General features: G+C 39.9%; 1 protein-coding gene across 1 annotated transcript; it reads left to right on the forward strand.

The window, feature by feature from the left end:
* The first annotated feature begins 98,862 nt into the window (after positions 1-98,862).
* On the forward strand, positions 98,863-100,650 carry LOC111911103 (probable 2-oxoglutarate-dependent dioxygenase SLC1). The gene is made up of 4 exons (XM_023906887.3): positions 98,863-99,144; positions 99,223-99,470; positions 99,754-100,069; positions 100,184-100,650. Exons 1-4 carry the CDS (start codon positions 98,890-98,892, stop codon positions 100,421-100,423), a joined length of 1,059 nt encoding a protein of 352 aa, XP_023762655.1. The 5' UTR covers positions 98,863-98,889; the 3' UTR covers positions 100,424-100,650.
* Positions 100,651-144,179: the final 43,529 nt, after the last annotated feature.

Consider the following 144,179-nt stretch of genomic DNA (forward strand, 5'->3'; position numbering starts at 1 on the left):
GTTAGATAAAACCGATATCGATACATGAAGACATAGTGGTCGTGACAAGGATTCCGTATATATAAAGAATGCTGAAATCCGAGTTATAACAAAGAAGTTATGACCTGTCGAAATTTCGCGACAGAACCGACACGACACTGAATGACGTAAAATATGAATTTAATATAGAGTGATATCTAGCCTTAGTGATCTAAACGAAAGTCGTAGAATACGTTAAACCGAGAGCATACATAAAAAGAACGTATAAATCTGACTTCGTATGAGGAAGTTATGATTTTTCTAGTTTCGACTTAGCGGTATGCAGCCCGAAGTTCGGATTTGAGATCGAGGGATTTCTAGCCGAAACAATCTAAACGAGAATCGAAGATCTCGTTGATAGTAGTCCAACAGTGAAAAGACAGACAAAAACGAACGTCAGATGAAGAAGTTATGAATTTCTAACGGAATTTTCCTATCCCGGCCTACTAAAAATAATATAATAAAAATAAAATCAAAATTAGCTGACGAAGTCTAAACGAAAGTTGTGGAGCATAATCTCACCTTCGTGTGGATATAAAGAACATCGAAAACGGAGATCGTATGCGAAAGTTATGAGTTTATGAAGTTCGAGGCACGCATCCCAAAGTGGGAACGCCCCGCGTTCTGTGCTTGGCTCCGGATTGGCCACGTCGATGCTGACTCAACGGATAAGGGATAGGATTGGAACCCCGCTCCTACGCACCTCGTTCGAAGGGAACGCCCTGCGTTCGCGACAGACTTCACCCTATAAATAGATCTCAAAGGGCAGCCGTTTGTGGTTGCCAAATCTCTTCTCTCTCACCCTTGATTCATCGATCTACGTGCAAATTATACCCCTGAAGCCTTGGTATCATCCCGAGACCTGAAGCCCCGAAGATCCCAAGAAGTAAAGTTTCTGAGCCGAAACTATGCCCGCGAGAAGCCCGGTTTTTGTGAAGATCTCCCGGTTTCACCGAAGAAATACTACTCTTAGAGCCGTAGTGCTGCCCGATCATCTTCTGATCATGTGAGTGTATATTCCCTTTCTTCTAACAGATAGATATGAAGTATCTACTTTAGAATACGTGTTACGTGTGTATAAATATACGTGTATATATATATATATATATATATATATTATCTGTTTATTTGGGATGAGTATTGAATGCATATCTTATCAGTTTTTAAGTTGCATATGAATGCATATGTATGTTGTTATCTACAAAAATGTTGGGTAAAACTTGGGTAGATAGTTTATGTGTGATAAACTGATGAGAGGCCTCAATGTGGTTGTGATCTAGTCATTCAGCAGAATATGGATGGCGACCATGGACTCTTTCTAGACTGTCATGTGGAATTCTGGAAGGCTCATAACCTGTAGGTGTTGGTGAACTTGGGTGTTCATTTTCTGTATTCTATCCCCTCATGGTTGCCTTAGGACATTCATTGCTGAGGAAACCCCTTTGCAGTATTGTCCGTCCCGATGAAAATCCTAGATTAGGTCCCTTGTGATAGTTGTTGTTTTAGGGATGTAAAATGAGGATAACGAGAATGGGTAATCGGGTTATTTGTTGGTTGGTGAAATTAAATGTAATTATATATTATGGGTTGAAAACCCTATATGCTCACCAGACTCCCAAGCCTGACCCACTCAGTTTCTTTGTATTACTGGTAGTGGCGCGAGAGCATAAGTTGGAGAACCTAAGAAGATGTTTTTGTTTATAGAACAGTATTTATATATAACTGTGTAAGGTTTATGTTTTATTGTTTATGCTTTTGTGTCTGTATCGGAACATGACATCCTGAGTTTTGATATATAATGAAAATACATTTATTTAAGAAATGCTTTGATAAACTTTATTTTATCATGTATTGTTTTGGGGACAAATTCCGCAACTCTTTTAAATCAATGGATTTACTCTGAAATTATTTTAAAAGCATAAATGAAACCGGTCTTTTCTAGCCTTGATTTTGGGGATGTCACATTTATATATTATTAATGTGTAACCGACTTGTAAACTGCAACTATATGTCTCCGCTTCAAGAATATAAGAAATTATCGTCTCACTAATCACACGTGATAAAATCCATGAAGTGATTCAGATGAGCGTTGGTTTAATCCAATACTTTTTATTATAGGAGTACTCAAGAATATTGTCTTGCCTCAATACCTACTTCCAAAATATGATGGACTGTGGATGGTTTGAATAATCTTATTATTTGGGAAGTCAAAACATGTGAAGTGAAACACAAGAATAATCGAATCCAATATGGTCTCAAAACTTTTGAATATAAATATATTTAATCACCATATTGATTACACATTATTCATTGTATAATGGTTCGATTAATCAACTTAATACTTGAATTAAAACAATAGTTATCCCATGCTCCAAGCATGCACACTATGTTTACCTATGGTCCTTTCTTTGTGAAATAGATCAATTGAAAACATTTCCATGATGATCATTTTACAATTCCAAATCCTTATTACTTAGTGTAAGAATACCTAATTCTTGCCACTATAAGAATGTGTTAGATTCTAAACTATCATGCAATGATCCTTTTGTAAGGTCAAGGTACCAAAGTCACATAGACTTTGCCAACGATATTACAAAAATTTCCACTGGAGATTGATAACAAAAAAATTCAAAGGAAGCGAAGTCTCAAATTCAAAGTACATTCCTTTGAACATCCTTCTTGCATAAAAGTTTCTAATTTTTACATAGATTCTTAATATCCATCTCCCATTATGGAAACATTTCCATATATGCCATATGACAACTCATTATTAATAGAATCCTGTCTATTCATAATAATGTCAATATGGTCGATCCATTATTATACTTCAAATTGCCCTTAAGCAAACAATCTTTTGCGAACCTTAGATTGTCCTTGACAGTTGTTTAACCAATTTAGTCATATCCGGTTCTATTTATTTTTCCCTCTTATGCCCCAGACATTTGGAAAATTAGAACACGTGAATTTTATCGCATATGCAATCGATCCTATATCTGAAGCATATGGGACATGATTCATAATGTCTTACATACAGACATGATACTTGTCCCGTCTTTTGCTATAATATTTCCATATATAGAATTTCCAATGTTGAAATATTTCAACATTGTATTCATATATATCCATGACTAAGTTCGATTAATACTTCAATCTAAACTTTTTGATTTGAAATAAAGTATAAGTATCCTCTCCCTTACTATAGCGAAACAACTTTTCAACCTTTGCAAATTTGAAAATTAGAACTTTGTTTCCTATAAATAGTATTGCTAACTCGCAACACTTACCATAATAATTATGCTCCCACTAGCATAACAATTATTTTGTTAGTAGCATAACATTTATTCTCCCACTAGCTTCGACATGTATCCAAAATCAGCCGGACTTCTAGAAATCAATACTTTATTGAGTTTCTTACCAAAGTTTAGATTTCTGATACGAGATGCTTCGATAAGCCTTTATTTAAGCTCATACACCTTTTATTAGAAAGCTCATATGTGTGTCTAAACTATTCAGAACTTACAACAATAAGTTCCGAATGTTCAAACTATTTGCCATTTCTCACAATTCGAACTATGAAGAGGGATGCCGTATTAATAATCGAATTTGAGAACACAATTAATACAACTGCTATCTCCTTAAAATATACTTAGTGAAAGCGTTTCCTCACAATCATTTTCATGAATTGGAGAGAAACCTTATGCCACTTAGATTTTATGGTGTATGTGTTCCTATCCAAATGAATATGTCATTTCCAACCATTATCATAAGACAAGGTCTATGACAAATTCAAACTCATATGAACTTGTTAAATCTTAATTTCTTACCACTTGGCAACACAAGGGCCTGCCATGTCTTCCAAGTTGTTAAGAAGCTCACTTATATAGATCAATGAACTTTCACTGATCAAGGTCCTTCGCCTTATGAAAACAGATGAGAACTCATAGAGCTCACATGCATAGTCAACTTTTAACTGGAATGGGCACGAAAACAAGAATATGTCAACACGAGAGGTTACAAACCTCAAGTCGTGAGCTAGTGATACATAATAGGTTTATTCTTGATTAGTTCCTGAAACTTTTCAAGATCCTTAAGACTCCCACTGACTTCTTGACATATAAGATTCTCTTGTCAAGAAACACTCCTTGACAACAAAAATATTCAAGAGTTAGTGTGGATTCTTATCAAGAATGACACTTCATATAATTGGTCTTAGTTGGTCTTTGTCTTAAGGACATGACAACTACCAATTCTAAATGTGTTATAAACCTACTTAAGATATGTCACTCAAGGAAAAATCTTGGAGTATGACTCTAAGACTTGATTTTGGAACGAAGTATGACTCACCTTAATTCATTTAACCATTTCAACAAATTCCCGATTCCTCTTCTTAGCCATACAAGTGCACTAACGTTTCCTTAGAGGATCAATTGTGATATGGTTTTCATAATCATTAAGATGATCATAAAATACGATACTAAAGTACTATTCTTTCTTTCCAGATTGAAGAAACTTTTATCTTTCTGCCTAATTTGATTCTTCTTATTCGTTCTGCTATACCTTGAAACTTTTCCAATGTTTTAGAATTATACTTAAACTTGTAAGCATAACCATATTTACTAAACTTTTAGTAAATCATGACGAATAGTCTTATCGATCTCTATGGTGGACCTGACCAATGCACAACAAAGTGTAATAGATCCCCTAGTCCTTCACTTGACTCGCATCTATATGTGAACAAGGAATTAGTCTTAATTTCCCAAAGATGAAGGTTCTCATTCATCATACAATACAAGTTGCAGGATTCCAAGTTTCTGTCCAATTGAAACTTGGTGATGAGAATCTTTCCTTATTTGGTAAATTTAGACACTACCACAAACGAAAGAATCAAATCCATATTGATAAAAATAGAAACATACAAACACCAATTTTCACAAATTCCATTGCAAGTTAAGATAAAATTAAAATTTTTCTTTATTTATAAAATGCAGAAAAATTTTCCTTACAATGCAAGTACATATGAAAACTATGTTTCTAAATATTCCTAAGGAATCTATCATATCTCCTAAGCAACAGCTTAAAACTCTGATCATCGAATCATGCGATCGAAATCCATATCTTCGCGATCAGACTCGTCCTGCTCTTTCTTTAAGTTTTCTTTCTCTTCTTCGATCCTACAATACATAAAAATGTAATCTTATCACATCATCTATTAAGAATCTAGAAATAGGAACTTAATAGAGTTAGATGGTGGACTTACCTGAAGAAAAATCACACACTTTGACTTTACCATCATTGTGGTCTTTCAGGTAAATACGACAACTTTGCGTCCAATGCCCCTTCTTTTGGGAGTAGAAACAAACAGATTCTTTTGGAATGGCACAGGGGACAATCTCATACTTAGTCTTTCCCTTTCCACTGGGAAGAATTTTCTAGACTTCCAATGTTTCCATTGTTAATGTCCGTGGAAGTTTGGGAAACAGATCTTCCAATCAAATTTGCTTTACCAGTGCACCAAATCATTACTAATTCAACAGCAGTTAGCAAATATGTAAGATCAATAAGGTCCACGTTGTGATCTGTCATATAGCAGTCTTTAACAAACTGACCATACGAATCGGGGGTTACTAAAGAACCAAGTCAACAACCAACTTCCTTGAGACATCGACTCCCAACATTCCCAACCTGTCGATGAGTGACTTCATCTCTAAGACGTGTGCACACACAGACCTTCCATTTTGGTGTTTGCTTGTCAATGGGGTTTGAGTGACCTTGAAATTTTCAAGTCGACGAACACATGGGTCAGGGAGAATAATTGTAGGAGGTGGAGGAAGTGAAGTATGATTTCCATTTCCAAGATCGAAATGTAGAACATCATCTTCGTGAGGGAAGCTATTTTTCAAAAGATTCGGGAAGACCATAGTTGTCAGAACTAGACACTTACAAGGGAGAAATTCAAGTTTAGTTGATTTAAGTCCTTAATATAACACCCAAATGAAATATTAAGGCTAAGACCCAACACAATCATTTACAATTCGGAAGAGGGATACTGTAATCCAATTGTAAACTATTTGTCGATAGGTAAATGACGATTTACCAATTCCACCACGAAAACGAAATTTTTTAAACAAATTAATTTTTAAATGAAACTCCTAGATCTTTTGAGATTCATTGAACTTTTCAATGGCATGTTTAATCTCGGTTATGCCCTTGAAGTTTGTGACTGGGATACCGAGGATCACAAACAAGGTGTGAATAACCATGCAAATTAGCTTGGTATTCTCGAAGTCATTTATCACCGAATCAATGTGCCGGTTAACCACACATGCTCCATTGATATACGAAAAACATCGAGCTACCCTTTGCCACGCTTACAAGTCCAAGTTAGTGTGCCGGTTAACCACACATGCTCCACTAACGACTTGGCAAGTTGCAAAGTGCAATTTCATGGATTAGCATCAAATTCACATTTTTCCTAAGTAACTAAGATTAGGAATTTATAAAAAATTTATTTACTTGGTATTTAATTATACTTTTAATGGAAGTTTGTGTCGTATCCTACCCATTCGGCTAACGAACCTCCACTAGTCAAGAGTGCGGTGGGTAAGAGTGGATACCCATTCAATCGCCATTTTATAGGCAATTTCCTTAAACACCCCTTATAGACCAGTTTCGTGAATGAGGCCTACTAACGGTAATACTGACCTTTTACTTGTACATATATAATATATTAACTTTTAATTTTATATAGTATAAGGGTGTATTTCACACTTTTAAAATACTAGATGGTTTAATCTAGTAATAAATTAAACTTTTTAATTTAATTAACTCTTAGATCGTGTGATTATGGATTTAATAATGCTCTATTAATTAAATATTTAATTAACTTAATAGAATCCATAAGAGTGTAATTCAACTATTCAAAAGAAACATCAAGGTTATAAATATAAAAAATTCAAAATTAAAAACTATTTAATTAATTTTTAAGTTATGAAACCAAGAGTTGCACCTTGTGAAACCTTTCAATTACTAGAGTTAATGTTTCATAAAAAAAGACTTTTTAAGTTCCAAAATTTGAGGGCAAGTTTTCTAACTCTTGAAAACTTTTGGTTTCCATAACTTATGAGTTTAATGTTCATGAATGAGACTTTTCATATTTCATAACTTGAGGACATGTTATGAAACTCTCTTCAAGAACCATTTAGATCAAATACAACTAATTAAATTGTCAAATAATTTATTATTCATCAAGTTGATCTAATCTAACTCATATAGCAAGACAATTCAAATCAAATTACACAAACAATTAGTTTATCATATAATCTAGTAATTATTTTATAATTTGACAATTTATCTTTTAATTGTATGAAGATAATCATTACCTTATCAGAAAAACAATTTTTTAGTAGTCAAAACAAGTTGTGGTAACGATTCTAATCCAAAACTTGGCCAAAAACTTGAAAATCTGCACAAAATGGTCCACCACGTCGTGGTCATCTATCAGATTCCAAAAAACGATTTTCTTTTGCTTTGCACAATCAACCAATGCATCTATATAACAGAAAAACCCATGGATCTGATACCACTATTGGGAGTTATGTACTATAACACTCTTATGGTGCACATACAACCATAATGCTTTGGATCTATGTTTTCTCTAGTTATACATGCAACAAAAATTATCCAAAGCATGAAACCTATAACTCGCATACAACTTTGATATCTTTCAACAAAAAATCAAGTTAGAAGAATACCTCTTAGTGTAGCTTGTAGAAGTTGGCATTTCAAGAGCTTAGCACCCTAAGTGTGATGCCTCAAACAAGTCACAAACACCATGAACAAATGGAGGATTATGAGAGAAAGGTCATGAAATACTAAAATTGGCTAGGGTTCAACTAGGAATCATTCTTCCAATTTTAGGTGCTTTAGGGGTTACATTTATAGTGTGTAATTCCTAGGGTTTCAACTTGTAAGCCCTAATTCACCCCTTGGGCCTAGAATCCAATAATCCATATGATAATCCCTTTGGACTAAATCTTAGTCCATTCTATTCAACATGGATCATTATGTCACACCCCAAACCGAAATGGCGGAAACGTTCGGGGGCGGAGGACGTCATGCGTAGTATCACAACAATTGTATCATAGCAAGCATACTAAACACATCCAAACATTGAATACATATATGAAGAAGGATTACATTGATCAATACATAGTTTTGTTCATATCAAAAGTAAAATGGAAAGACGTGACTCTAACGCGTCGACTTCTCCAAAATCCTGGAAGCACCTGTCTACTAAATCCCTGAGAATACAAGAAGTTTTGAAAGAATATCAACATAAAGCTGGTGAGTTCATAAGCATTTAGTCTTTATGGAAAAATGTTTCTTTGACCCTTTTGAAAAGTGATCCTCAAGAAAATCCTATATTTTCTTATGAAAAGCAGTTTTAAAAGAGTATCTAATAGTAGAAAATAAATCATCGGTTTTAGAAATGCCAGTGTTATCCTGAGAAAATCCTATATTTTCCCTAAAAAAACTGGTTATCCATCCTAGAGGTAGAGATGCAAGTTTTAGAAATCCTTGATTACTATCTGTATATATATATATATATATATATATATATATATATATATATATATATATATATATATATATATATATATATATATCAGTGTTGTACAAATCCCGATTAGGTCCCGATTAATCTCCAATTAATCCCTAGGCGCAACTCGACAGATTAGAGAGCGCCTAACGATTAATCCATACATACAAAATGACTAAAACAGTAGAACCCGATGGAATTTTAACACTTTGAAGAAGTTATATCTCAATAGAAACTATTTGAGGTATGATTAGTGTTGTATTTATCATATTAACTTATTTTGTTATGACATTAGTGGTATTTATGAACTTTTATATGATATTAGTCATATTTAATCTTTTAAAATATAACAAATTAGCAATTAATGGTCCCCGATTAATCTCCGCCGAGCCGATTAATCCCTTGACCACAGTCCACCGACTAGCTGACGTCGAGCGATTTTTACAACCTTGACATATATATATATATATATATATATATATATATATATATATATATATATATATATATATATATATATATATATGAAAGTAGTTTTATTACTCAAAATAAAACAAATGAAGAGTAGAGTCCGTAAACCAAAATTAGTTTATACTTATTTGCGAGTCGTATAACCATACTTGATATGAACTAGAGACCTTTATAACGTTCTTCAGGAGTTAATGCTAAATGACATTTGTTCACCTCAGGCATGCTTGCCTAATTGTAGCTAGCAGTTCAGGTGTGGAATTTTCAGTCTCGAATAGATCTATTCACAAATCTCACGCTCTCCCTCCAAGAGACTCTGGTTATACTGAGATAGGATTTAGCCCTGTACACCTAAGGGTATAGTATTGAAGTAGAGCCTCACAATTCTGTATAATCTAGTTTACTAGTTAGAAACAGTATAAAACAATAATTATCCTTGAATAATAGTACTTTATACTCCTGAGAAAATATATAACATAAACTAAATCTGCCATAGTTTATACATATTCATCCATGAAGTATGATTTAGTAAAAACTGCCTAGAGGGTTATCCCAAACTATACCCATTATAGTTTATGAGAATTGATATGGAAAATGCTTTGTAAAAACCTATCTGATATGCTATGGAGTTAGATTTCAAAAATAAAAGATTCCCTTATGCTCAACATATTACAAAAAGGGATATAATATCTGAATAGGTTATTAAACGTGGAAATCCTTGGATTGTATTAATAGGTTTAAAAATTAATAAAATACTTTGAATTTAGCTTGTATTCCCCCTGAAAACATTAAAAAAACATGGAAAATGTAGGGGTATGAAATCACCTCAGCGATTTGAATGAATGATCGATACGGAATGCGGGATGTTCAAGTGAAGCCTTGAACACGATTTGATCCTAATTAACATGTAATGACACATAAAGGAGTAAAGTGAAGGTATTTCCCTACTAAATGTGACGGAGAACCACTCTAAGAACTTGGAACTACTTACACTAAGTGCTAGGACCTTAAAGGATTGCATGAGGGAGGTGTATGGCCACCTTTAAGGTGTGTACGACCATGGGTGTGCGGCCATACACTCATGATGGAAGGTACTTTTGAGGTGTTCTCAAGGTCCATACTTGCATCCATGAAGTGTTCTAGGTCCATACTAAGTTGTAGTACAAGTTTAGGGTCTTAGAAATGGGTCTGTGGTCCTAGGGTGTGTGTGTGGTAGCACACAGGAGTTTGCTGCCGCACACAAGGAGTGTGCTGCCGCACAAGGGTGTGTGCGGCTGTACACAGGTGTTTGCGGTCGTACACCCCACATGAAGATGTCCACAAAGGCCAATTCTAAGGTACAACAAGGCTATGGTCATGTCTAACTCGAAGATAGAAGTCCAACTCTCGCTTTGGAGGGTCTTTTAGGAGTGTGCGGTCCACCTTATGAAGGTGTGCGGCCGTACTCCTTCAAATAGTGAAGAACATGATGATTCAAGGCTTAGATCAATAGGTCCTTCATGAATGATAATCTAGGTGGTGGAAAACTCACGTTTTTAGGACTTGAGAGGGTTTACGGTTGAAGAATCTTGAGAGAAAAGGAGTAGTGTGCTGCCAAGGAGTGAAAGGAATGAAGGGAAGGGGTCTACCCTTTTAATAGGGTGGGTGTGCTGCCTAGAAGGGAGTGTACGTCCGTACACTCCCCCTAAAGGTGTGTATGGCCCGGTTTTGACACCCTACGGCTTGTTGACTCATTCCTAACCTCAACCTTGGCTATACTCAAGCTTAGAATGCTTAAATGGACCCTTAAATAGTGCTAGAAGTTCACAGAACAAGTTTAACATTGATTGAATTGGCTAAGTGTACAAGATAAAAGTTTCGGGTTGTCACATCATCCCCCCGGTAAAGGGAATTTCGTCCCGAAATTCAAGAATAAAGATGTAACTCGCGGACTTGGAAATGATGAGGGTACCTCTGTTTCCTTGCATTCTTGATCTCCCAAGTGAATCCAAGTTCCCGCTTGGCATTCCAACGTACCTTCTCTATCGGGATGCAACGTTACTTCGTTCGACTGAATTTCCGTTCCATGAATTTTAATGATTCCCTCATGAAGCGTAGACTATCGTCTAGCTCGATAGCGCCGAGGGGAACCACACGTGTCTTGTCGGATGAACATTTCTTTTAGGTTCAACATGAGGAAGACGGGATAAACGCTGCTAAGCGCTCGAGGTAACTGGAGTTTGTACGCTACGGGACCGATCCTAGCAAGGATCTCAGATGGTCCAAGTATCTTGGATTTAACTTTCTACGCTTTCCGAAGCGTATCAGGCCTTTCCAGGGTGAGACTTGCAAAAAGAACACGTTCACCAATATGGAACTCCAATGGTTTTTGTCTCTTATCGGCGTAGCCCTTTCGTACGATCCATTTCAGTTGCCTCTCAGATGATTTCAGGAATCGTGAGAGTACTATCGTGGACTTGACTCTTGATTAGTTGCGTGTCACCCACCTCTGCCCAGCACAGAGGGGATCTATACTTACGGCCATAGAGGGCTTCGAACGGCGCAACCTTGATGCTGGAAAGGTCCTCGTTGTTGCAAGAAAGTTCCACCAAGGGTAGATGAATGTCCCATGACGTATCTACAATTGTCCGGATTGTTCTCTTACTTTGTCCATTTCTTTGTGGGAGATACTCTTCACATGAATACTTTCGGGTTTCGAAGAGAGATGAATTTTTGAAGTTCACATCTAATTTGTCATTGCGAGCGACGGTAGTTTTGCGATTGAACGATTTAAGACAATAGGGTTTGGTATAACATAGACTCAGTCGGACTAAGCAGGACGACTTCGTAGAGTCGCGCGTTAAGTTAGTTTGGAAGGATCGTTCTGTTAGGACATTGCTACCCTTGGATGAATGTATCTAGTGTTTTCTATGTTTGACTTGAAGTTAACAGGTACTACTAACATGAGGGTTCTGATGTTTTGAAACTATGAAATTTCATGAAATGGTTATTACTAGATCTCTCTATGATTGTTTGGTGTACACAAGTCGTGTATAATTACAACTAACCCTAGCGTATTCACTAAGCTATCATAATTTTCTCATTATGGATTTAAACCTTATAAGGATTTCGTGAGTTAATCCGGACGAGAAAGTAACCACAATTATGAACAATTGTTGGGTTTTTTGAAAACGTACTAAAACAAGGCAGGGTTCTTCGATGCTTCCTCCTTCTCTGAGGTCAAACTCCTCCTGTTTCCTCATTGTTCTTCTCTATTGGGTAGTCTCTTTTGAAATGTCCTACACTTCCATAGAGGTAACAGGTTGGACTTGTCCCAACATTTGTAGTCGGAGTGATGAACTTGACTAGGGTCCTACAACCGCGGGAAGTATGTCCCTTCCTGTTGCATCTGGTGCAATGCAACACTCGACATAATCCATGATGATGGTAGTTCCATTTGCTGCAGTGTGGGAGATTTCCACAGTAGGGTATGGTTGGTGTTGGAACAGCAGGGATGACTGGGGTACTGACTGTCCCAATTCGTTGCCTCTCAATAGGTCTTTGGGTTGAAAAACTTCCTTTGAACTTTTGTTTTAGGATGTTAGGTTGGAGATCAGGTGTGTGCTTTCTAGTAGGCATTTGTTGTTGAGATTGGTTAACACCAATATTTGGATTGCCATTAACACTTCCACCCACATTTGTGTTGTTAGCATTAAGAACAGCTAGGGCGGCTGCTACGACCGTTGTGACAGTAGCTTGGAACGTAGCTGAGTCCATTTGGAGGACTGGTGTCTTACCTGTGGGTTGGTTATGTTTCTTCGGAGGCATGATTCTGCTACATGTCAAGAAAAGAATCTTGTGAGCAAAAATGGTTGCCTCTGGACGTATTCTAAATGTTTATTTATGTACTAATATTTCCCATTTTTGGTATTTGACTCTCATTGATTCGACCCACATACCCATGATGTGGTCCTAACAAGAATAGAAAACGATTTGAATGCAATAAAGTTCACATACAATAAACTTACGAACTCCTTGTTGTTCATCTCAATGCGCTGGCTGGATAACTCTCACATTTTCGTTAGCTCTAGACGCTATGGAGATTTAGCTATATGGGTAGTTCCAGGGATCAAGTCGATACGAGATTCAACTTGACACTTGGAAGAAATCCCTGGAATGTCTTTTGGGGAAGTCATCAGGAAAGTTGCAGACTTTGGGGATGCTCTCGAGGTCTTTAACTTTTTGCGTCTCATCAACCACATGAGCCAGGAATGCATGGATCCCTTTCATAGATACTTCTGGGCCTTGGCGCAGGAAATGATACGAAGGTTCGAACAAATTTTATCACTAAAACCAGTGAGGACTTCATCAGGGGGAAAGATTGAAACGAGTCGCCCTTAAGAATGCAAAGGACATCAGCACGATTTGGAGTTCGACCATCTCATGCCGGTTATGACATCGTAGGTTTTTATAGAGAATGATACGAAATTGATGGGGAAAGGAATGATCGTCTAAGTACATCCTATGATACATGTTTTGAGGACAAAACAGTGATAGGACCTTGATAAAGTTGCTTAATTTGCATGCTATCGATTTAAGGTATACTTTTGACAAAGATAATCTTTAACTGAAATATGATTGTTGTCATCATAACTGAAACTGAGATTACACCTATTTTGGGACCCTTGACCTAAAAATAGGTCTAAGTCATTCTAACAGGGAAAGAGTCCTGGTAACATGAAGGACATAGATGTTTACAGAAAAGAGCTACTTAGAACATAAATATGGAAGTTATTCCTTAGACCAAAAAGGAAGGATGGGTAGAGTATTCTCCTATTGGCGACGGGCACTCCTTGGACGGATCCTTAAGTTAGCCAGCTGGCACTCCATGTCAAGCAGGTGGCTCTCGTATACTGTTTGGCGCGCTCGGAGTTCTATAACCTCAGCTCGAGTGGTAGCTAGCTCTTGTTGCAGAGCTTCATTGTCCCTCATAGTTCTCCCGTAAGCAACTTCAAGATTGCAAATGCAGTTTGTGTTGGCATCCGAGTCTGCCTCAAGCTCCATAGTTCGCTGAATGGCCGCCACGTTTAGTTTAACGTTGCGGGCCATTCGGCGGACTATGATTGGAAGGGCTCTGTCTGCGGAGCCTCCCTCGTTCACATTGTAGAAGCGGCGATCCCCATCATACGGGCGGGGTTGGCCTTGTTCGTGACTCCATATATCCAGGCTTCCGACCCACATAGGCGTTGGGCCTTCGAACTCAAGTCGGGGGTTAGGATTTGGTATCGAGGCTACTTGAGGCAAATTCTCAACTTTGGGTTCTGAGTCAGTCTCTTCAGGAAATGGTTCGGCGAAGTCATCGCCCAAAGGAATCTCATGGTTCTCTTCTGGCACTGGCTCGAGCCATCCATCATCTCCTTGGTTGGGAAAGTACAGGTCGCCAGGGAGATGGAATCCGGCCATGCTATCAACACGAGATAAGGGGTAAAGGGATAGTTATTAGGCATCGAATCTAATAATTCTTCCAATGTATTATGGTTACTTAATTGATTCTCGAGGGATGGGTTCTTGGGTATGTTTCTGGTTCGGTCGTTATAGCACCCTAAAATACTCCTATAGTATTTTAACCCTTATGTTTGATTCTAGAACTTTTATGGTACCCAGGTAAGTTTTAGGCTTGCTGCAACACCATAGTCACCCCCTAGCACATGTTGGTCATGTCTCGAATGAATATAGTTGATCAGGATATATTGATCCTAGACATGATTACATAACTGCCCAAGTTTAACCACGATGTCCAACATCCAAATACTTTTATTTTGTTCTACTTATGACACAGATTTTTGGTACTCGGGTATACTTATATACTTTGTTATAAAAATACTTATATTTTGGAAAGTATAATTTTAGTTTAGAGCACTTAGGCCCTTAATGTTTATAGTTGTATACCATGTAAGTTTCGGTATACTTAGTTCGCTACAAACAAGGCTCTGATACCAATCTGTCACACCCCCAAACCGAAATGGCGGAAACGTTCGGGGGCGGAGGACGTCATGCGTAGTATCAAAACAATAAGTTATTAAATGTGGAAATCGTTGGATTGTATTAAAAGTAAAATGGAAAGACGTGACTCTAACGCTCCGACTTCTCCAAAATCCTGGAAGCACCTGTCTACTAAATTCCTGAGAGTACAAGTAGTTTTGAAAGAATATCAGCATAAAGCTGGCGAGTTCATAAGCATTTAGTCTTTATGGAAAAAAATTTCTTTGATCCTTTTGAAAAGTGTTCCTCAAGAAAATCCTATATTTTCTTATGAAAAGCAGTTTTAAAAGAGTATCTATTAGTAGAAAATAAATCATCGGTTTTAGAAATGCCAGTGTCATCCTGGGAAAATCCCATATTTTCCCTAAAAAAATAGGTTATCCTTCCTAGAGGTAGAGATGCAAGTTTTAGAAATCCCTGATTACTATCAGTATATATATGAAAGTAGTTTTATTACTCAAAATAAAACAAATGAAGAGTAGAGTCCGTAAACCAAAATTAGTTTATACTTATTTGCGAGTAGTATAACCATACTTGATATGACATAGAGACCTTTATAACGTTCTTCAAGCGTTAATGCTAAATGACATTTGTTCACCTCAGGCATGCCCGCCTAACTGTAGCTAGCAGCTCAGGTGTGGGATTGTCAGTCCCGAATATATCTATTCACAACTCTTATGCTCTCCCTCCAAGAGACTCTGGTTATACTGAGATAGGATTTAGCCCTGTACACCTAAGGGTACAGTATTGAAGTCGAGCCTCACAATTCTGTGTAATCTAGTTTACTAGCTAGAAACAGTATAAAACAATAATTATCCTTGAATAATAGTACTTTATACTCCTGAGAAAATATATAACATAAACTAAATCTGCCATAGTTTATACATATTCATCCATGAAGTCTGATTTGGTAAAAACTGCCTAGAGGGTTATCCCAAACTATATCCATTATAGTTTATTAGATTTGATATGGAAAATGCTTTGTAAAAACCTTTCTGATATGCTATGGAGTTAGATTTCCAAAATAAAACTTTCCCTTATGCTCAACATATTACAAAAAGGGATATAATATCCGAATAGGTTATTAAACGTGGAAATCGTTGGATTGTACTTATAAGTTTAAAACATAATAAAATACTTTGAATTTGGCTTGTATCCCCCCCTAAAAACATTAAAAAAAAACACTGAAAATGTAGGGGTATGAACTCACCTTGGCGATTTGAATGAAGGATCCATACGGAATGCGAGATGTTCAAGTGAAGCCTTGAACACGATTTGATCCTAATTAACATGTAATGACACATAAAGGAGTCAAGTGAAGGTATTTCCCTACTAAATGTGATGGAGAACCACTCTAAGAACTTGGGACTACTTACACTAAGTGCTAGGACCTTAAAGGATTGCATGAGGGAGGTGTATGGCCACCTTAAAGGTGTGTACGGCCATGGGTGTGCGGCCGTACACTCATGATGGAAGGTACTTTGGAGGTGTTTTCAAGGTCCATACTTGCATCCATGAAGTGTTCTAGGTCCATACTAAGTTGTAGTACAATTTTAGGGTCTTAGAAATGGGTTTGTGGTCATAGGGTGTGTGTGTGGTCGCACAGGGGAGTGTGCTGCCGCACAAGGGTGTGTGTAGCCGTACACAGGTGTGTGCGGTCGTACACCCCACATGAAGATGTCCAAAAAGGCCAATTCTAAGGTACTCCAAGGATATGGTCATGTCTAACTCGAAGATGGAAGTCCAACTCTCGCTTTGGAGGATCTTTTAGGAGTGTGCAGACCAGCTTATGAAGGTGTGCGGCCGCACTCCTTCAAAGAGTGAAGAACATGATGATTCAAGGCTTAGATCAATAGGTCCTTCATGAATGATAAGCTAGATGGTGGAAAACTCACGTTTTTTAGGCCTTGAGAGGGTTTGCGGTTGAAGAATCTTGAGAGAAAAGGAGTAGTGTGCTGCAAAGGAGTGAAAGGAATGAAGGGAAGGGGTCTACCCTTTATATAGGGTGGGTGTGCTGCCTAGAAGGGAGTGTGCGGCCAAGAGGTGAGTGTGCGGCCGCACACCGTTGTGTACAGCCATACACTCCCTCTAAGGGTGTATATGGCCCGATTTTGTCACCCTTCGACTTGTTGACTCATTCCTAACCTCAACCTTGGATATACTCAAGCTTAGAATGCATAAATGGGCCCTTAAATAGTGCTAGAAGTTAACAGAACAAGTTTAAAATTGATTGAATTGGTAAGTGTACAAGATAAAAGTTTCGGGTTGTCACACATTAGCCCAAACTATATGTATTACGGATTTACCTAATCAGTCCCCGTTAATTTAATTAGTCTCTTTTGATCACTAAATTAATTACAAATTAATTCTTGATCAATACTAATTAAATAATATGATTTCTCAATAAATATATTATACTTATAATATATTTATAAATCACAAAACATCTAACTTCCAGATCTGATTCTTATGGGACGTCCTAAGTCATAAAGTTACTGACTTTAAGAAGTTTCCTTGCTTAATGGTATCCAAACCAAAGCCCTAAATCCATAACTTCATCAAAAGGCCACTAACTCGCGCATGGAAGTATTTTACTCATCAAGATCTAATTTTTATGCTACAAGAACCTTAGATCTAACAAGAAATGACACCCTTAAAGTGTTGAGTAGCATATAGTCATAAGAACCAAAACCATAGGACCCAAACATGGAAAATTAACCCAAAACTAGATCTTCAAAAAGAACCATCAAGATTGAATCTTTACACCTCCAGAAGAAAGATCAAGATGAACAAGGTCTGGATCTACATGCTCTAATGCAACACACACTTCTCTAACAATCTCCTTATTCTACAAGATGCACCAAGAACACTCCAAAGCACTCACAAAATCAAGGATCTCACAAACGGGGCTAGGTTTCGAATTTGGTATTTTGGGATTTTGATGGAAATTGGTCACTTGTGGAAATAGGTGTTGGGTAGAGAGCTTAGATCCAGATTTGGTACTTCATCAACTTTTGTTCAGTTTGTGAGGTGAGTTTTCCTTATTGTACTTTCGGGTCGAAGGCACCAAGTCCGACCCATTGGATTAGATATCCTATTATGTGATAGTATGTTATCATGCTATATTTATCTGTTAGATCGGTATCCTGGTATATAGAATGATTCTATGCTTAGTGATATGTTAGATCAGTCTGATTGTCTGTTGACTGGTTATATGTATGTTTATCTGTTATGTATATGTTGACATGTTGTGTGTGGTTGGGTTGAGGCAGACCAATGTAGACTGAAGGCCAAGCGACCTAGGGCGTCCCAGATAGAATGCATGCCCGAGAGGTGTACCAGTCAGGTCGAAGGCCCGGAGAACGTTCCAGATTGGCTTAAGGCCTGGTTAGGCGTACCAGTCATGCTGAAGGTTCTGTGAGCGTACGAGATAGACTGTAGGTCGGTGGGGCATTCAAGTGAGGCTGAAGCCTTTGTATGCATGTTGTCTGTATTATGCTTATGTTATGTGTTGGTATTTTAGGGGATCTCACTAAGCCTTGGCTTACAGTTTTGGGTTATGTTTCAGGTACTTCGAATGATCACGAAAAGGCAAAGACGTGACCGTGCACATCCTCATGTTTTTGACTTATGATTTTGGGAGACTCTAATGTTAAACATGTTTTGAAAACTATGATTGTAAAAAATATGTGAAATTGGTTGGTTTTAAAAAATTTAAATTTATCATGATTTTATGGATGTTACAAATTGGTATTAGAGCCTTGGTTTGAGTGACTTAGAGGAACACTCATGTGAATCCAGTCTCAAACTAAGGAAAAAAAATTTTAAAAATGATTTTTAACGTGTTTTCAAAATAATCAAATAGGATGTGATGTGTACGATCAGCCGGAGCCAGTAAGTAGACCCCAAATTACCACACTATTATGTGCTCTTGTGATATGTTAGAACATCATGCTCGTGACAGACTAGAGATCTTCAGAAATTGCATGATAGAATTGTCTAATTATATGATGCCTGATAGCCTAGGGTTCTTCCTTATATGAAATTGACATCATTAGTGTAGTTGCTTAATGTATGCATCATAGTTATACATAACTAAGATTCTATAGCCTGAGAATGTTTGGTTTAGCCTTATTTCCTGTTCTTGTTTTATGAAGGGATTAGGGTAGGACCAGATATTCGACTGTCTATATGGTCTAGTGTTATGTATGATTAGCATACACTAGTGCTGTAGGGTTGGTGGATGTTTCATGGATGAGTTGTGTGGGGTCACTCAACCAGTTTTGTGATGTTTAGCCTTCCTCTAGGGAGTGAAGATCAAGTGTATGTGTTTTCTAGTGTGTATTGTTAGGTTTGTTGTGACGATCCTTGAGACAAACACATGTATGTGTGGAAGGTAGTATGTGCCCATACTACTAAAATCATTGGATCCGTACGTATAACAGGGAAGTCACAACCCCTAGGGCTTTGTTGGGAGTTGGTTCCCATGATATAATATGTGTGTTATGTGATATCTCCCTAGTTTATTTTTAGTATGGTGATGACGCGACGTTTCAAGGCAGGATCCGGATCAGGATCAGGGACAGGTGGCCATAGTGGGTCAACTATGTCCGAAGACAGTATTATGGAGATCCTTCAGGAGGAGGTTATTGCTCACTTTCAAGAATAGTTTCTTGAGATGTTTGGGTCTATTAATACCACCACGGTGGAGTATTATGATGTGCATTATGGTGCTTTCTCTGAGGCGGCTGCTGCTGCTGCAACCACCACAGTCGTTGTGTCTGCAGGGAATGATGCTGGGAGTGCCTTTCAGTATCGGGATTTCGACAATACAAAGCTCCAAACATTTAATGGAGTTCAGGATCCGATAATAGCCATTAGGTGGTTGTATTACATCGAGGATGTTTCTTCACTTGCTCTTCCCAGCCGACCGGAGGGTCAAGTGCGCTCTGCACCTTTTACAGTCCGGAGCGAAGGATTGGTGGAGACTTGTTACTAGGTTGTATTCTTCTGAGCAGAGAGTTACTGTGTCTTGGGAGTAGTTCTTGGAGATGTCTTGTTCTAGATATGTGCCACTGCTGGAGCGTGAGATGTTGGCCTAGGAGTACTTGATTTGAGATAGGGGACTGAGTCGGTGACGTAGATCATCAAGATGTTTACAGAGAGGGCCATGTTTTGTCCTGATTTTCCTACTTTTGAGCAAGCTCAGATGACCCATTACTTGAGCATGCTCAAGACAGGTATCAGACAGTTTGTATCCACTCAAAGTTATGGTTATTTTTTGGAGTGGGAGGAGGCCACCGGGCGGCGTGCGATTAAGATGGAGCTCCAGAAGAGGGAGCAAAGACCGGCCTCGATGTAGTTGCAACCTGCGTCGAAGTGGTTCAAGGCCACTGATACTAGATCTGAACGGAAGAGGGGCCACACTTGTGGGAAGTGCAGCAAGGTTCATGAGGGGGCCTGTTGATCAGGCGGTGTATGCCACAAATGTGACAAGGAGAAGCTCTATGGGATGGATCGCTGCCAGAAGGCCCTAGTCTGAGTTCCAGGATTTGCTATCACTATGATCAGGTTGGACATTTGAAGGTCAAATATCCATTTCTCACCGCCAAGTCACTACAGGTAACGAAGTTAGCTACTTTGAGGATCACCGATGGGCGCCAGGGGATGGCGGAGCCCTCAAGGGCTCGGGGTTGTGCTTTCCAGCTTACTGCCAAGGAGGACAGAGTAGCTCCAGATGTCGTCACTAGTATGTTTATTGTTCTGTTGATTATGTTTTATGTTATGCTTATATATACGCTCCTGATAGGTATGTTCTTAGTGAACTCTTTGCCTGCCCTTGTGTTATTCGACTCGGGCACGAGTCGGTCCTTTGTATCTCGATCATTTAGTAGGGAGTAAGATTGGTGCCATGATTGATTGTGAGGGACAGCGAATGGTAGTTCAAACCCCAAGTGGGGGATACCTGGTTATCTATAGGGAGGGCACCATGATTGGTTCAGGGTTTTGTTCGAAAGCCAGGGCTCGAAATTATATTCAGCATGGGTGTGCCAATTATCTAGCTTATGTGGTTGATACCCGGGTTGGGGGCAAACTTCAGTTTCAGAGGTTCCAGTTGTTAGGGAGTTTGCTGATGTATTTCCTGAGGAGCTACCCTGCACGCCTCCAGAGAGGCAAGTCGCATTCAGGATTTACCTTGTGCCAGGTCCTACCCCGATTGCCAAGGCGCCATACCGCTAGGCACCGCCTGAGATACAAGATTTTTCATCTCAGCTGTAGGAGCTGCTAGGCAAGCAGTTCATCAGACCGAGTAGTTATCCAAGGGGAGAATTAATACCGTTTGTCAAGAAGAAGGATGGTTTACACTGGATGTGCATTGAGTACCATGAGTTGAACAAGTTAACGGTGAAGAACCGTTATCCCCTTCCGCGGATTGATGATCTCTTTGATCAGTTTCAGGGTGAATCTGTTGGATTAGTGTCTAAGTCCATAACTATTTTGGTATGTACTTGACCCGATGGTGCATGGTCCTTTTGGGTTGCCTTCGCCAAAGCAACTTGATTGGAGAAATAAATAAAGAGAGAGAGGTTATTATGATTTATTAATATGTTATAAGAATAATATATTAAAGAAGAAATCATATTTGTTTAATTAATATTGGTCAATAATTAATTAGGAATTAATTTTGTGATCAAGTGTAATTAATTAAACTAGAGGGGTTGATTTGTAATTATGTGAAAGTTACAAAATAAGGTAAGGATTATCTTATTATTAGGGTGAACGAATTTGAGGTGATAAGGCCTTAGAATTCGATTATGATAAGGATTCAAGGATTATCTTATGGGTTGCTTGGTGGATAAGCAACTAGATAAGGATAATGACTGAAACCCTATCTCTACACCTATATAAAGACCCCAAGGCTCATGAATTCGTGTAACCCTTCCCAAGAGGTCCTAAGGACGAATTCTAACCTCCCTCCTCTCTCTTTATACCTTCTCTACTTGCTTATGGTGTTTGTAAGCCATTAGAGGAGTGACACTTGTGACTCTCAGCTTTCCAAGGTCAATTCAAGGAGGAATTGGATTGTTATTGCTATATAAAAATCAAGGTATGTTCTTAAACCTATTTACATGTGAATTCTGATGTCCATATGCTAGAGTTAGGGTATATAGTCTTGGATTCAAAGTATGTACAATAGAGAAACCTAGATCCAAGCTTTAGGGTTTGTATGAGCACATAGGATGTCTTATGACCAAAACCCATCAGAATCTTGGTTCTCCAAGATAGATTTGAGGTCTGAGTATCATCAGGTAAGAGTGAGAGAGGAAGAAGTGGAGAAGACCGCGTTCTGGACTCGTTATGCGCATTAAGAGTTCTTGCTAATACCATTGGGGCTCACTAATGCGCCTGCTATGTCTATGGATTTGATGAATCGGGTATGCAGGCCGATGCTTGACCGATCTATAATTGTATTTATTGATGATATCTTGGTGTATTCCAAGACCAGAGAGTAGCATGAGGAGCACCTTCAAGAGCTTTTGGGGGTTTTGAGGCGAGAGCGGATTTATGCCAAGTTCTTGAAGTGCGAGTTTTGGTTATGAGAGGTCCAATTCCTTGGGCACCTCATTAAAGAGGATGAGATTTTGGTCGATCCGGCCAAGATCGAGGGTGTGATGCAGTGGGAGGTTCCGAAATCTCCCTTCGAGATTAGGAGTTTCTTGGGTTTGGTAGGTTACTATCGGAGATTCATTCAGGACTTCTCCAAAATTGTGGTACCCTTCACTCATCTGACGAGGAAGGGTGGATTTCCGATGGAGCCTTGAGCGGCAGTCGACATTTGAGACTCTTCGACAGAGGTTATGTGAGGCACCGATATTTATCCTACCAGATGGAGTTGAGGATTTTGTGGTATTATGTGATGTATCCATCATTGGTTTAGGGGCGGTCCTCATGCAGAGAGTGATGGGTTTTGAGCATTCTAACACTTATGGTGTTCATGCAACCTTAAATGCTTTGGATCTATGTTTTCTCTAATATACATGCAAACTTTCAAAGTTCCAAAGCATCATCCTAACTAGCATACAATGGAGTATGTATACTACAAAATTCTAGTTAACTGACATACCTTTTAGTGTAGTTGGAAACCTTGAAGCTTTAAGAGCCTAGCACCAATAATCTGAATGCCTCAAGTGGAACCACAAATCACTACCAACAAATGGAAGAACTAGAGAGAGAGAGAGAGAATTCCTTGCACTCAAAATCGGCTAGCACTTTTCTAAGATCACTTAGGTGCCAATTTTGGTAGCCTTGAGGTCTCTTATATAGTGTAGCAAATTAGGGTTACACTATGTAAACCCTAATGACTTTCCATATACCTCATGCTCCATGGGTTAAAACCTCCATGGAATATCCATGGATCACCACATGGGTTTAGCCCAACATAAATAACTATGGATCATTAGCCCACTTTATAAGAATGAATGATTTACCAAATCAACCCCTTATATTTAATTAGTCTCTTTTGATCACAAAATTAATTCCAAATTAATTTTGGATCAATACTAATTAAATAATATGATTTAATATTAATATATTAGAACTTAGAATATATTAATAAATCATAATTATCCTCTTCTCAAAAGTCCATCCTTCAAATTGTCCCGGTGAAATGCAACCCAAATGGACCATGCTACTCTCGGGTCAAGTACATACCAAATATAGTTATGGACTTAGACACCTTATCCAACATAGAGGACAAATGATTGCTTTTGCTTCACGGTAGCTGAAGCCGCATGAGACACGATATCCCACTCATGAACTGGAGTTGGGGATAGTGGTTTTTGCCTACAAGATTTGGAGACATTATCTATATGGGGTTTGTTGTACGGTTTAAATGGGTCACAAGAGTTTGAGACATCTTATGGATCAACCAAATTTAAACATGAGGCAGCGCAGGTGGCTAGAAAAGGTCAAAGATTATGACTGCAAGATCCTTTACCATCCAGGTAAAGCAAATGTGGTAGCGGATGCCTTGAGCCGCAAGTCGGGTGGATCTTCGGTAAGGGAAATATGTATGATGATATTTGTTGATTCTCCGCTTTTGGGTTTGATCAGAGAGGCTCAGGTTGAGGGAGTTTAGATGGTGAACTAGAAACAGGAAAGGATCATGGGTGAGATCGTACGATTTGTCACCGGTAGTCTATGGTTGTTAACCTGGTGTGGTCGGGTTTGGGTTCCAGTTTTGGGTAGGATCAGGTAGATTGTGTTGGATGAGGCTCATAAGTTATTTTTTTTCGATTCACCCGGGGGCCACCAAGATGTATTGGGATTTGGGATTGAGTTATTGGTGGCCATGTATGAAAAGGGATATCACCTACTATGTCGAGAGGTGTTTGACCTGCAGATTGGTTAAGGCCGAGCATCAGAGGCCGCATGGCAAACTGCAGACTCTGGAGGTTCCCATGTGGAAATGGGAGTAGATCACCATGGATTTTATCACCAAGTTGCTGAAGACGTCAAAGGGTTTTGATGCTATATGGGTCATCGTGGATCGATTGACCAAGAGTGCCTCTTTTTTGGCTATTCGGGAGAGCTATTCGGCCGAAAAGTTGGCCGATGTTTATGTCCGAGAGATTCTCGCTTGCCATAGGGTTTCGGTTTCCATTGTTTCTGACTGAGATGTTCGGTTCACGTCCCGATTCTGGCAGAAGTTCCACAAGGAACTGCGCACGAGGTTGCATTTCAACACTGCATACCATCCACAGACCGACGACCAGAGTGAGTAGACGATACATACCCTTAAGGATATGTTGCACGCCTGTGTTATTGATTTTGGTGGGAATTTGGATTCCTACCTACATCTTGTGGAGTTCTCCTACAACAATTATCACTCCATCATTGGTTCTCCGCCTTTTGAGCTCTTGTATGGTCAGAGATGCTGTACCCTATTTTGTTGGGGGGAGGTTGGTTATAGGGTTATGGGAAGGACCGAAGTAGTCCTTTAGACCATAGAGATTATCTAACAGATCTGGAAGAGACTGTAGACAACTCAGGGTCAGAAGAAAGGCTATGTCGACCGACGCCGATCCGAGTAGGAGTTTCAGGTTGGTGATATGGTATTACTGAAGGTTTCGCCTTGTAAAGTTGTGATATGATTCATGAAGAGGGGGAAGTTGGATCCCCGACATATTGGGCCTTTTCGAGTGATTGCTAGGGTTGTAAAGGATGCATATAGGTTGGATCTACTTGAGGAGCTCAGTCAGATTCACAACACTTTCCATGTTTTTCAGTTGCGAAAGTGCATATTGGATGATGAGGCAGTGGTTTCCTTGGACGATATTCAGGTCGATGAACGCCTGAACTATGTTGAGAGCCTGGTGGCTATTTTGGAGAGAAAGATAAAGTTTCTGCGCAACAAGGAGATACCTTTGGTAAAGGTACAGTGGCAACATCAGAGAGGCTCCAAGTGGACCTAGGAGCCGAAGGTTGAGATGCGGGAGCATTATCCTGAGTTATTCTTCGCAGCAGACTTCGAGGACGAAGTCTAAACCAAGTGGGGGAGAGTTGTAATATCCTGATGTTAAGGTACTTCTAATTTCAACCCTATAATTTCATTATGTTTCATTTTGGTCCCTAAGTCCAAGAAAGTGTGCAAAAGGAGCCCTAGTGGCACTGTTGTAATATTGGCCTTGGGAGTACACCATGTGTACGTGGCGTATGCTGAGCGTACTAGGGCGCGCGCTAGTACGCGGGGCGTACATCAGAGTATGTAGGGTGTATTTGCCAGATAAGGAAACCCTAATTTTTAGGGCTGAACTCGTATTTAAGCACTCTTATGGCCTCATTTCACCCACCTTAACTGCCTCCACCCCTCTCATATGTTTGTGCAACCCTAGTTTCACCTAGTTCTACCTTAACTGCCAACCTCATCTTGAAGGAGTGGAACACTTGGATCTGGGATTTCTACTTCATTTGCAACCATTTTGAGGTAAAAAGCTTGCAACTTTATTCCTCTAGCATATAGATCTAGTTCTGTTGTCTTTATGCAACTTTTTGGTCCCAAAATTTTAGATCTTGAATATGGCATGTTCTTGACCTTTGAGTTGTCCTTGCAGACCCTAGGAGAGGTCTTAAGTCATAAAAATGGGTTCCAGATGGTTAGTTTTGCTTCATGCATCATTTAGAAGGTCTTAATGAAATAAGACCTTGTGTTAACCACTTATTGGACATGCTAAATCATAAAGTTGGAGATTTTTATGATTACGAGGAGGATTTTAGCCATGGATCTGAATTATGGATGTAAGAGCTTAAGCCATTAAACTCTTAATGGAGTTTGGGACTTGCGAGGGTACGCCCCACGTACGAGGTCAACCACCCCCATGGTGGTTAACTGCGAGGCTGTGTGTACACCCAACGTTCCTCCGGAGTACGCCCCACGTTCACATCATTAGTTGACTCAGTCGAGTTGACTCAGTTGGGTTGACTCAGTTGACCTAGTTAGTTTGACCAGTTGACTTTAACGAAGTTTGACCTTGAGGGTATTTTTGGTATTTCGGGATTTTGATGGAAATTGGTCACTTGTGGAAATAGGTGTCCGGTAGAGAGCTGAGATTCGGAGTTGGGACCTCATCAACTTTTGTTCAGTTTGTGAGGTGAGTTTTCCTCACTGTACTTGCGGGTCGAAGGCACGAAGGCCGACCCATTGGATTAGATATCCTATTATGTGATAGTAAGTTATCGTGTTATAGTGATATGTTAGATCAATATCCTAATATATAGGATAATGCTATGCTTAATGATCTATTAGATCTATTTAATTTTCTGTTGATTGGTTATATGTATGTTTATGTGTTATGTATATGTCGACATGTTGTGTGTGGTTGGGTTGAGGCAGACCAGTATAGACTGAAGGCCAAGAGACCCAGGGCGTCCCAAATAGACTGCATGACCGAGAGGTGTACCAGTCAAGCCGAAGGCCCGAAGAACATTCCAGATTGGCTGAAGGCCCGATGAGGCGTACCAGTCATGATGAAGGTTCTGTGAGTGTACCAGATAGATTGTAGGCCGGTGGGGCGTTCAAGTGAGGCTGAAGCCTTTGTATGCATGTTGTCTGTATTATGCTTATGTTATGTGTTGGTATTTTGGGGGATCTCACTAAGCCTTGGCTTACAGTTTTTGGTTATGTTTCAGGTACTTCAGATGATCGCAGAAAGGCGAATGTATGATTGTACACATCCTTTTGTTTTTGACTTATGATTTTGGGAGACTCTGATGTTGAACTTGTTTTGAAAATTATGATTGTAAACAATTTGTGAAATTGGTTGGTTTTAAAAAGTTTAAATTTATGATTATTTTATGGATGTTACACATTTCCTAAAAAAATGAACCGATACAATTACCGAAAAAAAGAACAAATTAAAACGAAATGGAATAATACAAACAAAATTATTACGTAATTTAACGGTTTGTACAACAACTTGTTCAACCAATGGAAAAGTGGTGAAAGTGATACAACCATTTTATCAAAGGCGTTCTACATGTTGTTTTACGAGGAAAATAGCGGAAAATGTTTTAATTTTTAGATTTTTGGAAGATTGTAATAGATATCCCGAAATGGAAAGTCATTGCATCGATGGTGGTTCCAAAAAAACTAAAAACATTCAACTTCAACTACACAACATGATTGAATGCATTTGTCGGATTCAACTTCAACGACGGTGATTACATACTCGAAATGCAACCACCTACTTGGCTGATGAGAAAAGATAAAGCCAACAAAAAGAGAAAAACTACGTCGTCAAGTGACAACCTTTTGATGAAATCCAAGACATAAGGTCAAAGTTTGCGTACCTAAATACGAATTTGAAAAAGCATATGGAGGATGATATGGATGTATTCCGTGTGTTGTGTTGTGTAATAGGATGGGCGGGAGTGAGAGAAAAAAGAAAAACTAATATAATAATGAGTCAGACAAGTGGGTTGATATGGGTGGAAATGAGATGAATAATTATCCACTCTGTACAACTAACTTAGAAGTTACACAATACATCATGTTGAAACATTATAACATTATGCAACTGCTTTCTATATTTCAATAATCCAGATATAATGTCACCAAAATTCAACGACCATGAGATGCATTCATGTGACTATTTCATTCTTTTCGATTTAACGTCTCATTAGAATACATTTCGGTGGCTGTTGGTATTATGCTATTTGAGGACCCATTCATACATACCAACCAGCTTACATAAAATGGTTCGCTCAATTAGTTTGCATTTTCTTGTTTCATATTTGATTTTATTACTTTTTTTTTTCCTTCTATTTAACGACTACGATATATTGATGTTGGTAGTTTTCATGCAATTCAAAGACCTATTCATAGATATCAAGTTACTTAAAACGGTTAGCACGGTAGCACCGTTAGCTTGGTAGTCTTGTATCATTTTCGGTTTGTTCATAACTTTTTCTACGTGACTTTCGAAGTCCACTTTCGAGATCTTCAAAACAAACTTCATAAATAAAATTAGTTTTGATTTGGGGGGGGTTGAAAGTTATTGAAAAAAATATTAACATGTAATATAAAACGGTAAGTTTTGAAAGTTTACTCCCTTATAAAATTACTAATTTATAACATGTGAGAACCACGGTTATAAAATTAATAAAACTTTTATAATAAAAAATTATAATTATTAATCAGTTTTTTAAATAAGTAATTTTAAATAAATTATTAATTAAAAGATATATTATATTTTTTAAGTTATTATAACTTCAAATTTAACATATAATTAAAAAAATATAAATTTGAATTTTAAAATGAGCTGCTTAATACATCTACATGACACATGACATAATATTAATGAAGAGTTGTATTATAATCACACTTGACAAAATAAGACTAAAAATATTCATTTATTAAAATAAAGATTTTTCCTAATTTGGTTTTATAGAAAAAGATCACAACCGAAAAAGACGAGACTAAAATTACCAATTTTTAATGAGCGGGCCATTAATTAGGCTATCAGTCGAAAAAAAAAGTAATGCTGAAAACTTTTTCAAGAATGATTCATAATAAAATTGAATTGTAGTAGGGATGTCAACGGGGGCAAACGGGGCGGGGATTACATCCACCGCCCCCACCCCCGAAATTTTCCTGTTCCCCTGCCCCCGCCCCCGCCCCCGAAATCTGTAGCCTCCCCATCCCTGCTCCCGCCCCCGAATCCCAAGATTACCCCCGCCCCCGTTTCCCCACCCCCCCGTTTGAGTTGACTTTTTTTTGGGCGAATGAATGTGTTGTTTAGGTTAAAAGAAGTTATTTTTTGAGCTAAAAGAAACCATTTTGGATAAAAATAGTTACTTATAACATAAGTTTATATATTTAAAATAATAATATTATAACATCTTAAAAACGTTATACTATAAACTTAAAAACATGAAATTTAATAGAATTTTAAAAGTTCAAAATCATTGCTATTATTTATTATATTTTTATAATTAATATATATTAATATAAATAATATATTAACAGGGTCCCCATTGGGGGTTCGGGACGGGACTATCAACCCCCGCCATCGCCCCCGAAACTAAAATGGGGTTTAACATTGTCCCCGCCTCCGTCCCCGATTTTTTAAACAAATATTCCACATTCAGGATCGGAGCCCCACGGGTTCGGGGTCCCACGGGACTTTTTGACATCCCCAAATTGTAGTAGAGATAGAACCATATATTTCATATACCCACACAAAACACTTTGTTCATAATTTAGTAAATGGGTTAATTGTATAAAATACTTTATATATAAATAGTGTATAACTCGTTGGAACCATAAGTGCGAACTTAATTATATTTTCATACTAAAATGTCGTAATTATTAATCAAATAATATAATTAAATTATTAATGTATAACTATTTTATATAGTTATGTAAAGTTAAAATCGTTGATTCAAATAAGTATGTATAATTAATTTTCAATATATATTATATAGTTTTTATTTGTGAATAAAAACACGTTACGATATAATATAATGAAATATTAAATTTACTGTAAAAATAAAACAACACCAATAAGTGAAGTAAATTAAAATTGGTAAATAACCGGTGGGAACCACGTGTTATAATATTAATTAAAATTTCATAATAAAAATTTATAATTATTAATCAATTATTTTAATTAAATTATTAATTAAGAGATATATCAAAATTTTAAAGTTATTATAACTTCAAATTTAACATATAATTAGAAAATATAAATTTGAATTTTGAAATAAGTTGCCTAATATATCTACATGACATAATATTAATGAAGAGTTGTATTAGAATAACACTTGACAAAAAGAGATTAAAACTATATATATATATATATATATATATATATATATATATATATATATATATATATATATATATATATATATATATATATTCATTTATTAAACCAATAAATAGCGTGAGAACATAAAAATACTATTTTTATGTTATTATTCTGGATTGAATTTTTTATCCACAACTTTATGTCGTTATTCAGCAATTAATAGTTACATGTTAAAATTAAAATTAGAATTTACTACAAAAATACACAAATATAAATTTATAATAGAATAATAACATTCTAATGAGTATATAAATAATCAAACGTTAATATTCATATTAGTTAGAAAATATTATGAATATATTAGTTAGAAAATAACTAAGAAAAACGTTTATGTGTAAATTCATTTATTATGAGATAGATCAATTACATTGGTTGATATTTTGTAAACAAATTAATATAAAAATATGAAAATAAAAATATACTCCATGTATTCAGTTTGAATATTAGATGTATAAAACAATGGTGACTTTCATTTACCAAATAAGCAATTGACTTTCACTTGTATCCACTCCCTTTCTCGCAACACACCCAATTCAACTTTTACCCTAAAATCATTCGTGACAGAGAAAATTCTTCCACCTCCGACTACCTTTGCTCCGGCTAAAATATACATCGAGTATAATCCGATTTCAGTCGCTCATTCTGAAGTTCAACCAAAGTTATGGAGTATTGGGTGTTGGACGACAACATGAATGAAGGTAACACAACATTAACTGATGTTGATTTTTAGTTTTTTTGAACACAACATGATTATGTTTATCTAGAAACTTACCTGTTTGATTTGCAGATGATTATTGTTGAAGATGATACACAAGTGGGAAGTTGTTGAAAAGAAAAGATTAATGCTCTTTTTCAGTGGAAGAAAGAATCGGGTATTTGTGATTATATGTTTCAAATTTGAATTCTGAAAGTGATAAATAATAGGCTGATATTTAGGCAAAATATAAATCTGATTAATATGATTAAATAAGAGATTGATTTTATTCGATTTAATTTCCAAATGAGTCACATAAACTTTGGTAGGTGTGTGATAGATCTTGTGCACATATTTCAGACCCATCGATGTATATGAGTTCAAAGTTTGTTGTGGATGCCATTTCCCGTTTTCTTAGTCAGACTTTGATTCCCACTTAGGTTTAGTTGTCTGCTGCTGTGGAATCTAAAAGAGTGGATTCCGACAGAACCAGAATTCAAGATTACATTCCATGGTGTATTTGGGTTAACTTGCTGTATAGATGGGTGAAATTCAGTTGCATTCTTTTTTAATAAAAGACCAAAATACCTATGTTCTATATATCTAAATGAATAGTTACGTATAAAGATTGATTACAAGGCTACTTTGGTGGAGAAAGTCTTACCAAGTGTTCAATCCCAAGAGAAAGAGGAGTAACTTCAAGAAGAAGCAACTCCTTAAGATCACCTCTCAGAATTCCACCTGAATTGCTGCTCCCATGGCAATTGCTTCATCAGGATTCACTCATTTACGTGGAGTCTTCCTAAATATTTCAGTAACAACCTCTTAATCTTTAGGGACACGTGTCATTCCAACCCGCCAGAAGAACTTCATCAACCTCTTTTGTTGTGATTCTAGCATCCTTCGCATAGTTTTAGCATCAGATGCATTAGCTGTGATAAATGGAAGGTTGATGTATGTTTGGTTGTAGAAGAGAGCTCAATCTTGGCTTTCTCGGCTGCTTCCCTTAGTATTTTAAGGGCAAGACAGTCTTTTGACATGTCAATTCCTTCTGTTCTTTTGAACTCACTCACGATAAACTCTAGCATTATGTTTTCAAAGTCCTCTCCTGCAAGGAATGTATCCCCATTCGTTGCTTTAACCTATATGAAAGAAACAATTTCAGTTTTAGAGAGTGTTGTAGAAAAGTTATTATTATGGATGGTGCTCATTTGAAGGGAAAGTACAAAGGCACCATCTTGCATTCAGTAGCCATGGATGGCAACAATAAGATCTTGCCTATTGGGTATGGAATATGCCCAAAAGAGACTACGGATTCTTGGACATGGTTTCTTGAAATACTACATGAATGCATTGGTGATGTGGAAGGTCTGACAAAGGTCACAGATATGGCACCCGCAGTTACTGTAAGTATTCAAAATGTTTTTCCAAATGCTCAACATGGATTGTATGGTTTTCATCTAATAGGAAACATAGTCCACACAGTTGGAAAAAAAAAACAACAATTTTGTTTTGGAAGCTGGTAAAAGCTTACAAAACCACCGAGTTTGAATTCTATTGGGGGAGACTTCGTAATATAAGAGATGATGTAGCGACATATCTCAGTCAAATTCCATGTGAGAAATGGACCACATCGTATTGCCCTACCACGAGGTATGATTATATGACCTCAAATAGTGTGGAGTCCATGAATGTTGTATCAAATAAAGCAAGGAAGTTGCCTATATTACCACTTCTTGAGTTCTTTCGCGCACTTATGCAGAAGTGGTTTTACAAATGGCGAATGGCTGCAGATATAATAATGTTTAATTTTAAATTATATGATAAATTTCATATATATTAATATATGTTTGCTTTAACAGAAAAAGTACAACAATACTTACGAAGTGGGCTGAAGATAAGGTTAAAAAAATAAAGAGGGGATTCAAGGATGGTTGGTATCTGGTGTTGAGAATACAACATATCAAGTGTATGACTTCAAAAGTGACGACATAGTGAATTTGAGGCAAAAGACTTGTTCTTGCAGATATTAGCAACTAACTGGTTTGCCATGTGGTCATGTGATAATGGTTTTAACCCAATTGAAAAATGATCACTGTGGGCTTATGGCTATAGATGCTTATAAAATTAAAACATATCGAAGAACGTACGGGCAAGCCGTATACCGTCTTTCAGAACGTAGTGATTTGGAGGTTCCAGATGACCTTATGGTTGTTAACCCTCCTGTGATGGAAATACGTCAAGCCAGTAGACCAAAAAACACCAATCGTATTCCCTCTCAAGATGAGGAACCAAAAATAAGAAGGTGTAGTAGATGCCATAGCACCACTCACAATGCAAGGACGAGTAAGGAAATCGTTCCAAAGAACCAAAGTAAAAGAAAAAACGTACTGGGGCGTTAGGGAGTGGGACAAAAGCGACAGAAGAGGAACTGACACAAGCGACTGAAAACCAATGGCAACATGAGCCAAAGAACCAATGGACACAACATGCCGAACAACAATGACAACAACAGCCAGACAACCAATGGACATAACAGACCGAACATCAATGGCAACAGGAGCCACATAACAAATGGACGCAAGAGACCGAATACCAACCACAGGAAGAGCCACATAACCAATGACAGGGTTGCACCAAGTACCAATGGCAGCAAGAGCCAGATAACCAATGGACGCAAGCGGCAATAAACCTAGGGACACAAACTACTAGAAAACCCATGGACGGAATACGAAAACAGATCAAAGTTTTCGTGGTTCGATTTGAATGAATGAAGTTTATTTCAAAGTATGTTTATTATGAAGGTTGTATGCTTATGTTTTCTAAAGTATGGTTTGTATTACGTTATTTATATGTATTTGGTTTGTATTAGTGTATTTAAAAAAGTTAATATTAATAAACGAAAATGAACGCAAAAAAATGAAAAAAAGAAAAAAAAAATTAAACAAATTAAAAAAATCATAATTCCGCAGAGCTGTAGAGGATCCACAAAGACTTTAATGGATCAGAAGTAGGTGCTCTGCAGAACCTTTGGTCATTTTCCAAAACCCTCATTTACATGGTCATTTTCTTCAAAACCACCATTTTTTTTGTTATTTCTGGAATTTTGCCAAATCTTTTTTTTAAGAAAAACATTTTGTTCAACCTTTTTATCTAACTTTTTTTAATAAGTTTTTACAACCTTTGTTTTGCAATCGTATAATCACTTTTTACAATTTTTTATAAAATTTTTCTACAATTTTTTTTTTTTTTTTTTTTTTTTTTTTTTTTTTTTTTTTAATAATTTTTTGAACTTTTTAATACTTTCAAATTTTTTTTTATCAATTTCTATTTTTCTTTATAATTTTCCTAAATATTTCTTTTTCATATTTAATGTACTTATTGGAACTTTTATTTTATGCGTTTTTACTTACATTTTTTTACGTTTAATGTGAAAAGGTAAGTAAAAAAACATTGTAAAATAGGTGGGTTAAATCGTAAAAAAATGGTAAGAAAGTGTAAATATAGTAAAAAACTTCTAAAAAGTTTTAAACAAAGTTGTTAAAAAAATAAAATTTGTAAAGATAAAATGTAATTAATTTTGGGATGGGCTTGTAAAAAATATTTGAACAAAATAAAATGGACCAAATGAGTGAAATTAAAATTTGACCTTCCATAACTGGTACGGTATAGAGGTGGAAATCAAAGATAACAGTTTCTTAAGTATCCCATAATAATTGATTTTTAAATTTATATATAATACATAAAGTAGATTTTTTTTTTTTTTTTTTTGTTTTTTTTGTTTTTTTTGTTTTTTTGTTTTTTTTTGTTTTTTTGTTTTTTTTTTTTAAAAAAACAACGCATTCGACTTTTAATTATCGGTCAAGGTACGAGTTTCCTTATAGGACTGCAATCGATCAAAGATTGTTCATGTCAATTTATGAAAACACCGGGTTGAATACTTGAATTCACACACATGGCCTCCGGTGGCTTCTTGAATGCTTGAATTCTCACATGGAGTCATGGACCCTACAGTATTTTCTAATACATATTTACTTTTAATAAACAATAAGCTCTAAAGAGTAAAAATGAAAACTCTTTATAATCTGTATTAAAAGTCATGTATCTTGATGCTAGAGAATGTCCATGCCAAGTTACCTTCAAAGGAGCAAATACCTGCTCAGGTATAGTAAAAAAAGTTAATAATATAAGAGTAATAAATTATGTTATATGTATATATTTGATTATTTTTTTTATAAGATTTATTATTAAAGCGAGTTAGTTAGTTAGCTATTTAGTTAGTTATTTGTCATCTTTTCTATGATATATATTCATGTAATCTTTTTTATTTTCTAATTTAATGAGAAGATGTTGAAACTTAGGGTGTGTTTGACTTAATTTTTCACAGTCCAAAAGTCATTTTTGGAAAAGTTACAAAAAATCAGGATTTCTTAACTTTTCAAAAAAATTCATTTTCCTTATATAAAAGAATAAACTGCACAAATGGTCCTGTGGTTTGCTCAAAATGGTCACTTTGGTCCAAAAAGGTTTGGACTAGCACCAGAGGTCCAAACTTTTCATTTTGTTGCTAGTTTGGTCCAATTTGCTATGGACTTTTCCATAAGGACGAATTTGCCTTGCTTATTTTCTTTTTTAGTTTTTTTATTATTTAAAAATTTTTCTGATTAAAAGAAAATTAAAAAAGAAAATTTTCGTTTTTTATTTTATTTTTATAATTTTTTATAACAGAAAAAATACAAACTCTCTCTCTCTCTCTCTCTCTCTCTCTCTCTCTCTCTCTCTTCTATCTATCTATCTATCTATCTATCTATCTATCTATCTATCTATCTCTCTCTCTCTCTCTCTCTCTCTCTCTCTCTCTCGTGCTGAATACTTGGTGCTCTAAATGGTAAGAATCAACCACCTCCCCCATCGTGTCCATCTCTTTCTCTTTCTGTCATCTCTTAATAACCCTAAATGTGTAGAACTCAGCCGACGCCGCCCAACATATCAGGACCGTCGTCGCCCGTCTTAAACTGACCACCGACGATAACCTATTATCCTCATATACGCTGATTTGAAACTCATTGACTGTCTCAACAAATCAGTTGTGTTAGAACCCTAACAGCGCCATGATGGAGATTCGCCTTTCTTGATCTGAATATGGCGATGACCCTAGGGTTTGGTGTGGCTCAGGCGACCTCGACCTTCATCTCTGTTCTTACCCGACGGTAGTGCAGATCTTGTTTCGGCTAAGAGATAGCGACTGTAATGGGTGAACGATGGCTAGGGTTCCATTAATGGTGGTTCCGTCAATGGTGGTTCACAACAATGGAAGAGGAGGCGACATGTTGGCGAAAACAAGAATGAAGGTTATTGGGTGGAGTTTTACATCAAGCAGGTGGCAATGACGAGCATTTGGTAGTATGGAATGGTATCAAGAACAAGAGTGGCAGGAAGAAGATAAGTTGGATGGGTTAATTTTTAGGGGAGAATAGAGAGAGGGGGGGGGGAAGAGAGAGAGAGAGAGAGAGAGAGAGAGAGAGAGAGAGAGAGAGAGAGAGAGAGGGAGAGAGAGAGAGTTTGCATTTTTTTCTGTTATAAAAAATTATAATAATAAAATAAAAAGAAAATTTTTCTTTCTTATTTTTCTTTTAATTAGAAAAAATCTTTAAAGAATAAAAAAACTGAAAAAAAGCAAGGGCAAATTCGTCATTATGAAAAAGTTCATAGCAAATTGGACCAAACTTACAACAAAATAAAAAGTTTGGACCTCTGGTGCTAGTCCAAATTTTTTTGGACCAAAATGGCAATTTTAAGCAAACCACAAGCACTATTTATGCAGTTTAGTCTATATAAAAACTTGAAAAGTAGCTTTTAAAACTAGTTTTGCCAAACATCTTTTCCTTTTTTTTTTTTCTTTTCCAAAAAAAACTTTTGGCTTTGAAAAGCTAAGCCAAACACCCCTTTAGTCATCTTTCTTTCTCTCTCTCTCTGTCTCTCTCTGTATATATATATATATATATATATATATATATATATATATATATATATATATATATATATATATATATATATATATATATATATATATATATATATAGTTTTACAACATGATATTAGACTTGGTTTTTACGATCTAAATCAATTCTAATTTCAATTCAACTCGATTTTTGATCTTTTTTTTCATCATCTTTTTAATCATTTCATTGATTCATCATTTTTGAAATGTCTACATCTGCTCCATTCACTTCTTCATATACTAATTCATGAGATCCTTGTCATTCAAGTCCATATTTCATAGCTTCTTTTAATAATCCTAGTTTGATTCTAATTTCTACTCCTTTTAATGGAGTTGGATTCAACTCTCGGAAACGATCAATGATGATCTCGTTGGTTGCTAAAAACAAGCTCGGATTCGTGGATGACACCATTGTTGCACATGCAACAACCAATTCGAACTACTCAACCTGGTTGCGTGCTAATTCCATGGTAATCAGCTGGATTCTCAACTTGTTGTTAGAAATTTGGGTATAGAAAGACTTGAAAATTCTAAGAATCATGTTAAACACTTTCAGATTAAAGTATTTGGGTGGTACTCCCAATCTTTAATCGGATAAGACTCGGAAAATTGAGAAAACAAAAGAGAGACTGTTCAATATGTTATGAAAAAGAAGTGTACCAACAACAGTTCGACCCTAGCCAAGGGCTCTCCCCCTTGGACCCCGCTAAGGGCTGCCGTCCCTTGGACCCTGCTCCCAGGGGTGCTGCCCCCAGACCCCCTTCGGTTCAGGGGCTTCGCCCCTAAATAGCAATATACTTTCAACAAAGACAAAATTAAACAAATGTGCACTTTGCACGATACCGATTTGTTCAATAATTGTCAAAGTGACATTGATCAATAAATTAAGCCCATTACACTTAAATAACATTAGTGATATAAAATCACCAACACTTGTTACATAAAAATAGTAAAATAGTCTATTATTTCTTTAATCTGCTAGAGAAATTTGGAATGAACTGAATCATAGATATGATCAATATGATGACGCTTTATAGTATCAAATTCAACATATTTATTCTATCTCACAAGGATACGATGAATTTTCTTCCTATTGCACCAAATTAAGCATAATTTGGGATGAAGTTGGGGTCATTCAAGGCATTCCTACCAGTTCTTGTACAACATCAACTGCTCTAAATAAGTTTTTAGAAGATCAACATGTAACGTCCGTGTTTCTAGGCTAAGCATTAGCATGATAATGTAATAGTTAGGATCAACAATTGTAACATACTTTGAAGTAATAAAGAGGAATTACTTGAATATTATGTGAACTATGTGATTTTATGTGCATTATACTTATTTATAAGATATATAAATTAAGAATGAAAATAAGCGTAAAAAATAAAATAATAGATAAATCAAATATCTATGAAGAAAGTTTTAGTGGTCGTGACAAGGAATCCGAAGATATAAAGAATGCCAAAATCTGAGTTATAACGAACAAGTTATGACCTGTCGAAGTTTTGCGGCAAAACCGGCACGACACCGAGGGTCGTAAAAAGTGAATTTGAGATAAAATACTTTTTAGCCTTAGCGATCTAGACGATACGACGCCTTGGCTATCGGAGCCGCACCATGCATCAAATCAATCCAAAACTCTACTTGCCTCTCGGGAGGCATCCCAGGCAATTACTTTGGAAAAACATCGGGAAAATCTCACACAATAGATACCCTGCTCATCTTTAACGTGGCCTCCACCCTTGAAACGAAGACATAAGCTAGAAACCCAGAACAACCCTACTGAAGAAGTCTCCTAGCCCTCGCAGCCGAACGGATGGTTGGCCCATGCGAGGCTCTTTCTCCATGGATAACCTTATCTCCTCCACTTGGGGTTCGAACTCTCACCAGCTGACGCTCACAATCTATCATGGTCCCATTGGGCCCAACCAGTCCATTCCGATGATTACTTTCAATCCTCTCAAAGGAATCAGAACTAAATCAATAGGAAACCTCTTGCCGAACATATTCAGAACATTCCTCCGAAATACCCTCGCAGCACTCACGGTACGGTCATCTGCAATCTCCACCTTAGGTGGGGAATCCAAAGTCCCTGGAGCATCTCGGAACTTATTGTTAAGTGCAAGAGATACAAATGATCGTGTAGCCCCCGAATCAAAGAGAACATGAGATGACAATCCATTGACCAAAAAGGTCCCTATACAAGATCATAACAACATGAGCATAACAATAAAATAAATAATATAGAAATAGATAACATACCAGTCATGACGTCCAGCGTTGCTTGCGCCTCCTATGTGGCCAGCTGAAATGCATGGCTCTTCACCGCAGGAGCCTCTATCTTGATCGGGTGGCCATCAGTAATCCTCATTGTAGCGGGCGCAGGTGCCACCATTGCTCCTCCAATCAACCTCGGATAATTGGCTTTTTTATGGTCGGTCTGGTTGCAGTGAAAACAAATTAAGCCCTTCTTGGGGCAATCCGTGCTTTTGTGGCCCGGCTGGCAACAAGCATAAATTGTCGAGCCTACTGAGAAACAGCCTCTACTGTGCGGCTTGCCGCACTTGGCACAGCGACCCCGACTGTGAGGATCAAAGGTCTTAGGCTTCTTAGTCTGACCCACTGCTGCCTGAACCTAATCCGACTTCCGCTTCGTCCGGAGCTCCAACTAAATTTCCCGTTCCTGAGCCTTCTCCACCATGTCATTCAGGGTTTTGCACCACGAAAATCTCACAAACTCGTAGATATCATCCCTCAGCATGTAGTGATACCTCATCTTCTTCATCTCCTCATTCACAGTGTACTGTAGAACCAATAGTGCCCTCTCTCTAAACTTAGGGGTGATCTCCACCATAGTCTCTGTCGTCTGCTGAAGATCCTGAAACTCCCTCACCAGACGCTACACCTCAATGGCTGGGGCAAACTCTAGATCAAATCTCTATACAAACTCCTCCCAAGACATCTCAACCACACCCGCTGATCCCACCTTGCGGGTAACCTCCTACCACCAATCTTACACCCGATTCCTTTGCATACAGGATGCAAACCCTACCTTTTCAACCTCGAGGAAAAAGCTCGTGCGCTAGGCATTCTCCATGTCTGCAACCCAATGACGACTCGTGATGGGGTCCCTAACCCCAAAGAACCTAGGCGCACCGCACGCCTTGAACTCCCAAAATGAGGGAGTTCGAGTTTGAATCAGACCCACAACAATCTTGGCTCGAAAGGACCTGAGCCGCTCCTCATAATCTCCATGATCCCCTCCTTGACGATAACAAAGATCACCGGGTAGTGTCAAGGATGCCACGAGTAACCTCAGCCGTGATAAGATCTTGCAGCCTCTCAGCATTGGGCTCCACATGAGAGCCTGAACCTAATCTTAATCCTGATCCTGAACTTGATCTGAATCCTGATCCTGCACCTGAATCTCCTCATGTAATCATCACCATCCTCAACTGAAAATACAACATAAGTAGCAATTGATAAGGAAGTTCGAAGCAATTTCTCCCCACCAGACTCCTTAGAGCTTCCAGGTCTGACCTTGTTTTGGGTACAGGTCCTGTGCTTGCTGTAGTATGGGTCCCAATACTACCTTCCACACCTACCTGTACCTTCCCCGGTGCCATACTTGATGTCTCTAATTCACCCAACCACAAATAATATGACCCACATAATACAACACAAACTCAAATCCTAGGCTATTCTAGGATTTCTCAATCCTCATCGAACTAGAAACTTAAGTCAATCATAGTAGGTTTCCCTATGCATGCAACTTATACACAAATAGAATCACATAGATTGTCAAATAAAGCTTCTACCATAAACCACAACCAAACAAGGAATAAGAATAAGGCATAATCCATCATTCCAAGGCTATGCAATCCTAGACATATACCACTTGGAAAGCATACACTTAGCAAATAATCAATTCAAAATCAATTTTCAAAATATAACTATAGCATGGCTAATATTGGGAACACTTACTTGAGCTCGGCCGATTACGTGTAATGTACTATCCCCCTTTTACTTAAGAAAACCATTTTCAAGAAAAACTTTAACTCTTGGTTTCTTTTTGAAAAAGGTTTACCATTTCCTCGGTTTGAGTTTTGACATATCTGAGAGTATGTCTGAATCCCTCAAACCAAGGCTCTGATACCAACTTGTAACAACCCAAAAATTAAAATAAAAATTTTCATTTAACAATCAGAAATTTCATTCATAATTGTTTTTCCAAAATTCCATTACATAACATATTGCTCAAAAGATCAGAGTATCCAAAACAAGTGCAGAAATACTGGAGAGTGCATGCTGCACCATCAAGCTGGGCCTTGCCCTTAGAACCAGGAGTACTTGAAACACCCAACAAAACAATAAGCACACACTTAGTGAGTTTCCCAAAATGCACAAAACACATAACCAACTAATGCCATGCTCATATATACATAGATTTTCCATGGACTCCCTCCGTAGTCTTCATCTGGAATGCCATGGGCTACCCCTCATGGTCTTACCAAGTTCCATGGGCTCCCCCATGGTCTTCACATTAGTCAATACATATCAAATCACAAAACCATTGCATATTCAACTATTAAAATCTCGTATCAAGTAATGGGCCGACATTGGTGCCTTCGACCCATTGGTATAGTGAGAAGACTCACCTCAGTCTGCTGAAAACAATCATTGCTCAACTACCAGCCAAAGTCTTACACTGAACAAATATACACATACCCTAATTAGCATTATAACTCAATCCTAATCAAAGAGCCCAAAATTCTAAGTCCAAGTCCCTCCATAATGGCCCAAAGGTCATTCCTTCACTAATAGGCCTAGCATCAAAGTCCAATTCTATATTAGGCCACAAGGCCCAATGGGGCCAAACATACCCACATTGGCCCAAAGATAATTTTAGGCCCAAACAGCAGCTAGTCCAGGACCAAAACAATTAGGGCCCAAAGGTCTGAAGTTCTCCTAAGGCCCAAAGCTTCCTAATAGCGTACACCCAATGTACTTCCTTTGTACGCTTAGCGTACTAGGCTAAGGGGCAGTACACCCAACGTACAAAATAGTACGCCTAACGTACAAAATGATCATGCACGGAAGTCCATTAAGTGCTTAAATTTTGAGATCTCAACGTCTAAATCTAGATATGAGTCGATTTAATGGTTCGAAGGCATAAAGTTGACAACTTTATGACTTTGCATGCTATATAATATCCAAACAACTCAATTTACCTCATTAAGACCTTTCCAATGGTCTTACATCATGCATGGAGCCATTGAAGACATCAAGTTTACATCTGTATACTATAAACAAGTCCAAGAGACTCAGATCTAACCTTCCTAACCTCTAGAGTTGCCTAAACTCCTAAGAGATGATTTATGGACTCAAAAGTGGACTCAAGAAAACCCTAAATAAACAAGTAAGGAGGATAGACAAGATGCAAGCTTTTTACCTTCAAAAGCTCTCCAAGATACTCTAGATGCAGGATCCAAAGGCTACTTCCTTGATCAAGACTTGAACACCACCTTCTTCTTCTTGTACACCCTCTAAAAAGGCCACTAACACACCTTTAATCTCAAATCTCATACTTTCTTGCAAATAATGGGTTTAAGGACAAAAGGGGCTATGGAGGCTCATTAGGGTTTGGTCCAAATGATATAAGGTTGTTTAAATAGGGTGCAAGTCATGAAATTAGGGTTTTTGGTCTCTGGCCTCGTACGCCCCACATACGAGCCTCAGCTTCGTGATGCATGCTCAAGCGTACGCCAAGCGTACACATATGTACGCCCAGCGTAAGGAAGGTTCTCATTTGCAAAAGGAAATACTTCAAGGGCTAACATGGAATACCTAGACTGGAGTGTTACAACGGACAACTCCACCTAGCTTGAAAGACAAGGTTGAGCTATCTGACCAAATCCTGGTCTCCCGGTTGAACAGTACAGTAAAAAGGAACTCTATATAAAGCTCCCTGAAAATGATCTCCCAGAACCTCAAATTGTGGTGCCATGCGTGACTGTCGAAAATCATGAGGCTCGCCTCATCACGAAGTGATCACGTTGAAAGGTCTAGTATGCTCAATAGTCATATTAAAGTGATATCATACTAATGGGTCACACTAACAACAACTTGATACAATTGATTATTTATTAGAAATTGATTTTAATAAATACTCATTAAAACTCTTATAATTAAAAAGGAAATTATTTATTTCTAGGAAATAATAATTTTCATTAGCAAGTAACATAATATATCACATGGTATGATTTATCAGTCATGTACAAACTATTGGAATAGTTTGACTTTTTCCTAAAAGACAAAATTTATATTTTATAAACTTTGAGTTTATAAAATTCAAACATAATCTTCTCTTTTTCCTCAACATGGCCGAAAGTTGAAGGCTAGAGGAGGAGTATGGGCTTTTGAATTGTTTAATAAAAAGTATTAATCATGCATGGACACACTCATGACAATAGGAACAAGGTTGCTTAAAGTGCTAAGGACTAATGGTTAATACCTTCACTTTATGCATAAAAATAAGAGGCTTGCACTCTTGAATTAGTGCACCATTCCTTCCTCCATTCTTATTGTCGAGAGCTCTCTAGGAGACTCTCCATCTCTTCCTTGCTTTGAGTTCTTAAAGATTACTTGCATATCTTTTTCTCTCTTGAAGTTCATATTGGTTATGAACTTCAACCCTAAGAGTTTAAGAGTTTTGGACTAGCATCTACATCAAGTTGAATCATTGTTGGTGTCTCAGAGGTTCCACATTCTTCATTAACTTCCAAGCCTCCCAAGAGGACCCAAAGAACTACAAAGGTTGTTATTTATTCATCCTTCTTTTGGTTGGTGTTTAATATTTCTATAACTTTCAAGAAGATCCTTGGTGGGTATAAAATGTTTATGTATTTCAAAAGTTAAAGTCTTCCGTTGCCATATTTTTCTTGTTTATGAAACTATTTTTGAACTAAAACCCAACAATTGGTATCAGAGCCACCTTGCAAGTTTGGCTAGATTTTTTTTGATTTTCGGAAATCTTAGTTTTTGGAGAATATGGATAACTTGTTTTTGTATAAAAATAAGTTCATACATATTTTTTATGACAACTTTTTTTTGTTATTTTATATGACACAAGTTTCATGCATCTTTTGTCATTTAAAGTTGTCTTAGAAAAACAAAGTTTGTTTTATGTGTATGTTGATGTAATATGATGTGCATAAACTAGACAAGGACCATTATGTTTGTTATGTTGTTGTGTTGGTTGTTTTATAAAATGGTTGTAATAATTAAATAGATTAGTTTTTCTTGTTTAGTTTTGTAAAGTAATATATTAGTTTTTATGTAACACTGTAATTTTTCAAACAAAATTTTCATTTAAAATCGCTTATCTTCTTAACATTTTTCATAAAAATCCCATTTGTTTAAGTTACAATTCATAACTCTTTTGTTCAATCAATTAATATACCAGGATCCTTAAAACAAACATTTCCCCTAGTGTGTACAATCGAGCCGGTGCCGTCCATGTGAACCTGAGAAACCTGAAACACATAACACAGAACACTGTAAGCACGAAGCTTAGTGAATCCCCCAAAATACCACTCTAACCCATATTAGCTAGTCAAGGCTATAGCTTTGTTGACCTTCTGGTCAGCGTGTCTCAGTGGGACCCTCCAGTCCCAACTCTTTATGGGCCCTCTGGCCCTAACTCTATGGTCCCGAGGGTCCTAACTCTGATAACTCTGAATCATGCATATCACATATCACAACAAATCTCATAACATAAATAACATACAATACACTGGCACATAACTCTAATCCTAACTCTAGGGACCCTATGGTCCTAGCTCTGTGGACCTTCTGGTCATAACTCTGATATACACACAGCATAAATCACATAGAAACAATGTAGTGCTACACATAGCATATATAGCATATAAGATACTCTATCACATAACTCTGGTTACCTACTCAAGGTAAAGTATAGTGAGAAGACTCACCCGCTACTGCCGACTGACGAACAAGATCACGCTGCTCCGACCACCGTCACGAACTCCACCACTGAATCATCGAAACCAATAAATACCAATAACAACCAAAATACCCCTAGAAGTCAACTGGTCAACCCTTGGTCCAATTCAAAGTCCTCAGTCAAAGTCAATCTTCCTGGTTGACCCTACTCGCTGAGTCAACCCATCGACTCGTCGAGTCCCTAAACTCAGAAACTCCCAATCCACGAATCAACTCGTCGATTCGTCTCAAGACTCACCGAGTCCAACCAACTCTGAGTCCTTTCTCGCTCAACTCACCGATTCGTCCCTCGACTCACCGATTCACAGCTCAACCAAAAGATTAGGAATTCACGACCCGACTTTCTGAGTCCAAGAACAGACTCGCCGAGTCCAAGGCAACATTCAACATACTCGCCGAGTTGTTCTTCCAACTCGTCGAGTCCCTGTCCATCTTCATCCAACTCGCCGAGTACACCCATGTGACTCGCCGAGTACCTGTAGTTCTTAACCCATACAGTGGCTTTCTAAGCCATGCAGGGGCTCCAATCCATAGATCTACCCTTCTACAACCCACCCATCACGTAAAGTAGCAAACTTTACGTGAATCCAAAGAGATCTAAGCACACAACACTCTTGGGCTAAGGTTTGGGACAAAAGAACTTCACCAACAACTCTTGGGCATAGACTTTAAGGCTTTTTGGGTCATTAACAACCTAGATCTGAGGTAGCAACCCCAGATCTTACACCAAACTCGAGATGGACCTCATTTATGCCCCAAAACCCCACAATTGATAGATCTAGGTGCACAAAAGCTCAAGAACAGATTATTACCTCAAATGCAAGCTCCCACTGAAGTAGACCTCGGATCTATATCACTCCCTTGCTGAAATCCCTTAGCCTTCAAGTTCCCTTTTCAAGGTTTCCTTTCCCAAAGCTCCAATTTCACTATCAATGGAGTTCCACTCGATTTCTCGGGTTGTAAGCTCACAAGGGTGGTAAGGAGGCTGAAGAAAGGATGTTATGTTCTTTATATAGGGCACAACCTCCGGAATTAGGGTTTTCTCCATACAGCACCAACTCGCCGAGTCTACCCATGCGACTCGCCGAGTTGGTCACTTAACACGTGACTCGAGCGCGATTCGACTTGTTGAGTCTATCCATTGACTCGCCGAGTCGACCTTCTTATTTACACTTTTAGCCCTTCACCTATACTTATGAATTTCCGGGATGTTACATTTTAGAATTAATTTATTTGTACAAAAATGTAACAAGAAATCAAGTTGGAACCTTTTTTGGAAGACAAAAGAGCAATTTTCAAGTCTAAAAGGTGTGCAGGATTTTCAGTGACATTTTCTGAAACGTGTCGCTAATGTTGTTTATAAAGGATTGTTGGTATTTTTGCGATGGTTTCTGAATTTTAGCATTCAATAAGTTGTTCTAATCTTTTGCAAGCAATGAGTGCTTACTCAATCGGGAGCTTCTTCAACAACGTTACAAGAAGTTTTTCGTCCCCTTAAATGTCCCGTTAGGAATGGACTTGAGATTTTTGTGTTGACTCATAAAAAATGTCATTAGTTGGTTATGTTTATGCACATATCTTTTTATGCATGTTTGTGTTGTTTATTTTTGTGCAATTATTATGTATGGTTGATAAATTAGTTTTCCACATGCAAAAATAATTTTGGACAAAATAAACATCACATGGAGTTTGAGTTTTCAAAATTGGACATAAGATGTAACAAGTTATTATTTTAAAATAAAACCCGGTTTTATAAAATCGTTAATAACGACAAATTTTGAAATACTCTATTATAAGTTTTAAAATGGTGATTTTTGTAACTTATACAAACTCCAAATATATAAGTAATAAAAAGAAGTTTTATTAAAGATATAGAAGGTTCAAATGCATTCAAACTTAATACCGGTTATTAAAATTGAATTGACGTCAAATTATATACATACTAGCTTTTTATATAGAACCTTTAAAAGTGATTTTCTTTTGAAAATTGATATCATGGTTTATTATATGCATGTAATAACCATGATATCATATGTTTTTTAAACTAGAATTATAAAACATATAAAGACCCTTTTTACAAACCTCAAATCTATGCAATCCTTTTGAAAAACACCCGCACATCTCTTGTATGCACTAGTGGGATAAATGATATATACCTAACCGCTTAGTGTTGTCTTTCGATGGGCGGGTGTATTCGCGATTTCTATAACAAAGTTATAGGCCGATTACACAATTTTTTCAAATTGGACAATTTGATCGGAAATCTTTTGTGATAAAGGATACCTAAGCAAGAGAGTTTTGAGGCATAGATAGGATCAAACATGTCTAATTAAATTTGTTATTAGAGATCCCATAAATCTAGGAATTATATGGTAAGATATAATTGATAATCTATATCTACCGGGTTGAATTCAAATGGAAAAATGACACAAATGCCCAACGAACTTTCTATGGTTTACCCGTTGAGTTCCTAAAGTTTTTGTCGGGCTTTATGGGTCCCTAAAATAGGATATAACATGTTCTTTTAGTCCCTTTAACCATTTGATAGTCGGTTCAGTGACCTTTTAGACCAAAAAACTCACATTGTACCCCTATAAAGCCAAAAAAAAAAGTTCGGTGATCAATTCGTACCAAAGAAACTCTCCTTTTCTTCAAAAGAGGATTCACACTCAATTCGAAGAAAAAAAGAGATTGACTCCAGTTCTCTCAGTGAACCTCATCGAACCCACACATCCATCAAACCTACAACTCGGAGGGAGAATGAGAGGTAGATTGTGCGATTTTGAATAGAGAAGAAGGAAGAAGGGGGTCAATTCCTTGAAAAGCTAAAATCGAATCAAATAAAATAGTGGAAGGTGGTTGTGATCGAGAATTGTTTAGAAGGGGAAGAGGGATGTGATATTCGATGAGTGTGTGTGACGATCGAGGGTGAAGACGGAAAGAAGAGCAGCGATCGATTTCTTGGGAGGGTACGAATTGAGTGTGAATCTGCTTTAAAAGAAAAGAAGGAGAGTTTTTTTTGGTATAAATTGATCCCCAAACTTTTTTTTTGGTCTTTATAGGGGCACAATGTGAGTTTTTTTGGTATAAAATGTCACTAAACTGGCTATTACAGGTTGACATGGACTAACATAGCATGTCATATCCGAATTTAGGGACCCATATAGCCCGAAAAAAACTTTAGAGACTCAATGGGTAAACCCTAAAAAGTTCGTAGGGCATTCATGTCATTTCCCTTTTCAAATATTCAAAGAACCCTTTTCAAAATGATATAGTTTTTCACACATGTAATAAGTTGGATGATATTTTGATTATATTTTATCAATAATAAATTTTATCAATAATATTGTAAAGCTTAGCTTAAAATAAAATAAATCAAAAACGGGTATTCAAAAATTTTCAACCAGGAATTTTTGTAAAATTAAATTATACATCTATAATATATTTTTAATCACATTTGTTATATTAACTATTTGTAGTAATTTTAGTTACTTAAAAACATTGATCAGTCAACAGTAAACTCAATTAATTCATTAAAAAAATTTTAACTTTTTTCCATATATTTTTTTTACAAAAAAGAATAACTATTTAATTTTTAATTTTTTAATAAAAAAATGACAAAAAATAATATTAAAAAAATTCAAATTTTCCATTTATTTTGAATTTTGGAATATTTTTTTTTATCTCCAAATAAGTGAGTATGATTGCACCCACGTATTATAAAATTTCATGGTTTCATTTGAACTTAACATATATATATATATATATATATATATATATATATATATATATATATATATATATATATATATATATATATATATATATATATATAGTGATATGTCAGAGATAGTTGAATTGAGATTGAGGGTGAGAGTCGTGTTGGTTCCTTCTCCTGATATCACAGTTCAAAAGAGAATGGTGATCGTTAGTTGACGTCCGGGAGGGATTCCCAGGACGAAGCTCCGACGATCAAGTTAGAATGGATTCTGAGAGAAGAAAGGGTAAATCTGAGGAAAAAGATTCTCGTCCCCTTCTTCATGAGGACGAAGGGTACTTTTATACCTGATTGAGAGGCGCGTGCCTCCTAACTGATTATGTTGAGCCTTCCCTCGTGAGACGTGACATGGTAGATCCATATTGAAGGATCCCCTGTCACGCCTTTTTTCCTCGTCGCCTTATTGGCTAGAGGAGAATCTTCGATATTATGATGATTGTGGCTATCGTCAGATGGGCAAGTAGAACTCTCTGATTGGTCCCACATTTGTCAGGGTGTTATTTCTAGGAGAAGAGGGCAAGGCGTAGTTGTGCCCCTTAACCTTCATACTGGTGACTCCGCGTTGGCGAAGGCCCGACCTTGGCCTCAGATTGGATATGACCAGATTCTCACCAGGACAAGCTTGGTGTTAGTTTGACTTCTCCTTTTTTGATGTTTTCCGTGAGGGATCCGTTAACAAGTCCCTTAGGCTTGTAAGAGTACGCGTTGCCTTGGTAGCGTTGCCGTTCGAGCCTATATTACAACACGTGTATGTTTGAGATTATCTCTATCATTTTGACAAACTTTAGACAGCACCGTCAATGTGTGTCAGATCCATCGTGATACGGTTCGTGACACCAGTTTTGCCTTTAAAATCCCCCCTTTATCCAAGACCTTTCATCTTTACCACCTTTCGTTGCTTTTGTTGTATTGACTTAGGCATTTTACGAATTTTTCTTTTCTATCATTCATCCGTTCTTAACGATGGACCGTTATGGCAGAGTCCCTACCACAGAGGAATTCCAACTTCTGCAAGATCGATTCGGTTTCTTACCGGAGTATGGTGTGATGATTCCGGCAAAGGGGTCATAATTTTATGAATGTCTTCAAGGGAAAGTGGGGGTTCCGGTTCCTCTATTCGAAGCGGGATTACGCCTGCCGACATCTGATTTTTTCGATATGATCGTGCATCACTACGACTTTTTTGTTGACGAATTAACCCTAAGTGCTGTCAATAAGATTGTAGGTTTCGAACTGATTTGTCGATCTATGGGTTGTATACCCACTTTTTGGGTTTTTAGTTACTTTTTCTATTCATCTATGAAATCTGGCGTTTGCACACTAGTGAAAAGGCGGAGCATTCTTCAGTTGATCTCTGAACAAGATACTGCGATGAAAAATTGGCAGAGGCAATGGCTCTGGGTTAACTGAAACCTTGTGGGCATGGATTTTAGAAAACACGAGATATTCCGGACCGTCTCCCCCAACCTGTTCAGGGATAACCTAACTCTTGGCAAACGGCTGGGAAACATTACTGTCATTAGGGAGAACTAGGAAGATTTCATTCTAGCGGACCTGCCTCACCTTCCCATTTGTTGTTGGGGTCGTTTCCCCAGTTCGTTTTTCGGCTTCTGATTCTTCCGATTTGCCTATGGGGGTGCAAGCAGGAAAAGGTACTACCCCTCTTCGAAAAAAAAAGTTTGTGCGTGGTGCTATCGTTGGATGAAGTGACTGAATCCGATGACACAAGCCTCCGTCCTCGTAAGATGCGCAACACGATGTTTGTGCCCGAGCTTCTTGGTGGTATTGGGGATGTTCTTGGCGATAAATTTTTTGTGCATGGACAGAAAGAGATAGTAGTGGTGCCTATTTCTTTAAAGACATCACCTTCATCGTTTATTGGTTTACTCTCAGTTGATCCTGGTTCCAACTCCGTGCTTGGGGGTGCACTGGGTGTGTCAAGAGATTCTTCCCCATCAGACAAGCCCTCCATGTTTGACAAAATGAGAACTTCGTCCCACCGCTCGACTTTCGAGGATTATGCTCTAGGATGGGCGGTTATTATGGATTCCTTACTGTCGGAAGACATCGCTACCTAGGAGTGGAGTAGTTGTGCTCATCCACCGGCCACAATGAAGTTGCTTTCGAGCCAATCGGGCACTCGTATGGTCGGTGACCTTCGATATGCCGCTGTTCAGGCTTCTGCCCTTATGGTTGTTGTCGCTGACCGGGTTTGCCGCTCTGGCATAAATGAATCACAGTTAAAAACCTTACAAGGTTTCTTTACAATCTTGAGGGAGGAACTCCGTGATTCGGAGGCAGAGCGTTGAGTACTGTCTGAGCAAGATTGCATCGTGGCCTGCGAGAAGGTAACTTTGGAAGATCATGTGGCCACTTTGGAAGGACAAATGGAGAGAGTCGAAAGTCAAGTGAGTTCTCTCACTCGGGAGAAAGGTGTTTTAGCGAGTGAGTTGGTTAGGTGCCAACATCAATTGGCTCGTGCCCGGGTTGATGATTTTGTTGCCCGGGGCAGTTTGCAATGGATGTTGGAAAGGGGGTGGTTCGAGTAATTGATAAGGTTATCGAGAGCGCATAATTTGCCAACAGGATCCAAGGTGTTCAAAATATGTGTGAGGCTCTTTGGCTTGAAAAAGGGAAACAGTTAGTTGGTCATTCTATAATTTTTGTTGAACCTGAAGCCCCAAATCCTATCCGTGTCGCAAGAAGAGCCGAAGAGGTGGATATTGCTTTTTCGTCCCTTGCTGAGACGGATTTTGCGGTCCACTTTCATTTGGGGGAGCTGGATTATGACAGCTTCCGCCAGTTTTGTCGTAGGCCGGGTCCGGGAAGCTTTTCCTTGGACTCTGAGGACTGATTTTTTTTGACCCTTCTGTTCATTCCGTAATGTATCTGCATTCCCATGTATTATATATGTAGTGAAAGACACTAGTTGTTAATGACCAAGAGGTGAGTATTTTGTTTTTACTTGGTATGGAAATGCTCTTTTTTCCTTTTATATATTTTGAATTGGCTTGTGATATCTTTAGGCTAGGGTTTTTCAACATTTCTACTATAATTCATTTCTGATCACTCCTTTTTTCTAGGGTTCGCGTTGATCGGTTAATGTGCATTTCAGACGTCGTACAACCTGCCACTATTGACTTATATTTCACTGACTTGTATGTTTAATCGCGGTTTTTATGTTAAGTCGCGAAATGTTGGTCAATGTTCTTGACTATACTTTGAGGTTTATCTACTTGTATGTTGGCCGATATCGTCACCTCAAGGCCTTTTAATATCTAATTTTTAAGGAAAGGTTATGAATCTTTTTAGTACCCCTTTCTTTACGCCATTAATTTAAGATTTATACATTCTCAGTTTGAGATGTTATTAGCAAATTTTTGGTAAAGATTATGATTCTTTATGACCTACGGTTGCATCCTTGCATAGGTGATCAGCCGTTGTTGCTACTTGGAACATATGCACAATCCCTTTACTTTGTGTTTTTGCAATTGGTTAAACAGAATTCTAGAAAGCTATTTCAAAACGAAAATTATATTAACTCTTAAAATGGAAAGACATGGAACATTAGACTCTGAATGTCCAAGTATCAGAGCGCAAGCCCGGTCTTCGCGTCAATACCTGGAGTATGGTTATCCTGTGCAGAGTTTGACCATATTCCTTTTTCTCAGCCTCCGATTTATTTTTGGTCGAGTGCTCCGCTATGACTACCTCGTCATGGTGGTGCATATTTTCCTCATCTTCTACCAGTGTTTCTTGATATGTTGGGGGTTCCTTCTTGTCTCCACCACCGAGTCTCGGTGTGGAAGAGCTGAATTTCGCCGTTCATGCTCTGCAGGCGTTCACACTTTCCCTTCTTCTTGACCCAGTGCATGCTGCGACCGTGGGAAGCGCCTCCCTTTGGTCGGGTGAGAACGCCACCCGCGCTTTTCTGCGTGCCTATCAATCTTGCGCTTCACACGATTATTTAGGGTTTCATTTTATTCATTAGAGGCCCTGGTTGGTTCTCTTCTATAGGAAATCCTGCGTGTTAGATTGAGTGACACTCCGTCACTATCTTTGTTGTTCCTGGCTCTTAGCTTCTTCATCCCAAGTAGGTTTGGTTCATCTTTAACACTGGTGAAGATCTGGTTCAAGTCCCGGAATGTTCTTTGCCTGGGCATGGCTTAGCCATCGATTGCGGGCCAGACTGTTGCCCTTGCCCGTGGGTAGGCATTCCCTTGCTTTGTGATTTTTGCTCCGTGCTCTAGCTAGGCCATCTTTGTGTCGTTGCTGATCTCCGCTGTGGATTCTCCATCTTCTGGCAACTTTTGCTTCGACACGATTTGGTTTCTTGCTTGGTCTCTTGTTGGGTACTGTGTTCATTATCTGGTCTGGTTGCTACGACCGAAGCCGACCCATCACTTGTGCTAAATTTGAGAATACCATGGAGAGTGAACGGAATCGCTTGTAACTGAAAGAGTATAGGCCGACCCAGTAGAATATTGTGTTCAACTGGCAGTCAACAACCGAGAACTCGAGTACCCTTGTTACCTGTCTTGTCCTATCATGAATGACTAATGTAAATAGGAGCATGATTGTTCCTGTTGGCCAGATACCATGACCAGTGAACCCGACTAGCGATCCATGCTGTGGTGGATGGAGGTGTTTTTTCCACTCGATTGGTAACCGCTGAAGGCAGTGCTCGTAAATTGCGTTGACCCTGATTCCGTTATCAATGGATACATGCTTAACACAATTTTGGCTGATGAATCCTATGATGTGCAATGGGTCATTCGGATCCCAATGTTATGGTCTGGGATCACTCATTGAAAAGGCTATGTTAAGCATGTTTTGATTGTATGTCATTGCGCTTGCGTATTGGCTCTGGTGGTTGTTGCATGGGCGGCCCCCGATGATAGTAAGTATCTCTGGTCTCCTTTCATGGTCCTTTCCCCGCATCCTTTTGAATTTTAGGCTGGTACTTATTCTCATCAAATTTTTCTCTGAGCTCTTTTGCTATGTCAACTATGTTTCCATCTAGTTGTTTCTCGTCTATCTCCCTTTTCAATACCGTGCATTCGGTGGTATCAAGAGTTTTGATCTTGTGATATTCACAGAACTTGGTCTTGTCCTTGCTGTCCTTTGATGGAGTTTTGTTGATTGTATGGACATCTGCTAACCATTTATGTTGTCATCTTTATTGAACAACCTGTACCTTCTCGACATGTGTCTAGAGTGGCAATTGTGTTTCTGTTGGTTGTCGTCTTGCCTCTCCTACTAGGCTGAGCTTGGCCGGATGCCACCTCCTCCTGATTGATGTATGTGTTTGCTACAACTTTGAGATTGGCCTCCTTTCTCTCTTCCCCTTCGGTTTGTCTCAGGTATTTTTCCACACGGAACATGAGCTCGTCCTTGGGTTTGGGGACTGTCCCCTGCATCTTCTTAGATACGGGTCTAGGAAGCAGATGTTGGGCGAAGGCGCCCGTCACCAGGAACCCTTCATGTCCTGGGACATTCAAGGTAGCTAGCATGAATCGATCTTAATAGTCACTAATCGACTCTCATTTTTTTTTGCTTACACGCCATCATAGAGTTGGCGTCCATTTTTCCTTTTCTCAACAGAATGAAGTTGTTGAGGAAAAGGTATTTCAGCTGCTCAAAATTTGCGATACTTCCTTGCCTCAGAGACTTGAACCACTTGCTTGCATTTCCTATTAAGTGCAGGTGAAGCGACGATCCATCTTAAGAGATGTCATCATCCACTTGTAGTTTTTGATGTGGTCATCTGGGTCAGTAGTACCGTCGTATTTTGGCAAGTTCGGTATCATCGTAGTGTGCGGAATCTCGTATTAGAATTGTTCATGGTTGAAAATAGAACTTGCACTTCGCATGGGGTTCTCCATGTATGAGTACGACATACTACCATAGGCCATATGTTGTTGTGTCTAGTAGAGGCTCACATACATCTAGTTGTGCATGGCTGCCATCGAGATGTACAGTTGATATTGCTGTAAGTTTGGCTGCAATCCAAATTCCTTGAATGCATGTTGCCCTGCCAGGTGAACTATGTATGGGTTTGCTCCTGTGTACTGTTGCATGGACGAATTAAATGGTTGAGCGGCCATCATGAAGGGGTTGAATTCAGGTGTTATTGAGAAATGTACGCCAGGTCCATAGGAGCTGAATCCATGGTTGATCGAGATCTGCACACTTGTGACTTGCGGCTAAGACACTTCTGGGACTGAACCTAGGGCCTATTGTGCGAACGGGTTAAAGATCGGTGGTTGTTGTATGAACATCGACACGTGGGGCAAGCCTACCATGGTGACGTGTGGGTAGGCCATCGATGAATATTGCGAATGCGGTTGAATATTGTGAGGGATGCAGGTTCCGGTGCCCGAAGTGTGTGGAAACGATTGTTGTCGCGAAACATGTATCTCTGTTTGTTGTGTTGTGACAATCTGTGGAGTTGTGGTTACGATTGTTGCTTGTGGAGGTGGGTTAGCTGTTTGGCGCCATTGACTGGCTATGTAGGTTGTCGCCGTTTCAACTGCAGAGCTGGATCTGGCATGCAATTTGAAGCGTGTTCTTCCTGGGTGGGAACTTGCCCTCCGTCTAGCTGCATTGGATGTACTGGGCTTGTTTCTGGTGCTCTTGACGTCACCGAAATTTCGCATGCCATTTTTGCTATTTGGTCGTGCTTCGTGGATGAATCGTTCTGGAGATACGTCCGAATGGCGCCAAATGTTGTGATATGTCAGAGATGGTTGAATTGAGATTAAGGGTGAGAGTCGTGCTGGTCCCTTCTCTTGATATCACATTACAAAAGAGAAAAGTAATCGTTAGTCCACGTTCGGGAGGGATTCCCAGGAGGAAGCTTCGACGATCAAGTTAGAATGGATTATGAGAGAAGAAAGGGTAGATCAGAGGAAAAAGAGTTCCGTCCCCTTCTTCATGAGGAAGAAGGATCATTTTATACCTGATTGAGAGGCCTGTGCCTTCGAACTGATTCTATTGAGCCTTCCCTTGTGAGACGTGACGTGGCGGATCCATATTGAAGGATCCCCTATCACGCGTTTTTGCCTCGTTGCCTCACTGGCTAGAGGAGAATCTTAAATATTATAATGATCATGGTTGTCGTCAGATGGGCAAGTGGAGCTCTCTGATTGGTCTCATGTTTGTCGGGGTGTTATTTCTAGGAGAAGAGGGTAAGGCGTTGTACTGCCCCTTAACCGTCATACTGGTGACTCCGTGTTGGCGAAGGCCCGACCTTGGCCTTAGACTAGATACCACCAGATTCTAACCAGGCTAAGTTTGACTTCTCCTTTTTTGACGTTTTCCCCGAGGGATACGTTATATATATATATATATATATATATATATATATATATATATATATATATATATATATATACTGTTGATATATGGTCCATTAGCATGCCCTAGACATATATATATATATATATATATATATATATATATATATATATATATATATACTGTTGATATATGGTCCATTAGCATGCCCTAGACAGCTCTGGTGCGCCATCCTCGCCTGGCGCTCCCTTGCCAGCCTTATTGGGGACTCCCTTGCCAGCCTTGCTGGGACTCTCCCACCGGCCCGGCCTGGCTCTCCCTTACCAGCCCTGCTGGGGACTCTCCCGCCGGCCTGGCCTGGCGCTCCCTGGCTTGGCACTCCCTTGCCAACCTTTCCTGGTGTGCGCCCGCCAGCCTCGCCCGACGTCTCCAGGCAACCTCGCCCAACTCCTTGCTAGTTGGGCCTGAATGGGCTGGCCCATGGCCTGACCTAATTCCCGTTGACCTAATTGTTCCCTATATAATGAATAGTATCTCCTCCATGGAGAGGGATCTTCCTCTTGGCTTTGCCGCCACACTGTACTCCGGCCGGGTAGCTCAGCCGCCACCAGCTGCCGTCAGCCACCACACACCACCGCCATCACCAAGATGGTTCTCTCTAGCTAAAGAGAGCCATCTCAGATCTACCAGATGATCTAACTTGACCGTCAGAGTCCGCTCCCGGGGCACAGTCCCTGGGGCGGCTCTAACGGCCTTGTTTGTTGTGACCTCGCATATCCGTCTCCAACGTAGAAGCACATCCTCATTAGGCGCCATCTAGGATTCGAGCAAGTAGTAAAAGCCTCAGTTGGTTTCAAGCTCGTTTTCTCTCAGATCTGAACATGTCTGTTGTATTTCACGTCAAGTTTGTCTAGATCTGCTCGTTTCTCTCATCATTTGTTCAGATCTTCTTGTTTCTTGACAAGATCTGTCCAAATGAGCTACACAATCTTTTAGATCTGTTAATCTATTTTTTGTTTTTAGTTCAGATTTATGGGTCTACACGATTTTCTTCACTTAAATATCCCCCAAGTTTGCAAAAATCTTCTTAGATTCGTTTTTAGTTCATATTCTGGGGGTTTGTTGAGTAGAATGAAAAGAAAAGATATTTTTATGAGTTTTTATCTCATTTTCAGCCCATATATTATCAGAAAATTGTTTTTAATTAAAATTTTCTATGAACAACTTCACCACTTGCATCAGCTGTTTGTAAGAACAGCTGAGATGTTTATACATTTAAAAAAAAATCGATTTCTTATCTCATTTTTGTTTATATTTTTGGTGTTTCCTTTAAAAGCTTAGAAAAAGAAAACGAATTTTTTCAGATGTTTTCTTGTTCAAATTTTGATGGCTTGTTGAGCAACCTGAAAAGAAAAGAATTAGACCCGTTTTTTGTTTATATATATATATATATATATATATATATATATATATATATATATATATATATATATATATATATATATATATATATATATATATATATATATATATATATATTGGGGGGGGGGGGGGTTCAACAAGATGAGAAGAAAAGAAGTGTTTTATGAGTTTTACCTCATATTTTGCTCATATATTATCAGAAAACATTTCTCAAGTTATGCATTTTCGTGAATATTGTTACCTGTTGTAACAACTATTTGTACACATAGCTGTGTGACTTGTACATTTCTCAAAGCCTTCAAAAAATCGTTTATGTCTTCATCAAAATCCATCAGGTATGTGGATCTACTTTAGTTTTAGATTCAAATCGTGTTTTGACCCACCACTTTAGTTTTACCCTTAAAAGATTACCATTAAAAAAATAGAAAAGTGGTGAGATATGTTTCTTTTGAGCCGACAAGGAAAAAGGGGAGAATGGGTATTACCACGAAAATATTTTTTGTTGAGTATTATTTTATGCTTTTCACCTATTATTTATTTATTTTTAACCCACTTCAAAGTTACCTTAACATTTTAGTTACCATTTCAGTAAATGGTTTTCAAAAAAAAATGATACAAAAGTTATTAGTCAGCTCAACAAGATAAAAGAGTAAAAATGGTCCAATCAATATCATATCCATGTGAATCACATCCATATACAATGTAGTATACAACAACAAATCTCAGAAAGCATGTAGGACCTACGCTATTCCAAAGATGACAAAATAATATAAAAACAACGTACAAGGAAAGTGTGCCTTGTGTTTCTTTTTCTTTTTTTTTTTTTTAAAAAAGGGGGGAAGGGTGCAGTACACCATGAACCAAAAGCACATGAAAAGACAGAAAGCTAGAAGAGAAGTCAATAGGTGGGACCCAATTTGGTCACCACCTCTTCCGACCACTACATACGATAGAACCCCTCCACCGCTAGTTGTCTCTGGCTCAACCCCGCTGTCAACTTTAGCTGGACCACCATCACCCGTTTCCAACTCCGACGAGCAGAACAAACCACCACAAGCACAGCAGGCGACTCGATCACTACAAAACCACCATCAACAATTTCCATACCAAACTCGTCAAACCTACCACCGATCACCGCTACCTACAATAAAGCGTCTCCGGTCGCTCTTAACCTTCAAACCGATGCCACCGACGAGTGGCACCCAAGAAAGAATTCCCAACTGCGAAACTTACTACCACCACATACATCGATCGTTGACCAAGGCTTCCTGATTTATTACTATCGGCTGGAGTTACAACACCTATGACCTCCCGTCTCCGACCCCCATGAAGCATCTCCGACAGCAACACTCATGTCCGCTACCTGCAACAATCTTTGGTCCTCAACTTATCGATTTGTAACCGCCAGCGGAACCACAACACCACCGCTAGAAACCGATTACTGTCCCGACTCCTTTCCTTAGATGACTGAAAAACCACCATGCGTTCTTGAATCCGAAAAGGAGGTCCTAGTCTCCATCACCGGTTGCTTCCAGATTGGACAAAGCATCTCCAAGCGGTCACGGATTCTGTAACAACCCGAAGTTTGTTTTATCGTCGTAACTCGTTTCCGTCCATAAAACTCGTCTTTAGCAAATTGTTCCGATTACGTTTTTGGATTAAGTCATTAAATTTAAGACTTTTATTATGACCTGGTAAATATCCAAACCCGTTAGAAACACATGAAAACGCCCCAAATTATTATTTGGAAAATTTTTAGTTTCGACCACGTCGGGTTACAACAATTAAATCGGATACGACCAAAAGCCTCGTTTAACGTCAGTATCGGGTAGAACTCCACCGGGCTTCAAACTTAAACCATATTTAAGGTTGAAGGGACCTCATTTGAAGCCTTTTCCACTCTCTCTCTACTCTCTCTCATCAATCCAAACCTTTGATCCAAAAACCATCCAATTCAAGCTCCAAATCGGTAGGATAACTATCCTAGCTCATAGATTAACATCTTTAGCCTTCAAATTCGTGTTTAGATTATGAAATAGGACCATAAACATGTGTTTACGGCCCTGGAACAGCCTTAGGCCGCAAACACACATAGATGGGGTTTTGGAGCCTCAAAACCCTTCCAAACCACCTTTAGAGCTTAGATACGACTTAAGGGCTTACAAGACCGGACTTGGAACACCAAAAACTCATCATTTAAGGGGTAAACATGAGTTTACGGCCCAATAACATGCTTGGACCGTAAACACCCTTTCATAGGCCGTAAACCCCTTTTAAGGTGTTAAAATGCCCCTTAACCACCTCCTAAGCCTTGGAATAAAGTCTAGAACCAACCACAAATGTGTTAGGGACCTTAAACTTGATAAAAACCATCCCTTTAGTAGTTCACGGCCGTAAACCGCCCAAGGAATGGTTCCTGGTCCGTAAACTCATATAAGGTGGTCAAATGGTGCCCTAACTTCCTTCCATGGCTTGTGTATTGAGTTAGAATCACTTGTGATTGACCTAGGACCACCAAAACACAATAAGAATGGGTACATGAGAGTTTACGGCCGTAAACTCCTAGTTTACTGCCATAAACTCCTCAAATGGTCCTTATGTTGTTCAAGTCCCCTTCTAATGCTTTATAACTAAACCTAGCACCATCCCTCAAGAGCTATAAGGCCATTAAGCACCCAAGAACACCACCCATGAGTTTACGGCCATAAACTCATTGGTATATGGTCACTAGGGCTGTAAACTCCCTTAGGAGTTTATTCTTAAAGAGAAAACTCCATATCTAGGCCATACACATTCATAGATGCCACCCGGGTCACTCCAAACACTTGTAATAAGTGTTTTCGCGTCTCAAAGTGTTTATTCATATTTGATTAGTGGTTTAGGGTCTAATTAGATACAAATGTGTATCTCTTCATATTACATAGGAACCTCGCGCGTTTTAAATCCCCGAACTGACGTTTAGCATCCAAACCAACACATTCCTCGATTGGTGAGTTCATACCCTACACCTTTTTCCGTGTTTTTCAATGTTTTCAGGGGGGGGAATAGAAGGAAATCTTGTACTCAAACTTATTATTTCATTTGAAATGTTTCATATTTCGTATGCTTTTAACACTAAAATCCGTATTAATCAACCATTTTAACTTGCAGAGTTAGTTTTCAAACCGTTTGTGAATTCCGTTATAAAATGTTATATTTTATTTTCACAAATGGTTTTCCATCATCATTATTTTTAAAAGCATTAGCTTAGAACTTTAGACCCGTCCTTGATAACACTCCCCTTGGATACGAGAGTGAAGGACTAATGACATTTAATTTAGAATTTTAGATGCGTACTTGATAACACTCCCCCTAGATACGAGAGTGAAGGACTAATAAACAAAGTTTTCGATTTTATTACTTTTAAATGTCCATGGTAATACTCCCCTAGATACGAGAGTATAGGACAACTTTTAAAATTCATTAATCTTAAGATTGGAGACACGTCCTTTGTAACACTTCCCCTAGATACAAAAGTGGAGGACTACCCCTGTTAACCAGAATCTCCTGGAGGGAGAACGTGACTTGAGTGTATAGATCTATACAAGATTGACTACCCCGCTCCTGGCTGCTAGCTACAGCTGAACTGAATGTTTCAAGGGTGACAAAAGTCATAAAAGGATACTGGCCCCGTTCCGAGCCTTATCTAGTCTGTAGTATGATTATGGAACTCGCAATCTAGATTATGAAAACTTTTCTATTTATTTATTAGTTTTATATACGTGTTAAAACTAATGTACTTTTTCAAGGATAACTAGGCTTTCAGGAAACTTCACACAAACACTTTAAGTATGGTAGATACTTGTAAATTACATTCAGGACCGATAACCAACCACAAACTTTTAAGGAAAATAAGGGTTTTTCCTGGGATAACAGAACTCGTTTTTAACTAGATCGTGTAGTAACCAGATAACAAATGTTCTTAACCAAATTGTGTGACAAATGGATAAACAAACTTTACTTATAAGAAAATATGGGATTTTCTTGGATAACGACTTTTTTTAGGAAACCAAAGGAAACTTGTTCATTTTCAGAAACAAGCCGCTTATGAACTCACCAGCTTTATGCTGATTTTCAAACTGCTTGTATTCTCATGTCCTCATTAGATAGGTATCCCGCGATCTTTTGGAAAAGACGGAGCGTATAGAAGACTCGTCTTAGCTTTTGTTCATATATACATATGTATAACACTTGTAACACTTTGGTTTCAAAACAAATGTATTGATTCTATGTAATGTAATGTTTTATGTTTACTATGCTTACTATGTACAATGGTTGCGATACTACATGACATCCTTCGCCCCGGAACGTTTCCGCCATCGGTTTCGGGGTGTGACAGATTGGTATCAGAGCCCTTGTTTATAGTGAACTAGTATACCAAACTTTACATGGTGTAAGACTATAAACACTAAAGGGGCCAAAGTGCTCTGAACTAAAAGTATACTTTAAAATATAAGTATTTTTCAAAAGTATACAAGTATACCTAATCGCCGTAACCCGTAACCTCGAGTAGAACAAAACATAAGTAAATGGGTGTTGTACACTGCGGTTAAACCTGGGCAGTTATGTAGTCGTGTCTAGGGTCAATATAGCCTGATCAAGTATATTCATTCGAGACACGACCAACATGTGCTTGGGAGTGACTGTGGTGTTCAGCATGCCTAAAACTTACCCAATGCCCAAACAACGAGCTGTCGTCGCAGCGGAACATAAAATACTATGGGAGTATTTTCTAGAGCCAACTTCGTTATAGAAATCCTCATTCCAGCGTTGCTCCTCAATCATTCCTTTAGCAATAGTTTATCTGATTTGATAACTCTTTCCTGCTTATCGCTTATATAACCCTATATCTGTCATAATGAGATATCTCTTGTTCCATATCTCTTGATTCAATTCATTGGACTTATAATCCTCTCTTTCCTGGCTATTTTAGATCAAGATGCCTCCAAGGAAAAGACCCATCTCAAAGAACAACAAACCTCCGCCACCACCTCCTCCCCAATTTGATCCCGTAATGTTCCAGGCAGCTGTTACTGCCGCAGTGGTAGCCACCATGTATCAAATGAACCCCGATGGCCCCAGTGATCCAGGAGCTGGTACCCAATCTCAAAACCAGGACGGTGGCCAGGGACACCGGAAGGAGTGTTCCTATAAGGACTTTATGAATGCGAAACCCACATCTTTCGATGGCACTGGAGGTGTCATTGCCCTAACCCGATGGTTCGAGAAAATTGAATCTATCTTTGAAATCCGTGTCTGCTCTGAAGCTGATAAGGTGAAGTTCGTCACCTGCACGTTCACCGATAAAGCCCTGACTTGGTGGAATGGCTGAGTCAAATCCTTAACCCTACCTGTAGCCAATGCTATGGTTTGGGAGGCCATGAAGGAGCTTCTGCTCGCGGAGTATTGCCCTCGGGGCGAAATGCAGAAGCTGGAGCATGAACTCTGGAACCTGAAAATGAAAGGTTTTGATATCGCCGCTCATACTTCAAGGTTTGACGACTTGGCACTACTCTGTCCGGGAATGGTCACCCTGGAGAGTAAAAAGATTGAGAGATTCATTTGGGGGTTGACCCAGCCAACCAAGGGTAATGTCTTGGCTGCAAAGCCAAACACCTACGACAGCGCCAAATGCCTAGCGCAAACCCTGATCGACCATAGCGATGACTTAGAGGAAGCAGCCACCACTCCTGAGCCGACAGAGAGGAGTGGTGAGAAAAGAAAATTTTGGAAGAAAAAGAAAAGTCAGCCTTCGCAGGAGTTCTCGAAGAAGCAGCAAACTATGGCAGTCCATGTTGCTACTATCCCTGCTGTTGTTTCTGCCGTCAGATCCACAACTCAAACACCTACCAGTAGGTATGTTGGTACCCTCCCTATGTGTAACAAGTGCATCTATCATCACCTCACTTCCAGCCCATGTCGAGAGGTGTTTTGTAACAGCTGTGGCAAAAAGGGTCACATTGCAAAAAATTGCAAGACGCCAACCCAATCAACCAATCAAGCTTCCGGAGCGGGTATCAGTCAGGCCGGCTACGGTTGCGCTGAAGTAGGGCATTTTAAGAGGAACTGCCCCAAAGCGGCAACAACTGGCAATACTGGAAGAGTCCTAGCTATGGGACAAGATGAGGCAGCCGCCGATCCCACCGTTGCCACATGTATATTCCTCCTCGATAGCCCTTATACTTGCAATCCTTTTCGATTATATTGTTGAAAGAGAATCTGTTATCTATTCATTCAAACATCATCTTAATCTTAGTCCTCCATTAGTAACCGAAATGTCTACCATCGAGATGACTAACAATGAGAAAGAGGACGCTAGCGATATATTCGTAGGTTGTACCCTTACCCTCGGTGATCATTCTTTTCCCATCGATCTTATACCGGTTTTTCAATAAAGAACTTTGATGTTATCATTGACATGGATTGGTTAAGTCCCAATCATGCAGATATCCTTGTTACGAAAAAGCCATCCGTCTTAATCTCCCATCTGGTCAAACTCTCATAATCTATGGCGATAAACTTAATTCCAACCTTCGCCTCATTTCATACATCAAAGCCCAAAAGCCTCTGCGAAAGGAGTGTCATGCTTTCCTAGCCCATGTGGCAAACGAGAAACAGGAAGTTAAAGACCTCGAGAGAATCCCCGAAGTCTGCAATTTTCCTGATGCCTTTCGACCTAATCCCTAGAGCTACCCCCCCCCCCCGGTAGCCAAGTCCCCATATCTCTTAGCTCCAGCAGAAATGCAGGAGTTATCCAGTCAGCTTAATGAGCTACTCCGCAAAGGGTTCATCAGACCGAGTTCCTCACCTTGAGGGACCCCAGTATTGTTTGTTTCTTTCGAATGTGTATCGACTACCGTGAGTTGAACAAATTGACCATCAAAAACTGATATCCTCTTCCTTGAATAGACGACCTTTTCGATCAACTTCAGGGAGCCAAATACTTCGCGAAGATAGACCTTAGGTCAAAGTACCATCAAATACGAGTTCACGAGAATGATGTTTCCAAGACGGCATTTAGGACTCTATATGATCACTACGAGATCGTAGTGATGCCCTTCGGTCTAACCATTTTCCCTGTTCACGTGGTAAGCGAGGAAGGCATACACTTAGACCCGTCTAAGATCCAGTCGATAGAGAATTAGTCGACACCAAAGACACCCACAAAAATCTGTCTATTCTTGAGTCTCTTCAACTACTATCGTAGATTCACTCAAAACTTTTCCAAGATCGCCAAACCCCTAACCACTCTGACACAGAAAGGTGTACTCTTTTGTTGGAGACCGTGTTCTGTTGAAGGTCTCGCCCCGAAAAGACATGATACGCTTTGGATAGCACGTAAAACTTAACCCGAGATACATAGGACCTTTCGAAATCCTCGCTAGGATCGACCTCGTAGCCTACAAACTCCGACTACCTTCAGAACTTAACAACATTCACCCTGTCTTCCACGCCTCTATTCTTAAGTAGTGCCTATCCGATGAAACCCTAGAAATCCCTTTGATGAGACCAAAATCAAAGAAAGTCTGAACCTCATGGGATAACCAATCGAAATCATAGATCGGGAGATTAAACGTACCAAACAAAGCCGTATCCCAATAGCAAAGGTTCGCTGGAATGCCATGCGAGGACCCGAATTCACTTGGGAGCGCGAAGATCCGATGAAGAAGAAGTATCCGTACCTCTTTCCAAATCCATGATTTGTATCTAAATTTTGAATTTCGGGACGAAATTCCCTCTAACGGGGGGATAATGTGACAACCCGAAGTTTGTTTCATCGCCGTAACTCGTTTCCGTCCATAAAACTCGTCTTTAGCAAATTGTTTTGATTACGTTTTTGGATTAAGTCATTAAATTTAAGACTTTTATTATGACCTCGTAAATATCCAAACCCGTTAGAAACACATGAAAATGCCCCAAATTATTTTTTGGAAAATTTTTAGTTTCGACCACGTCGGGTTACAACAATTAAATCGGGTACGACCAAAAGCCTCCTTTAACGTCAGTATCGGGTAGAACTCCATCGGGCTTCAAACTTAAACCATATTTAAGGTTGAAGGGACCTCATTTGAAGCCTTTTCCACTCTCTCTCTACTCTCTCTCATCAATCAAAACCTTTGATCCAAAAACCATCCAATTCAAGCTCCAAATCTGTAAGACAACTATCCTAGCTCATAGATTAACATCTTTAGCCTTCAAATTCGTGTTTAGATAATGAAATAGGACCATAAACATGTGTTTACGGCCCTGGAACAGCCTTAGAACGCAAACACACATAGATGGGGTTTTGGAGCCTCAAAACCCTTCCAAACCACCTTTAGAGCTTAGATACGACTTAAGGGCTTACAAGACCGGACTTGGAACACCAAAAACTCATCATTTAAGGGGTAAACATGAGTTTACGGCCCAATAACATGCTTGGACCGTAAACACCCTTTCATAGGCCGTAAACCCCTTTTTAGTTGTTAAAGTGCCCCTTAACCACCTCCCAAGCCTTGGAATAAAGTCTAGAACCAACCACAAATGTGTTAGGGACCTTAAACTTGATAAAAACCATCCCTTTAGTAGTTCACAACCATAAACCCCCCAAGGAATGGGTCCTGGGCCGTAAACTCCTATAAGGTGGTCAAATGGTGCCCTAACTTCCTTCCATGACTTGTGTATTGAGTTAGAATCACTTGTGATTGACCTAGGACCAACAAAACACAATAAGAATGGGTACATGAGATTTTATGGCCGTAAACTCCTAGTTTACTGCCATAAACTCCTCAAATGGTCCTTATGTTGTTCAAGTCCCCTTCCAATGCTTTATAACTAAACCTAGCACCATCCCTCAAGAGCTATAAGGCCATTAAGCACCCAAGAAAACCACCCATGAGTTTACGGCCATAAACTCATGGGGATATGGTCATTAGGGCCGTAAACTCCCATAGGAGTTTACTCTTGAAGAGCAAACTCCATATCTAGGCCATACACATTCATATATGCCACCCGGGTCACTCCAAACACTTGTAATGAAGTGTTTTCGCGTCTCGAAGTGTTTATTCATATTTGATTAGTGGTTTAGGGTCTAATTAGATACAAATGTGTATCTCTTCATATTACATAGGAACCTCGCGCATTTTAAAGCCCCAAACTGACGTTTAGCATCCAAACCGACACATTTCTCGATTGGTGAGTTCATACCCTACACCTTTTTCCGTGTTTTTCAATGTTTTCAGGGGGGGGGGGATACAAGCAAAAGTAGAAGGAAATCTTGTACTCAAACTTATTATTTCATTTGAAATGTTTCATATTTCGTATGTTTTTAACACTGAAATCCGTATTAATCAACCGTTTTAACTTGCAGAGTTAGTTTTCAAACCGTTTGTGAATTCCGTTATAAAATGTTATATTTTATTTTCACAAATGATTACCATCATCATTATTTTTAAAAGCATTAGCTTAGAACTTTAGACCTGTCCTTGATAACACTCCCCCTAGATACGAGAGTGAAGGACTAATGACATTAAATTTAGAATTTTAGATGTGTACTTGATAACACTCCCCCTAGATACGAGAGTGAAGGACTAATAAACAGAGTTTTCCGTTTTATTACTTTTAAATGTCCATGGTAATACTCCCCCTAGATACGAGAGTATAGGACAACTTTTAAAATTCATTAATCTTAAGATTGGAGACACGTCCTTTGTAACACTTCCCCTAGATACAAAAGTGGAGGACTACCCCTGTAACCAGAATCTCCTGGAGGGAGAACGTCACTTGAGTGTATAGATCTATACGGGATTAACTACCCCGCTCCTGGCTGCTAGCTACAGCCGAACCGAATGTTTCAAGGGTGACAAAAGTCATAAAAGGATACTGGCCCCGTTCCGAGCCTTATCTAGTCTGTAGTATGGTTATGGAACTCGCAATCTAGATTATGAAAACTTTTCTATTTATTTATTAGTTTTATATACATGTTAAAACTAATGTACTTTTTCAAGGATAACCAGGCTTTCAGGAAACTTCACACAAACACTTTAAGTATGGTAGATACTTGTACATTACATTCAGGACCGATAACCAACCACAAAATTTTAAGGAAAATAAGGGTTTTTCCTGGGATAACAGAACTCGTTTTTAACAAGATCATGTAGTAACCAGATAACAAACTATTCTTAATCAAACTGTGTAACAAATGGATAAACAAACTTTACTTATAAGAAAATATGGGATTTTCTTGGATAACGACTTTTTTAAGGAAACCAAATGAAACTTGTTCATTTTCAGAAACAAACCGCTTATGAACTCACCAGCTTTATGCTAATTTTCAAACTGCTTGTATTCTCAAGTCCGCATTAGACAGGTATCCCGCGATCTTTTGGAAAAGACACAGTGTATAGAAGACTCGTCTTAGCTTTTGTTCATATATACATATGTATAACACTTTTAACACTTTGGTTTCAAAACAAATGTAATGATTCTATGTAATGTAATGTTTTGTATTTACTATGCTTACTATGTACATTGGTTGCGATACTACATGACGTCCTCCGCCCCGAAACTTTTCCGCCATCGGTTTTGGGGTGTGACATATTCCTTCGGAGCTCACCATCATATCCGTCCAAACAATCGTCGACCAAAGCAGCTACAGTGTCAGGAGCCATCGCCGGTTGACTATACCCGCCGACCTCTTACGATTGTGCAACTACAACTCAAGTATCTGCCATTGGTGGCACCTCCAGATCGATTGCAGCTGGCGGCGTCTTTAAAGATCAAGCACCACCAATTTCCTTCAACAGGTGGCTCAATAAACCATCACAAATGGAGGAGACGTTGTTCCGATCCCCTCCATTTGTCAAATCCATTGCAAACCACCATCACAACCGGACTACTTGCAGTCACCTAACTCGCGTCTCCGACCTCCAGAAGAGGCAACAAACTCGTCGTCGATACGATGTCACCAATTTTTTCTCTCTTTGGTGCGACATACGGTACAAAAAGCTAATGAGAAAGTGTTGTGGGCCTGCATGGTACCCTAAAACCTCATAGTTCGCATAAGAAAGAAGAAAAAGGGATTGCGATATGGGCTTTTATTAATTGGGCTCACATATGGTGCTACTTCCGATCTTGTACTCCTACTATTGTTAATTGTTAATGGGTTGTCACAAATTCGTTATGGGGTTTTCTTTGAGACACTCTTCCAGGCCATATTAGCAGTGATAAAAAGATGGGCCAATTTTACAAAAAAAAAAACTCAATGCTCATATGCTCTGATTCAGTAAAATCCAATTTTAGAAGATGCGTGGTCATCCGATCCATTCGACATTTTCATAAAAAATGAAGAGTTTGGGCTAATAAGTAAAAATCAAGTTAAACAATTTCATCATTGGGCCATTTAATCAAGAAATTGGGCCACAATACATTACTTTGAACTTCTCCTAAGTTTTTATTGACCACCTCAGCAACACATGGGTTAGCTTCACAAGGCGATAATCAGCTAATTAATGCTAGCATGCCACAAGTTTTGCTCAACAAATACATTTCAGAATACACCAGGTGTTTTAAAAAAAAGGAGGGAGAAGAGTAGTACGCTACTGCTACTTATAAAACATTTCGAAATGACCCTCAGCGCAACCGCGCTGAGCGGCTATCAGCAGTCGTATTGACCAGCTCCAAGAAGTCTCGTTGCTCAGCTCTCCGCAGTCGCCCCGCTTGGATCTCAGCAATCGCGCAGCCCAGACCTTAGCGACCATGCGACCCAACTTAGCAACCGCAAAGCCAATCATCAGAAGTTGCTATGTCTAACTACTAGCAGTCGCATTGCCCAACCCTCGGCAGCCGCGCTACCCAGTATTTGCTAGTACTTGTGTCACCCAACTTCCAACAACTATGCATCCATCATTCCTTTTCGTCTCCTCCTCTAAGAGGGGGGGGAGAAGGGTTGATAGTGCATTCCCGAGGTGACATTAGATCAAAAGAGCAGCCTCGTAGTTCAACCCTTCGGAGTCACGTTTCCCAACTCTCAGTAGTCACGCTGCTCATCCATCGGTAGCAGCTCGCTGCTCAACCTTCAGCGGCCCTGTTGCTCTACTCTCGACAATACTCCTACTACACACCTCTTGACAACAGTTTCATTGTCTGGCTCCCGGTAGCCTCGCTGCATGGCTCTCGACTAAGTCATTAGAAGACGACGCATCAGTTATAACTGCAACTATTGATGCAGCAGAGTATCAAGCGCCATTTCACTTCAACACGGACTGATCACACGAGCCAGACACATAGATCGTAGGATACTACGCCCAATCCTACAAGGTCCAACATCCTTGCGCAGAGTTATCTGCCTTCTCATCCCAAATCCATTATAGCGACAAGCTCTGCATGCAAGGTTCAATACCATCGCCTTGAGTCGCCTGGCTTCTCAACCCGACTCTATTATAGCAGCAAGCTCCACTTGCAAGGTTCAAAACCCTCGCTTTGAGTCGCCTGGCCTTTCAACATGGGTCCATTATAGCGGCAAGCTCCGCATGCGAGGTTTAGTACCATCGCCTTGAGTTGCTTGGCTTCTCAGCTCGAATCCATTATGGCGGCAAGCTCCGCATGCGAGGTTCAGTACGATCGCCTCGAGTTGCCTGCCTTCTCAGCCTGACTCCATTATAGCGGCAAACTCCGCTTGTAAGGTTCAGAACCCTCGCCTTGAGTCGCTTGGCTTCCCAGTTCGGCTCCACTATAGCGGCAAGCTCCACATGCGAGGTTCAGTACCATCGCCTTGAGTCGTTTGGTTTCTCAGCCCGACTCAATTATAGCGGCGAGCTCCGCATGCAACGTTCAGTACCCTCGCCTTGAGTCGCATGGCTTCCCAACTCGGCTCCATTATAGCGGCGAGCTCTGCATGCGAGGTTCAGTACCATCGCCTTGAGTCGCCTAGTTTCCCAAGCCAGCTCCATTATAGCGATGAGCTCCGCATGCGAGGATCAGTACCCTCACCTTGAGTCGCCTAGCTTCTCAGCCCGACTCCATTGTAGCGGCAAGCTCTGCATGCAAAGTCCAGTACCTTTGCCTTGAGTCACATGGACCCAGCCCGGCTCCACTACAGTGGCATACTCCACCGACGAGGCTCAAAGGCTTGCAACCTTATCCTATATGAATCCACACAATGCTCTCCCGTGTGACGTATTTACAATCGTTGGGAGCTAATCCCGATCCATCCCATGCGATGCTCTCTCGCATGATATATCTACGATCATTGGCAGCTAAGCCTGATCTATTCCACGTGATACTCTCCCGCGTTACTATTGGATTAATTTCTAAGTCCATAACTATAATTGGTAAGACTTGACCCGACCCGACATGGTCTATTTGGGTTGCATGGCATCTTGCATTTGGATAGACTATAATGAGAGAAATAGCACTTAAGGTTTGTTAATATATTATAGGTTCTAATATATTAATAAGATTATTTATGTAGTATTGATCAAGAATTAATCTAGGATTAATTAAGTAATCAAAAGAAGACTAATTAAATATATGGGTTGATTATGTAAATCATCCATACTTGTATAGTGAGCTAAGACTCCATGGATTATCAAGTTGGGCTAAAACCCATAGGATGCTCCATGGATGATCCATGGTGTATTTGAACCCATGGATCCAAGGAAATGGAAAGCCATGACAATTAGGGTTTACCCTAATTATGACACTATATAAAGATCATACTCTTGGGAAAAATCGGCCATTATGAGGTGAGAGAAAGGGCTACCGATTTTCATGAAGTGTGGAATTCTCTCAATTCTTTCCAAGTGCATATGATGTTGTGTGAACCATTTGAGGTGTCACACTTGGGGCACTAGGCACTCAAGCTTCATGAAGACAAGCTACATCAAACAAAGTTATGTATTCTATCCATTTGATTACCCAAGTATCAATGATTGTATGCTAGATAGGGTAATATCTTGAAGATTCATATTTGTATGTATAATAGAGAAAACATAGAGCCAAGGTATTTAGGGTTGCATGTACTCTTAGGAGTGTTAGAATGCTCAAAACCCAACAGTGGTATTAGAGCCAAGACTTGCTTTCTCTCATACTTGATGCAAATACATTTTTCGAAGCCAAGAAGCTGTCCAGACAGGAAACTCGACGAGTTCATGGTTTATTGCATGAACTCGACGAGTTCTCTATAGAACTCGACGAGTTTTGGCCCATGACAGCTTGTCTTCGTGTTTTTTGGATGGAATTGGACTAGGAACATTACCATAAGCTGTTTTTGAACTTATAAACTTGTTTTTGATGTGGTAATGTTCATGCTAATCCAATTTCAAAGATAATTGTCAGTAGATTCATGTTTTGTATTAGTTTAAAAGTTATGCTAATTACATGAAAAAGTTTGATGTGAATTATCTTTGTTTATATGAGTTGCTTAGATTAATAGATAAGTTAATTGATTATGTGTTTTCAATCCATTTTTTATCTAAGAGATGATTCTAAAATGTGTTTTTGTAATTTGTCCTCAAGTTATATGAAAGGTCACATTTAAGTTTCATAAAACTCATAAAAGTTGGCAATGGTTACAAAAATGAAGAGTCTTGTCCTCAAGTTATGGAGGTTCAAGAGTCACTTCATTAAGTAATAAAATGTGTAACCTTAATTAATTCCATAAGTTACAAAATAAAGAAAAGTTACATTCTTTTATTAGTTTAAAGTCTTCCATAACTTGTCCTCAAGTTATGGAACTTGAAGAGTCTTTTAATTAAAACTACTTTAAACTCATAAGTTATGGAATTAATTAGTTTTGAATACTTTCAAAACTTGCCCTCAAGTTTTGGAATTTGAAAAGTTTTCACTTATGAATACTTTAATTCCAAGTTAGACATTAGAATTTTAAAAGTTAAAATTCAACCCTTATACTTTATAATATTATAAGTTAATAATATTTATATATATATGTATAAGAGTAAAGTCAGTCTTACCGTTAGTAGGCTTCATTCACGAAGTCAGTCTATAAGGGGGGTATAAGGTTACTGTCTATAAAATGGCAGTTTAATGGGTGTCCACTCTCACCCACCGCTTCCTTGACCGGTGGAGGGTCGTTAGCCGAACGGGTAGGACAAGGATGTAATTCTCCCTTCATTAAAAGTATTAATGATAAATACTAAGTAACTCAACTCTTATTAATACCCAATCTTAGTTACTTAGGAAAAGTGAGTAAGGTTCTAATCCATGAAACTACACTCTGCACTTTGTTTAAGTCGGTTAGTGGAGCGTGTGTGGTTAACCGGCACACTAACTCGTATTTAACAAGGTAGGAAAAGGGTAACTTAATGTTTATCATAATATCGATGGAGCGTGTGTGGTTAACCGGCACATCGATTGAGGGGTAAACACTTAAGGGCACCAAGTAATTTGCATGGTTGCTTCACAACTTGTTTTGTGATCCTCGGCATCCCAGTCACAAAACCTGAAGGGCACACTCGAGATTGAAACATACCATTGAAAAGTTCAATGAATCTCAAAAGGTCTAGGAGTTTCAAATCCAATTAAAACCTAATAATACATTTCGTTTATCTTGGTGGAAATTGGTGAATCGTCATTCACCTACCTTCAAATATTTTATAGCTTGGATTACGACATCCCTCTTCCAAGTTATAAAAGTACTTTGTTGGGTCCTAGCCTTAATATTTCATATTGGGTGTTATATTAAGGACCTTAAATCAACTATCTTGAATATCTCCCAAAAAGATGTCTGGTTTAGACATTTATGATCTTCCCAAATCTCTTGAAACAAGTTTTCCTAAATGAAGATGATGTCCCATGGAAATCATACTTCTTTCACCTCCTCCAATTATTCTCCCTAACCCACAAGTTCTTAAAAAGTTTAAGGTCACTCAAGCCCTATTGGTAAGTAAAGGTCTATGTGTGATCACATCTTGGAGATGTAGTCACATATTGACAAGCCGGGAGAGTTCGGTGTCTAAGTCTTGAGAAAGTTGGTGGCTCAACTACTTTCTAAGTCACATAGTGAGTTCCTTTAGGACTCCTATGAAACAGACAATGACAATACTCTTAATGATCTTATCTATTTTCTAAGGTCAACTTCCAAAACTTTATGGACATTGACAATGATAACATTGGATATCTAGTAAAGCTCTCTCTTCCTAGTGGAAAGGGATCGGCCATAGTCAACTCGGTTGACCAAATGGTAAAGAGAAAAGCTAAGTCTGAGATAGTCCCATTACCAAAGGGTCCATATTTTTATATTGCCAAAGAAAGGGGCATTGGTTGCGAAGCTGCCAAATTTTACCTAAGGATGTTAAAGTCAATAAGTTTGACTCTACTTCAGGTAAAGTCCACTATTTAACTCTGCTAAGTTTCTATTCTGAGATTCTTGATACAAGATGTGACTGGGTCACATGTTGATGTTTTAAGAATCAAAGAAAAGTGAAGAAATTTAAAGAAAGAATATGTTGAATCTGATTGCGTAGATGGATTTCTATCGCATAGTTTGAAGATTGGATTCTTGAGCTACTTCTTACGAGTTATGATATATTGCTTAGGAATAGATAACAACAAAGTTTTCATGTACTTTTGCATTATAAGGATAGTTTTTCCACAAAGTTTTTAAAATAAAAGGAAAATTTTTGATTTTATTTATTTTAAAATATCCTTACAATGGCATTTGTGAAAATTTTTGTTTCTTATAAGATTCCATTAAGAGCAAGAGTGGAAATATGAATTTGATTCTTTCATTTGTGGTAGTGTCCAAATTTACCAAATAAGGAAAAATTCTCATCACCCAAGTTTCAGTTGGACCGAAACTTGGAATCATGCAAGTTGTATAGTATAATGAATGAGAACTTTCAAGCATTGGAAAAATTCAGACTAATTACTTGTTCACATAGATGTGTGAGTCAAGTAAAGGACTAAGGGATTAGGTACACATTCTTGTGCACTGATTAAGTCCACCACAGAATATTGATACGACTATTCGTCATGATTTACTAAAGTTTAGTAAATATGGTTATACTTACAAGCTTAAGTATAATTCTGAGACATTGGAAAAGGTTCCAATGTCTGGCAGAGCGAATAAGAAGAATCAACTTAGGCAGAAGGATAAAAGTTTCTCAAATTTGAAAAGATGGGAGAGTACTTTAGTATCATATTATATGATCATCTTAATGATTAAGAGGCCTTATCACAATTCATCCTCTAAGTGCATTCTGATAGCTAAGAAGAGGAGCTATGAATTGTTGAAGTGGTTAAATCAAGAAGATGATTCATACTTCGTTCTAAAAACAATTCTTAGAGTTATACTCTAAGAATGTAACTTGAGTGACATGTCTTAAAGAAGGTTTAAAACACTTGTCAAATGTAAGAGTAAAAGTTTTCTACTCTTGTACATTTGAAATTGGTAAGTTGTGATGTTTTGGATAAAACAAAGACCAACTAAGGCCAATTATGTGAAGTGTTTGTCTTGATTAGAATCCACACTATCTATTGAATATTTGACAAGAGAGTCTTATATATCAAGAGGATAGTGGGAGTCCTAAAGGTCTTGAAAGTCTCAAGAACTAATCAAGAATAAAACCTGAAGTTTTTCACTAGCACACGACTTGAGGTTTATAACCTATCGTGTTGACATAATATGTGCCCATTCCAATTAAAGTTGGCTTTGCATATGAGTTCTTAGAGTTCTCAATTGGTTGCACAACAACTTGGAAGCAATGGCAGGCCCTTGAGCTGCCAGATGGAAAGAAATTAAGATTGAGTTCAGTCCATATGAGTTTAAATTTGTCATTATCCTTGTCTCGTGACTATGGTTTTGACAATTCACATGGATAAGAACACATACACTATTAAATCTAAGTGTCATAAGGTTTCTCTCCGACTCATGAAAATGATGGTGAGGAAACACTTTCACTAAGTAGATTTTAACTAGATAACAATTGTGATATTTGCATTCTCAAAGTTGTTAGTGGAGCATGTGTGGTTAACCGACACACTAACATGGACTTGTGAGAAGTGGCAATGGTCTAAACAATTGAGACTATGATTACGGAATCCCTTTTCATAGTTCTTAAATTGTTTAGACACTCCTGTGAGCTATCTAAGATAAGGTGTATGATATTGATAAAGTTTTATCAAAGCAATCAAGTATTAGAAATCTGAACTTTGGTAAGAAAGTCAATAAAGTATTGATTTCTAGAAGTCCAGCTGATTTCTGAGTACATATCAAAGCTAGTGGGAGCATAAGTGTTATGCTAATAATCAACATGTTAGTGGGAGCATGATAATTATGATAAAGGTTGCAAGTTAGCAATGTTAATTATAGAAAACGAAAGGTCTTAATTGGGAAAAAGTTGTTTTGCTATAATTAAGGGAGAGGAAATTATACTTCATCTAAAATCTAAAAGTTTAGATTGAGGTTTTAATCATATTTAGTCAACGATATATATATATATATATATATATATATATATATATATATATATATATATATATATGTGTGTGTGTGTGTGAATTTCATGTTGGAATGGCTCAACATAAGGAAATTCTGTATATGGGTCCATTATTTGCGTTCTAAATTTCGATTATGATTACGGCATCCCTTTTCATAATCTGAATTATGAGAACTTGGCAAATAGAAATGGAAATGTTATAGAAAAAGACTGGTTTAGTCTTTATGTGAGACATCATGAATCGTGTCCCATATGCTTCGGATATAGGATCGATTACATGTGCTATATTCATCATTTCTAAAATTTTCCAAATGCTTGGGGCATTAAGAAGGGAAAAGGTCTAGAATTAGATATGACTAAAAGGATTAAAGAATTGTCGAAGACAATCTAAGGTTTACCAAAGATTGGTTGCTCAAGGACAGTTAGAAGTATAATGATAATTCTGGAAGGACCATATTGACATAATCTGTAAGGAGGCAACTCTTGTTCAGAAGTGATAGTCAAAATGGAATCTGGAAATGTTTCAAAGTTAGAAATTATTCAATCTGTGTAAGATTAGGAAACTTAATGCAAGAAGGATGTTTCCAAGGAGTTGATCTCCTTTGGAATGCTCTGTAATGTTTGTTGTCAAGTCTTTCTGACTTTGTGCATAATCATTACAAGAGGATCAATGCATATAAGTTTAGAATCTAAGAGATTTCAGTAAATGGCATGAATTTGGAATTCTTGCATTTGCAGTAAGGATTTGGGACTGTGAAATGAGAATCATTGGAGTTACATTCAAGTGGTCTATTTCACAAAGTAAAGATCATAGACAAACATAGTATGCATACTTGGTGTATGGCATGACTAGTGTTTAGAAAACATAGTGTACATGCTTGGAGCATGAGACAACTATTGTTTTAATTCAAGAATAAAGTTGATAGCTAAAATAGTATACTATAAATAATGTGTAATCATATGGTGATAAATAAAAGGTGTTTTATTTATATTCATAGGTTTTGATACCATATTAGATTCTATTATTATTGTGTTTCATTTTGCATGTTTTGACTTCCAGAATAACTAGGTCGTTCTTCCTGATTGACTAAGTTATTCAAACCATCCACAGTCGGTCATATGTTGGAAGTAGATATGAATCAAGACTGTCATGGGTTGGCTTGTAGAGGTCTAAGATGTTGGACAAAGGGCTACAATACTCATGAGTGCTCATAAGTTCTGAGTATTGGATTCAACCCACGCTCATTGGAATCACTTCATGGATTTTATCACGAGTGATCATGAGACGATAATATCTTATATTCTTCAAACCTAGAGATATGAGTTGTTACTATGAGTTGGTTATACATTGATTGCACGAAAACGCATTGGTAACTCGATGTTATAAAACGTGCCTTTGTGTATGATTCAACAAGTAGTAGAACAAGCCATATGAGTCGAAGTTTATCCATTCCTTTTACCTTTGCTATAAAAGCGATATATGTGGGCCCCTCGATGATTTGGTGATGACATATGTAAGTGCTCGGCCGGGCCTGGACTGATTTGATTTGCAATTAGTCGGTCGTCATAAATCGGAAATCGGGAAACAACAAATGGACAGAGAGAATGGTTATAATCCATGTCTCAGTCCATATGATATATAGAATAGAGGAATATATGATCCCTTATCTAATGGACAAGTCATTGACAAAGGTCAGAGATCATCGGCAAGGTCAGAGTTCGATATAAGCTTTTGAGAGCTACGATTGCCAGTCGGTTCGTGAAGTCATACTTGCAATAATAGTTTTAGACTTATCCAAGTGGGAGACTGTTGGATTAATGTCTAAGTCCATAACTATAATTAGTAAGACTTGACCCGACCCCGGCATGGTCCATTTGGGTTGCATGGCATCATGCATTTGGATAGACTATAATGAGAGAAATAACACTTAAGGTCTGTTAATATATTATATGTTCTAATATATTAATAAGATTATTTAATTAGTATTGATCAAGAATTAATCTAGGATTAATTAAGTGATCAAAAGAAGACTAATTAAATATATGGGTTGATTATGTAAATCATCCATACTTATATAGTGGGCTAAGACTCCATGGATTATCAAGTTAGGCTAAAACCCATAGGATGCTCAATGGATGCTCCATGGTGTATTTGAACCCATGGATCCAAGGAAATGGAAAGCCATGACAATTAGGGTTTACCCTAATTATGACACTATATAAAGATCATACTCTTGGGAAAAATCGGCTATGAGGTAAGAGAGAGGGCTAGCCGATTTTCATGAAGTGTGGAATTCTCTCAAGTCTTTCCAAGTGCATATGATGTTGTGTGAACCATCTGAGGTGTCACACTTGGGGCACTAGGCACTCAAGCTTCATGAAGACAAGCTACATCAAACAAAGGTATGTATTCTATCCATTTGATTTCCCAAGTATCAATGATTGTATGCTAGATAGGGTAATATCTTGGATATTCATATTTGTTTGTATAATAGAGAAAACATAGATCCAAGGTATTTAGGGTTGCATGTACTCTTAGGATTGTTAGAATGCTCAAAACTCAACAGTTACATCTCCATGATCGCTAACTGCTAAGCCCTAGCTATTCTTCTAAGTCGCGTACCGCCGCGAACCATAAATAGCGTACCACAAATTTATTCTGTGCCTAACACCGTACGATTGGTGTTTCCTCTCTCACAGTCATCATGGTTCTCTTGTGCTCGGACGATCGATGAAGCGTTTTCCACACTACATCCCGCTATAGTGAGTTTACTCTCCAACAAGAAGGTTATCACGACAACAACCCTGCTACTGACAACCGTTAAAGCATCTTCGTCGCCCGGATCTCGGCAACAGCCACACTGCACTACCCATCGCCACGTATCCCCCAACATCATCGCTGTCTGGTTCTCAGAAACGGCCTCGCTGCGTAACCCTTACCTTTAGCCTCACCACCTATCGCTCAACAATTCTACTGTCCAACTATTGACAATAGCTTTGATGTGTGACCCTTGTTGGGTCAAAAATATGGTTTATACTTTACTTTTCTAGGAAAATGTATTTTTGTGTCTTGGACCGTAAACAGCTTGTTGTTTACGGCCGTAGACATGTTTACGATTGTGTTTACGGCCGTAAACAAGTTTATGGCTGTAAATCCATTCACGACCCATATTCACCAAGCCCATGTTTCTCTTGTATAAACATAGGTGTAAGGGGTGAGGAGTAGATTGATGAACACAAGGAGTGTACGACCAAGAGAGAGAGAGAAAAGAGAGTGTATGTTAGTGTGTGTGAATCTTGTATCTGGATCTTCATTCATATCAATACATACAAGATTCATCATCTTCTTCTTCTCCTTCTCTTCTAAATTGATCTGACATCATCCGTTTGATTGGGATTCCGCACCATCAAACGGATCTGATTGATATACAACCAGATTAGGGACTTACAATTGGTATCAGAGCTTGGATTGTATCAGTCAATTTTGTCAGATCTGGAGTTTATTTGATCTTTTTTTGAAAGATTTTTGCGTTTTTGGATAGATCTCTAAAAATTAAGGGGGGTTTGTTCTTCGCGTTGTTGATAAAAACGAGTTTTTGGTCGAGTTTTGGAGCAAAAAGGGGTGAAAAACGCTGTTTTCACGAAATCTATGAAGAGTTTACGGCCGGAAACAGTTTACGACCGGAGTTTGCGGTCGGCGGCGTTTACAGCTAAGGTTTCTCGGAGTTTGCGACCGGTAAGTTTACGGCCGCGGTTTGCGGCACCGACGTGTGCAGCTTCGTGGATTGCGGCTCGGCGTGTGCGGCTCAGCAACGGTCGGCTCGGTGATCAACTAGGGAAATCAGCTCAGCAGCAGCAAGCTTCGCTGGCATCTTATTAAAAATAATGGGAACCGGATTTGGAGGTGCCGGGGCTCGAACTCGGGACCTCTGATTCATTTCCTCTCGCGTCTTATCGGCTGATCTAGCATGCTAGATGGAAGAACACTTCGAAATTTAATTCATAAACACTCCCTGTCGCATGTAGTTTCGAAATTTTGTCACTTTTAACCCCAAAATTAAATTTCTTTTATTTTTAAATTCCTTTTTCATCAAAAAAAAAAATAATAAATATATAAATAAATAAATAAATAAAAAGAAATAATAATAATAATAATAATAATAATAATAATAATAATAATAAAATATAATAATAATAATAAAATATAAAATAAAAAAAAATAATAAAAATTTTAGTTTTTAATTTTGACTTTTTTACTTAAAATTTTTCTTTGACTTTAAACTTTGACTTTCTCATTTAACTTTTAAATTTTCAAATTTAGTTTTTTGGTTTGACTTTTCAAGTTTGTCTTCTGAGTTTGACTTTTTAAATTTGACTTTTAAGGTTGACTTTTGAGGTTTATAGTCAAATGGCATTTTTAAATTTTAGTTTGACGTTTAAGTTTTATTTTAGCTTCGAGTTGTGCTTTTAATGACTTTTGAGGTCAACAAGGGAATTGAAGACATGAAAGAGAATCGTCAGGGTATGTTAATACAAAATTTCAACATGTTCAACTACATTCCCGGAGAAACCATGGAGGCTCAGCTGCAGCGATTTACCACACTCACTACTGCTATAAATATAGTTGGGATCTTCTTGACCAAATCTGAGATAAACAAAAAGCTATTGAATTCACTTCCGAAATCGTGGGATATGAACGTAGCTGTCATCAAGAAGACAAAAGATCTCAATCATATTAGTCTTCCTGCTATAATTGAAGAACTTGATGCTTTGAGGTGTGGAAAAATAATGAGTTCCACAAACATCCCGGTCAATGAAGTTTCATGTACTCCATCTTGTGAAGATACGATTAAAATTCTTCGTGAACATAATGATTTGCTAAAAAGGGAAGTCGAGGACCTAAAATATGAAGGATATCAACTTAGGAAAGGACATAAACCCCTGAAGGCTGAATTAGAAGCAAAAACCAAAGACTTTAGGAAGCTTTAGGAAGAGTATAACAACAAGTGTGAAAATTATGACTATATTAAAAGACAACTTGCTGCTATAACTGAAGAACTTGATACTTTGAAAATTAAGTGTAGAAAAACATATGTTAGTTTCAAAAATTATACACTATCAAGTCAGACAGTCGAGTCCTTATTTGAAACCCAATTAAAATTCAAAGATAATCAAAACAAGGGTCTAGGGTATGATAGTGTTCCTCCACCTTTCAATCATAACTACACATCCATCCCTATGACACAAGAAGAAATTGACAGGGAGGCACATCTTCAATATGGAAAACCATCTGGATTGGTGTCAGGAGGTATTCAGGTTGAAAATTCTAATGTTTCTACTTCATATGCAGGTAAAGTAGCATAAGATGAGAACAAGGATAACACTACTGAACAAACCAATGACTCCTTGAAATCAGAATCTGTTGCTTCGAATGCTGTTACTCCTAACAAACCTGCCGTTGAGAAATACAGGCCACCAATTCCATCGCAACAAAGTGCTTGTTGCAAGTGTGCATGTGGGATCAACAAGAAACGAGGCAAGGATACGCCACCAGGGGCAGGAATAAACAACTTCACAGTGACGAAAACGACATGTTTTCACTGTGGAACACCTGGACATATTGCCAGAAATTGTCCTAATCACGCATATGTTCCCTACTATGCACAAGGCTGGCAGAACGCGCCAAGAGGGAGGTACTTCAAAAGAAACCCCTCAAGGTCACGTTCAGACAAGGGTGACTGGAACGTGCAGAAGTCCAAGAATCAAACCCACAAGGCCAAAAATCCGAATCCCAAAGGCAAGAAGGGAATGTTGGCCAAGAAGCCCATTCCAAGAGATGCTCTAGTGAAACAAAGACCGGTTAAGTCAAAGTCATCTCAACGGCCGAAATCAAGTTCAAAAGCAAGTACTGAGCCACCCACCAGATCAAAAAAGAAATTGATTAAACCTGACTACAGATGGGTACCAAAGGTTCAATCTCCCAAATCAATTAATGATTCTAATATTTCTACATCTTCTGTTTGTGATAAACAGGATATGTCATGGGAGAGAATACCTTGCATTGATGACAAAGGTCAACCCAGTTTCAAAATGGACTGGGTTCCAAAGACGAACTGATCCCACTCTGTGTCGGAGCAGCTATGGAGGCATATCCTCAGACTTTGGTTTGTTGGTAGTGGTTGTTCCAGGCACATGATAGGAGGCATCTCTCAACTGTGAAACACTCATAATTTTGTTTGAGAGTATGTGTCCTTTTCGGGAAGGGAAGAAAGGAAGGAGTCACTCATGGGGTTTGTGCTTAACGACATGAAGAAATTTTGGATCTGTTTTGATATTATGCGTGTTGTTCTCAGACCTTCTGGATGCAGATTCAATCGGTGACTTACGGTTTGAGTTTTCTTCTCTATACTCCTGAGTTTATCTTATCTGATTCGTTTTAAAGACAATCTTTTATAGTTTTTCTTTAGTAGGTGTCTGTTGGGAAGTGATATCAAGAATGTGATAACGGGCAGTCTAAAACATGTGTAAAGGACTGAATCTGAATTGTCTAGACTCTGTGTTCAATGTGCTGGTAGGCACGAAGGATTTGAAAGTGTGGATTTAGATAGGATTGTTTGGACTGACTATATGACGCTCGGGTAGATTGAGCAGTGAGATAAACACGGGAACCTATAGGATACACTAAATTAATACGCATCTAGAACTGTGGTTCGACTTTTCCTTGATGTACGGATTTATGTCCTTAATTCTGGTTCTGATAGGGCGACTGGGGGGTTTTGATAAAGTAGGTCTGTAGAAGATTATTTTCTTTCTTTCTATCTGTTAGTCATATGTTGCTTCCTCTGCGTGATCGGAAGATCTGACCTGGAATGCAACATATGCAACTCTATTTCTACGCACCTCTTTATCTATGAAACTATTTCTATCTGTTAGCCATATGTTGTCTCCTCTGCGTGATCGGAAGATCCGACCTGGAACACAGCATATGCACCCTACTATCTCTATATCCCTCTATCTCTGTTAGTCATATGTTGTCCCCTCTGCGTGATTGAAATATATCCGACATGGGACACAACATATGCATCTATCTCTAAATCTATCTTCCTCCTTAATAATTGTTTACTCGCCTAAAGTAAGGAGTTCTTTGGAAGTTCTTGATAACCAGAGTATATCGGGAAGTAGGGAACACGTTCTAGTGCAACTAAAATTGAACCATTTAGAGGTTGTCTGTAGATCTCGTTGCTTAATTTAAGTGGACAACAATACCCGTGGTCGTCGTCGGCTAAATGGTATATTTTGAAAAGTTTGTCAATATCCTTCGTGTTTAAGTGGAACACAATACTAGCAATTGACCATATCTATTCATGAAGGTGAATGTACTGATAAAAACGTTCAGGCTGTCTCACAACTTTGATCCCAAATATTTTTGTTTTTGTTAAATTTGTTCATAGTTTTCCTCTATGCACAAATTTAGGGGGGGAATTAAAAAAATTAAAAAAAAATCAAAAAAAATATCAAAAACAAACAAAAATCAGAAAATTTAAAATCCAAGATATTTTTAATTCTGTTTTATTTCTTGTTCAGAAAAATTAAAAATCCAAAAATATTTTTGTTTCTGTTTTAGTTTGTGTGCTAAGTTTTCTTTTAGTTTTGTTTTGTCTTGAAAAGTGAATTCAGGTGAAGATGAAACTCATGGAGTTTGTGTCGAAGATTTCTGAGTCAAGGCTTCATCCGTGATCATCGAAGAATTCTCATTCGAAGGATCAAGAAATGAAGATTATGCTTTCAACATTCAATTTTTCTACCCCAGAAGCAAGGTGAAACTGAAATTGAAGATTATGTGACAGATTGCATTGAATCCTCCTCAATCAGTCTGCTGCTATCTTAAACTTGCTAAAGTGATCTAGAAGATTTGTTCTCTCTGATGTTCTCTCTGAATATTCTCAAGCTGAAAGCGCTATCTTTCAAGAATCTCTACAAGAAGCCTCCTCACCCAATGTGTGTTCAATGCCAAATCTTGAAGAATTTCTCAAGTGCTCAAGATAAAGTCATTCATTAAAGATAAATGCTGAAGCCAAGCTCCTAATGAAAATTCTGAAGAAAAGCCTGCTACTTTTTAGGGGGAGCTTGTTGGGTCAATTAAGAAAAGAAAGTTATAAACCAAGGGGGAGATTGTTGGGTCAAAAATATGGTTTATACTTTACTTTTCTAGGAAAATGTATCCTTGTGTCTTGGACCGTAAACAACTTGGTGTTTACGGCCATATACGTGTTTGCGGTTGTGTTTACGGGCGTAAACCCATTGACAACCCATGTTCACCAAGCCCATGTTTCTCATGTATAAATATAGGTGTAAGGGGTGAAGAGTAGATTGATGAACACAAGGAGTGTACGGCTAAGAGAGAGAGAAAAGAGAGTGTGTGTTAGTGTGTGTGAATCTTGTATCCGGATCTTCATTCATATCAATACATACAAGATTCATCATCTTCTTCTTCTCCTTCTCTTTTAAATTGATCTGACATCATCCGTTTGATTGGGATTCCGCACCATCAAATGGATCTGATTGATACACAAGCAGATTAGGGACTTACAATCCCTACTATCAACCTAATCGCCTAGCTCTCAAAATCTCTGCCACTTATATTACGGTCAACAGTCTCACGGCCTATTGGTTTGAAAACATCCATCAAATATAATGAGTTTTGCTACTTCATCGTGCATTGACATAGCAACCTTGCCTCATTCGTCATAATCTGATCCGACTACCTACGCTACCCACATCATATTGGGGGGGGGGGAATCTAGCTAGGTGTAGCCCAAGCAAGAAACACCTTCAGGACGGTTACTGGCGCTCATGCAAAGAAGACTATGTAGATGGTTATCAGTGACATTCCATTTGCCTGTAGCTACGACAATAACTGCATCGGATAAAAGTCTCATGGACAAAATGGAAAGCTTACGCTCCTCAGCTACGTTGGCCCGATGCCTTATCGACATCAGTGTCGTGTAACACTCTTTAGCAGCCTCGGTCCGCATGATTGCAACAACAGTTACGTTACATCGCACCGATCGGTTGCACTCCTCTCAAGAAAGGAGTATCAAGTCAGCTCAAGCTGCATAATCAATGTTTGGCTCATCGCACAACCCCAAGGCTCCCGTGGGTAAGGTTCGGTCATTCTTTTTATTCCTTGATGCATTGGTGCTTCATCTAGTCCGATTTGATTGCTAGCAATTCAATCACATCAGACTAGGGGGACTTGATGATGCACAATTCATATGACTAAGTCCAGTCCAATGTCATTGGCTATGTACCAATAACATCGGACTGGGGGACTTGATGATGTATGGTCCATTAGCATGACCTGGACCGCTCTAGTGTGCCAGCCTTGCCTGGTGTGCTCCCGCCAGCCCTACCTAGCGCTCCCTTACCAACCTTGCCGGGGACTCCCTTGCCACCCTCGCTGGGGACTCTCCTGTTGGTTTATATGACTTAGTCCAGTCCAATGTCATTGGCCGCGTACCAATAACATCGGACTGGGGGGACTTGTTGATATATGGTCAATTAGCATGGCCTAGACAGCTTTGGTGCCCCATCCTCGCCTGGCGCTCCCTTGCCAGCCTTGCTGGGGACTCCCTTGCCAGCCTTGTTGGGACTCTCCCGCCTACCCGGCCTGGCTCTCCATTGCCAGCCCTGCTGGGGACTCTCCCGCCGGCCTGCTCTGGCGCTCCCTGGCTTGGTGATCCCTTGCCAGCCTTTCCTGGTGTGCGCCCGCCAGCCTCGCCCGACGTCTCCAGGCAGCCACGCCCAGCTCCTGGCTAGCTGGGCCTAAATTGGGCTGGCCCAAGGCCTGACCTAATTCCCCTTGACCTAATTGTCCCCTATATAATGAATAGTATCTCCTCCATTGTAACATCCGGATTTTCGGGTATGCTATTTTAATTATTTAATTTTTGAGTTATTGGAGGGACTCGACGAGTTGGTGCCTCAACTTGTCGAGTAGGGTCGTGATCTTTTGACGCGTTTAGTGATTGGACTCGACGAGTCGGTGTTGACGAGGAAAACCCTAATTCCCCGGGTTTGGGACCTATTTCAAGGTCCTTATGGCCTTCATTGGCAGCCACTTACACCCTTGAGAAACCCTAGTGAGCAGATAGAGCTTAGAGAGCAAGAGAAGGGCTAATTTATCATCCTTTTGGTGTGTTCTTGCAAAGAGGAAGGGGGGAATCCAAGCTAGGTTGGTGGAGGGGCTTGGATCTGGTGCTATTCAACCTGAGATTGCTTTTGGAGGAATGAATTCATACCTATTTTGTGTATATGATAAATTACTTTGAATCTAGGGTTTCTTTACATCATTTTGGTTGGAATATGAAGCATGTGGTTTCCCATTGTGGTGTAGATGTTAGATCTGGACCATGAGAGGTCCAAAGAGTCCCAACTATCCAACTTTATGTTGTCCTATGAGGGTTTTGAGTCTAGGTTTCCATTTAGATGGCTATTTCTTCATTTATGGCTATATATGTGATGCATGGACGTAAAGTTTGAGCCCTTACGTGACTTTTGAGTGCTAGAAGGTTAGATCTACGAGTTAGCAAAGCAGATTTGACCTCAGAAGGTCGAATGAGCATGATCAAGGAGGAAACTCGCCGAGTCCATGAGTAGACTCGACGAGTCGGATCGGGTTGCCCCGCGATTCGTGACCATTGGTGACCCGACGAGTTGGACGAATGACTCAGTGAGTCAAGTGAAACCTTAGGAGGAGTCTCAGTACACGATCGGACTCGACGAGTCGTCGAGTGAACTCGGCGAGTCTGGTTAGAGTTGCACCATTGACTGGAGTTGACTTTTAGGGTTTAGTCAACAAGTGGACCTTTGGGCAAGCAGAAGGGTAGAATGGTCTTTTACCCTTCTAGGGGTCTTAGTAAGAGACTTATCTAGCCTTTGAGAGTCGTATTGATTTAGAGCAATTTATTTATGTGATTAGGCGGAGGCTAGATCAGTATTCTGAGTTCGAGACTTTTCGAGATTTCCTGAGGTGAGTCTTCTCACTATACTTTACCTAGGGTGGTAATTAGGGTTGTGTGACAGAGTACCTTATATGTTGTTTGTATGATGTGATACACTGTATTATTATATTTGTTAGGTGTTGTGTATTTATCAGAGTTTACAGAGTTAGGACCAGAAGGTCCATAGAGTTAGGGCTAGAGGGCCCATAGAGTTATGGGACTGGAGGGTCCCACAGAGATACATTGACCAAATGGTCATGTAGAGTTATAGCCTCAAGTGGATAATTATTTGTGTACGGTATTTTGGGGAACTCACTAAGCATTAATTCTTACCATGTTATGTGTTGTGTGTTTCAGGTACCGGTGAGGATCGCGGGAAGGCGCCGACATGATTTGTACACATTGGCAGCAGATTATGTTTTTGAGATTCTGGGATATATTTTATTTGTGATGACATTTGATACATGGGATTTTGGAAATATTAAATGGGATTATATTGTGTTTGAAAAATGAAAAATTATTTTGAAAATTCACGTTGTTACAAGTTGGTATCAGAGCCTTGGTTTGAGGGATTTGGATGCACCTTCGGGTATATCTGAACTCAAACTGAGGATTTGAGAAAATTTTTCCTAAAATAAAAAATTTTCTAAATGAGTAAAAGAATTTGAGGCAAGTAGAATGGAGCAGTATGTACAATCATCCAGCGCCCGAAGGTGATTTCCCAAAATACCCTTACATTATGTGTTCTGAGATATTATATGATATGCTGTGCATGCTAGAGTAGGCTAGGTATTCATATCTAGGACAAGAGTGGTCTGATTTGTGATGCTTTAGCCTAGGAGATTACTCTATCATGAGATACTTCGAGAGTTAGTAGGTAGCAGTGAGGAGCTTATGAGTGGCTTCTAAAGGGTAGCCTGTGTTTAGCGAGATATAGAGTACTTGTGAACTGGGATCCTAGGTGGAGGACTTGGAGTGAACACCGATGCATTGTAGAAGGTAGTATAGGGCCCGTACTACTGGAAACACCGGATCAGTGAACGGTCCAAGTAAATATCCTTGGGGTACTAAGGAAGCCGAGTAGGATTGAGTATCGAGTGTGAGTATACTCGAGCGAGTCTCTGATTTCTTTTGTGTCATGTTTCAGAGACATCATGGTGGGGACACGGCACAAACCAGGAGGCAGTGGTAACAGTGGTACTAGTGATGAGGAGATCTGCGGGATGATTCATGAGGAGGTGGCCGCAGCCATTCGAGCTGAGATACCGGAGATGTTTGGGTCTATTAAGACCACATTGATTGAGACATTTGATAAGCCATACGCTGCTCTGACTGAGGTGGCTGCTACTGCCGCCACTGCAGCTGTTGCTGCTGCGAGGCCACATGGGGGGTGACTCGTTGCTGTACCGAGAGTTCAGCAACACGAAGCCACCAGAGTTTGATGGGACTCAGGATATGATAGCTGCGATGAGGTGGATTTATGACATAGAGGGATGCTTCTACACTTGTTCTTGTCCGGAGCACCTGAGGGTACGGTTCGCACAGAACCAGCTTCGCTCGGGAGCGAAGGACTGGTGGAAGTTTGTGACGATTGACTTCTCTACTGTAGAGCTTATAGCGGTGACCTGGGAGAGATTCACCACCATGTTCCGAGATGAGTATGTTCCCCCTGTGGAGATGGAACGTCTAGCCCATGAGTTTTTGTCCCTCAAGCAGGGGATGAAGTCTATGACAGTGATTACGAGGATGTTTCATGAGAGGGTGATGTTCTTCCCTGAGCATGTGTCTACTGAGCAGGCACGAATGAGTCAGTATTTGAGTATTCTGAGGAGGGATATCCGTGAGCTTGTGGCGAAATCGACATGTCGGACATTTTCCGAGTTTCAGGCAAATGCCCGGAAGAGGGAGATCGAGCTAGAGACTTAGGTCAGGGAGGAGGCATAGTCTCAGAGGATGGATATGCGGACTTTGTACAAGTGTGGCAAGAGTCACGAGGGGATTTGTTGGGGGTCTTTCTACAAGTGTGGCAAGGAGGGGAACATGGAGAAGGATTGCCCTAAGGGGTTTGAAGTATGCTTTCACTTCAACCAGACCGGGCATCGGAAGGCGGAGTGTCCGCAGTTGAGAGGATCAGTGCAGGGAGCATCTCAATTGTCTGCTCCTGCTGCCATGCGAGCTCCTGAGAGTCAGCCAGTGAAGGACAAGGTGCCGAAGGCTCGCGGGAGAGGTTTCCAATTGACCGCAGAGGAGGTCCGCGCGGCACCCGACGTTGTGGCTGGTATGTATCCTTTTTCCTTATCATGTTATTGAAATATGTTATGATTATATTGAGTTATGTGTAGGTACTTTTCTTGTGAATTATGTACCTGCTTTGGTGTTATTTAACTTGGGCGCGAGTCGGTCCTTCTTGTCATTAGCATTTAGCCGTCAAATCTGCATCTGACGGGAGGCGTTGAGTCGACCTCTGCGAGTTTCCATAGCCGACAAGCGGGCGATATGTGCTACTGATGTGATTCGGGGATGCGTGCTTGAGATTTTTGGTGTTGAGTTTCCGATAGACCTGGTACAGATTGCGATGGGGGATATTTGTGTCATTGTGGGCATGGACTGGTTAAGCAGATTCGGAGCTGTGATAGATTGTGAGCGTTAGTTAGTGACCATACGGGGCCCTAGTGGGGGAGCGCTTACCGTATACGAAGAGGGTACTAGAACCGGATCAGCTTTCTGTTCTGCCGCTCGAGCGAGGTAGAGTTTATAGCTGTGTTGTATGGGTTTCTTAGCATATGTTATGGATACGCGGGTTGTTGAGGATAGACCGAGAACTGTTTCAGAGGTGCCTATAGTGCGTAAGTTCGCTGATGTTTTTCCTGAGGAGTTTCCGGGAGTGCCTCCAGAGAGACAGGTGGAGTTCTGGATTGACCTGATGCTGGGTGCGGCACCGATAGTCAAGGCACCCTATCACCTTGCGCCGCCAGAGATGCAAGAGTTATCCTCTCAGCTTCAGGAGCTGCCGGGGAAGGGGTTTATCAGACCGAGTAGCTCACAATGGGGAACCCTGATCCTTTTTGTGAAGAAAAAGGATGGTTCGTACCGGATGTGCATCGATTACCGGGAGTTGAACAAGTCGACGGTCAAGAACCGTTACCCATTACCAAGGATCGATGATATGTTCGATCAGTTGCAGGGTGCGTCTTGGTTTTCCAAGATCGACTTGAGGTTTGGATATCATCAGATGAGGGTGCGAGAGGAGGATATCTAGAAGACAGCCTTTAGGACTCGTTATGGTCATTACGAGTTCGTGGTGATGCCTTTTAGACTCACCAATGCACCGACAACATTCATGGATCTCATGAAACAGGTGTGTAGGCCTATGCTGGATAGATCAGTGATCGTTTTCATCGATGAAATTCTCGTGTATTCGAGGTTCAGGGAGCAGCACGAGGAGCATCTGAGAGAGATTCTTGGAGTACTGAGATCGGAGAGGCTTTATGCTAAATTCTCCAAGTGTAATTTCTGGTTACGAGAGGTCCAGTTCTTGGGGCACCTCGTTAATCAGAATGGGATATTGGTCGACCTGACCAAGATTGAGGTGGTTATGAGTTGGGAAGTGCCGAGATCACCCATCGAGATCAGGAGTTTTTTGGGGTTGGCCGGCTACTATCGGAGATTTATTAAGGATTTCTCTAAGATTGTTGTTCCCCCCACCAGATTGACCCGGAAGGGGATTGCTTTTACTTGGGGTCCCAAGCAGCAGACCTCGTTTGAGACTCTTCGCCAGAGATTATGCGAGACCCCGATGTTAGCTCTTCCGGAAGGGTTAGAGGATTTTGTGGTATATTGTGATGCGTCTATATCAGGGTTGGGTGCGGTGCTTATGTAGAGAGGGCACGTGATAGCATACGCATCGAGGAAGTTGAAGCCTCATGAGTCGAGGTATCCCACCCACAATTTGGAGTTGGGGGGCAGTGGTGTTCGCCCTCAAGATATGGCGCCATTATCTGTATGAGGTACGGTGTACCATCTACACGGACCACAAGAGTTTGATGTATCTGATGGATCAGCCCAACATGAACATGCGTCAGAGGAGATGGTTGGATGTGGTGAAGGATTATGACTGCGAGATCTTGTACCATCCGGGAAAGGCTAACGTTGTAACCGATGCCCTGAGCCGCATGGCGGAGAGTGACCCGATACGAGATATATGTATGAGGGTGACGGTGATGACTCTGATATTGGATACCATCCGAGAGGCTCAGGCTGAGGCTGTGAGACCAGAGAATTCCAAGAGGGAAAGGGTGGTTGGGCAGATATCCGAGTTTGTTACTGATAGCTGTGAGCTTATGACTTTTCACGGTCGAGTTTGGGTGCCGTTTTCGGGTGTGGTACGTAACATATTGATGGAGGAAGCGCATCGATCGAGATTCTCGATCCATCCCGGGGCCACTAAGATGTATTTGGACCTAAAGAGAGACTACTGGTGGCCCTGTATGAAGATGGATGTTGCGTGGATGGTAGAGAGGTACTTGACCTGTCGCCAAGTTAAGGCTGAGCACCAGCGTCCGCATGGCAAATTGCAGCCGCTAGAGGTTCCCCAGTGGAAGTGAAAACATATTTCTATGGATTTCATCTCCAAATTGCCAAGGACCGCTAGGAGTGTAGATGCAATTTGGGTGATTGTGGATCGGCTGACAAAGAGCGCTCACTTCCTTGCTATCAGTGAGAGATTTTATGAGGAGAGGTTGGCAGAGATATATATGAGAGAGGTGGTGTCACAGCATGGAGTGCCAATCTCGATTGTGTCAGACCGGGATGTGCGTTTTACTTCCAGATTCTGGAAGAAGTTTCATGAGGAGTTTGGTACGAGACTGCACTTCAGTACCGTTTATCATCCACAGACCGATGGGAGTGAGCGGACGATATGGACACTCAAGGACATGCTTCGGGCATGTGTTATGGACTTCAGGGGAAGTTGGGATACGTATCTACCTTTGGCTGAGTTTTCCTACAACAACAACCACCATTCGAGTATTGGCATGCCTCCCTTTGAGCTGTTGTATGGGAGGAGGTGTAGGACCCCCATCTGTTGGGGAGAGGTAGGTTAGCGAGTGATGGGTAGCACAAAGATAGTGCTTAAGACGACTGAGAAGATACAACAGGTCAGGCAGAGGCTACTGACAACCTAGAGCTGTCAGAAGAGTTACGCTGACAAACGGCGATCCGAGCTTGAGTTCCAGGTTGGGGATTTTGTGCTTCTGAAAGTTTCCCCATGGAAAGGGGTAATCCGATTTAGGAAGCGGGGCAAGTTAGGGCCTCGGTATATTGGGCCTTTCAGGGTGATCGCCAGAGTAGGCAAGGTGGCTTACCGTCTAGAGCTACCCGCAGAGTTGAGTAAGATCCATGATACTTTCCACGTATCTCAGTTGAGAAAGTGTATCGCCGATGAGACGGCTGTAGTGCCATTAGAGGATATTCAGGTGGATGCGAGCCTGAACTACACTGAGAGGCCGATCGCGATCTTAGATCGGAAGGTCAAGGTTCTAAAGAAAAAGGAGGTGCCTCTGGTCAGGTCTAGTGGCAGCAACGTTGAGGGTCCGAGTTGACCTGGGAAACGGAGTCGGAGATGTGGGAGCAGCATCTAGAGTTATTTTCGGCAGAAGACTTCGAGGGCTAAGTCTAATGCTAGTGGGGGAGAATTGTAACATCCAAATTTTCAGGTATGCTATTTTAATTATTTAATTTTTGAGTTATTGGAGGGACTCGACGAGTTGGTGCCTCAACTCGCCGAGTAGGGTCGTGATCTTTTGAAGCGTTTAGTGATTGGACTCGATGAGTCGGTGATGACGAGGAAAACCCTAATTCCTCAGGTTTGGGACCTATTTAAAGGCCCTTATGGCCTTCATTGGCGGCCACTTACACCCTTGAGAAACCATAGTGAGCAGAGAGAGCTTAGAGAGCAAGAGAAGGGCTAATTTATCATCCTTTTGGTGTGTTCTTGCAAAGAGGAAGGGGGAATCCAAGCTAGGTCGGTGGAGGAGCTTGGATCTGTTGCTATTCAACCTGAGATTGCTTCTAGAGGTATGAATTCATACCCATTTCGTGTATATGATAAATTACTTTGAATCTAGGGTTTCTTTACATCATTTTGGTTGGAATATAAAGCATGTGGTGTCCCATTGTGGTGTAGATGTTAGATCTGGACAATGAGAGGTCCAAAGAGTCCCAACTATCCAACTTTATGCTTTCCTATGAGGGTTTTGAGCCTAGGTTTCCATTTAGATGGCTATTTCTTCATTTATGGCTATATATGTGATGCATGGACGTAAAGTTTGACCCTTTAGGTGACTTTTGAGTGATAGAAGGTTAGATCTACGAGTTAGCAAAGTAGATTTGACCTCAGAAGGTCGAATAAGCATGATCAAGGAGGAAACTCGTCGAGTCCATGAGTAGAATCGACGAGTCGGATCGGGTTGCCTCGCGATTCGTAACCGTTGGTGACCCGACGAGTTGGATGAATGACTCTGCGAGTCTAGTGAAACCTTAGGAGGAGTATGAGTACACGATCGGACTCGAAGAGTCGTTGAGTGAACTCGGCGAGTCTGGTTATAGTTGGACCGTTGACTGGATTTGACTTACGTTGACTTTTAGGGTTTAGTCAATAAGTGGACCTTTGGGCCAGTAGAGGGGTATAATGGTCTTTTACCCTTCTAGGGGTCTTAGTAAGAGACTTATCTAGCCTTTGAGAGTCATATTGATTTAGAGTAATTTGTTTATGTGATTAGGCGGAGGATAGATCAGTATTCCGAGTTCGAGACTTTTCGATATTTCCCAAGGTGAGTCTTCTCACTATACTTTACCCAGAGTGGTAAATAGGGGTGTGTGACAGAGTACCTTATATGTTGTTGTATGATGTGATACACTGTATTATTATATTTGTTAGGTGTTGTGTATTTATCAGAGTTTATAGAGTTAGGACCCAAAGGTCCACAGAGTTAGGGCCAGAGGGCCCATAGAGTTATGGGATTGGAGGGTCCCACAGAGATACATTGACCAGAGGGTAATGCAGAGTTATAGCCTCGAGTGGCTAATTATTTGTGTATGGTATTTTGGGGAACTTACTAAGCATTAATGCTTACCGTGTTATGTGTTGTGTGTTTTAGGTACCAGTGAGGATCGCGGGAAGGCGCTGACATGAGTTGTACACGTTGGCTGTAGATTATGTTTTTGAAATTCTGGGATATATTTTATTTGTGATGACATTTGATACATGTGATTTTGGAAATATTAAATAGGATTATATTGTGTTTGAAAAATGAAAAATTATTTTGAAAATTTACGTTGTTACATCCATGGAGAGGGATCTACCCTTTGGCTCAGCCATCACACTATACTTCGGCCGGGTAGCTCAGCCACCACCTGCCGCCGTTAGCCACCACACACCACCACCATCACCAAGATGGTTCTCTCTAGCTAAAGAGAGCCATCTCAGATCTACAAGATGATCTAACTTGACCGTCGGAGTCTGCTCCCGGTACACAATCCTAGGGGCGGCTCTAACGGCCTTGTCTGTTGTGACCTCGCAGATCCGTCTCTGACGTAGAAGCACATCCTCAGAGTAGGTGATCGGAGCCAATGTCGCATCATATATATATATATATATATATATATATATATATATATATATATATATATACACACACACACACACACACATACACACACACACACACACATATATATATATATATATATATATATATATATATATATATATATATATATATATATATATATATATATATATATATAGGGTTGAGATCGGTTGAGAACTGATATTTTCCCGAGAACCCGAGAACTAAAAGTGGAGCATTGGATTAAAAGTAATTCATCAAGAACATGATCGTCATCTTACCAATCTCATTTAATGTTTAATTTTTGTGTGTTATTTAATATATTAATGTAAATGTATAAAAATTTACATCATAAATCAAATTTTCATATTTTTTTAAATATAGTATTTTTTGTTTTTTTTTAAATGCAGATTTTTTAATTTTTTTTTAGAAAACATGAATTTTTTGAAAAAAAATTTGAAAAAATATTTTTTTTAAAAAAAAAACTGCAATTTTTTCAAAAAATTGCAAATTTAAAAAATATTGCATTTTTTTTTTCAAAAAAACTGCAATTTTTCTAATGAAAACTGCAATTTTTCCAAAAAAACTGCATTTAAAAAAAAAGCTATATTAAAAAAAAACTACAAGTTTTTTAAAGAAAGTTACAGTGTTTTCAAAAAAAAAACTGCATTTACAAAAAAACTGTATTTTTTTTAAAAAGTAAATTTTTAGGTGCACATATACATATTTTTTTCAAATGCATATATGTATATTTCTTATACTATAATGTTCATAAGTAAATCCCAAAAAATCTCATTTTTATTAATTAGTCTATAAACATAATAGTACAAGTATTTTATTCGATACAAAATAAAATATAAAAAATAAAAAATGCTACAAATTTCAAAGTGTTTTCATGTTTTCGTGCCAATATTTCCTTATTTTCTTCAATTTATCATTTTCACCTGTTCAATATTCACCACAATTTCTTCCAAAGCTATAAGAAAATTAAAAAAATGATTGATGCAAAAACACTCACAAAAATACATATGTGATTTTCATGCAATTAACATATGAATCACATGCGATTCACATATGAATCACATGCGATTCACATGTGAATCACATATGATTTACATGTGAATCGCATGTGAATCATATGTGATTTACATGTGAATCAAATGTGATTTACATGTGATTCATATGTGAATTACATGTGAATCATGTATAAATGTGATTTACATATGAATCATATGTGACCAACTTGTGATTTACATGTGAATCACATGTGATTCATATGTGAATAATATGTATTTTATGGATCAAGGCATCAAGTATCCAGGCAAGTTTTGATTTAGAAAAAATAGACCAAACCGAAATACCTTGATTAGAGCCATATATGACTTCTTGTTTGGTCCTTTAGTATAAGGAACTAACAACATAAGATCCTCCTACACATTGATACTTACATGAATAATTTATTCATGGTGCACAGATTTAACATAAAAAATATCTATAAAATTATTATCTGACAGAATTATTGAACATATAAATAGATTATAGTGTGTAGATATCAAATGAATCTAGCAAAGACTCACTAATTGGTACCTGCCATGACAGGAAAGCAAATGAACAGAAAAAAATCACAACAATCCTAGTTTATTTGTGTTCAATGCATAATTAAAATTTCAAGATAAAGATATAACTTAAATACAAGTAGTATTATAAGTCCATAATTATCATCATAATTGTTAAACTAAATTTTTTCTTGTAAACGATGAACCTAAAGTTCATCTATTCTTCTAAGTAAGCTTGAAGGTTCCTCATGTACTCCCTTTTGAAGCCTTTTGAACATAACATAATTTTGTGATTTTGCAAAAAGATAATGCCATTTTTTTGTGAAATTGGCTAAACATAAGTAGTTCTTTGAAATGTAAACAAAATTAGGTGTAAAAAAGTAGTTTAAGGTGTTTGGATTTTAGGAAAATCACATGACTTTAAGTCTCTTTAAAGTCACGACATCACATTGTTGAATAAGAACTAAGATTTTTGCCAAACACATGAATCTAACATCAACCATAACAGATTTCTGTAGTATAAAAGCACACCCAACTTCAATATTAACAAAATAGGACCAATATTGATAAACAGTGGTAGCTAAGAGTGACAAGATATAGTGAGAGACTATTAATTTCTGAAAAACATACCCTAAAATTCTTATTCTCCTCCATAATAATGCATAAATACTGCTCTTTGATCCTTGAGAATTGACATCGATTGACATATGTGAAAGGCATAATTGATTGGGGCATTTTGTCGAACATATGGAAGGTGTAAATGATTTCAAACAAACTTTATAAAACATACCTAGCTCAAAACAAAGAGATACATTAAACATATACGAGATTGATTGATACCAAAATCGAATGACAGAGAATTAGTTGTATTGAAAATGAAACGAACCAGAAAAAGAAATGCAGGCTAGTAGAGAAACAATATTAATCTAGAATCAACAGAGAGAAGAAAGAGAAGAGAAAACAGAGGCGTACCTGAATCGAGTACACGAACTAATTTGAGCAGGTATACATTTCTTATTTAACCATACAAACTCGTTTATCTCAAAATTGATGAAGTGATTACCAGGAGAATGAAGAAGGCGGAGAAATTTTCAATGTGAAACGTAGACTCGAAGATGGCAGTGACTGCTTGATAACGGCATCTACAGGGACCGCCATTAACGGCCGTCAAAAACCTGATCTGCGAGGTTTTGTGAGGGCGGTAGAGATTTGTTGACTCTTCGATTTGTAGCCGACAATCTAGAGAACAAAGAGTCGATGGCCGGAGGTGGCATGGATTCTGGACGGTGGTGCTTTTAGGGGAAACGAATCGACAGAAGGAGAATGTTAGTAATCATCGGTGATATGCAATTGAGAAATTGGTTTTGAAGTAAGAAATAGATTCAACATATTCTAATGCCAATAACACCTATGGATCCAAAAATCTAGTACTCCCGCGTCTCTTTTTTACCATTTATTTACAGAATTGTCATAAGAAATCTAAGCCCTCTATTTTTTTTTTTAATCTAAAGGTCTAAAATTAGCTCTTGGGTTCTCGAGAAACTATAGGTTCTCAAATGATATATATATATATATATATATATATATATATATATATATATATATATATATATATATATATATATATATATATATATATATATATATATATATAAGATGGATATTTAATGTATTTAGAACTGAATTCTTTGCGTAAAGTTAAATACATTTGTAAAAACTAAATTGTGAAACTATATATATGAAAAATAAAATATAAATATATAATCTACGAAGTTTTATTAAGTTTTATTATGTTCAACGCATTGTGATTTTCTATTTATTATGAAACTCATTCTTATTATGAAACTCATGGATCATGTTTTCGATTTTTGATAAAGTTTCAAAATTCTATGGCGGACTTATTTGGTGTTCAATCTTTTAAATTTTACTGTAAAATGCAAAATTAAATGCCGTTCATCATAATCCGGAAAAAAGACCATCAAAAGTATGTCGGAAATTCGTTACTAATCCGTTTTTGTCACCGGATATGTGACGAAAGTAGCCAGCAAAAAATAAATTTTTTAGTATCATATTTTTTTTACGTGTCCGCAAGTGTATATTTACATATATAACAATTAGATTAAGAACATCTATTGTTCAAACAAAAGATCCTTACCGATACAAAATCAGAGCATTTTAATTGGTGTTCAAAGTCTAGAAGATGCGCCAAGTAACGTACACTGGGTCCAAAAGAGGTAACTTCTCACCCCTTCCCCCCTCTTCTGACTAAACCAGGTCAACGCCCACATTTCTTTCAAGTTTCAACTCTCTCTCTTTATATATATATATATATATATATATATATATATATATATATATATATATATATATATATATATATATATATATATATATATATATATATATATATATATATATATATATATATATATATATATATATATATATATATATATATATATATATATATATATATCGCATCACCAACTTCAGTATCATTTCCATCTCACATATTCTCTCATGTGCATCAATGTCTTTACCAGCTGAACCCTACGTCGAACTTCCCAAACACATTTACCAGAAAGGGGTCAAGCATTTGTGCGAGAACGGTGTAACACAAGTTCCACAAAAGTACATACTACCCCCTCAAGAGAGACCAGTAAGTTTAGTTGTTAATGACTGCATCCACTTACCCGTTATCGATTTCACACAGCTTCAAGGCATGGACAGAAGCCGAGTCCTTAAAGTTCTCTCTAATGCTTGTCGAGAGTTTGGATTCTTCCAGGTATGGTTCTGAATAATGCTGTTGAATATATTTAATTAGAATTTAATTAGCTCATGTTTGGCTCATTATTTAATACAGGTGGTAAACCATGGGATTGCAGATGAAGTGATTGGTAAGATGATAGACGTAAGCAAAAGGTTTTTCGAGCTCCCTTTTGAAGAAAGACAAAGGTACATGTCGAATAATTTGTCTCAACCAGTTCGATATGGCACTAGCTTCAACCAGAATAATGATGGAGTCTTCTGTTGGAGAGACTTCTTGAAGCTAAGTTGTCACCCCATGCAAGATTTCGCTCCTCTTTGGCCTTCTTCTCCTGTTGATTTGAGGTAAAACTCTACATGTATACAAAAATAAAACAGAATTAGTTAAACTTGAAATCTTGATAAAACCAAAAGTTTTGAACTCAGAGCTCTAAACGTATGAATATTTTAGGCCTGATAGTTACACCTAAACGTATATATAACTCCTAGCTATTAGGTCACTTGGATATTTAATTATCTACTTTCCAATATTGTGTTTGCTAAGCTCTCATTGGTCCATAAAGTTTTCGACCAGTTCAATCTGCTTTTGATAGTCTTGTTCTAATTATGATATTTTATATTCTAACAGGGAAGCAGTGGGTGAGTACTCAATGAAAACCAGACATTTGTATGAAAGGGTGATGGATGCAATACTCGAAAGCCTTGGGCTTACCGATGAGAAAGTGATTTCCAAAGATGGTAATCAGCTTGTCATGGTGAACTGTTACCCTGCATGCCCACAGCCTGAACTCACACTTGGTCTCCCACCTCATTCCGACTATGGGTTGCTCACCCTTCTGCTTCAGGACCAAGTTGAAGGTCTTCAAATACAACATAACGACAGATGGGTTACAGTTAAACCCATTCCTAATTCATTTGTTGTCAATATTGGTGACCAGTTTGAGGTTAGTTAATTTCTTGCTCATCAAATATTCAGCTTTTCGCAATCTGGACATGTTTTATAAATGATAGTATATATCTTAAAGGTCATAACATAACAATGGGTTTCTACTCAACAGATCTTTAGCAATGGAAGGTACAAGAGTGTGGTTCATAGGGTTGCAGTTAATTCCATGCGGTCTAGACTCTCTGTGGCATCCTTACACAGTGTAAACGAAAATGTTACACCGTCACCAAAGCTCATTGACTATTTGAATCCTAAACGTTATGAAGATACAAACTATGCCGATTTTCTACACTATCTTACGTCTTCGGAATTCAAGTGCAAAAGATTTTTAGAATCAAGGAGGATACGTTAAGTTCAACAGACCATTTTATATGCTAATTATTTTCTATATACTATGTACGTGTTATGGGTAGAGAATACGTTATGAGTTTTATGTATGAAAATCAGGGAATTTATATGAAAATTCTAAAATACGAAATAACATTCTTTGAAAAAGAAATAATATGCTAAAACATGATGTATACATAAAAGAAATAATTATTACCTTGAAAAAGCCTGTTAGAGCAATCGTTCGTTGCTAAGATGCCATCAATTGATTCATATGTTAACATGATGGTTAAATGAATTAACACTCAAGGTAGATATATTTGATGCTTCGATAAACGAAATCATTGGGCTAAGGTTCCTGTGATCGGTGTGGCTAAAAATAATCTTAACCAAACCATTAATTAAATTGGGGTGGACATATATAGTCTTTGTGGGAGATATGAGCTTAGTGAACTCGTTATAACTAAGAATAACCAAACCGACTATAAGGTCAAATACCGTCAAAAACACATTCAATCCAAGTAGTATGATAATTGTTGAAAACATAAGCTAAACTTAGATTTATGTTGTTTGTTAGTATTAGGTATAATTAGCTAGGTTTTGGTTAATGATAGTTCGGTGCAATGGTTGGTATAAAAGGGCGTGATGCTTCAAGGAAATAACTTTCGCATAAAATGTATATATATGTGTCCATGTAATAAATGTTGTTCTTGAATGTTAATAAAAAGCCTTTATTTTTAGAGTTCAAGAATCATCTTTCTCTCCCCTCCTTGTGTGATTGCAGAATCATATTTATGCAAGTTACATGTTTGTTTTAACGTGTTTTCTCCAACAATAATTAATGTTAAATGGGTTGTTAATGATTCAATAATATAAAGTAACGAAAACCATATAAGTGGAAAGAAAAGAAACATCCAGATTTTAGGTGAAAACCCTAATAAGAAAAACCCATGTATATTCTAATATAAGAAACAAAACCGTATATTTATAATTGTGCCTTCTCAATTGAAAAGTTTCCTTCTTAGTAAACCGGGTCTAAAATGAACGAATCAGGTCTAAATTAGACTATAGGTCTAATGTGGACTAATCATCTCTAAAATACACTACTTTACAAATGTTTTATTACCGAATGATCAAATTTGACAATTTTGGCAAACTTTAACTTTTGTGGCTTCAATTCAACACAACTTTCTTGAAGTAGGTTTGGTAGACATCTAATTAAGCGTCTAATTAAGCATGTCTTTTTCTTCCCCTTTGATAGATACACTTCTTCAACAAGCTTTGTGACTTTTATCCCTTTATCATCAGATCATCATTTTAGCTTATTGTAATCTCTTTGATCAAGCTCTGTAAAGACTTCAATATTTATTGGATTGATTCTCAGCTTCTCTAGCCTACGGTTTTTTCCTGATTTGGGGTTTTCGCGTAAATCTCTATGTCTCTCTGATTTACTGTTTTGTTTGGTATTTTTCATTTCATGCGGTTGATCATTGTTTGATATATTAATCCTATTCCACATGAAATAACATTGTTCTTGTGATTCAGATTTCTGGCTTGTTTGATGCATTAGGGCATTTCGCTTTAGTGCATTCTTATCCTCTTTGTTTACAACAATTGGTATCAGAGCTTCTAGTTTTAATATTAGTTTGTTGGGGTTATTTTATCAATTAACTGAACATGTCCTCGATGAAATACGATATCTCGTTGTTGGATCAAAACACTAGTGTTAGGTGCATTTCATCCATTTTGTAGTTTTACTCCATAAAAGTGCATTGCATATAGGCTTAAATTCATGCATTTTGCATGTTTTTCGGGATTTTTCATGAGGCAATTTCGTTCACACGCTTTTGTGATATTTTAGGGATTTTTGGAGGTAGGATCTTACTTGAAGAGATAAATAAGAGATGTAGATGAAGTTTCGGGACTTGCAGAGCACCGAGGAGGAAGATATCAAAAAAATGAAGATTTTGGCCATTCAGAGATTTATACGGGCCGTGTAAACGTGGTCGTAAGTTTAAAGCAGTTTTTCTTCTTTCTAAAAGTGTGCAACCGGTTCCATTAGAAGTTAAGTGGATTTTGTGAGTTCTAGAGACGATTTTGGGAGTAGTTTGAAGGCAATTGTCACTTGGAAACACTTAGATTTCATTTGGATTTCAATTTTTAAGACTTTAATTTCAATTTCTAGGTTTATGTTTTGTTCTAGTCATGAGTGGCTAGAAACCCAATTCTCCAACTTCATGTATTGACTATTGTGTGTGTGAATTCAATCATTTCACTGGGTGTTTGTTTTAAATGCTATCTAGTGAATTTGATTTTGTTTTAATTAAAGGTTTGGTTTCAATTCTAGTTCTTTTTAGCCAATCTGAGTTAGGGTTGATTCATTCAAGTTATCTATTATACAAAATGCGTAAATTTTTTTTGTCATATAAAACAAGTAACAAACACTAGATTGAATTTTCTTAGAATAATTCTAGTGTAAATCAAATTCACACATTCTTACACTTCCAAGCTTATGATGAGTATTGAATGTTGTTGGTAAAATTCACACAAACCATAATGCAATCTTTCCACCTATTCTAAGAACTTGTTTAGATTAGATTGGTTGTATTAGAATTAATTAAAGAATTGATTTTAATTAATTAAAATGGTCAATTTAAATTGCTAGAGCCTGTTAGCATTTCTAAGTACCAACTTAGATAGAATTAAACAAAATCATTTCATAACTTGAATCACATTGCTAATTAGTCTTGCATAGAGTTAGAGTATTTTATAAATCTTAATTTTATTTTATTTGATCAATTTTTAATTCAAAATTTCAGTCTTTTATTTGGATTAACCCCCCCCCCCCTTCTTTTGTGATCTCATTTGTACCTTATGCAAAAAGGGTATAACCACTTATCTCGTGTCTCCGAGGATCAACCCTACTTACCTTGTGTTACATTTTTAGTACAAAGTAGTAGTGTTTAAAGAGTTATTTTTACCCATTTATTTGTTAGCTTTGACACGCCTAACAACTAGGTTTCCACTATGGCAAGTAAAGATGAAAGATGTTCTTATTCAGATAGATTTAGACAAGACACTTTTTGGTTTCGAAAAGATGCCCACTTCAAGTCGGAAGAAGATAAAGAGATGAAATATTTAAAAGCTCGAACCTAGATTCGTTTGCAGTTGTTAAATGATGTTTTAAAAGAAACTTCAATGACTGCTTTATGGTTAAAGCAGGAGAAATTATTGATGACTAAAAGCCAACCAAACAATTTTCACGTAAAGCAACGGTTCTTCAATCTCAAGATGATTGAAGGAGGTTCTTTAGCTCAACATATTTCCATATTCAAAGAGTTGGTTGATAACTTGGAGAATATGGATGTTTAATACGAAGATGAAGACTAGGCTTTATTCTTTTTGTCATCGTTTCTCGAATCATACATCCATTTTCATGATATTATCATCTACAGTCGTGACACTCTTGTTTTAGATGAAGTTGTTATAGCTTTGGATTCAAAAGAGAAGATGAAACATAATATTGGTGGTGGTTCAATTTTAACTGCTAGAGGAAGAACAATAAGCAGTGGTAAAACCTCTCAATCTTCCAACATGTACAGATACAATTATAAAGGAAAAAGAAAATTTTGCAATTATAGTCATAAGAAGTGACATGTGATTGATGAATGTTTCAAGTTGAATAATAAAGAAAAAGATAAAGCACAAAAAATGGTAAACAAGCTAGTTCCTAGAGTGAAGCCAATGTTGCTGAGGTTGATTCTATTTGAGAACTCATTACAGTTTATTGGATTCTGCTGGTGAACGGATACTTGATTCCAGTTGTACTTTTCATATGTGTCACAATAAAATTTAGTTTTATATGATTGAGAAGGTTAACCATGGCTATGTTTTGATGGATAACAATTCTACATGTCTAGTTGTTTTATATGGTTAAGTTCGTCTGTATGTTTGATGGAGTTATCTGAATGATAAGGGATGTTACATATCTTCCTGATCTCAGAAGAAACTTGTTATCTCTCAAATTCTTTGATAAAAAGGGATACAAGTTTATTGGTAAAGGTGGAGTTCCTAAGGTATTCAAAATGACTCTGACAAACTGAGATCCAACGAAAGTCCTCGAACCTCTATTTTCTCGATGGAAATACAATTTCAAGTAATAATACTGTTGTTTCTGTCTCTTTCAGATCCATATCAGTCCTGTTTTTGGCACCTTCGACTTGGCCATATGAGTTTTCAAGGCATGTCTGAATTTGATTAAAGAGGAATACTTGGTGAACGAAAGATTATTAGAGTTTTATGAACACTATGTATATAGCAAGGCTAAACGGGTTAGGTTTATTAGTGGTATTCATATAATAAAAGGACCAGTTGACTATGTCCACTCAGATTTGCGAGGACCATCTCGAGTTTCTTGGAAAGGTGTAATTATTTATTTGCTCAATATCGTTGATGAATTTCCAGGAAGGTGTGGTCTTTCTTATTGAAACATAAGGGAGACATTTTTTACTACCTTTAGAAATTGGAAAGCACAAGTTGAAAAGTAATCAGCCTTGCTGGTAAAGTATTTTCACATGGATAATAGACTTGAGATCTGTTGTAACGTCTCATTTTCACAACCAAAAACTTTCATTTTATTAAAGTAAAGTTTCCCAATTATAAATCCATTATGAAGAAAACCGTTTATTCCAAATATATTTATTGAAAATTAAAGTAATATTAAAGCGCAGAATCTTGATTGCGGCTAATGAATGTGTACAGTCATGCCTTCGCCTTCCCATGCTGACCAATGATACCTAAAACAATAAACAACTGGGTAAGGGGTTGTTTGATAGTTACTGACTGAGTCAGATCTGACTAAGTTAGAAGTTTAACCGGGTCTAATGCTGACTGAATCTACATCTGACTAAAACTATATTGTTTGATTATATGTCTGACTGGCTGTGCTGAATGATAAAAGTGACAAGTTTACCCTTAAATTTATGATATATTATTTTATCATATTAATTTTCATATTTCTATTTTGATTAATTTCACATTTAGCTTTTACCAATTAATTATTATAGTTGTCACTTTTATCATTTTTTAAATTTATTTATTAATAATTTAATTATAAAACAAAAGAAAAACACGTGAACTTCAAATCCCATCCCACCTAAACTACATCTCTATCTCTATTTTTTCTCATATTATTTCAGAGGAACCTCAACCATAAAACTCATCTGCCGATAATCTAGTAATATACTTCGTCATATCACTTCCTCTCATACCCATACTCTCGTCATGGTGTGTATATCATCGAGTCAAACAAAGAACAAATCAGGAATTGAGTTCCAACCTTACACGCTTGATTTCTGAGGAAGATCCAAATATTTTGTATTTTGGGATTTGGGGATTCTTGGTATGTATTATCATCAAGGAAGACTAGAATCTAAATTACTCCACTGTTGAAACTCTCGATAACATCAACCTGAGCCCAGGATCTCAAGACGAAAATATTGTGTTCTCCGATTTTTAGATTTGTCAACAATTGTATTTTTCCTTTAGATGGGTCCAAGCATTCATAGTTTTTCCATGAATTTGGTGTTCCTCATCTTCCTATGCTAGAAACCTTTTGATTTTGATTTTTGTCTACAGTGTTGATGGGTAGAATGGGGGGGGGGGGGGGGGCAAAGGACGTCTTTTTTTCTTCATTAGTCGGTTATCTATATTTTTTGGGTGGACCGAGTTAGCCATTTTCATGGACTGAGTCTAAGCTACTTGGTAGGTTAGATACATATCAAACATTCTGACCGGACCGAGTCAGACAAAAACGTCTGACCGGACCCGGTCAGCACCAAATCAAACAGCCCTTAAGCACAAAGCTTAGTGAGTTTCCCCTAAAATACCTCATACGATAAACACACAAGCATGCATAACAGCCCACAATCATCAGATTGGAATGCCCAGGCCCAATCAATCCCCGGATTGGAATGCCAACATGCAATGGGTCTAATCAGCCATCATGCTAGAATACCTAGGGATTTTTTGGCCTATCTCCTCACCCAACCGCTCTTCCAAAGCCTCTATGCCTGTGGCGTATAGTCGGCCCTCACCGGGTATCTTGGCCTACAGCACAAAGCATGACCGCCTCAACCTACTACCACTGTATGTCGACATATAAACAGTCAAGGATCAAGCATGCACATAATACCAGCAAACATCAATCATACAACTCACTACCGCCTGTCAGTCCTCTTACAACAAATTGTCCCATTACCACCTAACCTGTATGAAATGCGTAACCATAAGTAACTAGAGGTGAGATACACACCTGAATAGATGATCATACTCTAGAGCCAAAACCAAACAAGGAACCGGCAATAAAGCCTAGATTAAGAGTCCTCATGCTATCCTATGTGACTACATACAGTACATAGGGCACTCCACTCGATGATAACCAACAAGTACAGGTAGACATATAGATCTATAGATCACTACCGCATAGCAACATCCTATATACCAGGATAAAGATCTAACAGATCACAACAACATATCAACATCCTATATACCAGGATACATATGTAACAAATCACTACAACATAACAACATCCCATATACCAGGATACATATCTAGCAGATCATTACAACATAACAACATACTAAATACCAACAATCCAAGGAATACATAACCGTATATACTCAGAGGTGAGATAGACACCCAGACAGGTGATCCTACTCTAGAGCTACAAACCAAACAAGGAACATGCAAGAAAGCCTAGATCAAGAGTCCTAAATCTATCCTACATAACTTTATACAGTCCTTATGACATCCCTCTACTAAAAGATAACCAAAAATAGTGGGCCACCATTGGTGCCTTTGACCCATGAGTACAATCAGGCAAAACTCACCTAAAATTAAGAAACCCAAAAAAACTAAGAAACGTTTTCCTTTCTGTACTGCGTGCTCCCGTGAGTCTGTTAATCACCAAAACCATGTAAAACCTTAATTAACAGTCCAAGACCCTTAAGTTTGACCTAAAGTCCAACTTCGTCAAAAGTCAACAGTCAACGAAATTCAACAAAGTCAAAGTCCATGGCAGCTGCGTACACCCATCATACACCTCGTACACTCAGCATATGCGACCTGATCTTATTTCTCCATTAAGTACTTTATCAATGAAGACCTTTTGTACAGAGCTCATATCTAGACTCAAAACATCGACTTAAGACATAAAGTTTCCACCTTTATAACTTTCCAAGGCTAAAAAAGGTCCAAAACCCAAAACTGTAACGCCTGGTTCATGTTATGTATTTAACTTATAATTCATTCCATTTTATAGAGCAACTCGACGAGTTGGGTGCCCCAAAATCGTCGAGTAGAGATCATAAGGGCTGCATATTTTAAATAACCTACTCGACGAGTTAGGAGGCCTTAACTCGACGAGTAGGCTGGTAGATATGAAACCCTAATTTATGGGGTTTGCACCATATTTAAACACCTTAACCCTAACCGTTGTAGGCTAGGAACTCTCACTCGAAGAATTCTCTGGTCTTAGTGATATGTAACGGTATTCGCTAGCTAGTTAGGGAGAGATAGTAGGGACTTCTTATGCAGCTGATGGCGGAGAGTGGGTCGGAGATTACCCTATGGCAAGCCTAGGATGAGATTAGCGGAAAGCAGTAGTAGTGAAAGGGACTTGGTGGATTCAAGGAAATTCTTGAGGAAAGTACGGATAGATGTGGAAGGTAGTATGGTCCCTTACTACTAAAAACAGAGGATCCGTACTCGAGTCAAGAAGGGCTGAGATGAAACCAGGGAACTTGTAGTGTGTGAGATCCCTCGAGTTATGATGAGTATTCTGATGATTGTTATGGTATATTTTCAGTATGGTGACACTACGCACTAAACCAGTTGGTAGTTCTGGTGCCAGTGAGGGATCATGCTCGAGCTCTAGAGCCGGGAAGCTCGATGATCAGATGAGCGAGTTTATTTAATCTGAGATCACGCGTAGTATCATGGACCAGACTCCTGTGATCTTCGGAACGGTCAAAGAGGGCATTTTGGAGATTTTGAATGAGAGGTTGGGTACATTATGCACTGAGATGGTGGCCATGATGGGGATGCGCACATTGACGTTCAGGGAGTTCCAAGCTTGTAGAGCTCCAGACTACCATGGGGCTAGGGACCCCATTGCTAGCAGCAGGTGGTTGGTGGATGTCGCCAATGCCTTTCGCACCAACCGTTGTCCCGTGGGGGACAAGGTCCGAATTGCTTCCCGCCTTCTAAAGGACAGGGCGCAGGATTGGTGGGAGGAGGTTGGATGAGCTATTGGAGATGATGCCACTATTGATGCGATGAACTGGAGTGATTTCTTGGTCAGATTCAGGGCTGAGTTTGCACCTATGATCTAGGTGCAACAGATTGCGAGGGAGTTCTAGGATCGATAGCAGACTATAGAGACGGTGGCCGAGATTACCATTATGTTTAGGGAGAAGGCCCTTCTCGTTCCAAAGTATGTGGCAGACGAGGAGATGAAAAAGGACTGGTACCATGAGATGTTGAGGAGCGATATTCAGCAGTTTGTGAGCCGATCAAGCTGTAAAACGCTGGACTATATGATAGCGAGGGCTTGGGAGAGGGAGCTAGATTTAGAGATGGGGAGGAAGAGGAAATTCGATGGGGTTCAGACAGGGAGTTCGGGCAAAAGTCCCAAGGTATTGGATCACAGATCGAGGAGCTAGCAGCTTGCAGTCGGCGTGGCAAGTGCGGCAAGATGCACGAGGGGGAGTGCAGGGCGGTTAGTTCGGGCTGCTTGTTGAACTAGTCATGTCAGCAGGGATTGTACTGCTACCACCACTACCACAACATCTGATCTGATTTGCTTCGAGTGCAATCAGAGGGGCCACAAGAGGTCCCAGTGCCCTAGTTTAGTAGCAGCAGGACAGGTGGCGGCGCCTACTCCTGTTGCATTAAGGATTACCGATGGCCGTCAGGGCCGAACAAAGGCACATGTGGCGAAGAGCAGAGCCTTCCAGCTAACAACAGAGGAGGCACGTGCAGCTCCTGATGTTGTGATGGGTATGTATCTTCTCTTTGTCTCTTTATTTTAATTGATTTGTCGCTTATGTTTATGTGTTTCGTTATAGGATTGTTCTTAGTGAACGGTGTATCTGCTCTGGTATTATTCGATTTGGAGGCTACCTGATATTTTGTATTGCTCGCGCTTAGAAAGCGATTTGTTGGAGCACCGGGGGAGTTGGAATGCCCCTTGATGTAGAGATTGTGGATGATAGGACCGTTCAGTTCAAGAGGGTTTACTGGGGATGTACACTGCAGTTGTTCGATGAGTAGTATTCTGTGGATTTAGTCCCTATTCCCTGCGAGAGAATAAGGTTATCGTGAGTATGGACTGGTTGAGTCCCAATGGGGCAGTGATCGACAGCGAGCTGCATCTAGTGCGAGTTCGGACCCTAAGTGGGGGAGGCTTGTTGATTCAGTGTGGACCGACTTTGTGTTCATCAGCGAGGGTGATACGCTACCTACAACAGGGTTGCACATGTTTTGTTGCCTATGTCATTGATACCCGGGATAAGGTTAAGGCGAACATGGATGATGTATCGATCGTATGGGAGTACCCGGATGTGTTCCCATAGGATTTGTCTGGGGTGCCTCTAGAGAGGCAGGTAGAGTTTAGGATTGACCTGGTTCCTGGTGCAGCTCCAATAGCCAAGGCACCATATCGGTTGGCTCCTCCCGTGATGTAGGAGTTGTCTACATAGTGGCAGGAGCTGTTGGGCAAGGGACTTATCAGGCCGAGCAGTTTGCTATGAGGATCCCCAATCCTGTTTGTGAAGAAGAAGGACGGGTCACATTGGATGTGTATAGATTACCGAGAGTTTAATAAGGTAACGGTGAAGAACTGTTATCCCCTCCTAAGGATTGATTACTTATTTGACCAACTTTAGGGTGCATTTTGGTTCTCCAAGATTGATCTGCTATCAGGTTATGATCAGATGAGAGTCAGAGACGAGGATGTATAGAAGACAGCCTTTCAGACTCGATATGGTCATTACGAGTTTGTGGTGATGCCGTTTGGGCTCACCAATGCTCCTTCCGAGTTCATGGATCTCATGAACCACGTGTGCAGACCGATGCTGGGCTGGTCTATGATAGTTTTGATCGATGATATCTTAGTTTACTCTAAGACACAGGAGCAGCACGAGGAGCACATGAGGGAGGTGCTAGAGATGTTGATAGGGAAGAACTCAACGAGAATCATAATTTTGTGATTCATAGAAACTCGGCGAGTTGAAGGGTAACTCTACGAGTTAAGTCAACTTGGAGCATTGACTTCAAGTTTGACTTTAACCTTGACGATGACTCTGACCATAGTTGACCCTAAAGGGGTTATGAGTATGAAATGGTATCTAAGGGTTTTTTTTGGTTCAGGGAGTGAGTAGAGCTGATTTCGGTGCAGAGACGTTTCAGTTATCATCCGACATTAGAGGTGAGTTTTCCTCCTGTATGAACGGGTGGAAGGCATCAATGTCGGCCCGTATATTTATGTTAGTATGTTCCGGACCAAGGTCTGATGTCAGGCGGTGCCCGATGTATGCTTATATGACTTCCGGATTTTGGTCTGATGTCGGGCGGTTCCCGAGGAATGTTTTTATGCTTGATTTCTTCATGATTCTTGTATGTGCCTATATTTGTATGTTTCCGGATTACAGTCCGATGGCGGGAAATGCCCGAGGAATGTTTGTATGTTTCCAGATTATGGTCTGATGTCGGGCAGGGCCTGAGGAATGTTTATATGCGTATGTTCTGTGACTATTCTATGTGTATTTGTTGATATGTTTATATGTATACCGAGCGTTGCTCGATGCCAGGCGGGGCCCGATGTCAGACACTGTTTGATGTCGGGTGGGGCCCGATGCCGGGGTGAGCCCACGATATGATTATATGTGATTATGTGATTATGTGTATGGTATGTGGTAGTTTGGGGAAGTTCACTAAGCTTTGTGCTTACGGTTTTCATTTTTTGTTTCAGGTACTTCTAGTAGCAAGGGGAAGAGCTCAGGATGACTGCATTACACACACCATAATGTTTAGCCTGGGATATTTTACTCTGATGTTTTGATTTGGGAATAACGTTTTGAGATACTTTGACTTGTGTTTTGATGGAAAGTTTTGATTACTATGGTTTTATTTAATAATTAAAAAGGAAATTTTTGGTCATGAATTTTAGAATGTTTCAAAAACCCTAACTTATTAATCCATTAAGACATCATAACTCTTGCATGGAAGGGATAGAAGGGCCAAGATCACATTTTTATGGTTCCTAATAGCTTCATATTGAATAAAGTTTCCAACTTTACCCATTAGAATGGTCCTAACGATCAAGATGTAGTCTTTAAGTCTAAAACGGACCAAAACTGCATCTTTTCAAACTTAATCCATTAAGTCCAAGTCTCCAACCTTCAGATCTAAATCAATATGATGTTTAGATGGATAAAGTTTCCAACTTTGTCCATAACAAGGTCAAAAACTTTCAAGATCTAAACTTTATGCACTTAAAGTCACCAAAAGCTCATAACACCCAAAACTAGCTAGATCTAACAATTGCAACATCAAGATTAAAAGTTTATACCTCCATAAGAAAGATCAAGGTGAACAAGGTATGGATCTACAAGCTCCAATGCAACCAACACTTATCCAATGAACTCCTTCTTCCCCATGATGCATCAAGAACACTCCAAAGCACTTAGAAACACATTTTTTTTTGCTCACAAGGCTCAAAATAGAGTTACGGTTTCAAGGGGAGACGTTGAAGGGGTGGAGGCTAAGAGTAGAAGGGTTTGGGAGAGTTAAAGAGCTTAAATAGGGCTTCAAACCCTCAAATTAGGTTGTGGGATCTGATCGCGTACACCCAGTGTATTCCTAGTATGCCCAACATACCAGTTTGACTGCCCACGATCCTCCTTGCCTAGTATGCCCAACATACCCCCCGTACGCCCAACATACGCGACTTTACCCAAAACCATCCTAAATTCAAACGATCGTAACTTCTTCGTTCCAACTCTATTTTCGACATTCTTTATATCCACAGAAAGGTGTTGAAGAGATCCAGAATATTATCTAAATATCTTGAACTAAGAACTTCTCGAACATAAATCCATATTTATGCAAGAACCCTGCCTATGACTTTTCCTAGAACCCTGCCAATGACTTTTCCTTTTCTACCCTTTGGCCCAAAACAAAATTCAAGGGTTAAATCTCTTAACTAACATTACCTCTTTCCACAAGGACTAAACTTTTCCTCTGTAAGGCCCAAAGCCTTACACGATCGACTTCAGTCCCACAGCCAAGAAATGACAGGAAACACGATGTTACAATTATCCCCTACTTAATTAGATTTCGTCTTCGAAATCAGCCCTCACTTCCACTTTCATGATGCAACCCCTCACATAACAAAAACTGACCAAAACCCCATAGATTGGATTGACTCTAAACCTCCTTGGCCAAATGTCGTCATGCTAATCCCGCATATAAGTGCACCATCGCAACGGGAACCAATTGGTCATATACCAAACTAGGCCTATAATGCCCCGATTCTCAGGTATTGATTTAATATAAAAGTTTCTTGATTTCAAGGGCTACTCGACGAGTTGGTTGCCGTACTCGTCAAGTAGCAGCGGGTTGGTTCACGTATTTTTGTGACCTACTCGCCGAGTCCAAGAAGGGACTCGACGAGTAGGAGCTGGCAGATGAAACCCTAAATCACGGGGTTTTGCACCCTATTTAAAGGATCATTGGCCTCCCCCTGCCTCCCCTTTACTGCTTCCTTCCCCTCTCAAACCCTAATCGAGTGTGTGTGTGTTCCATTGTGTATTTTGAGCTTAGAAGAGGATTTTCTTGGAGAAGAGAGCTTGAAGGTCAAGTATCTAGAAGAAAGGGGATTGTGGGATGCAAATCCATCTTATTTGGCATCTCCTGGAAGGTATCAAATCGCTATCTTGAACTCATCTCATTCCTAGATCCCTTTTGGGCAAGTTTTAGGGCTTTCCTAGTATGTTTGGAAGCTTCTCTTGTAAATGAGCTAAGATCTGAAGTTGTAACTTCAGAACTGAACTCTCTTGGGCTTCTAAGTCCATAAAGCTTCCAGCACTTGCATGGATGAGACTCTCCTAAGGTGTAAAACTCCATTATAATCTTATATTTGTCATTTAGAGCCCTTAGATCCTTACATGCATGTAAAGTTTGCAACTTTACGTGATAAACATGCCTTGGAAAGCTGGATCTACAATATGGAGCCTTAGCATGGCTTAAAAAGCATCTGTTTGGATGAAGGATTGAAGGGACTCGGTGAGTCACAAGGTCGAATCGGCGAGTCGCATAAAGATGGACATGAACTCGACGAATTGATGAACAACTCGGCGAGTCCGTTAAAGATTGCCTTGGACTCGGCGAGTCAGTTGAAGACTCGGCGAGTCGGCTAGGGTTCTCTCAACCTTGGACACGTATGAACTCGACGAGTTATAAGGGAAATCGACGAGTCAACCCAGGGTTTCACAACTTCTCGAGTTCAGGAAGAACTCGACGAGTCGATGATCTGCACTCGACGAGTTAGGTCAATATGGATAGTTGACCTTGACTGCTGACTTTGAACTTGACCCAGTGTTGACTTGTTGACCTCTGGGGTATTATGGTAAATTGGAGATTTTTGGAACAAGGGTCTATGATAACTATAGGTGGTGGAGTTCGTGTTGGTGATTCAAGAATTTGAGCCTATCATTTTCAGTGCGACATTATGAGGTGAGTTATCCTCACTATATCAATAGGGTCTAAGGCACAAAGGCTGCCCCTTTATGGATTTGTATCCAGATTATTACATGATATGTTTATTGTTTTGCATCCTGGTAGTTAGGATGATGACATGCTTATGCTTAGTGGCCTAGTTTGGTCGGTATCCTGGTTATAGGATTATGCTATCTTAGTGACTGGATAGGTCGGTGTCCTTGTTATAGGATGTTGCTATGCTATTTGATCTGCTAGATCGGTTTGACTGTTATTATGGTAGTATATGATATGTATGTGCACATGTTTGCTTGATTGGGGGTTGGGTTGAGGCGGTCCTGCTTTGTGCTGAAGGCCAGCATACCAAGGGCACTCCGGATATACTACAAACCCAGGAGGGTATGCTAGTCAGATAGAAGGCCCGGCGAGCGGTCCGGATAGGCTGTAGGCCCTACGAGGCAGTTTAGACGTGCCGAAGGCTTGGAGAGCTGTCCAGATAAACCGAAGGCCTGCGAGGCAGTCCAGTCAGATTGAAGGCTTAGTATACATGTTGTTTGCTTATATGATTAGATGATATGGTTATGAGGTTGGTATTTTGGGGTAGCTCACTAAGCTTTCGGGCTTACAGTTTCAGTTGTTTTCTTAGGTACCTCTGGTGATCGCGGAAAGGCGAAGGCATGACCGTACCGCTCCTCCTGCTGTTATGATTTTTATGATTTGATACTGGGATACCCTGATAATCAGTAATTTAAAAAAACTATGTAATATTATATTGTTTAAGTGTTTTGGAAAAGTTTAAATTTGGCTTGAATTTTTGGGTGTTACAAGTTGGTATCAGAGCCTTGGTTTGAGTGAATTGGAGGAACATGCGTGTAACTCCAGTCTCAAATTAAGGGAAGGATTTTCAAAATGATTTTTCAAAAGATTTTCAAAATAAGTAAAGGAGGATGCAGGGTGTACGATCAGTTGGAGTTAGTAAGTTGACCCCAAAAATACTATACAGTTACTTGATTATGTGATATGTTAGAACAACATGCTAGTGTTAGGCTAGGGATCTCCATGAATTGTATGATAGAATTTTCTGATTATATGATGCCTGCTAGCCTAGGGTTCCTCTATATGAAATTGACATCATTACTGTAGTTGCTTAGTGTATGCATCACGGTTGTACATAATTAAGATCTTATAGCCTGAGAATGTTTGGTTTGGCCTTATTTCCTGTTCTTGTATGATGAAGCGCTTAGGGTGGGATCAGGTATTCAAAAGTCTGTAGGATCCAGCGTTATGTATGGCTAGCATACACTAGTGTTGCAGGGTTGGTGGAAGTTTCATGGATGGGTGGATTGTGTGAGGCCGGGAGGCCAGTTATGAGATATTTAGCATTCCTCTAGGAGTGAGGATTGAGCGCTCGATATGTTATGTATTTGTTAGGGTGTTGTGGTGACACTTGAGACAAATATAGGTAGGTGTGGAAGGTAGTATGGGCCAGTACTACTGAAAGCATAGGACCCATACGCGTTGCAAGGAAGTCACAACCCCTAGGGCTAATTGGGAGTTGGCTCCCAGTCCTTCATATGGATTATCTGATACCTGGTGTTATGTTTCAGAATGGTGATGACCAGGCATTTGGTGACTGGATTCGGTTCGGGATCAGGATCGATAGAGGGAGCGGGCGGACAGGGGACGCCGACAGCGCCTGAGACCATCAGCCAGATGGGACCAGGCGAGATGGATGACAGGATCGGGGAGATCCTGCATCGTGAGGTTGCTGCTTTGTTTCGGGCCGAGTTGCTGGAGATGTTCGGGTCTATTAAGATTGTCATGGTGGAGTATTTTGATGATCGTTACGCAGCCCTCACTGAGGCGGCTGCCGCAACAGCTTCAATAGTTGTATCAGTGGTGGGGTTGGGACTCGGTCGGGATTTTCAGTATTGGGACTTCGATAACACGAAGCCCCTTACTTTTGATGGGACTCAGGACCCCATCAAAGCCACGAGGTGGCCATCTAATGTGGAGGGGTGTTTCTTCACATGCTTATGTCCTGTTGACCAGAAGGTCAGATGTGCCCAGAACTTTCTGAGGTCCGGGGCAAAGGACTGGTGGAGGTTGATGACTGGGTCATATTCGGATGAGCAGAGGGTTGCTGTTACTTGGGAGCAGTTCAGGGACATGGTTCGCGCTCTCTACATTTCTCGAATCGAGCGGGAACGGTTAGCTCAGGAGTTTTTGGAGTTGAGACAGGATCGGGAGTCGGTGATGAAGATCTCTCGTATGTTCACGGGGAGGGCGATGTTCTGCTCGGACTTTGCTTCTGAGCAAGCTTAGATGACTCGTTATCTGAGCATGCTCAAGACATATATTCGATAGTTTGTGGCAACTCAACATTGTGATATGCTTCTGGAGTTACAGGAGGCGGCCAAGCGGCGGGAGTTTGAGATTGAGTTACAGCTGAAGGAGCAGGGTCGAGCCCCGACACAGGCACAACCGGCGCCAAAGAAGTCTAAGACCGCTGATTCTAGGGTTGAGGCCAGTAGGGCCGCACTTGTGGAAAGTGCGGCAAGGATCATTTGGGAGCCTGTCGAGCGAGTAGTGGGTGCCACAAGTGTGGTAGAGAGGGGCACTATGCGAGGGATTGCCGTCAGTCCACCCCTGCATAGGATATGAGGATATGCTATCATTGTCATCAGGTTGGTCATGTGAAGACCAACTTTCCGCAGCTCACAGTCAGGCCGGTGTAGGTTCCAGCCCTGGCTACGTTGAGGATTACCGATGGGAGGCCAGTTAGGGCAGAGCCTCCAAAGGCCCAGGGTCGTTCTTTCCAACTTACAGCCGAGAAGGCCAGGGTAGCACCAGATGTGGTTGCTGGTATGATTCTATCCTTTATCTCATTTATTATCTCTGTCTTGTGCTTAACTGTTGTACCTGTGATTAGGTACGTTTCTAGTGAACTCCTTGCCTGCATTGGTTTTATTTGATTCGTAGGCGAGTTGGTCTTTTGTATCTCAGACATTTAGTAAGGGGTTTAGAGTGCCTGGGGGTGAGTTAGAGTGTCCGTTGTGAGTCTCTATCGCCAACGAACACGGGGTTTCTGCTTCTTCGGTTTATCAAGGGTGTGATTTGGAGATCTTCGGGGTGTCTTTTCCGATAGATTTGATTCTGATCCGCATGGGGGAAGTGTGCATGATTGTAGACATAGATTGGCTCACTCGGTTCGGTGCTATGATTAATTGCGAGGGCCAGCAAGTGGTAGTTCGAGCCCCAAGTGGGGGAGAATTGATTGTATATGGCGAGGGCACCAGAGTGGGATCAGGGTTTTCTTCAGCTGCCAGGGCTCAGCAGTAGATTCAGCACAGGTGTGCGGGTTATCTAGTGTATGTGGTACATATGCGGGTGAGAGATCAGACATCAGTTTCAGAGGTCCTAGTAGTTAGAGAGTTTGCTGATGTATTCCCAGAGGAATTACCTGGAGTACCTCCGGAGAGGCAGGTCGAGTTCAGGATCGACCTGGTACCGGGGGCGGCCACTATCGATAAGGCACCATACCGGTTGGCACCACCAGATATGCTGGAGCTATCGTCACAGCTGCAGGAACTGCTGGGCAAGTAGTTCATTCGACCTAGTAGCTCCCCATGGGGAGCACCGATCCTCTTCATCAGGAAGAAGGACGGCTCGCACCGGATGTGCATTGATTATAGGGAATTAAACAAGTTAACGGTGAAGAACCGTTGTCCACTCCCGAGAATAGATGATCTCTTTGATCAGTTGCAGGGGGCATCTTGGTTCTCCAAGATAGATTTGAGGTCGGGGTATCACCAGGTCCGGGTTAGAGAGGATGACGTGGAGAAGACCGCGTTTCGAACTCGTTATGGTCATTACGAGCTCGTGGGGATTCCATTTGAGCTCACCAATGTGCCGGTAGTATTTATGGACCTGATGAATCGGGTCTGCAGACCGATGCTGGATCGATCGGTCATCGTATTTATAGATGATATCTTGGTGTATTCTAAGACTCGAGAGCAGCACGAGGAGCATCTCAGGGAGTTTTTGGGAGTCCTGAGATGAGAATGGCTATACGCCAAATTATCAAAGTCCGGTTTTTGGTTACGAGAGGTGCAGTTCCTCGGGCACCTCGTTAACCAAGATGGGATTTTGGTTGACCCGGCCAAGATTGAAGCAGTCATGCAGTGGGAGGTCCCGAAATTTCCCTCAGACATTAGGAGCTTTCTGGGACTGGCAGGGTACTACTGGAGATTTATACAGGATTTCTCCAAGATTGCAGTACCCCTCACTCGTCTTACGAGGAAGGGGGTGGATTTCCGGTGGGGCCCTGTGCAGCAAAGGGCGTTTTAGACCCTCAGGCAACGTCTATGCGAGGCTCCATTCTTGACTCTTCCGAAGGGAGTTAAGGGTTTTGTGGTGTTCTGTGACGCGTCCATCTCGGGACTAGGAGCGGTCCTCATGCAGAGGGGAAGTGTGATAACTTATGCATCACGGTAGTTGAACCTGCATGAGGCGAGATACCCTACGCACGATCTAGAGCTAGGAGCGGTGGTGTTCGCTCTCAAGATATGGATACACTACCTATATGGGTTCTGTTGTACCATTTATACGAATCACAAGAGCCTGAGACACATCATGGATTAGCCAAACCTGAACATGAGGCAGCGCAGGTGGCTAGACGTAGTAAAAGACTACGACTGCGAGATCCTTTACCACCCCGGTAAAGTGAATGTGCTTGCGGACGCTTTGAGCCGCAAGTCAGGTGGGCCTTCCATTCCAGCAGTATGTATAAGGATAGCGGTGGATTCTCCGCTTGTGAGTTTGATTAGAGACGCCCAAGTTGAGGGCATGCGACCGGAGAACTGGAGGTTTGAGAGGATCAAGGGTGAGAACACCCAGTTTGTGCAGGATAGCCGAGGATTATTGACCCGGTGAGGTCGGGTATGGGTTCCGATGTCTGGTGGAGTCAGACAGACAATCATGGAGGAGGCTCATAAGTCTCACTTCTCTATTCACCCCAGGGCCACCAAGATGTATAGGGATTTGAGTTTGAGCTACTTTTAGTTATGCATGAAGCGAGAAATCGTTTGGTACGTCGAGAGGTGCTTGACCTATAGGATGGTCAAGGTCGAGCATCAGAGGCCGCTTGGGAAGCTGCAGCCCCTGTAGATTCCCATGTGGAAATGGGAACAGATCATGATGGATTTTATTACCAAGCTGCCGAGAACGGAAAAGGGGTTTGATACTATATGGGTCGTCGTGGATCGATTGACCAAGAGTGCCCACTTCTTGGCCATACGGGAGAGTTCATCGGCCGAGAAATTGGCTGACATATATGTCCGCGAGATCGTTGCTCGCCATGGGATTCCGGTCTCCATTGTCTCCGACCGGGATGTTAGGTTTACCTCCCGTTTCTAGTAGAAGTTACACGAGGAACTGGGCACGCGGTTACACTTCAACACGACATTTCACCCCCAGACAGACGGCCAGAGCGAGCGGACCATTCAGACCTTCGAGGATATGTTGAGGGCATGTGTCATTGACTTTGGTGGGAGTTAGGATTCCCACCCAATGCTTGCAGAGTTCGCCTACAACAATAGCTATCATTCCAACATTGGCGCCCCACCTTTCGAGTTGTTGTACGGACGGAGATGTCGCACCATGGTTTGTTGGGGTGAGGTAGGACACAAGGTGATGGGTCGGACGGAGGTGGTCTTGCAGACTACCTAGAAGATTCGGTAGATTAGGCAGCGGTTGCAGACTGCTCAGAGTCGGCAGAACAGTTACGCCGACCGGCATCGATCCGAGTTAGAGTTTCAGGTTGGTGATATGGTGCTTCTGAAGGTCTCGCCTTGGAAGGGGGTGATCCGCTTCAGGAAGAGGGGAAAACTGGGTCCCCAATATATTGGGCCATTCAGGATCATTTCCAGGGTTGGCAAGGTGGCTTATTGGATGGAGCTGTCGGAGGAGCTTACTCGGATCCACAACACTTTCTACGTTTCACAGCTGGGAAAGTGCATTATGGATCAGGAGGTGGTGGTGTTTCCGGATGATATTCAGGTTGATGAGCGCCTGAATTACATAGAGAGGCTTATGGCCATTCTGGAGAGAAAGATGAAGATTCTGAGGAACATGGAGATACCTTTAGTGATGGTACAGTGGGAGCATCGGAGGGTGTCCAAGTGGACGTGGGAGCCAAAGGCCGAGATGTGGGAGCATTATCCGGAGTTGTTCACCTCGATTGACTTCGAGGACGAAGTCTAGTTCAAGTGGGGGAGAATTGTAATGCCCCGATTCTCAGGTATTGATTTAATATAAAAGTTTCTTGATTTCAAGGGCTACTCGACGAGTTGGTTGCCCTACTCGTCGAGTAGCAGCGGGTTGGTCCACGTATTTTAGTGACCTACTCACCGAGTTCAAGAAGGGACTCGACGAGTAGGAGCTGGCGGATGAACCCTAAATCCCAGGGTTTTGCACCCTATTTAAAGTATCATTGGCCTCCCCCCAGCCTCCCCTTTACTGCTTCCTGCCCCTCTCAAACCCTAATTGAGTGTGTCTGTTCCATTGTGTATTTTGAGCTTAGAAGAGGATTTTCTTTGAGAAGAGAGCTTGGAAGTCAGGTATCCAGAAGCAAGGGGCTTGTGGGATCCGAATCCATTTTATTTGGCATCTTCTGGAAGGTATCAAATGGCTATCTTGACCTCATCTCATTCCTAGATCCCTTTTGGGCAAGTTTTAGGGCTTTCCTAGTATGTTTGGAAGCTTCTCTTGTAAATGAGCTAAGATCTGAAGTTGTAACTTCAGAACTGAACTCTCTTGGGCTTCTAAGTCCATAAATCTTCCAGCTCTTTGTTAAAACTGTTGTCGTACACGATTTTAAACAAATAAAATATAAAATAAATTGCTCTATTGCACTAACAGATAGTACGGGTAAGCAGGGTCGGATCCTCAGGGACACGTCCTAACGTTTATACCTCTTTGCGCAAGGTATGAAATAATTCTTGATAAATGCCATAACATAAAAATGGGGGGAAATTTATTCTGAAAACTAAACAATAGAAATTGAAAACGACAAGAAAATGACTAAATGTAAAGTGATGATAATTCAAATAAGAGAAAGCAATTCCAGTTTCCCGGTGACTCCCCTAATCATATAATTAACCTTCAACACAATATTTGATTATGTACTTGTTTAAACTGGTACTAAGGTTCATTAACAAGCTCTAATGACCTTTATTACAAAAATCATTTAATCAAAATAAGTTCTTTGAATTAAACCTAACTTTTAACTAAATTAATCAAACAAGCTCTTGATCAACAAAGAAAAGTTGCATTAGACACAGTGTAATTTCCCAGTAAAGTTCAATACCTCTCATAAGCTCGGAGGCGTTAAAACTTGTTTGATCAATCCATATTAGACTTATCCCTAATCTCAGAATTAATCCAATATATGTCACTTTTACTAATCAATCTAGACAATTACGGATCTAAACAGTTAGATGACTAGAATGATTCACAAACAATTCAAGTGGCCAACCAAAATCAAAATCAGAATCAAACACTTAATTTAACACAAGACTGATCAAACTAAACAATAATCATAGTCAAACATAATGCTTAATGATTAATCATACGAGAAGGTTACGTCTTGCGAAACTGAAATCTGAGTTTTTAGCCTGACATGGCTAAAAACGGGTTACTAACGATGAAAATAAACCCTAAACAGTAAATCTTACTAAACTCTGACTTGGAATCGAATCATATCCTTTAGATCTGCGTTCTTCACTTGAAAACATCTGAAAATCGCCTCTGAATTGCCAGGAATCACCAATTAGGGTTAATGGAAGGATATCAGGCTGTATTTATATGTCTAGCTGTCAGAACACCATACCTGCGATCGCAAGGGGTAAACCTGCGATCGCATGTATCAACCAAAAGTACATCACATAATTTTTTAATGAAGTACATTGCTATTTCAATGCAATTTGACCAACCTTCGATCGCAAGGGCACAACCTGCAATCGCAAGTATCTCCTTTTCTCAACTGATGATTTTTTTGGCTCGACAAATCCTCGTAAGCAACCAGTGATCATAACCTGCGACTGCAAAGAGAAACTGCGATCGGAAGGACAAAGCCTGCAATCGCAAGCTTCTTCTTTTGGCTCTTTTGGTCGTCGTTCCTCCTTCCAAACAGTTCCTGATCATTTCCCGGCATCCCTCCTTAATATAAACTCCAATTAAGCTCCAAAGAATCCACAAACGCATCCTGAACTTGCGTAATCATCCATGTGCTCCAAATGGCCCTGAAAAATCATAACAAACGTAAGCAGTACGGGCATTCTACAAAATAATCATGAAACACGAAATACATAGGAATAATCGGGAATTAGTTAGCTTGTTATAATGAAATGCATAGGAAATTGTGCTAAAAGATGCATATAAAATGAATCTAACAAACCTCCCCAAGCTTAGACCTTACTTGCCCTCAAGTAAGGAAACGATAACTATAGAAATGAAATTGGGTCTAAAGGCAACAACGGGTCAACCTAGACAGACATCAACTAAAAGAAACGAAAACCTAACAATAATAAAAACTATCAAAGTTAAACATAAAACAAATGCATGCAAAGATAAAGAAAATGAACAATGAACTAAAATAGTATGCAAATGAAGAACAAACAATTAAAATAAAACATGTGTGTGTGTGTTTTTTACGATCAGACTTTACATCGATAATGGGCTCCAATCATTAACACCAAAGCAACCATCCCGCTATCTTTCATGTATCACAGACTCCCAAAGTAAGGAATACCACAAACGGTGTAACCCAATAGTTCAACTCGAGTTTTATTTAAACTTTGTACCTTATTAGCTTTATGAGCGAAAATAACATAGTCCGGATCTCATGTCCTTAAGACTAGATGGCCAAGAATCAGAATCGACGCATCCTTAAGAACCCGCATGACCAAATCAGCTTTCGCCAAAGCAGCAAGGGCCAACCCCTGTAGGAGCCCAAGCTCTATGCTTTCACTTTTTCGAGAGCCACAAGTATCATATCACACAGTTCTTTATTCGTTAGATGTAACTTTGGAACGGCTTCTAACTTGATTGAACATTGATTTACACTTCGTTTTGAACTTGATTTCTTCAATCCTTTTTTTAAAGAATTTCTTGAAGTTTTTTCAATTGAGTGCTTGAAATTCTTTGATTTGGGTATTGGATATAACGTTGTACCCTTTCTTCATTTTGACTGTGTGGATCTGATACTTAAGCTCTCTACTACCGCTAGGGTAACGCATGTCAACAAATAGGGCCATGTTCTATGGGTTCAGAGTTGTCGATAAAGACTCTTTTTAAACATTAATAAGCAAATCATCCTAGAGCTGTTATTACCGCCCAAAAGTGTTTCAGTACGCCATTTTTTTTTTTATTATCTAAGGCTGGGGTCTCGAGTCACGGTGTTTGGATCCCCTGGTTATGACAGCTGATTCTACACTTCCAACAACATTCAGATTGTTTTGGAGTTTTCTCATTTATCATTCTTAATATATCCCACTTCATGGAGCTATCGTATGTAAAGAGTGTCATCATCTCGTACATTTTTTTTTCATGCAAATGGAAAATGCAATAAAATGAAATATTTTAGAAAAAAACTAGGAAGAAATAGAAAGAAATATAAATGAAAAATCTTTTTGGATTTTTTAATTTTTAATTTTTTTTAAACCAAAATAAAAACTTGTTTACAAAAAGGATAGTAAATCCCCTCCCTAAGCTTAAAATTAAGCATTGTCCTCAATGCGTAGGGAGGAGTGAAAGACGACTACTCAGAAGGGGGTGCATAGCGACGAAAGAAATCGTCGCGGAAAATGTCGAAATCGTCACGCAAACCTAAGAGCTCGTCATGTAACCGGTAACCCGAGTGCTATATAGCTGGTAATCGAGGCAGAGACCAGTCATAGTCTGCTGAAGAGAAGCAATATCCTGACGGAGGTCAAGATAATGCTGGTAAGTGAAGGGGGAGTTTGGGTCAGGGTGAGATGGCGGAGTGGGTGGTGGCTGATCCTGAAAGTCAGTCTGCATGGGATCAGGCTAGCTAAAGGAAACAGGTGTGGCATCTGCGTAGTCTGGGTGCTGAGTAGACGAAGATGGTCGATTAGACTGTGGCTGTCTGACCTGATGTGCCCTACGTGGGTGAGGAGGTGGTGGAATGTTCGACGGGAGAACCCACATAGTGTCACCAATGGGATCTGCTAGGGCGATGACATCAGGGCCAACGACCTTGAAGTAAGTGGAGCAATCCCGCAACCAAATATACCCACCTGGGGCAGTACGAAGCATGTGCATATCCCGAAGGTTCTGCATGGTCAAACGGGAGGACTCAGCCTGAAAGAAAGTGTACCCGGGAGGGAATTGCTCCACAAGGGAGTGGGTAGTGACACTAATAAGACCATCATAACGAATGGCACCGCCGGTGAGAAGGCCGATAACTCTGTGAAACCGTTTGGTGATAATATCACCAAAATGCGGGCGGTGTAAACCGGTGACCACGCGCCACAAAATGAAAAGCTCAGCTTTGCCAGCTTTGGTAGTCTCAAGCTGTGCATAAATGATATTGCATATAATTTTCAATGCAATTTTAAGAATAGGGTGTACGATGCTAGTCTGGACGGATGCAGCCGAATCATAATTCTCCAAACCAGTGATGGAGTACCATAACTCGCGGACGTCAAAAGCAGGAGTGAGTTGGGATAAACTGGTGATAGTGGTATGAAAGATAGTACATAATTGGTCTATGTGAAGAGTGTGAGGGGTGCTAAAAATGCGAAAAGCGAAATTTCCCTCATGGTTCACCTCGCTCAGGGTAGCTAAAAACTCGCGGGTCAATAAGGGACAAGTGGAATAGTTTGCAAATAATAGACGCTCCCAACCAATATTGTCAAAAAGCGCGCGAACACCATCATAAATATGGAGTTCCTGCATAAGTGTGCGGCTAGGGCCCAGGCCTATGGCATGATCTCACGATCAATAAGCCGATGGTAACATTCAAGTGTAGCCTGTGAACCTAAATCTACAGTAACATTGTCCACCAAGACAGTGTATGGCGACTCTGGGGCGTCACCCTATCTGCGTGGACGAGATGATCTAGGGGGCATTTTTTTAATAAAAAGACAAAATAAAAACTTTTTTTTAACAAAATTTTCAGGTCAAAAGCGTGACAAGGAAGGCACAATTTCCAGATAATAAAAAAATAGTAATCAAACAAAAGTAATTATAAGCACAAATATATAACAAAAACAAAAATTCAGTTTCAGAACGAAGATACTTGACTGTGCGCTGAGCAGAAGTATATTTTTCGTGCCGAAATTTTTTTTCATTTTTGAAATTCCGTTCGGATGAATCTCTTCTGAATTGCGTCAGGAGCAAACGTTTCTACTTATTATGGCCTGTAGATGACTAACGGAATGTAGATCTGAAAAAGAAACTCACAAAAATTCAAATTTGTAACAGCCCGGAACCCCAGGTATTATTTATTGATATATTTTTGGTGTTTTGTGAGGGGACTCGGCGAGTTGGGGCTCAAACTCGCCGAGTAGGATCGCGGTTTTGGACGCGGGTTCGCGCCTGGACTCGGCGAGTCCAAGGAATGGACTCGGCGAGTCCGCGTTGTTTAATGAAACCCTAATTTCCCGGTCCTGAGCCCTATTTAAAGGACCTTATGGCCCTTCATTGCGGCTACCTTCGACCTTGAGAGCACCAGAGCAGCTGAGAGTTCTTGTGAGTGAGATAAGAGGCCATTATTCACCATTTTTGTGTGTATTGCAAGAAAGGAAGAGGAAGGCCAAGCTAGGGGAGTTGGGGAGCTTAGATCTACTCCCATTTCGGCAGAGGAAGCTAATTGAGGTATCATTCAGAGCTTATTCTCGTGTTTTTCTTGACATGGCCAAATCTAGGGTTTCTTCATGCCTTGTTTGCCTTGTATTTGGAGTATGAGAGGTCCCATGGGGAAACGGTACCTAGATCTGGACCTTAGTAGGTCTAGAGAGTCCTAAATGCCATGCTTTATGCCTTTCCTTTTGAGTTGGAGACTTAGGTTACCATTTTAGATGTCATTTCATCAAAAGAAGCCTTGTAGGCGTTGCATGGTAGCCAAGATTGTGACTTTACGTGATGAATGTGCTTGGGAGGGCTAGATCTATGAGTTGTTGGAGCGGATCTAACCTCAGAAGCGAGATTGAGTCGATGCATGGCATGGACTCGCCGAGTCCGAAGAACAGACTCGGCGAGTAGCATGAAGATTGTCCTAACCACTCAGCGAGTGGTCTTGCCGAGTTAAGGGTTGACTCAGTGAGTCAGGGAGAGTTAGAGAGGGTTGACAGGTGGACTGAGTCGAGCTGGAACTCGCCGAGTTGTTCTTGGGATTCGGCGAGTTGAGTCATGGTGGCCCCGCGATTCATGCCAGGTGGAACTCGTCGAGTTAGGGGTGTACTCGGCGTGTCAAAAGAGGATCCTAGGGAGTCAGTGAACACGTATAGACTCGCCGAGTCGCTCTAGTGCACTCGCCGAGTCCGGTCAAAGTTGACCGTTGACCAGAGTTGACCAGTGTTGACTTGATAGGGGTAGTCAACCTTAGTGGTAAAAGTGTTAATTAGAGATATATGATGTTATAGGAGGATTATAGCTCGGAGGATCGAGCACGAGTGATTTCCGGGATTCGCGAGTTATCGAGATATACGAGGTGAGTCTTCTCACTATACTTTACCTTGAGTAGGTAATCAGAGTTATGTGATAGAGTAATTGTATGCTATATGTATGATATGTGTTGTACTACATTATTTCTATGTGATTTATGATGTGCATGTTTATAGAGTTGGAACCGGAAGGTTCCCAGAGTTAGAACCAGTGGGTTCACAGAGTAGGGTCTACGGACCCACAGAGTTATAGCCTCGAGTGGCTAATATGTGTTATGTGTGGTATTTTGGGGAACTCACTAAGCTTTGTGCTTACAGTGTTGGTGTTTATTGTTTCAGGTACTAGTGATGACAGTGGGAAGGCGCCGGCTTGATCAGTACACACACATGGGATTTTTATGATATGTGATCTTGGGATTTTTGTATGATATGGAGTGGAGTCTTAAAACATTGATGTTTTTATGAAAATTAAATGAAAATGTTTTTATACTATGCGAAAAATTATTTTGAAATTCACGGTGTTACAAGTTGGTATCAGAGCCTTGGTTTGAGGGATTCGATTACACCTTCGGGCGTATTTGAACTCAAACTGAGGATTTGAAAAGTATTTTCAAAAAGAGTAAAAGATTTTTGGAAAAACGCAAAGTAGAGTTGTGTGTACGATCAGTCCGCGCCCGAACGGTGATTTCCCAAAATACCCTCATGTTATGAGATATTAATATTGATATGATGTATTCACATGCTAGAGTAGGCTAGGTACTCCTATTAGGACTAGAGTGGCCTGATTTGTGATGCCTTAGCCTAGGGAGAGGTGAGCTGCTATGAGATGCTTGAGAGTGAGTAGGTAGCAACGAGGGGCTTATGAGAGATTTGTTAGAGAGTGGATTGTGCATGATAGAGTACTTGGAAATTGGGATCCGAAGAGGAGGACTTGGGGTGTATTCTGATACGGCGCGGACAATAGTATTGGGCCCGTACTACTGAAAGCACCGGGGCGGAGTACAACCCAAGTAGGAATCTTTGGAATACCAAGGATCAAGGAGGGATGAGTTGTCGAGTGTGAGTATGCTCGAATGGATTCTAATTTATCGTATGTTGTATTTCAGAGGTAGATCATGGTGAGGACACGTCTGATGCCTGAGAGCAGTGAGACCAGTGATGAGGAGATCCGCCGGATCGTCCATGAGGAGGTGGCTGCGGCCATCAGGGCAGAGATACCAGAGATGTTCGGGTCTATTACGACCATGCTGATTGAGACCTTTGACGATCGTTATGCCGCTCTTTCTGAGGCTGCTGTTGCAGCGGCCACCGCAGCTATTGCTGCCGCGAGGCCGCAAGGTGGTGATGCGTTGCTGTTCCGGGAGTTCAGCAACACAAAACCGCCAGAGTTTGATGGGACCCAGAACCCGGTGGCAGCTATGAGGTGGATTTTGTACATAGAGGGGTGTTTCTTCACTTGCTCATCTCCTGAGCATTTGAAGGTTCGGTTCGCGCTGAACCAGCTTCGCTTGGGAGCGAAGGACTGGTGGAAGTTTGTGACGGCGCACTTTACACCTGCTGAGCTTGCGGCAGTGACCTGGGAGAGGTTCACTGCCATGTTCCGAGATGAGTACGTTCCCCAGGTGGAGAAGGAGCGTTTGGCCCAGGAGTTTCTGACCCTCAAGCAGGGTACTAAGTCTGTTACGGCGATTACCAGGATGTTCCATGAGAGGGCGATGTTCTGCCCTGAGCACGTGTCCACTGAGCAGGCACGTATGAGCCGATATCTGAGTATTTTGAGGAGAGACATTCGGGAGTTTGCGGTGAACTCCTCGTACCGAACATTTGCCGAGCTTCAGGAAAATGCCCGAAAGAGGGAGATTGAGCTAGAGACTCAGGCCAAGGAGGAAGCGGAGTCTCAGGGGAGGGATCGGCGACCGGCACAGTCTCAGCCGGCAGCCAAGCAGGCCAAGCCCGCTGATCCCAAACCAAGGAGCCAGAAGGGCCGCACTTGTGGGAAGTGTGGCAAGGGTCATGATGGAGTCTGTAGAGCGGGATCTTGCTACAAGTGTGGCAAGGAGGGGCACATGGCCAAGGACTCCCCCAAGGGGTTTGTGGTGTGTTTTCACTGCAATCAGACCGGACACCGGAAAGAAGAGTGTCCGCAGTTGCGAGGATCATCTCAGGGAGCACCTCAAGGATCTGCCCCTGCCGCCATCAGAGCTACCGAGAGTCGGCCAGTGAAGGCCGAGGCGCCGAGGGCACGAGGGAGAGCTTTTCAGCTGACTGCGGAGGAGGTCCGCGCAGCACCCGATGTCGTGGCTGGTATGTATTCTTTCGTGTGTTTATTTTAATGTTGAGATATTATGCTTATATTATGTTATGGTAGGTACTTTTCTTGTGAATTCTGTACCTGCCTTGGTGTTATTTGACTTGGGTGCAAGTCGGTCTTTTGTATCTTTGGCTTTTAGTCAGCATATCAGTGTTAGTCGTGAGGCGTTGAGTCGGCCTCTGAGAGTTTCCATAGTTGATGAGAGGGTGATATATGCCACAGAGGTTCTCCGAGGGTGCGTAGTCGAGATTTTCGGTGTTGAGTTCCCGATTGATCTGGTTCCTATTACGATGGGTGATGTCTGTGTCATTATGGGCATGGAATGGTTGAGCAGATTCGGTGTGGTTATCGACTGCGAGCGACAGCTGGTGACCATACGAGACCCTAGTGGGGGAGTTCTTTCGGTGTACGGCGAGGGTACACGTTCAGGATCAGCGTTTTGTTCGGCCGCTAGGGCGAGGCAGTGTCTACAGCAGGGCTGTAAGGGTTTTGTGGCATATGTGATGGATGCGCGAGTGGATTCCGAGAGGCCGAGGTCAGTTGAGGAGGTTCCGGTAGTGCATGAGTTCCCGGATGTATTTCCCGAGGAGTTGCCGGGTGTGCCTCCTGTGAGGCAAGTGGAGTTCAGTATCGATTTGGTTATGGGGGGCGCGCCTATCGCTAAGGTGCCTTATCGCCTTGCACCTCCAGAGATGCAAGAGTTATCCTCGCAGCTTCAGGAGCTGCTGGGGAATGGGTTTATTCGGCCGAGCAGCTCGCCGTGGGGAGCGCCTATCCTGTTCGTCAAGAAGAAGGATGGTTCACACCGGATGTGCATTGATTACCGGGAGCTGAACAAGTTGATGGTCAAGAACCGTTACCCGTTGCCAAGGATTGACGATTTATTCGATTAGTTGCAGGGAGCATCTTGGTTCTCCAAGATCGATTTGAGGTCTGGATATCATCAGGTGAGGGTGCGGGATGAGGACGTCCAGAAGACAGTGTTCAAGACGCGTTATGGGCATTATGAGTTTGTGGTGATGCCTTTCGGGCTCACCAATGCCCCGGCAGTGTTCATGGATCTCATGAACCGAGTGTGCAGGCTGATGCTGGATCGGTCGGTGATTGTATTTATCGACGACATTCTGGTATATTCGAGATCTAGAGAGCAGCATGAGGAGCATTTGAGAGAGGTTCTCGGAGTTCTGAGATCGGAGAGGCTTTATGCCAAATTCTCCAAGTGTGATTTCTGGTTGCGGGAGGTCCAGTTCTTAGGACATCTCGTTAACCAGGAAGGGATATTGGTCGATCCGGCCAAGGTTGAGGCGGTGATGAGTTGGGAGGTGCCGAGATCACCCTCCGAGATTAGGAGTTTCCTAGGGTTGGCAGGGTATTATCGGAGATTTATCAAGGATTTCTCTAAAATCGCAGTGCCACTCACCAGGTTGACCCGGAAGGGTGTTGGTTTTTCATGGGCCCCCGAGCAGTAGGCCTCCTTTGAGACAATTCGCCAAAGGTTGTGCGAAGCCCCGGTGTTAGCCCTCCCGGAAGGGATGGAGGACTTTGTGGTATACTGTGATGCATCGATTTTGGGGTTGGGAGCGGTGCTGATGCAGAGAGTGCATGTGATAGCATATGCATCGAGGCAGCTGAAGCCTCATGAGACGAGATATCCCACCCATGATCTAGAATTGGGGGCGGTGGTGTTCGCCCTCAAGATTTGGCGTCCCTACTTGTATGGGGTTCGGTGTACGATATACATGGACCATAAGAGTCTGAAGTATTTGATGGATTAGCCCAACCTAAATATGCGTCAGAGAAGGTGGTTGGATGTGGTCAAGGATTATTATTGTGAGATCCTGTACCACCCAGGCAAGGCTAATGTGGTAGCCGATGCATTGAGCCGCAGGGCGGAGAGCACCCCGCTGCGGGATGTATTTTTGAGATTGACCGTGATAGCTCCAGTGTTGGACGCCATTTGTGGGGCACAGGCCGAAGCTGTGCAACCTGAGATGCAAAAGAGGGAACAGGTTGTTGGTTTGGTTCCAGAGTTCGTTACCGATGGTCGGGGGCTTATGACATTTCAGGGGCGTATCTGGGTGCCGTTTGTGGGAGGAACGCGTACCATTTTGATGGAGGAGGCTCATCGGTCGAAATTCTCGATCCATCCGGGGGCCACTAAGATGTATTTGGATCTAAGAAAGGAGTATTGGTGGCCCTGTATGAAGAGGGATGTCGCGTGTTATGTTGAGAGGTGCTTGACCTGCCATAGGGTTAAGGCCGAGCACCAAAGGCCGCATGGTAAGTTGCAGCCATTGGAGGTTCCCGAATGGAAGTGGGAACAGATCACTATGGATTTCATCACCAAATTGCCAAGGACTACCAGAGGAGTTGATGCAATTTGGTTGATTGTGGACAGATTGACGAAGAGCGCTCACTTCCTTGCTATCAGCGAGAGTTCTTCAGCAGAGAAATTGGCGGAGGTGTATGTGAGGGAAGTGGTATCTCGGCATGGGGTGCCGATCTCGATTATTTCAGACTGTGATGTGCGCTTCACTTCCAGATTCTGGAAGAAGTTTCATGAGGATTTGGGTACTAGACCGCATTTTAGTACCGCATATCATCCCCAGACAGACGGTCAGAGTGAGCGGACGATTCAGATGCTCGAGGATATGCTTCGGGCATGTGTGTTGGATTTCGGGGGTAGCTGGGATGCATATTTTCCCTTGGCAGAGTTTTCTTACAACAACAGCCATCATTCGTGCATTGGTATGCCACCCTTTGAGGTGTTGTATGGGAGGAGGTGTCGAACCCCCATTTGTTGGGGAGAGGTTGGACAGCGGGTAATAGGCAATACAGAGATCGTGCTTCAGACGTCAGAGCAGATCCAGCAGGTCAGACAGAGGTTGTTGACCGCTCAGAGCCGACAGAAGAGTTATGCAGACAGACGCCGATCCGAGCTTGAGTTCCAGGTCGGCAACCTTGTACTCCTGAAGGTCTCTCCTTAGAAAGGAGTGATTCGATTCAGGAAGAGGGGCAAGTTGGCGCCCCGATATATTGGTCCTTTCCGAGTGATCACGAGGGTAGGCCGGGTAGCCTATCGTTTGGATTTGCCAGCAGAGTTGGGGCAGATTCACGACACTTTCCATGTGTTGCGGATGAGGAAGTGTATAGCCGATGAGTCGGCAGTGGTTCCATTAGAGGATATTCAGGTGGATGCGAGCCTGAATTATGCTGAGAGACCAGTGGCCATCAGAGATAGGAAAATCAAGGTTCTAAGGAACAAGGAGGTACCCTTGGTTTTGGTTCAGTGGCAGCATCGGAAGGGGTCCGAGATGACCTGGGAGCCGGAGCGTGAGATGCGTGAGCAGCATCCGGAGTTATTTGCAGAGCAAGACTTCGAGGGAGAAGTCTAGTTCTAGTGGAGGAGAATTGTAACAGCCCGGAACCCCAGGTATTATTTATTCATATATTTTTGGTGTTTTGTGAGGGGACTCGGCGAGTTGGGGCTCAAACTCGCCGAGTAGGATTGCGGTTTTGGACGCGGGTTCGTGCCTGGACTCGGCGAGTCCAAGGAATGGACTCGGCGAGTCCGTGCTGTTTAATGAAACCCTAATTTCCCGGTCCTGAGCCCTATTTAAAGGACCTTATGGCCCTTCATTGCGGCTACCTTCGACCTTGAGAGCACCAGAGCAGCTGAGAGTTCTTGTGAGTGAGATAAGAGGCCATTATTCACCATTTTTGTGTGTATTGCAAGAAAGGAAGAGGAAGGCCAAGCTAGGGGAGTTGGGGAGCTTAGATCTACTCCCATTTCGGCAGAGGAAGCTAATTGAGGTATCATTCAGAGCTTATTCTCGTGTTTTTCTTGACATGGCCAAATCTAGGGTTTCTTCATGCCTTGTTTGCCTTGTATTTGGAGTATGAGAGGTCCCATGGGGAAACGGTACCTAGATCTGGACCTTAGTAGGTCCAGAGAGTCCTAAATGCCATGCTTTATGCCTTTCCTTTTGAGTTGGAGACTTAGGTTACCATTTTAGATGTCATTTCATCAAAAGAAGCCTTGTAGGCGTTGCATGGTAGCCAAGATTGTGACTTTACGTGATGAATGTGCTTGGGAGGGCTAGATCTATGAGTTGTTGGAGCGGATCTAACCTCAGAAGCGAGATTGAGTCGATGCATGGCATGGACTCGCCGAGTCCGAAGAACAGACTCGGCGAGTAGCATGAAGATTGTCCTAACCACTCAGCGACTGGTCTTGCCGAGTTAAGGGTTGACTCAGTGAGTCAGGGAGAGTTAGAGAGGGTTGACAGGTGGACTGAGTCGAGCTGGAACTCGCCGAGTTGTTCTTGGGACTCGGCGAGTTGAGTCATGGTGGCCCCCTCGATTCATGCCAGGTGGAACTCGTCGAGTTAGGGGTGTACTCGGCGTGTCAAAAGAGGATCCTAGGGAGTCAGTCAACACGTATAGACTCGCCGAGTCGCTCTAGTGCACTCGCCGAGTCTGGTCAAAGTTGACCGTTGACCAGAGTTGACCAGTGTTGACTTGATAGGGGTAGTCAACCTTAGTGGTAAAAGTGTTAATTAGAGATATATGATGTTATAGGAGGATTATAGCTCGGAGGATCGAGCACGAGTGATTTCCGGGATTCGCGAGTTATCGAGATATACGAGGTGAGTCTTCTCACTATACTTTACCTTGAGTAGGTAATCAGAGTTATGTGATAGAGTAATTGTATGCTATATGTATGATATGTGTTGTACTGCATTATTTCTATGTGATTTATGCTGTGCATGTTTATAGAGTTGGAACCGGAAGCTTCCCAGAGTTAGAACCAGTGGGTTCACAGAGTAGGGTCTACGGACCCACAGAGTTATAGCCTCGAGTGGCTAATATGTGTTATTTGTGGTATTTTGGGGAACTCACTAAGCTTTGTGCTTACAGTGTTGGTGTTTATTGTTTCAGGTACTAGTGATGACCGTGGGAAGGCGCCGGCTTGATCAGTACACACACATGGGATTTTTATGATATGTGATCTTGGGATTTTTGTAAGATATGGATTGGAGTCTTAAAACATTGATGTTTTTATGAAAATTAAATGAAAATGTTTTTATATTATGCGAAAAATTATTTTGAAATTCACGGTGTTACAAAATTTCAAAAGGAACAAAATGAGATTTTTTGAGAATTTCAACCGTGAAATGATGATCTCGTTACCGTATACATGTTTTAGGAGTAAAATAGAAGAGATTGATACCGTATTTGCGTGAATTGGACAAAAAAACAAGCGATTTGGGTGAAAAAACTCGAAATGCAGTGAATTTCAGAGAAAATTTTGGAGTGTGGTGGTTAAAAATGAGGTTGTGATCGGTATATATACACAGAGACACAACCTGTGACCGCAAAGGAGGGTACCTGCGATCGCAGGTTTGACTTTTTGACTCAATGGCACATTTTTCGAGGTAAAAGCAACGGTCATATAACAGTAAATGCGTACCTGCGATCGCAAGGGGAGAACCTGCGATCACAAGTTTGTGTAAAATGGCAATTTTTTTTTCAAAAACGATACAGATAAATAACAAGATACATGCGATCGCAAGGATAAAACCCGCGATCGCAGGTTTGTGAAAAATGATTTTTTTTGATAAAAAAAACATACATGCGATCGCAAGGATAAAACCTGTGATCGCAGATTGTCTATCTTCGTAAAAAAAATGCCCTAAAAAAACCTCGATGATGTGCTACGATCAGAAATGCATAACCTGCGATTGCAAAGACTGGGCTTGCGGTCGCAGGTTCCACCATAATTGTATATTTCAACTTTTTTCAAATTCTCTTTGCTACTTCTTATTTTAGAAACACGAATTGGTTAAAAAGGGACGACCTAAGTAGCTAAAACACACAAAAATAAAAAGAAGTGTGTAAAAACAAAAACCAAAACAAACGCCCAGGTTGCCTCCCGGCAAGCTACCCATTTTTACTATCGTTGGCTCGACGTTGTTACTTGCTTTCCTCAATTGCGGTAAGTCGGGACCGCGACTACCTCCACTTCTTCATTTGTAACCTGAAACCCTTCCTAAAATGGTTTGATATGGTGACCATTAATGTTAAAAATCTTTTCTGTTTGTTCACTCTTTATTTCTATAGCACCATGATCAAACATGTTGGTAACAACAAAAGATCCCACCCAACGAGACCTCAATTTACCGGATATAAGTTTGAAACGAGAGTGATATAAGAGTACCTTTTGACCGGTAACGAATGCCTTTCGAGAAATCATCTTGTCATGAAATGCTTTCATCTTGTCCTTGTAAATTGCTTCATTATCATAGGCATCATTCCTAATTTCTTTTAACTCTTGGATATCCAATCTTCTTTTCTTACCAGCTTCATCCATGCCCATGTTTAACTTTTTGACATCCCAATAAGCTCGATGCTCTAATTCAACCGGTAATCGACAAGGTTTGCCAAAAACAATTCTATATGGTGACATACCAATAGAAGTTTTGTATGCTATACGGTGAGCCCATAACGCATCATCCAATCGAATACTCCAATCTTTCTTGAATGGGTTGATGGTTTTCTCTATAATGCCCTTGATATGTCTGTTTGAAGCTTCATCCTGCCCATTCGTTTGCGGGTGATATGCTGTGGATACCCGATGTGTGACACCATATTTCTTGAGGACTACTTCGAGGGCACGGTTGCAGAAGTAAGTGCCTCGATCACTAATAATGGCCTTTGGAGTCCCAAATCTAGAAAATATATTCGTCTTGATAAAATCAACTACAACCTTGGCATCATCTGTTGGTGTAGCCTTTGCCTCGACCCATTTGGACACGTAATCCACAGCAAGTAAGATGTACACAAACCCAAAAGATGGCGGAAACAGACCCATGAAATCTATACCACAAACATCAAAATTTTCACACACCAAGATTGGAGTAAGTGGCATTTGATTACGAGATGTCAAAGACCTAGTCATTTGGCACCTTTCACAAGTTTTGTAAAACAGAAAAAGTCACGAAAAATATGAGGCCAATAAAGACCGCTGTCCAAGACCTTGCGTGCAGTTTGTTGTGGACCATATCTCCCTGCACAAGCTTCTGAATGGCAGAAATTTAGGATTGACTTGACTTCATCTTGAGGTACACATCTTCTAATCACCTGATCAGCATAGTGTTTCCATAGATATGGCTCGTCCCAAACATATCTTTTCGTCTCCTTCTTTATTTTATCTTTTTGGGCTCGGGTAAGATCTGAAGGGGGTTCTCTTGAAACCAAATAGTTTACTATATCAACAAACCAAAGAGGGTTATGAATAGCAAATAGATACTCGTCAGGAAATGTTTCGCGGATCGGTGTCGGGTCTTCAGGCGGGGTGTGTCGGCTCAAATGATCAGCTACCAAATTTTCTCTCCCACTATTGTCCCTAATCTGTATGTCAAACTCCTGTAGCAGAAAAATCCATCTAATCAATCTTGGATTTGAGTCTTTCTTGGCTAGAAGGTACCGGATGGCTGCGTGATCAGAAAAGATTATAACTTTCGTCCCCAAAAAGTATTGTCTGAATTTTTCCAATGCAAAGACAGTTGACAGCAACTCCTTTTCTGTGGTGGAGTAATTTTCTTGGGCATTATCCAAGGTCTTTGATGCATAATATATAACGTGTGGGACCCGGTCTCTTCTCTGTCCCAGAACAGCTCCAACAGCAGTGTTACTGGCGTCACACATTATCTCGAATGGTAAACTCCAATATGGGGGTTGAATGATGGGGGGCAGATATAAGGATATTTTTCAGCACATCAAAAGCCTTCTTGCAATCTTCATTGAAGTCGAATTCAACATCTTTTTGTAGTAGCTGGCACATGGAACTGATATCTTTGAAAAATCTCTTATAAACCTCATGTAAAACCCTGCATGACCAAGAAAGGAACGCACTTTCCGAACATTCTTCGGGTATGATAAGCTCTTTATAACATCAATTTTTGGTTTTTCGACTTCTAAACCTCTTTTTGAAACAATATGTCCAAGAATCAGACCTTGGTCAACCATAAAGTGACATTTTTTTAAAATTTAAGACCAGGTCTGTTTCTATACATCTTTGTAAAATTTTTGTAAGATTTTTCAAACAACTATCAAAGGAGTCTCCATAGACGGTGAAATCATCCATGAAGACTTCTATGATATTTTCGACATACTCAGAAAAAAATACTAACCATACACCTTTGAAAGGTAGCGGGTGCGTTGCAAAGTCCAAAGGGCATACGTCTATACGCGAATGCCCCGAAGCGGCAGGTGAAAGTCGTTTTCTCCTGATCTTCTAGTGCAACTGGAATCTGGTGGAAACCTGAAAATCCATCCAAGCAACAGTAATGAGATTTTCCATCAAGCCTCTCTAGCAACCGGTCTACGAATGGGAGCGGAAAATGATCTTTCTGGGTGGTTGCGTTTAATTTTCCATAGTCAATACACACGCGCCATCCATTCTGAACTCGAGTTGGAACCAGTGCTCCTGCTTCGTTCTCTGCCACTGTTACACCAGCCTTCTTGGGAACAACTTGAACTCGGCTGACCCACTTGCTGTCTGAAAGTGGGTATATCATTCCAGGATCTAGTAACTTCATGAATTCTTTCTTAACCACCTCCATCATTGGTGGGTTTAGTCTGCGTTGGGCTTCTCGTGATGGCTTATAATCCTCTTCCATCAATATTTTGTGCATGCAGAGAGATGGGCTGAGTCCTTTGATGTCTGCGATAGTCCACCCAATTGTTGTCTTGTACTCCTTCAAAATTATGATCAGCTCGAATTCTTCTTTTTTTTTTGACAGCTTGTTAGATTTGATAACTGGTAGTGTTTCTTTTTCCCCAATATATGCATATTTCAAGTGTTCTGAAAGTGTCTTTAGCTCCAAGATGGGAGCTTAAACTACAGAAGGAAAAAGCTTGGAGTTAGAAATTGGTAATTTGAGAGTTTGGGTACCATACCTCAACTTTTTCTGCTGATCCATATGGGCTACCATCTCTTGAAGTTCTTAATCAACCAAATAATTTTTTGGTATAACCTGAGCTGCATTAATAGACAAATTTATGTGGAGCACTAATGCTAGTGACTCATGGTTAGCAATTTCAAAATATTCTGCTGTTAATGGTTCAATTACATCAATAAAATTAAGAGCTGAAACATCATCAGGGTAATGCATGGCATCATAAATATTGAAGTTGATAACTTTACCATCAAGTTCCATTGAAAGGGTACCATCATAAACATCTATTTTGGTTCTGATAGTTTTTAAAAATGGTCTCCCCAAAAGAATGGAATCTGTGTTTGGTGAGTCGTCATCTCCCATATCCAAAACATAGAAATCAACTGGGAATATGAGTTCATTCACTTGAACCAAAACGTCTTCCAGCATACATTTTGGGTGCACCAAAGAACGATCAGCTAACTGAATGATGACTCCAGTTCTTTTTAAAGGCCCTACCCCGATAGTTTTAAAAAGTGAATATGACCAAACATTTATAAAAGCTCCTAGATCCAACATAGCTCTTGGCACTGAAAAGTTCCCCAACTTGCAAGGAATAGTAAACACTCCTGGATCCTTACACTTCGGGGGTAGCCTTTTTGTAAAACAGCTGAAACATTCTCGCTTACTTTAACTGTTTCATTTCCTTTTAGTTTCCTTTTTGAAGTACATAACTCTTTCAAAAATTTAGCATATCGGGGAAGCTGTTTAATTGCATCAAGAAGGGGAATATTTAGCTCAACTTTTCTGAAGAAATCCATAATCTCTTTATCTTCCTTTTCTTTTTTCGTGTTTTTCAGTCTTGAGGGAAAAGGAGGTAGGGTAATTTTCACTTTAGCTTCAGCAGGTTTGTCTTTTTTCTACACCTCTTCAGTTGCGTCAGATTCTTGCTCAACCATGATCTCCTCTTCCTCATATTCTTGCTGATCTAGTCCCTTGTAGTTTTTACCACTTCTGAGGGTGACAACACAAGCATTGTGCATTGGGTTCTTCTCAGTCTGAGATGGGAATTTTCCTTGTGTTTGTGCCTCTAATTTGCTCATTGATTTCGCGAGTTGCAATACCTGTTGTTCCAGATTTTTGATGCTAGACTTTGTTTCATTCTGGAAAGCTTGGGTACTGGTTGCAAGACTTTTAACTATGTCTTCCAAAGACATGCTGGAACTACTAGCTTGTGACTGAACAGGTGGTTGCTGAAAATTGATTGGGTGCTGATTTTGCTGAAAATGTTGTTGAAACCCGAGTGGAGCTTGATATTGGTTTCTTTGCTGAAAGTTCTGTTGAGGTCCTGGCTGGAAGTTGTTATTTGGAGGCCCTCCCCAAGCTTGGTTATTGCGATCCTGATCAAATGGCATTTGCTGAAATCCTCCCACAGCTTGCACAGACTCATTATCTTCTTGAAGTATTGGGTACATGTCAGTTGGATGCTCGGTTTTGCAGTAGATTCCGCAAGGTTTGACCTTTGGTTCGATACCCTTTTCTTTTGTCAAAAAAAGGACAGCTTTAGTCAATTCTGAAATCTGGGATTCCAGGTGGGCGTTGCTCATCTCTTTAACTCCTCTTGGATGGTCCGGGTACCACTCTTCCTCAGTTGCTGAATGTTTTGATTCATTGTCCAGCTTTTCTATCAATGCCCTAATCTCCGTTGGTGTCATGTCTGAAAGTGACCCTCCACTAGATGCATTAATTAGTCGCCTCTCCATAGGTATCAATACCTCGCAGAAACACTAATATAACTGATAATTACTAATGTCATGTTGTGGGCATCGGACTAACAACTTCTTGAATCGCTCCCAATAAGTGTGCAGAGCTTCTCTTTTGCCTTGCTTTACACCCAAAATTTCCCTGCGTAGATTTGACACTTTTGCCTCGGGAAAATATTTTTCCAAGAAGAGTTTGGCAAGTTCATTCCAACTTGTTATTGAACCAGATGGAAGGTTGTACAACCACTCTTTTTTTGCATCTTGAATGGAGAAAGGAAACACCCTTAGTTTGATCTGGTCTTCAGTAACTCCATGGGGCTTCATTCCAGAGTAGACAACATGGAATTCCTTGAGAAATTTATGAGGATCTTCATTCTCAAGGCCTTGAAACGAGGGCATCAGATGGATTAAACTGGATTTGAGCTCAAAGTTTTGAGCTTCTAGAAAGGTGATACACAAGGGCTGTTGGGTAACCTCTTGTGTTGCCCACTCACGGAGAGTTTTTTCAGCTTCATCTCCGTTTTCGCTCATGATGTATTCTGATTCGGTTTCAGAAGAATCTGTGAGTTCGAGTTTGTCTGAAGATGATGAAGAGTAGGTTTTGAATAGGTTGTTAACGGGTGAGGTAGGTGGTGCTTTTGAAAAACGTTGAAATGGATGTTCCGGTTCGTTCCACAAGGGAGTGCCTTGTGGTATGGGTGAGGTTGAGGTTCCTGTTTGTTGCTCTCGAAGTTTTGCCTCCTTCTTAAGCGTCCTAACAGTCTTCTCAATCTCTGGATCAAAAATCAGATTACCTGTACGTGAAGATATTGGCATAAAACTATTAGTGTTTTACCGTGTCCCCGGCAGCGGCGCCAATTTGTTGAAACCGATGTCGTACACGATTTTAAACAAATAAAATATAAAATAAACTGCTCTATTGCACTAACAGATAGTATGGGTAAGCAGGGTTGGATCCTCAGGGACACGTTCTAACGTTTATACCTCCTTGCACAAGGTATGAACTAATTCTTGATAAATGCCATAACATAAAAGAGGGGGGAAATTTATTCTGAAAACTGAACAATAGAAATTGAAAATGACAAGAAAATGACTAAATGTAAAGTGATGAAAATTCAAATAAGAGAAAGCAATTCCAGTTTCCCGGTGACTCCCCTAATCATATAATTAACCTTCAACACAATATTTGATTATGTACTTGTTTAAACTGATACTAAGGTTCATTAACAAGCTCTAATGACCTTTATTACAAAAATCATTTAATCAAAATAAGTTCTTTGAATTAAACCTAACTTTTAACTAAATTAATCAAACAAGCTCTTGATCAACAAAGAAAAGTTGCATTAGACATAGTGTAATTTCCCAGTAAAGTTCAATACCTCTCATAAGCTCGGAGGCGTTAAAACTTGTTTGATCAATCCATATTAGACTTATCCCTAATCTCAGAATTAATCCAATATATGTCACTTTTACTAATCAATCTAGAGAATTACGGATCTAAACAGTTAGATGACTAGAATGATTCACAAACAATTCAAGTGGCCAACCAAAATCAAAATCAAAATCAAACACTTAATTTAACACAAGACTGATCAAAATAAACAATAATCATAGTCAAACATAATGCTTAATGATTAATCATACGAGAAGGTTACGTCTTGCGAAACTGAAATCTGAGTTTTTAGCCTGATATGGCTAAAAACGGGTTACTAACGATGAAAATAAACCCTAAACAGTAAATCTTACTAAACTATGACTTGGAATCGAATCTTATCCTTTAGATCTGCGTTCTTCAGTTGAAAACATCTGAAAATCGCCTCTGAATTGCCAGGAATCACCAATTAGGGTTAATGGAAGGACATCAGACTGTATTTATATGTCTAGCTGTCAAAACACCATACCTGCGATCGCAAGGGGTAAACCTGCGATCGCATGTATCAACCAAAAGTACATCACATAATTTTTTAATGAAGTACGTTGCTATTTCAACGCAATTTGACCAACCTGCGATCGCAAGGGCACAACCTTCAATCTCAAGTATCTCCTTTTCTCAACTGATGATTTTTTTTGGCTCGACAAATCCTCGTAAGCAACCAGTGATCATAACCTGCGACTGCAAAGAGAAACTGCGATCGGAAGGACAAAGCCTGCAATCGCAAGCTGCTTCTTTTGGCTCTTTTGGTCGTCGTTCCTCCTTCAAAACAGTTCCTGATCATTTCCCGGCATCCATCCTTAATATAAACTCCAATTAAGCTCCAAAGCATCCACAAACGGATCCCGAACTTGCGCAATCATCCATGTGCTCCAAATGGCCCTGAAAAATCATAACAAATGTAAGCAGTACGGGCATTCTACAAAATAATCATGAAACACGAAATACATAGGAATAATCGGGAATTAGTTAGCTTGTTATAATGAAATGCGTAGGAAATTGTGCTAAAAGATGCATATAAAATGCATCTAACACTCTTGCATGGATGAGACTCTCCTAAGGTGGAAAACTCCATTATAATCTTAGATTTGTCATTTAGAGTCGTTAGAGCCTTGCATGCATGTAAAGTTTGCAACTTTACGTGATAAACTTGCCTTGGAAAGCTGGATCTACAATATGGAGCCTTAGCATGGCTTAAAAAGCTTCTGTTTGGATGAAACATTGAAGGGACTCGACGAGTCGCAAGGTCGACTCGGCGAGTCGCATAAAGATGGACATGAACTCGACGAGTTGATGAACAACTCGGCGAGTCCGTTGAAGATTGCCTTGGACTCGACGAGTCAGTTGAAGACTCGACGAGTCGGCTAGGGTTCTCTCAACCTTGGACACGTATGAACTTGACGAGTTATAAGGAACTCGATGAGTCAACCCAGGATTTCACGACTTCTCGAGTTCAGGAAGAACTCGACGAGTCGGTGATCTGCACTCGATGAGTTGGGTCAAGATGGATAGTTGACCTTGACTGTTGACTTTGACCTTGACCCAGTGTTGACCAATTGACCTCTAGGGGTATTTTGGTAAATTCGAGATTTATGGAACAAGGGTTTATGATAACTATGGGTGGTGGAGTTCGTGTTGGTGATTCGAGAATTTGAGAGACGACGCGCAAATGCGCGTCAAGGAAGGCCCTGTCATAAAGAGAGACGACACGCGTTTACGACGCTCATTTACGATGTGCAATTACGACGCGCGTTTATGACACACAATGCGTATCAAGGAAGGCCCTGTCATAAAGGAAGACGACACGCATTCGTGTGTCGTAACCTTACGACGCGCGTGTTAATGACACGCATTGCATATCAAGAAAGCCCCTGTCAAGAAAGGCCATGTCATAAATGAAGATGACACACATTTTTGCGTATCATAATTTTAAATGTTTAAAAAAAATATTATTTATAGATTTACTTATTTTCACATTAAATTTGTATTTAATGTTTCATAATAGAAAATAAAATATCATATACAAAAAATAGAATCCATTGCATAATTTTAATGTCATACAAATAATCGTTCTATGGAAAGATAAAACAAATATAAACCATGATTGGATAACATCAAGTGAGCAAAAGTAATTACATTGACTGACTATGCAGTAAAAAAATATGTATTGCTTGAATTATGTTATACTAAATCAATATGAACATTTTGCTAATGAGAATTCTTTTGGCAAAAAGACTTCACTCTATCAAGAGCTTTTTCAAGAGAAGATGGGACTGCGACAAAAGTTACACGAATCCAGTTTTTCAAACCTACAGTAAGTCCTACAACACCCAAAAAGAAAGATATTTATTAGGTCATTATAAAATTCAACAAAATGTTACAAAAGGATTGTAATCACCTGGAAGAAGAATCATGGATTCCTATTTGGCTAGCTTGAAACAGAAGTCAATATCATCACTAATATCTTTTAGTAAAGAAACATTTAGTTTAACCTACGCAAAACAAAAGAAAAAATTTTAACAAAACTTGAAAAGTATTTACCATTAAATTTAAACCAAAACACCTAAACCATTACCATAACAGCCATAGCTCCCTGTGGTTTTTCATTATGTTAAGAATTCTTGTAAAGAACATTTCTTTGTATCCTCAAGGATCCCAGGAACACAACAAGAAATTACCTAAAATACAGAAGAAAGATTTAAGTACTAAATTAAGAATTTATAAAATGGGACAAAAGGGGAGTTAGAAAATACCTTGTCATCATCTTGCAACATCATTCTGCTACTCAAAGATGAAACCATATGTTACAGTTTATATTATACCTCAAGGTCACCATCATGTTCACTCATGGCAAGGCCATGCAA

Source organism: Lactuca sativa, chromosome 8 (assembly GCF_002870075.4).
Source record: "Lactuca sativa cultivar Salinas chromosome 8, Lsat_Salinas_v11, whole genome shotgun sequence".
NCBI lineage: Eukaryota > Viridiplantae > Streptophyta > Magnoliopsida > Asterales > Asteraceae > Lactuca > Lactuca sativa.

Excerpts from the sequence above, each read along its gene's own strand:
- LOC111911103 (XM_023906887.3), top strand. The coding sequence starts at position 98,890 with ATGTCTTTACCAGCTGAACCCTACGTCGAACTTCCCAAACACATTTAC. Across the intron at positions 99,145-99,222 it reads GAGAGTTTGGATTCTTCCAG|GTGGTAAACCATGGGATTGC; the intron begins GTATGGTTCTGA and ends TATTTAATACAG. Across the intron at positions 99,471-99,753 it reads TCTTCTCCTGTTGATTTGAG|GGAAGCAGTGGGTGAGTACT; the intron begins GTAAAACTCTAC and ends ATATTCTAACAG.